The sequence below is a fragment of the Saccoglossus kowalevskii genome, chromosome 9, assembly GCF_978046115.1.
Source record: "Saccoglossus kowalevskii chromosome 9, keSacKowa6.1, whole genome shotgun sequence".
Classification (NCBI taxonomy): domain Eukaryota; kingdom Metazoa; phylum Hemichordata; class Enteropneusta; family Harrimaniidae; genus Saccoglossus; species Saccoglossus kowalevskii.
The window spans coordinates 20,087,727-20,208,817 of NC_140649.1; the positions used below are offsets into that span (position 1 = coordinate 20,087,727).

General features: G+C 36.8%; 5 protein-coding genes and 2 long non-coding RNA genes across 8 annotated transcripts; 3 read left to right on the forward strand and 4 right to left on the reverse strand.

Annotated features, from left to right (window-relative positions):
• Positions 1-43,095: 43,095 nt before the first annotated feature.
• Positions 43,096-53,040, reverse strand: LOC100370452 (NADH dehydrogenase [ubiquinone] 1 alpha subcomplex subunit 7-like). Its single transcript, XM_002732465.4, has 4 exons — positions 52,934-53,040; positions 49,484-49,536; positions 48,766-48,909; positions 43,096-43,393 (listed from the first exon to the last, which is right to left on the reverse strand). Exons 1-4 carry the CDS (start codon positions 52,982-52,984, stop codon positions 43,303-43,305), a joined length of 339 nt encoding a protein of 112 aa, XP_002732511.1. The 5' UTR covers positions 52,985-53,040; the 3' UTR covers positions 43,096-43,302.
• Positions 53,041-53,215: 175 nt separating this feature from the next.
• LOC100370008 (small ribosomal subunit protein eS28) lies at positions 53,216-56,201 on the forward strand. The gene is made up of 3 exons (XM_078007348.2): positions 53,216-53,326; positions 53,770-53,964; positions 56,046-56,201. The coding sequence occupies exons 1-2, from the start codon at positions 53,300-53,302 to the stop codon at positions 53,938-53,940; spliced, it is 198 nt and encodes a 65-aa protein (XP_077863474.1). The 5' UTR covers positions 53,216-53,299; the 3' UTR covers positions 53,941-53,964; positions 56,046-56,201.
• Positions 56,202-63,298: 7,097 nt separating this feature from the next.
• On the forward strand, positions 63,299-71,404 carry LOC102807598 (uncharacterized). 2 transcript variants are annotated; one of them, XR_438163.3, is made up of 5 exons: positions 63,299-63,411; positions 69,536-69,600; positions 70,041-70,176; positions 70,310-70,376; positions 71,268-71,404. It is a non-coding gene; the product is annotated as an uncharacterized LOC102807598 (long non-coding RNA). The 2 variants fall into 2 exon arrangements; XR_013419595.2 differs by lacking the exon at positions 63,299-63,411 and adding an exon at positions 65,901-65,964.
• Positions 71,405-75,796: 4,392 nt separating this feature from the next.
• On the reverse strand, positions 75,797-76,735 carry LOC146738954 (uncharacterized). The gene is made up of 2 exons (XR_014930573.1): positions 76,473-76,735; positions 75,797-75,974 (listed from the first exon to the last, which is right to left on the reverse strand). It is a non-coding gene; the product is annotated as an uncharacterized LOC146738954 (long non-coding RNA).
• Positions 76,736-77,787: 1,052 nt separating this feature from the next.
• LOC100370599 (uncharacterized) lies at positions 77,788-82,429 on the reverse strand. The gene is made up of 2 exons (XM_002732466.3): positions 82,339-82,429; positions 77,788-79,741 (listed from the first exon to the last, which is right to left on the reverse strand). Exon 2 carries the CDS (start codon positions 79,594-79,596, stop codon positions 77,971-77,973), a length of 1,626 nt encoding a protein of 541 aa, XP_002732512.1. The 5' UTR covers positions 79,597-79,741; positions 82,339-82,429; the 3' UTR covers positions 77,788-77,970.
• A 6,573-nt stretch (positions 82,430-89,002) lies between these two features.
• Positions 89,003-102,382, reverse strand: LOC100370751 (uncharacterized). Its single transcript, XM_002732467.3, has 12 exons — positions 102,253-102,382; positions 101,284-101,473; positions 100,843-101,056; positions 100,323-100,612; positions 97,736-97,876; positions 97,018-97,203; positions 96,749-96,885; positions 95,896-96,578; positions 94,862-95,073; positions 93,925-94,247; positions 92,195-92,465; positions 89,003-91,778 (listed from the first exon to the last, which is right to left on the reverse strand). The coding sequence occupies exons 2-12, from the start codon at positions 101,461-101,463 to the stop codon at positions 91,368-91,370; spliced, it is 3,048 nt and encodes a 1,015-aa protein (XP_002732513.1). The 5' UTR covers positions 101,464-101,473; positions 102,253-102,382; the 3' UTR covers positions 89,003-91,367.
• A 72-nt stretch (positions 102,383-102,454) lies between these two features.
• Positions 102,455-117,678, forward strand: LOC102807682 (uncharacterized). The gene is made up of 10 exons (XM_006813667.3): positions 102,455-102,796; positions 105,427-105,634; positions 107,796-108,085; positions 109,177-109,317; positions 110,050-110,151; positions 110,261-110,368; positions 111,084-111,199; positions 111,659-112,813; positions 114,257-114,533; positions 115,897-117,678. The coding sequence occupies exons 1-10, from the start codon at positions 102,599-102,601 to the stop codon at positions 116,278-116,280; spliced, it is 2,979 nt and encodes a 992-aa protein (XP_006813730.3). The 5' UTR covers positions 102,455-102,598; the 3' UTR covers positions 116,281-117,678.
• Positions 117,679-121,091: the final 3,413 nt, after the last annotated feature.

Below are 121,091 nucleotides of genomic sequence, written 5' to 3' on the forward strand. Positions count from 1 at the left end.
TACAGTCTTCATATATATACAAATGTGTGGTTTACAGTCTCTATATGACTATAAGTGTGTGGTTTACAATATCCATATAAATACAGGTGTGTGGTTTACAGTCTCCATACGAATACAAGTGTGTGGTTTACAGTCTCCATATGAATACAAGTGTGTGGTTTACAGTCTCCAGGTGAATAACAGTGTGTGGTTTACAGTCTCCAGGTGAATACAAGTGTTTGGTTTACAGTCTCCATATGAATACAAATGTGTGGTTTACAGTCTCTATATGACTACAAGTGTGTGGTTTACAATATCCATATTAATACAGGTGTGTGGTTTACAGTCTCCATATGAATACAAGTGTGGTTTACAGTCTCCAGGTAAATACAAGTGTGTGATTTACAGTCTCCAGGTCAATACAAGTGTGTGATTTACAGTCTTCATATGGATACAAGTGTGTGGTTTACAGTCACTCTATGAATACATGTGTGTGGTTTACAGTCACCATATGAATACAAGTGTTGTTTACAATATTCAAAAGAATACAAGTGTGTGGTTTACAGTCTCCAGGTAAATACAAGTGTGTGATTTACAGTCTCCATATGAATACAAGTGTGGTTTACAGTCTCCAGGTGAATATAAGTGTTTGGTTTACAGTCTCTATATGACTACAAATGTGTGGTTTACAATATCCATATAAATACAGATGTGCGGTTTACCGTCTCCAGGTGAATACAAGTGTTTGGTTTACAGTTTCGATATGAATTCAAGTGTGTGGTTGACAGTCTCCAGGTGAATACAAGTGTGTGGTTTACAGTCACCATATGAATACAAGTGTGTGGTTTACAGTCTCCAGGTGAATACAAGTGTGTGGTTTACAGTTTCGATATGAATTCAAGTGTGTGGTTGACAGTCTCCAGGTGAATACAAGTGTGTGGTTTACAGTCACCATATGAATACAAGTGTGTGGTTTACAGTCTCCAGGTGAATACAAGTGTGTGGCTTACAGTCTCCACATGAATACAAGTGTGTGGTTTACAGTCTCCATATGAATACAAATGTGTGGTTTACAGTCTCTATATGACTACAAATGTGTGGTTTACAATATCCATATAAATACAGATGTGTGGTTTACCTCTCCAGGTGAATACAAGTGTTTTGTTTACAGTTTCCATATGAATACAAATGTGTGGTTTACAGTCTCTATATGACTACAAGTGTGTGGTTTACAATATCCATATAAATACAGGTGTGTGGTTTACAGTCTCCATATGAATACAAGTGTGGTTTACAGTCTCCAGGTGAATACAAGTGTGTGGTTTACAGTCTCCAGGTAAATACAAGTGTGTGATTTACAGTCTTCATATGAATACAAGTGTGTGGTTTACCGTCTCCAGGTGAATACAAGTGTGTGATTTACAGTCTCCATATGAATACAAGTGTGTCTACAGTCTCCAGGTCAAAACAAGTGTGTGATTTACAGTCTTCATATGAATACAAGTGTGTGGTTTACAGTCACCATATGAGTACAAGTGTGGTTTACAATATCCAAATGAATACAAGTGTGTGATTTACAGTCTCCAGGTCAATACAAGTGTGTGATTTACAGTCTTCATATATATACAAATGTGTGGTTTACAGTCTCTATATGACTATAAGTGTGTGGTTTACAATATCCATATAAATACAGGTGTGTGGTTTACAGTCTCCATACGAATACAAGTGTGTGGTTTACAGTCTCCATATGAATACAAGTGTGTGGTTTACAGTCTCCAGGTGAATAACAGTGTGTGGTTTACAGTCTCCAGGTGAATACAAGTGTTTGGTTTACAGTCTCCATATGAATACAAATGTGTGGTTTACAGTCTCTATATGACTACAAGTGTGTGGTTTACAATATCCATATTAATACAGGTGTGTGGTTTACAGTCTCCATATGAATACAAGTGTGGTTTACAGTCTCCAGGTAAATACAAGTGTGTGATTTACAGTCTCCAGGTCAATACAAGTGTGTGATTTACAGTCTTCATATGGATACAAGTGTGTGGTTTACAGTCACTCTATGAATACATGTGTGTGGTTTACAGTCACCATATGAATACAAGTGTTGTTTACAATATTCAAAAGAATACAAGTGTGTGGTTTACAGTCTCCAGGTAAATACAAGTGTGTGATTTACAGTCTCCATATGAATACAAGTGTGGTTTACAGTCTCCAGGTGAATATAAGTGTTTGGTTTACAGTCTCTATATGACTACAAATGTGTGGTTTACAATATCCATATAAATACAGATGTGTGGTTTACCGTCTCCAGGTGAATACAAGTGTTTGGTTTACAGTTTCCATATGAATACAAATGTGTGGTTTACAGTCTCTATATGACTACAAGTGTGTGGTTTACAATATCCATATAAATACAGGTGTGTGGTTTACAGTCTCCAAATGAATACAAGTGTGGTTTACAGTCTCCAGGTAAATACAAGTGTGTGATTTACAATCTTCATATGAATACAAGTGTGTGGTTTACCGTCTCCAGGTGAATACAAGTGTGTGATTTACAGTCTCCATATGAATACAAGTGTGTTTACAGTCTCCAGGTCAATACAAGTGTGTCATTTACAGTCTTCATATGAATAAAAGTGTGTGGTTTACAGTCTCCAGGTTAATACTGGTGTGTGATGTACAGTCTCCAGGTGAATACAAGTGTGTGATTAACAGTCTCCAGGTGAATACAAATGTGTGGTTTACAGTCTCCAGGTCAATACAAGTGAGTGATTTACAGTTTTCATATGAATACAAGCGTGGTTTACAGTCTCCAGGTGAATACATGTGTGTAGTTTACATTCTCCAGGTGAATACAAGTGTGTGGTTTACATTCTCCAGGTGAATACAAGTGTGTGGTTTACAATATCCATATGAATACAAGTGTGTGGTTTACAATATCCATATGAATACAAGTGTGTGGTTTACAGTCTCCAGGTGAATACAAGTGTGTGGTTTACAGTCTCCAGGTGAATACAAGTGTGTGGTTTACAGTCTCCAGGTGAATGCAAGTGTGTGGTTTAAAGTCTCCATACGAATACAAATGTGTGGTTTACAGTCACCATATGAATACAGGCGTGGTTTACAATATCCAAATGATTACAAGTGTGTGGTTTACAATATCCTATGAATACAAGTGTGTGGTTTACAATATATATATGAATACAAATGAGTTTTACAGTCTCCATGTGAATACAGATGTGTGGTTCACAGACTCTAGGTAAATACAAGTGTGTGGTTTACAGTCTCCAGGTGAATACAAGTGTGTGGTTTACAGTTTCGATATGAATTCAAGTGTGTGGTTGACAGTCTCCAGGTGAATACAAGTGTGTGGTTTACAGTCACCATATGAATACAAGTGTGTGGTTTACAGTCTCCAGGTGAATACAAGTGTGTGGCTTACAGTCTCCACATGAATACAAGTGTGTGGTTTACAGTCTCCATATGAATACAAATGTGTGGTTTACAGTCTCTATATGACTACAAGTGTGTGGTTTACAATATCCATATAAATACAGATGTGCGGTTTACCGTCTCCAGGTGAATACAAGTGTTTGGTTTACAGTTTCGATATGAATTCAAGTGTGTGGTTGACAGTCTCCAGGTGAATACAAGTGTGTGGTTTACAGTCACCATATGAATACAAGTGTGTGGTTTACAGTCTCCAGGTGAATACAAGTGTGTGGTTTACAGTTTCGATATGAATTCAAGTGTGTGGTTGACAGTCTCCAGGTGAATACAAGTGTGTGGTTTACAGTCACCATATGAATACAAGTGTGTGGTTTACAGTCTCCAGGTGAATACAAGTGTGTGGCTTACAGTCTCCACATGAATACAAGTGTGTGGTTTACAGTCTCCATATGAATACAAATGTGTGGTTTACAGTCTCTATATGACTACAAATGTGTGGTTTACAATATCCATATAAATACAGATGTGTGGTTTACCTCTCCAGGTGAATACAAGTGTTTTGTTTACAGTTTCCATATGAATACAAATGTGTGGTTTACAGTCTCTATATGACTACAAGTGTGTGGTTTACAATATCCATATAAATACAGGTGTGTGGTTTACAGTCTCCATATGAATACAAGTGTGGTTTACAGTCTCCAGGTGAATACAAGTGTGTGGTTTACAGTCTCCAGGTAAATACAAGTGTGTGATTTACAGTCTTCATATGAATACAAGTGTGTGGTTTACCGTCTCCAGGTGAATACAAGTGTGTGATTTACAGTCTCCATATGAATACAAGTGTGTTTACAGTCTCCAGGTCAAAACAAGTGTGTGATTTACAGTCTTCATATGAATACAAGTGTGTGGTTTACAGTCACCATATGAGTACAAGTGTGGTTTACAATATCCAAATGAATACAAGTGTGTGATTTACAGTCTCCAGGTCAATACAAGTGTGTGATTTACAGTCTTCATATATATACAAATGTGTGGTTTACAGTCTCTATATGACTATAAGTGTGTGGTTTACAATATCCATATAAATACAGGTGTGTGGTTTACAGTCTCCATACGAATACAAGTGTGTGGTTTACAGTCTCCATATGAATACAAGTGTGTGGTTTACAGTCTCCAGGTGAATAACAGTGTGTGGTTTACAGTCTCCAGGTGAATACAAGTGTTAGGTTTACAGTCTCCATATGAATACAAATGTGTGGTTTACAGTCTCTATATGACTACAAGTGTGTGGTTTACAATATCCATATTAATACAGGTGTGTGGTTTACAGTCTCCATATGAATACAAGTGTGGTTTACAGTCTCCAGGTAAATACAAGTGTGTGATTTACAGTCTCCAGGTCAATACAAGTGTGTGATTTACAGTCTTCATATGGATACAAGTGTGTGGTTTACAGTCACTCTATGAATACATGTGTGTGGTTTACAGTCACCATATGAATACAAGTGTTGTTTACAATATTCAAAAGAATACAAGTGTGTGGTTTACAGTCTCCAGGTAAATACAAGTGTGTGATTTACAGTCTCCATATGAATACAAGTGTGGTTTACAGTCTCCAGGTGAATATAAGTGTTTGGTTTACAGTCTCTATATGACTACAAATGTGTGGTTTACAATATCCATATAAATACAGATGTGCGGTTTACCGTCTCCAGGTGAATACAAGTGTTTGGTTTACAGTTTCGATATGAATTCAAGTGTGTGGTTGACAGTCTCCAGGTGAATACAAGTGTGTGGTTTACAGTCACCATATGAATACAAGTGTGTGGTTTACAGTTTCGATATGAATTCAAGTGTGTGGCTTACAGTCTCCACATGAATACAAGTGTGTGGTTTACAGTCTCCATATGAATACAAATGTGTGGTTTACAGTCTCTATATGACTACAAATGTGTGGTTTACAATATCCATATAAATACAGATGTGTGGTTTACCTCTCCAGGTGAATACAAGTGTTTTGTTTACAGTTTCCATATGAATACAAATGTGTGGTTTACAGTCTCTATATGACTACAAGTGTGTGGTTTACAATATCCATATAAATACAGGTGTGTGGTTTACAGTCTCCATATGAATACAAGTGTGGTTTACAGTCTCCAGGTGAATACAAGTGTGTGGTTTACAGTCTCCAGGTAAATACAAGTGTGTGATTTACAGTCTTCATATGAATACAAGTGTGTGGTTTACCGTCTCCAGGTGAATACAAGTGTGTGATTTACAGTCTCCATATGAATACAAGTGTGTTTACAGTCTCCAGGTCAAAACAAGTGTGTGATTTACAGTCTTCATATGAATACAAGTGTGTGGTTTACAGTCACCATATGAGTACAAGTGTGGTTTACAATATCCAAATGAATACAAGTGTGTGATTTACAGTCTCCAGGTCAATACAAGTGTGTGATTTACAGTCTTCATATATATACAAATGTGTGGTTTACAGTCTCTATATGACTATAAGTGTGTGGTTTACAATATCCATATAAATACAGGTGTGTGGTTTACAGTCTCCATACGAATACAAGTGTGTGGTTTACAGTCTCCATATGAATACAAGTGTGTGGTTTACAGTCTCCAGGTGAATAACAGTGTGTGGTTTACAGTCTCCAGGTGAATACAAGTGTTTGGTTTACAGTCTCCATATGAATACAAATGTGTGGTTTACAGTCTCTATATGACTACAAGTGTGTGGTTTACAATATCCATATTAATACAGGTGTGTGGTTTACAGTCTCCATATGAATACAAGTGTGGTTTACAGTCTCCAGGTAAATACAAGTGTGTGATTTACAGTCTCCAGGTCAATACAAGTGTGTGATTTACAGTCTTCATATGGATACAAGTGTGTGGTTTACAGTCACTCTATGAATACATGTGTGTGGTTTACAGTCACCATATGAATACAAGTGTTGTTTACAATATTCAAAAGAATACAAGTGTGTGGTTTACAGTCTCCAGGTAAATACAAGTGTGTGATTTACAGTCTCCATATGAATACAAGTGTGGTTTACAGTCTCCAGGTGAATATAAGTGTTTGGTTTACAGTCTCTATATGACTACAAATGTGTGGTTTACAATATCCATATAAATACAGATGTGTGGTTTACCGTCTCCAGGTGAATACAAGTGTTTGGTTTACAGTTTCCATATGAATACAAATGTGTGGTTTACAGTCTCTATATGACTACAAGTGTGTGGTTTACAATATCCATATAAATACAGGTGTGTGGTTTACAGTCTCCAAATGAATACAAGTGTGGTTTACAGTCTCCAGGTAAATACAAGTGTGTGATTTACAATCTTCATATGAATACAAGTGTGTGGTTTACCGTCTCCAGGTGAATACAAGTGTGTGATTTACAGTCTCCATATGAATACAAGTGTGTTTACAGTCTCCAGGTCAATACAAGTGTGTCATTTACAGTCTTCATATGAATAAAAGTGTGTGGTTTACAGTCTCCAGGTTAATACTGGTGTGTGATGTACAGTCTCCAGGTGAATACAAGTGTGTGATTAACAGTCTCCAGGTGAATACAAATGTGTGGTTTACAGTCTCCAGGTCAATACAAGTGAGTGATTTACAGTTTTCATATGAATACAAGCGTGGTTTACAGTCTCCAGGTGAATACATGTGTGTAGTTTACATTCTCCAGGTGAATACAAGTGTGTGGTTTACATTCTCCAGGTGAATACAAGTGTGTGGTTTACAATATCCATATGAATACAAGTGTGTGGTTTACAATATCCATATGAATACAAGTGTGTGGTTTACAGTCTCCAGGTGAATACAAGTGTGTGGTTTACAGTCTCCAGGTGAATACAAGTGTGTGGTTTACAGTCTCCAGGTGAATGCAAGTGTGTGGTTTAAAGTCTCCATACGAATACAAATGTGTGGTTTACAGTCACCATATGAATACAGGCGTGGTTTACAATATCCAAATGATTACAAGTGTGTGGTTTACAATATCCTATGAATACAAGTGTGTGGTTTACAATATATATATGAATACAAATGAGTTTTACAGTCTCCATGTGAATACAGATGTGTGGTTCACAGACTCTAGGTAAATACAAGTGTGTGGTTTACAGCCTCCAGGTGAATACAAGTGTGTGGTTTACAGTTTCGATATGAATTCAAGTGTGTGGTTGACAGTCTCCAGGTGAATACAAGTGTGTGGTTTACAGTCACCATATGAATACAAGTGTGTGGTTTACAGTCTCCAGGTGAATACAAGTGTGTGGCTTACAGTCTCCACATGAATACAAGTGTGTGGTTTACAGTCTCCATATGAATACAAATGTGTGGTTTACAGTCTCTATATGACTACAAATGTGTGGTTTACAATATCCATATAAATACAGATGTGTGGTTTACCTCTCCAGGTGAATACAAGTGTTTTGTTTACAATATCCATATAAATACAGGTGTGTGGTTTACAGTCTCCATATGAATACAAGTGTGGTTTACAGTCTCCAGGTGAATACAAGTATGTGGTTTACAGTCTCCAGGTAAATACAAGTGTGTGATTTACAGTCTTCATATGAATACAAGTGTGTGGTTTACCGTCTCCAGGTGAATACAAGTGTGTGATTTACAGTCTCCATATGAATACAAGTGTGTTTACAGTCTCCAGGTCAAAACAAGTGTGTGATTTACAGTCTTCATATGAATACAAGTGTGTGGTTTACAGTCACCATATGAGTACAAGTGTGGTTTACAATATCCAAATGAATACAAGTGTGTGATTTACAGTCTCCAGGTCAATACAAGTGTGTGATTTACAGTCTTCATATATATACAAATGTGTGGTTTACAGTCTCTATATGACTATAAGTGTGTGGTTTACAATATCCATATAAATACAGGTGTGTGGTTTACAGTCTCCATACGAATACAAGTGTGTGGTTTACAGTCTCCATATGAATACAAGTGTGTGGTTTACAGTCTCCAGGTGAATAACAGTGTGTGGTTTACAGTCTCCAGGTGAATACAAGTGTTTGGTTTACAGTCTCCATATGAATACAAATGTGTGGTTTACAGTCTCTATATGACTACAAGTGTGTGGTTTACAATATCCATATTAATACAGGTGTGTGGTTTACAGTCTCCATATGAATACAAGTGTGGTTTACAGTCTCCAGGTAAATACAAGTGTGTGATTTACAGTCTCCAGGTCAATACAAGTGTGTGATTTACAGTCTTCATATGGATACAAGTGTGTGGTTTACAGTCACTATATGAATACATGTGTGTGGTTTACAGTCACCATATGAATACAAGTGTTGTTTACAATATTCAAAAGAATACAAGTGTGTGGTTTACAGTCTCCAGGTAAATACAAGTGTGTGATTTACAGTCTCCGTATGAATACAAGTGTGGTTTACAGTCTCCAGGTGAATATAAGTGTTTGGTTTACAGTCTCTATATGACTACAAATGTGTGGTTTACAATATCCATATAAATACAGATGTGCGGTTTACCGTCTCCAGGTGAATACAAGTGTTTGGTTTACAGTTTCCATATGAATACAAATGTGTGGTTTACAGTCTCTATATGACTACAAGTGTGTGGTTTACAATATCCATATAAATACAGGTGTGTGGTTTACAGTCTCCATATGAATACAAGTGTGGTTTACAGTCTCCAGGTAAATACAAGTGTGTGATTTACAATCTTCATATGAATACAAGTGTGTGGTTTACCGTCTCCAGGTGAATACAAGTGTGTGATTTACAGTCTCCATATGAATACAAGTGTGTTTACAGTCTCCAGGTCAATACAAGTGTGTGATTTACAGTCTCCAGGTAAATACAAGTGTGTGATTTACAGTCTCCATATGAATACAAGTGTGGTTTACAGTCTCCAGGTGAATATAAGTGTTTGGTTTACAGTCTCTATATGACTACAAATGTGTGGTTTACAATATCCATATAAATACAGATGTGCGGTTTACCGTCTCCAGGTGAATACAAGTGTTTGGTTTACAGTTTCGATATGAATTCAAGTGTGTGGTTGACAGTCTCCAGGTGAATACAAGTGTGTGGTTTACAGTCACCATATGAATACAAGTGTGTGGTTTACAGTCTCCAGGTGAATACAAGTGTGTGGTTTACAGTTTCGATATGAATTCAAGTGTGTGGTTGACAGTCTCCAGGTGAATACAAGTGTGTGGTTTACAGTCACCATATGAATACAAGTGTGTGGTTTACAGTCTCCAGGTGAATACAAGTGTGTGGCTTACAGTCTCCACATGAATACAAGTGTGTGGTTTACAGTCTCCATATGAATACAAATGTGTGGTTTACAGTCTCTATATGACTACAAATGTGTGGTTTACAATATCCATATAAATACAGATGTGTGGTTTACCTCTCCAGGTGAATACAAGTGTTTTGTTTACAGTTTCCATATGAATACAAATGTGTGGTTTACAGTCTCTATATGACTACAAGTGTGTGGTTTACAATATCCATATAAATACAGGTGTGTGGTTTACAGTCTCCATATGAATACAAGTGTGGTTTACAGTCTCCAGGTGAATACAAGTGTGTGGTTTACAGTCTCCAGGTAAATACAAGTGTGTGATTTACAGTCTTCATATGAATACAAGTGTGTGGTTTACCGTCTCCAGGTGAATACAAGTGTGTGATTTACAGTCTCCATATGAATACAAGTGTGTTTACAGTCTCCAGGTCAAAACAAGTGTGTGATTTACAGTCTTCATATGAATACAAGTGTGTGGTTTACAGTCACCATATGAGTACAAGTGTGGTTTACAATATCCAAATGAATACAAGTGTGTGATTTACAGTCTCCAGGTCAATACAAGTGTGTGATTTACAGTCTTCATATATATACAAATGTGTGGTTTACAGTCTCTATATGACTATAAGTGTGTGGTTTACAATATCCATATAAATACAGGTGTGTGGTTTACAGTCTCCATACGAATACAAGTGTGTGGTTTACAGTATCCATATGAATACAAGTGTGTGGTTTACAGTCTCCAGGTGAATAACAGTGTGTGGTTTACAGTCTCCAGGTGAATACAAGTGTTTGGTTTACAGTCTCCATATGAATACAAATGTGTGGTTTACAGTCTCTATATGACTACAAGTGTGTGATTTACAATATCCATATTAATACAGGTGTGTGGTTTACAGTCTCCATATGAATACAAGTGTGGTTTACAGTCTCCAGGTAAATACAAGTGTGTGATTTACAGTCTCCAGGTCAATACAAGTGTGTGATTTACAGTCTTCATATGGATACAAGTGTGTGGTTTACAGTCACTATATGAATACATGTGTGTGGTTTACAGTCACCATATGAATACAAGTGTTGTTTACAATATTCAAAAGAATACAAGTGTGTGGTTTACAGTCTCCAGGTAAATACAAGTGTGTGATTTACAGTCTCCGTATGAATACAAGTGTGGTTTACAGTCTTCAGGTGAATATAAGTGTTTGGTTTACAGTCTCTATATGACTACAAATGTGTGGTTTACAATATCCATATAAATACAGATGTGCGGTTTACCGTCTCCAGGTGAATACAAGTGTTTGGTTTACAGTTTCCATATGAATACAAATGTGTGGTTTACAGTCTCTATATGACTACAAGTGTGTGGTTTACAATATCCATATAAATACAGGTGTGTGGTTTACAGTCTCCATATGAATACAAGTGTGGTTTACAGTCTCCAGGTAAATACAAGTGTGTGATTTACAATCTTCATATGAATACAAGTGTGTGGTTTACCGTCTCCAGGTGAATACAAGTGTGTGATTTACAGTCTCCATATGAATACAAGTGTGTTTACAGTCTCCAGGTCAATACAAGTGTGTGATTTACAGTCTCCAGGTAAATACAAGTGTGTGATTTACAGTCTTCATATGAATACAAGTGTGTGGTTTACCGTCTCCAGGTGAATACAAGTGTGTGGTTTACAGTCTCCAGGTAAATACAAGTGTGTGGTTTACAGTCTCCAGGTGAATAACAGTGTGTGGTTTACAGTCTCCAGGTGAATACAAGTGTTTGGTTTACAGTCTCCATATGAATACAAATGTGTGGTTTACAGTCTCTATATGACTACAAGTGTGTGGTTTACAATATCCATATTAATACAGGTGTGTGGTTTACAGTCTCCATATGAATACAAGTGTGGTTTACAGTCTCCAGGTAAATACAAGTGTGTGATTTACAGTCTCCAGGTCAATACAAGTGTGTGATTTACAGTCTTCATATGGATACAAGTGTGTGGTTTACAGTCACTATATGAATACATGTGTGTGGTTTACAGTCACCATATGAATACAAGTGTTGTTTACAATATTCAAAAGAATACAAGTGTGTGGTTTACAGTCTCCAGGTAAATACAAGTGTGTGATTTACAGTCTCCATATGAATACAAGTGTGGTTTACAGTCTCCAGGTGAATATAAGTGTTTGGTTTACAGTCTCTATATGACTACAAATGTGTGGTTTACAATATCCATATAAATACAGATGTGCGGTTTACCGTCTCCAGGTGAATACAAGTGTTTGGTTTACAGTTTCGATATGAATTCAAGTGTGTGGTTGACAGTCTCCAGGTGAATACAAGTGTGTGGTTTACAGTCACCATATGAATACAAGTGTGTGGTTTACAGTCTCCAGGTGAATACAAGTGTGTGGTTTACAGTTTCGATATGAATTCAAGTGTGTGGTTGACAGTCTCCAGGTGAATACAAGTGTGTGGTTTACAGTCACCATATGAATACAAGTGTGTGGTTTACAGTCTCCAGGTGAATACAAGTGTGTGGCTTACAGTCTCCACATGAATACAAGTGTGTGGTTTACAGTCTCCATATGAATACAAATGTGTGGTTTACAGTCTCTATATGACTACAAATGTGTGGTTTACAATATCCATATAAATACAGATGTGTGGTTTACCTCTCCAGGTGAATACAAGTGTTTTGTTTACAGTTTCCATATGAATACAAATTTGTGGTTTACAGTCTCTATATGACTACAAGTGTGTGGTTTACAATATCCATATAAATACAGGTGTGTGGTTTACAGTCTCCATATGAATACAAGTGTGGTTTACAGTCTCCAGGTGAATACAAGTGTGTGGTTTACAGTCTCCAGGTAAATACAAGTGTGTGATTTACAGTCTTCATATGAATACAAGTGTGTGGTTTACCGTCTCCAGGTGAATACAAGTGTGTGATTTACAGTCTCCATATGAATACAAGTGTGTTTACAGTCTCCAGGTCAAAACAAGTGTGTGATTTACAGTCTTCATATGAATACAAGTGTGTGGTTTACAGTCACCATATGAGTACAAGTGTGGTTTACAATATCCAAATGAATACAAGTGTGTGATTTACAGTCTCCAGGTCAATACAAGTGTGTGATTTACAGTCTTCATATATATACAAATGTGTGGTTTACAGTCTCTATATGACTATAAGTGTGTGGTTTACAATATCCATATAAATACAGGTGTGTGGTTTACAGTCTCCATACGAATACAAGTGTGTGGTTTACAGTCTCCATATGAATACAAGTGTGTGGTTTACAGTCTCCAGGTGAATAACAGTGTGTGGTTTACAGTCTCCAGGTGAATACAAGTGTTTGGTTTACAGTCTCCATATGAATACAAATGTGTGGTTTACAGTCTCTATATGACTACAAGTGTGTGGTTTACAATATCCATATTAATACAGGTGTGTGGTTTACAGTCTCCATATGAATACAAGTGTGGTTTACAGTCTCCAGGTAAATACAAGTGTGTGATTTACAGTCTCCAGGTCAATACAAGTGTGTGATTTACAGTCTTCATATGGATACAAGTGTGTGGTTTACAGTCACTCTATGAATACATGTGTGTGGTTTACAGTCACCATATGAATACAAGTGTTGTTTACAATATTCAAAAGAATACAAGTGTGTGGTTTACAGTCTCCAGGTAAATACAAGTGTGTGATTTACAGTCTCCGTATGAATACAAGTGTGGTTTACAGTCTTCAGGTGAATATAAGTGTTTGGTTTACAGTCTCTATATGACTACAAATGTGTGGTTTACAATATCCATATAAATACAGATGTGCGGTTTACCGTCTCCAGGTGAATACAAGTGTTTGGTTTACAGTTTCCATATGAATACAAATGTGTGGTTTACAGTCTCTATATGACTACAAGTGTGTGGTTTACAATATCCATATAAATACAGGTGTGTGGTTTACAGTCTCCATATGAATACAAGTGTGGTTTACAGTCTCCAGGTAAATACAAGTGTGTGATTTACAATCTTCATATGAATACAAGTGTGTGGTTTACCGTCTCCAGGTGAATACAAGTGTGTGATTTACAGTCTCCATATGAATACAAGTGTGTTTACAGTCTCCAGGTCAATACAAGTGTGTGATTTACAGTCTCCAGGTAAATACAAGTGTGTGATTTACAGTCTCCATATGAATACAAGTGTAGTTTACAGTCTCCAGGTGAATATAAGTGTTTGGTTTACAGTCTCTATATGACTACAAATGTGTGGTTTACAATATCCATATAAATACAGATGTGCGGTTTACCGTCTCCAGGTGAATACAAGTGTTTGGTTTACAGTTTCGATATGAATTCAAGTGTGTGGTTGACAGTCTCCAGGTGAATACAAGTGTGTGGTTTACAGTCACCATATGAATACAAGTGTGTGGTTTACAGTCTCCAGGTGAATACAAGTGTGTGGTTTACAGTTTCGATATGAATTCAAGTGTGTGGTTGACAGTCTCCAGGTGAATACAAGTGTGTGGTTTACAGTCACCATATGAATACAAGTGTGTGGTTTACAGTCTCCAGGTGAATACAAGTGTGTGGCTTACAGTCTCCACATGAATACAAGTGTGTGGTTTACAGTCTCCATATGAATACAAATGTGTGGTTTACAGTCTCTATATGACTACAAATGTGTGGTTTACAATATCCATATAAATACAGATGTGTGGTTTACCTCTCCAGGTGAATACAAGTGTTTTGTTTACAGTTTCCATATGAATACAAATGTGTGGTTTACAGTCTCTATATGACTACAAGTGTGTGGTTTACAATATCCATATAAATACAGGTGTGTGGTTTACAGTCTCCATATGAATACAAGTGTGGTTTACAGTCTCCAGGTGAATACAAGTGTGTGGTTTACAGTCTCCAGGTAAATACAAGTGTGTGATTTACAGTCTTCATATGAATACAAGTGTGTGGTTTACCGTCTCCAGGTGAATACAAGTGTGTGGTTTACAGTCTCCAGGTAAATACAAGTGTGTGGTTTACAGTCTCCAGGTGAATAACAGTGTGTGGTTTACAGTCTCCAGGTGAATACAAGTGTTTGGTTTACAGTCTCCATATGAATACAAATGTGTGGTTTACAGTCTCTATATGACTACAAGTGTGTGGTTTACAATATCCATATTAATACAGGTGTGTGGTTTACAGTCTCCATATGAATACAAGTGTGGTTTACAGTCTCCAGGTAAATACAAGTGTGTGATTTACAGTCTCCAGGTCAATACAAGTGTGTGATTTACAGTCTTCATATGGATACAAGTGTGTGGTTTACAGTCACTATATGAATACATGTGTGTGGTTTACAGTCACCATATGAATACAAGTGTTGTTTACAATATTCAAAAGAATACAAGTGTGTGGTTTACAGTCTCCAGGTAAATACAAGTGTGTGATTTACAGTCTCCATATGAATACAAGTGTGGTTTACAGTCTCCAGGTGAATATAAGTGTTTGGTTTACAGTCTCTATATGACTACAAATGTGTGGTTTACAATATCCATATAAATACAGATGTGCGGTTTACCGTCTCCAGGTGAATACAAGTGTTTGGTTTACAGTTTCGATATGAATTCAAGTGTGTGGTTGACAGTCTCCAGGTGAATACAAGTGTGTGGTTTACAGTCACCATATGAATACAAGTGTGTGGTTTACAGTCTCCAGGTGAATACAAGTGTGTGGTTTACAGTTTCGATATGAATTCAAGTGTGTGGTTGACAGTCTCCAGGTGAATACAAGTGTGTGGTTTACAGTCACCATATGAATACAAGTGTGTGGTTTACAGTCTCCAGGTGAATACAAGTGTGTGGCTTACAGTCTCCACATGAATACAAGTGTGTGGTTTACAGTCTCCATATGAATACAAATGTGTGGTTTACAGTCTCTATATGACTACAAATGTGTGGTTTACAATATCCATATAAATACAGATGTGTGGTTTACCTCTCCAGGTGAATACAAGTGTTTTGTTTACAGTTTCCATATGAATACAAATTTGTGGTTTACAGTCTCTATATGACTACAAGTGTGTGGTTTACAATATCCATATAAATACAGGTGTGTGGTTTACAGTCTCCATATGAATACAAGTGTGGTTTACAGTCTCCAGGTGAATACAAGTGTGTGGTTTACAGTCTCCAGGTAAATACAAGTGTGTGATTTACAGTCTTCATATGAATACAAGTGTGTGGTTTACCGTCTCCAGGTGAATACAAGTGTGTGATTTACAGTCTCCATATGAATACAAGTGTGTTTACAGTCTCCAGGTCAAAACAAGTGTGTGATTTACAGTCTTCATATGAATACAAGTGTGTGGTTTACAGTCACCATATGAGTACAAGTGTGGTTTACAATATCCAAATGAATACAAGTGTGTGATTTACAGTCTCCAGGTCAATACAAGTGTGTGATTTACAGTCTTCATATATATACAAATGTGTGGTTTACAGTCTCTATATGACTATAAGTGTGTGGTTTACAATATCCATATAAATACAGGTGTGTGGTTTACAGTCTCCATACGAATACAAGTGTGTGGTTTACAGTCTCCATATGAATACAAGTGTGTGGTTTACAGTCTCCAGGTGAATAACAGTGTGTGGTTTACAGTCTCCAGGTGAATACAAGTGTTTGGTTTACAGTCTCCATATGAATACAAATGTGTGGTTTACAGTCTCTATATGACTACAAGTGTGTGGTTTACAATATCCATATTAATACAGGTGTGTGGTTTACAGTCTCCATATGAATACAAGTGTGGTTTACAGTCTCCAGGTAAATACAAGTGTGTGATTTACAGTCTCCAGGTCAATACAAGTGTGTGATTTACAGTCTTCATATGGATACAAGTGTGTGGTTTACAGTCACTCTATGAATACATGTGTGTGGTTTACAGTCACCATATGAATACAAGTGTTGTTTACAATATTCAAAAGAATACAAGTGTGTGGTTTACAGTCTCCAGGTAAATACAAGTGTGTGATTTACAGTCTCCATATGAATACAAGTGTGGTTTACAGTCTCCAGGTGAATATAAGTGTTTGGTTTACAGTCTCTATATGACTACAAATGTGTGGTTTACAATATCCATATAAATACAGATGTGCGGTTTACCGTCTCCAGGTGAATACAAGTGTTTGGTTTACAGTTTCGATATGAATTCAAGTGTGTGGTTGACAGTCTCCAGGTGAATACAAGTGTGTGGTTTACAGTCACCATATGAATACAAGTGTGTGGTTTACAGTCTCCAGGTGAATACAAGTGTGTGGTTTACAGTTTCGATATGAATTCAAGTGTGTGGTTGACAGTCTCCAGGTGAATACAAGTGTGTGGTTTACAGTCACCATATGAATACAAGTGTGTGGTTTACAGTCTCCAGGTGAATACAAGTGTGTGGCTTACAGTCTCCACATGAATACAAGTGTGTGGTTTACAGTCTCCATATGAATACAAATGTGTGGTTTACAGTCTCTATATGACTACAAATGTGTGGTTTACAATATCCATATAAATACAGATGTGTGGTTTACCTCTCCAGGTGAATACAAGTGTTTTGTTTACAGTTTCCATATGAATACAAATGTGTGGTTTACAGTCTCTATATGACTACAAGTGTGTGGTTTACAATATCCATATAAATACAGGTGTGTGGTTTACAGTCTCCATATGAATACAAGTGTGGTTTACAGTCTCCAGGTGAATACAAGTGTGTGGTTTACAGTCTCCAGGTAAATACAAGTGTGTGATTTACAGTCTTCATATGAATACAAGTGTGTGGTTTACCGTCTCCAGGTGAATACAAGTGTGTGATTTACAGTCTCCATATGAATACAAGTGTGTCTACAGTCTCCAGGTCAAAACAAGTGTGTGATTTACAGTCTTCATATGAATACAAGTGTGTGGTTTACAGTCACCATATGAGTACAAGTGTGGTTTACAATATCCAAATGAATACAAGTGTGTGATTTACAGTCTCCAGGTCAATACAAGTGTGTGATTTACAGTCTTCATATATATACAAATGTGTGGTTTACAGTCTCTATATGACTATAAGTGTGTGGTTTACAATATCCATATAAATACAGGTGTGTGGTTTACAGTCTCCATACGAATACAAGTGTGTGGTTTACAGTCTCCATATGAATACAAGTGTGTGGTTTACAGTCTCCAGGTGAATAACAGTGTGTGGTTTACAGTCTCCAGGTGAATACAAGTGTTTGGTTTACAGTCTCCATATGAATACAAATGTGTGGTTTACAGTCTCTATATGACTACAAGTGTGTGGTTTACAATATCCATATTAATACAGGTGTGTGGTTTACAGTCTCCATATGAATACAAGTGTGGTTTACAGTCTCCAGGTAAATACAAGTGTGTGATTTACAGTCTCCAGGTCAATACAAGTGTGTGATTTACAGTCTTCATATGGATACAAGTGTGTGGTTTACAGTCACTATATGAATACATGTGTGTGGTTTACAGTCACCATATGAATACAAGTGTTGTTTACAATATTCAAAAGAATACAAGTGTGTGGTTTACAGTCTCCAGGTAAATACAAGTGTGTGATTTACAGTCTCCATATGAATACAAGTGTGGTTTACAGTCTCCAGGTGAATATAAGTGTTTGGTTTACAGTCTCTATATGACTACAAATGTGTGGTTTACAATATCCATATAAATACAGATGTGCGGTTTACCGTCTCCAGGTGAATACAAGTGTTTGGTTTACAGTTTCGATATGAATTCAAGTGTGTGGTTGACAGTCTCCAGGTGAATACAAGTGTGTGGTTTACAGTCACCATATGAATACAAGTGTGTGGTTTACAGTCTCCAGGTGAATACAAGTGTGTGGTTTACAGTTTCGATATGAATTCAAGTGTGTGGTTGACAGTCTCCAGGTGAATACAAGTGTGTGGTTTACAGTCACCATATGAATACAAGTGTGTGGTTTACAGTCTCCAGGTGAATACAAGTGTGTGGCTTACAGTCTCCACATGAATACAAGTGTGTGGTTTACAGTCTCCATATGAATACAAATGTGTGGTTTACAGTCTCTATATGACTACAAATGTGTGGTTTACAATATCCATATAAATACAGATGTGTGGTTTACCTCTCCAGGTGAATACAAGTGTTTTGTTTACAGTTTCCATATGAATACAAATGTGTGGTTTACAGTCTCTATATGACTACAAGTGTGTGGTTTACAATATCCATATAAATACAGGTGTGTGGTTTACAGTCTCCATATGAATACAAGTGTGGTTTACAGTCTCCAGGTGAATACAAGTGTGTGGTTTACAGTCTCCAGGTAAATACAAGTGTGTGATTTACAGTCTTCATATGAATACAAGTGTGTGGTTTACCGTCTCCAGGTGAATACAAGTGTGTGATTTACAGTCTCCATATGAATACAAGTGTGTTTACAGTCTCCAGGTCAAAACAAGTGTGTGATTTACAGTCTTCATATGAATACAAGTGTGTGGTTTACAGTCACCATATGAGTACAAGTGTGGTTTACAATATCCAAATGAATACAAGTGTGTGATTTACAGTCTCCAGGTCAATACAAGTGTGTGATTTACAGTCTTCATATATATACAAATGTGTGGTTTACAGTCTCTATATGACTATAAGTGTGTGGTTTACAATATCCATATAAATACAGGTGTGTGGTTTACAGTCTCCATACGAATACAAGTGTGTGGTTTACAGTCTCCATATGAATACAAGTGTGTGGTTTACAGTCTCCAGGTGAATAACAGTGTGTGGTTTACAGTCTCCAGGTGAATACAAGTGTTTGGTTTACAGTCTCCATATGAATACAAATGTGTGGTTTACAGTCTCTATATGACTACAAGTGTGTGGTTTACAATATCCATATTAATACAGGTGTGTGGTTTACAGTCTCCATATGAATACAAGTGTGGTTTACAGTCTCCAGGTAAATACAAGTGTGTGATTTACAGTCTCCAGGTCAATACAAGTGTGTGATTTACAGTCTTCATATGGATACAAGTGTGTGGTTTACAGTCACTCTATGAATACATGTGTGTGGTTTACAGTCACCATATGAATACAAGTGTTGTTTACAATATTCAAAAGAATACAAGTGTGTGGTTTACAGTCTCCAGGTAAATACAAGTGTGTGATTTACAGTCTCCATATGAATACAAGTGTGGTTTACAGTCTCCAGGTGAATATAAGTGTTTGGTTTACAGTCTCTATATGACTACAAATGTGTGGTTTACAATATCCATATAAATACAGATGTTCGGTTTACCGTCTCCAGGTGAATACAAGTGTTTGGTTTACAGTTTCGATATGAATTCAAGTGTGTGGTTGACAGTCTCCAGGTGAATACAAGTGTGTGGTTTACAGTCACCATATGAATACAAGTGTGTGGTTTACAGTCTCCAGGTGAATACAAGTGTGTGGTTTACAGTTTCGATATGAATTCAAGTGTGTGGTTGACAGTCTCCAGGTGAATACAAGTGTGTGGTTTACAGTCACCATATGAATACAAGTGTGTGGTTTACAGTCTCCAGGTGAATACAAGTGTGTGGCTTACAGTCTCCACATGAATACAAGTGTGTGGTTTACAGTCTCCATATGAATACAAATGTGTGGTTTACAGTCTCTATATGACTACAAATGTGTGGTTTACAATATCCATATAAATACAGATGTGTGGTTTACCTCTCCAGGTGAATACAAGTGTTTTGTTTACAGTTTCCATATGAATACAAATGTGTGGTTTACAGTCTCTATATGACTACAAGTGTGTGGTTTACAATATCCATATAAATACAGGTGTGTGGTTTACAGTCTCCATATGAATACAAGTGTGGTTTACAGTCTCCAGGTGAATACAAGTGTGTGGTTTACAGTCTCCAGGTAAATACAAGTGTGTGATTTACAGTCTTCATATGAATACAAGTGTGTGGTTTACCGTCTCCAGGTGAATACAAGTGTGTGATTTACAGTCTCCATATGAATACAAGTGTGTCTACAGTCTCCAGGTCAAAACAAGTGTGTGATTTACAGTCTTCATATGAATACAAGTGTGTGGTTTACAGTCACCATATGAGTACAAGTGTGGTTTACAATATCCAAATGAATACAAGTGTGTGATTTACAGTCTCCAGGTCAATACAAGTGTGTGATTTACAGTCTTCATATATATACAAATGTGTGGTTTACAGTCTCTATATGACTATAAGTGTGTGGTTTACAATATCCATATAAATACAGGTGTGTGGTTTACAGTCTCCATACGAATACAAGTGTGTGGTTTACAGTCTCCATATGAATACAAGTGTGTGGTTTACAGTCTCCAGGTGAATAACAGTGTGTGGTTTACAGTCTCCAGGTGAATACAAGTGTTTGGTTTACAGTCTCCATATGAATACAAATGTGTGGTTTACAGTCTCTATATGACTACAAGTGTGTGGTTTACAATATCCATATTAATACAGGTGTGTGGTTTACAGTCTCCATATGAATACAAGTGTGGTTTACAGTCTCCAGGTAAATACAAGTGTGTGATTTACAGTCTCCAGGTCAATACAAGTGTGTGATTTACAGTCTTCATATGGATACAAGTGTGTGGTTTACAGTCACTCTATGAATACATGTGTGTGGTTTACAGTCACCATATGAATACAAGTGTTGTTTACAATATTCAAAAGAATACAAGTGTGTGGTTTACAGTCTCCAGGTAAATACAAGTGTGTGATTTACAGTCTCCATATGAATACAAGTGTGGTTTACAGTCTCCAGGTGAATATAAGTGTTTGGTTTACAGTCTCTATATGACTACAAATGTGTGGTTTACAATATCCATATAAATACAGATGTGTGGTTTACCGTCTCCAGGTGAATACAAGTGTTTGGTTTACAGTTTCCATATGAATACAAATGTGTGGTTTACAGTCTCTATATGACTACAAGTGTGTGGTTTACAATATCCATATAAATACAGGTGTGTGGTTTACAGTCTCCAAATGAATACAAGTGTGGTTTACAGTCTCCAGGTAAATACAAGTGTGTGATTTACAATCTTCATATGAATACAAGTGTGTGGTTTACCGTCTCCAGGTGAATACAAGTGTGTGATTTACAGTCTCCATATGAATACAAGTGTGTTTACAGTCTCCAGGTCAATACAAGTGTGTCATTTACAGTCTTCATATGAATAAAAGTGTGTGGTTTACAGTCTCCAGGTTAATACTGGTGTGTGATGTACAGTCTCCAGGTGAATACAAGTGTGTGATTAACAGTCTCCAGGTGAATACAAATGTGTGGTTTACAGTCTCCAGGTCAATACAAGTGAGTGATTTACAGTTTTCATATGAATACAAGCGTGGTTTACAGTCTCCAGGTGAATACATGTGTGTAGTTTACATTCTCCAGGTGAATACAAGTGTGTGGTTTACATTCTCCAGGTGAATACAAGTGTGTGGTTTACAATATCCATATGAATACAAGTGTGTGGTTTACAATATCCATATGAATACAAGTGTGTGGTTTACAGTCTCCAGGTGAATACAAGTGTGTGGTTTACAGTCTCCAGGTGAATACAAGTGTGTGGTTTACAGTCTCCAGGTGAATGCAAGTGTGTGGTTTAAAGTCTCCATACGAATACAAATGTGTGGTTTACAGTCACCATATGAATACAGGCGTGGTTTACAATATCCAAATGATTACAAGTGTGTGGTTTACAATATCCTATGAATACAAGTGTGTGGTTTACAATATATATATGAATACAAATGAGTTTTACAGTCTCCATGTGAATACAGATGTGTGGTTCACAGACTCTAGGTAAATACAAGTGTGTGGTTTACAGTCTCCAGGTGAATACAAGTGTGTGGTTTACAGTTTCGATATGAATTCAAGTGTGTGGTTGACAGTCTCCAGGTGAATACAAGTGTGTGGTTTACAGTCACCATATGAATACAAGTGTGTGGTTTACAGTCTCCAGGTGAATACAAGTGTGTGGCTTACAGTCTCCACATGAATACAAGTGTGTGGTTTACAGTCTCCATATGAATACAAATGTGTGGTTTACAGTCTCTATATGACTACAAGTGTGTGGTTTACAATATCCATATAAATACAGATGTGCGGTTTACCGTCTCCAGGTGAATACAAGTGTTTGGTTTACAGTTTCGATATGAATTCAAGTGTGTGGTTGACAGTCTCCAGGTGAATACAAGTGTGTGGTTTACAGTCACCATATGAATACAAGTGTGTGGTTTACAGTCTCCAGGTGAATACAAGTGTGTGGTTTACAGTTTCGATATGAATTCAAGTGTGTGGTTGACAGTCTCCAGGTGAATACAAGTGTGTGGTTTACAGTCACCATATGAATACAAGTGTGTGGTTTACAGTCTCCAGGTGAATACAAGTGTGTGGCTTACAGTCTCCACATGAATACAAGTGTGTGGTTTACAGTCTCCATATGAATACAAATGTGTGGTTTACAGTCTCTATATGACTACAAATGTGTGGTTTACAATATCCATATAAATACAGATGTGTGGTTTACCTCTCCAGGTGAATACAAGTGTTTTGTTTACAGTTTCCATATGAATACAAATGTGTGGTTTACAGTCTCTATATGACTACAAGTGTGTGGTTTACAATATCCATATAAATACAGGTGTGTGGTTTACAGTCTCCATATGAATACAAGTGTGGTTTACAGTCTCCAGGTGAATACAAGTGTGTGGTTTACAGTCTCCAGGTAAATACAAGTGTGTGATTTACAGTCTTCATATGAATACAAGTGTGTGGTTTACCGTCTCCAGGTGAATACAAGTGTGTGATTTACAGTCTCCATATGAATACAAGTGTGTTTACAGTCTCCAGGTCAAAACAAGTGTGTGATTTACAGTCTTCATATGAATACAAGTGTGTGGTTTACAGTCACCATATGAGTACAAGTGTGGTTTACAATATCCAAATGAATACAAGTGTGTGATTTACAGTCTCCAGGTCAATACAAGTGTGTGATTTACAGTCTTCATATATATACAAATGTGTGGTTTACAGTCTCTATATGACTATAAGTGTGTGGTTTACAATATCCATATAAATACAGGTGTGTGGTTTACAGTCTCCATACGAATACAAGTGTGTGGTTTACAGTCTCCATATGAATACAAGTGTGTGGTTTACAGTCTCCAGGTGAATAACAGTGTGTGGTTTACAGTCTCCAGGTGAATACAAGTGTTAGGTTTACAGTCTCCATATGAATACAAATGTGTGGTTTACAGTCTCTATATGACTACAAGTGTGTGGTTTACAATATCCATATTAATACAGGTGTGTGGTTTACAGTCTCCATATGAATACAAGTGTGGTTTACAGTCTCCAGGTAAATACAAGTGTGTGATTTACAGTCTCCAGGTCAATACAAGTGTGTGATTTACAGTCTTCATATGGATACAAGTGTGTGGTTTACAGTCACTCTATGAATACATGTGTGTGGTTTACAGTCACCATATGAATACAAGTGTTGTTTACAATATTCAAAAGAATACAAGTGTGTGGTTTACAGTCTCCAGGTAAATACAAGTGTGTGATTTACAGTCTCCATATGAATACAAGTGTGGTTTACAGTCTCCAGGTGAATATAAGTGTTTGGTTTACAGTCTCTATATGACTACAAATGTGTGGTTTACAATATCCATATAAATACAGATGTGCGGTTTACCGTCTCCAGGTGAATACAAGTGTTTGGTTTACAGTTTCGATATGAATTCAAGTGTGTGGTTGACAGTCTCCAGGTGAATACAAGTGTGTGGTTTACAGTCACCATATGAATACAAGTGTGTGGTTTACAGTTTCGATATGAATTCAAGTGTGTGGTTGACAGTCTCCAGGTGAATACAAGTGTGTGGTTTACAGTCACCATATGAATACAAGTGTGTGGTTTACAGTCTCCAGGTGAATACAAGTGTGTGGCTTACAGTCTCCACATGAATACAAGTGTGTGGTTTACAGTCTCCATATGAATACAAATGTGTGGTTTACAGTCTCTATATGACTACAAATGTGTGGTTTACAATATCCATATAAATACAGATGTGTGGTTTACCTCTCCAGGTGAATACAAGTGTTTTGTTTACAGTTTCCATATGAATACAAATGTGTGGTTTACAGTCTCTATATGACTACAAGTGTGTGGTTTACAATATCCATATAAATACAGGTGTGTGGTTTACAGTCTCCATATGAATACAAGTGTGGTTTACAGTCTCCAGGTGAATACAAGTGTGTGGTTTACAGTCTCCAGGTAAATACAAGTGTGTGATTTACAGTCTTCATATGAATACAAGTGTGTGGTTTACCGTCTCCAGGTGAATACAAGTGTGTGATTTACAGTCTCCATATGAATACAAGTGTGTTTACAGTCTCCAGGTCAAAACAAGTGTGTGATTTACAGTCTTCATATGAATACAAGTGTGTGGTTTACAGTCACCATATGAGTACAAGTGTGGTTTACAATATCCAAATGAATACAAGTGTGTGATTTACAGTCTCCAGGTCAATACAAGTGTGTGATTTACAGTCTTCATATATATACAAATGTGTGGTTTACAGTCTCTATATGACTATAAGTGTGTGGTTTACAATATCCATATAAATACAGGTGTGTGGTTTACAGTCTCCATACGAATACAAGTGTGTGGTTTACAGTCTCCATATGAATACAAGTGTGTGGTTTACAGTCTCCAGGTGAATAACAGTGTGTGGTTTACAGTCTCCAGGTGAATACAAGTGTTTGGTTTACAGTCTCCATATGAATACAAATGTGTGGTTTACAGTCTCTATATGACTACAAGTGTGTGGTTTACAATATCCATATTAATACAGGTGTGTGGTTTACAGTCTCCATATGAATACAAGTGTGGTTTACAGTCTCCAGGTAAATACAAGTGTGTGATTTACAGTCTCCAGGTCAATACAAGTGTGTGATTTACAGTCTTCATATGGATACAAGTGTGTGGTTTACAGTCACTCTATGAATACATGTGTGTGGTTTACAGTCACCATATGAATACAAGTGTTGTTTACAATATTCAAAAGAATACAAGTGTGTGGTTTACAGTCTCCAGGTAAATACAAGTGTGTGATTTACAGTCTCCATATGAATACAAGTGTGGTTTACAGTCTCCAGGTGAATATAAGTGTTTGGTTTACAGTCTCTATATGACTACAAATGTGTGGTTTACAATATCCATATAAATACAGATGTGTGGTTTACCGTCTCCAGGTGAATACAAGTGTTTGGTTTACAGTTTCCATATGAATACAAATGTGTGGTTTACAGTCTCTATATGACTACAAGTGTGTGGTTTACAATATCCATATAAATACAGGTGTGTGGTTTACAGTCTCCAAATGAATACAAGTGTGGTTTACAGTCTCCAGGTAAATACAAGTGTGTGATTTACAATCTTCATATGAATACAAGTGTGTGGTTTACCGTCTCCAGGTGAATACAAGTGTGTGATTTACAGTCTCCATATGAATACAAGTGTGTTTACAGTCTCCAGGTCAATACAAGTGTGTCATTTACAGTCTTCATATGAATAAAAGTGTGTGGTTTACAGTCTCCAGGTTAATACTGGTGTGTGATGTACAGTCTCCAGGTGAATACAAGTGTGTGATTAACAGTCTCCAGGTGAATACAAATGTGTGGTTTACAGTCTCCAGGTCAATACAAGTGAGTGATTTACAGTTTTCATATGAATACAAGCGTGGTTTACAGTCTCCAGGTGAATACATGTGTGTAGTTTACATTCTCCAGGTGAATACAAGTGTGTGGTTTACATTCTCCAGGTGAATACAAGTGTGTGGTTTACAATATCCATATGAATACAAGTGTGTGGTTTACAATATCCATATGAATACAAGTGTGTGGTTTACAGTCTCCAGGTGAATACAAGTGTGTGGTTTACAGTCTCCAGGTGAATACAAGTGTGTGGTTTACAGTCTCCAGGTGAATGCAAGTGTGTGGTTTAAAGTCTCCATACGAATACAAATGTGTGGTTTACAGTCACCATATGAATACAGGCGTGGTTTACAATATCCAAATGATTACAAGTGTGTGGTTTACAATATCCTATGAATACAAGTGTGTGGTTTACAATATATATATGAATACAAATGAGTTTTACAGTCTCCATGTGAATACAGATGTGTGGTTCACAGACTCTAGGTAAATACAAGTGTGTGGTTTACAGCCTCCAGGTGAATACAAGTGTGTGGTTTACAGTTTCGATATGAATTCAAGTGTGTGGTTGACAGTCTCCAGGTGAATACAAGTGTGTGGTTTACAGTCACCATATGAATACAAGTGTGTGGTTTACAGTCTCCAGGTGAATACAAGTGTGTGGCTTACAGTCTCCACATGAATACAAGTGTGTGGTTTACAGTCTCCATATGAATACAAATGTGTGGTTTACAGTCTCTATATGACTACAAATGTGTGGTTTACAATATCCATATAAATACAGATGTGTGGTTTACCTCTCCAGGTGAATACAAGTGTTTTGTTTACAATATCCATATAAATACAGGTGTGTGGTTTACAGTCTCCATATGAATACAAGTGTGGTTTACAGTCTCCAGGTAAATACAAGTGTGTGATTTACAATCTTCATATGAATACAAGTGTGTGGTTTACCGTCTCCAGGTGAATACAAGTGTGTGATTTACAGTCTCCATATGAATACAAGTGTGTTTACAGTCTCCAGGTCAATACAAGTGTGTGATTTACAGTCTCCAGGTAAATACAAGTGTGTGATTTACAGTCTCCATATGAATACAAGTGTAGTTTACAGTCTCCAGGTGAATATAAGTGTTTGGTTTACAGTCTCTATATGACTACAAATGTGTGGTTTACAATATCCATATAAATACAGATGTGCGGTTTACCGTCTCCAGGTGAATACAAGTGTTTGGTTTACAGTTTCGATATGAATTCAAGTGTGTGGTTGACAGTCTCCAGGTGAATACAAGTGTGTGGTTTACAGTCACCATATGAATACAAGTGTGTGGTTTACAGTCTCCAGGTGAATACAAGTGTGTGGTTTACAGTTTCGATATGAATTCAAGTGTGTGGTTGACAGTCTCCAGGTGAATACAAGTGTGTGGTTTACAGTCACCATATGAATACAAGTGTGTGGTTTACAGTCTCCAGGTGAATACAAGTGTGTGGCTTACAGTCTCCACATGAATACAAGTGTGTGGTTTACAGTCTCCATATGAATACAAATGTGTGGTTTACAGTCTCTATATGACTACAAATGTGTGGTTTACAATATCCATATAAATACAGATGTGTGGTTTACCTCTCCAGGTGAATACAAGTGTTTTGTTTACAGTTTCCATATGAATACAAATGTGTGGTTTACAGTCTCTATATGACTACAAGTGTGTGGTTTACAATATCCATATAAATACAGGTGTGTGGTTTACAGTCTCCATATGAATACAAGTGTGGTTTACAGTCTCCAGGTGAATACAAGTGTGTGGTTTACAGTCTCCAGGTAAATACAAGTGTGTGATTTACAGTCTTCATATGAATACAAGTGTGTGGTTTACCGTCTCCAGGTGAATACAAGTGTGTGATTTACAGTCTCCATATGAATACAAGTGTGTTTACAGTCTCCAGGTCAAAACAAGTGTGTGATTTACAGTCTTCATATGAATACAAGTGTGTGGTTTACAGTCACCATATGAGTACAAGTGTGGTTTACAATATCCAAATGAATACAAGTGTGTGATTTACAGTCTCCAGGTCAATACAAGTGTGTGATTTACAGTCTTCATATATATACAAATGTGTGGTTTACAGTCTCTATATGACTATAAGTGTGTGGTTTACAATATCCATATAAATACAGGTGTGTGGTTTACAGTCTCCATACGAATACAAGTGTGTGGTTTACAGTCTCCATATGAATACAAGTGTGTGGTTTACAGTCTCCAGGTGAATAACAGTGTGTGGTTTACAGTCTCCAGGTGAATACAAGTGTTCGGTTTACAGTCTCCATATGAATACAAATGTGTGGTTTACAGTCTCTATATGACTACAAGTGTGTGGTTTACAATATCCATATTAATACAGGTGTGTGGTTTACAGTCTCCATATGAATACAAGTGTGGTTTACAGTCTCCAGGTAAATACAAGTGTGTGATTTACAGTCTCCAGGTCAATACAAGTGTGTGATTTACAGTCTTCATATGGATACAAGTGTGTGGTTTACAGTCACTATATGAATACATGTGTGTGGTTTACAGTCACCATATGAATACAAGTGTTGTTTACAATATTCAAAAGAATACAAGTGTGTGGTTTACAGTCTCCAGGTAAATACAAGTGTGTGATTTACAGTCTCCGTATGAATACAAGTGTGGTTTACAGTCTCCAGGTGAATATAAGTGTTTGGTTTACAGTCTCTATATGACTACAAATGTGTGGTTTACAATATCCATATAAATACAGATGTGCGGTTTACCGTCTCCAGGTGAATACAAGTGTTTGGTTTACAGTTTCCATATGAATACAAATGTGTGGTTTACAGTCTCTATATGACTACAAGTGTGTGGTTTACAATATCCATATAAATACAGGTGTGTGGTTTACAGTCTCCATATGAATACAAGTGTGGTTTACAGTCTCCAGGTAAATACAAGTGTGTGATTTACAATCTTCATATGAATACAAGTGTGTGGTTTACCGTCTCCAGGTGAATACAAGTGTGTGATTTACAGTCTCCATATGAATACAAGTGTGTTTACAGTCTCCAGGTCAATACAAGTGTGTGATTTACAGTCTCCAGGTAAATACAAGTGTGTGATTTACAGTCTCCATATGAATACAAGTGTAGTTTACAGTCTCCAGGTGAATATAAGTGTTTGGTTTACAGTCTCTATATGACTACAAATGTGTGGTTTACAATATCCATATAAATACAGATGTGCGGTTTACCGTCTCCAGGTGAATACAAGTGTTTGGTTTACAGTTTCGATATGAATTCAAGTGTGTGGTTGACAGTCTCCAGGTGAATACAAGTGTGTGGTTTACAGTCACCATATGAATACAAGTGTGTGGTTTACAGTCTCCAGGTGAATACAAGTGTGTGGTTTACAGTTTCGATATGAATTCAAGTGTGTGGTTGACAGTCTCCAGGTGAATACAAGTGTGTGGTTTACAGTCACCATATGAATACAAGTGTGTGGTTTACAGTCTCCAGGTGAATACAAGTGTGTGGCTTACAGTCTCCACATGAATACAAGTGTGTGGTTTACAGTCTCCATATGAATACAAATGTGTGGTTTACAGTCTCTATATGACTACAAATGTGTGGTTTACAATATCCATATAAATACAGATGTGTGGTTTACCTCTCCAGGTGAATACAAGTGTTTTGTTTACAGTTTCCATATGAATACAAATGTGTGGTTTACAGTCTCTATATGACTACAAGTGTGTGGTTTACAATATCCATATAAATACAGGTGTGTGGTTTACAGTCTCCATATGAATACAAGTGTGGTTTACAGTCTCCAGGTGAATACAAGTGTGTGGTTTACAGTCTCCAGGTAAATACAAGTGTGTGATTTACAGTCTTCATATGAATACAAGTGTGTGGTTTACCGTCTCCAGGTGAATACAAGTGTGTGATTTACAGTCTCCATATGAATACAAGTGTGTTTACAGTCTCCAGGTCAAAACAAGTGTGTGATTTACAGTCTTCATATGAATACAAGTGTGTGGTTTACAGTCACCATATGAGTACAAGTGTGGTTTACAATATCCAAATGAATACAAGTGTGTGATTTACAGTCTCCAGGTCAATACAAGTGTGTGATTTACAGTCTTCATATATATACAAATGTGTGGTTTACAGTCTCTATATGACTATAAGTGTGTGGTTTACAATATCCATATAAATACAGGTGTGTGGTTTACAGTCTCCATACGAATACAAGTGTGTGGTTTACAGTCTCCATATGAATACAAGTGTGTGGTTTACAGTCTCCAGGTGAATAACAGTGTGTGGTTTACAGTCTCCAGGTGAATACAAGTGTTTGGTTTACAGTCTCCATATGAATACAAATGTGTGGTTTACAGTCTCTATATGACTACAAGTGTGTGGTTTACAATATCCATATTAATACAGGTGTGTGGTTTACAGTCTCCATATGAATACAAGTGTGGTTTACAGTCTCCAGGTAAATACAAGTGTGTGATTTACAGTCTCCAGGTCAATACAAGTGTGTGATTTACAGTCTTCATATGGATACAAGTGTGTGGTTTACAGTCACTATATGAATACATGTGTGTGGTTTACAGTCACCATATGAATACAAGTGTTGTTTACAATATTCAAAAGAATACAAGTGTGTGGTTTACAGTCTCCAGGTAAATACAAGTGTGTGATTTACAGTCTCCGTATGAATACAAGTGTGGTTTACAGTCTCCAGGTGAATATAAGTGTTTGGTTTACAGTCTCTATATGACTACAAATGTGTGGTTTACAATATCCATATAAATACAGATGTGCGGTTTACCGTCTCCAGGTGAATACAAGTGTTTGGTTTACAGTTTCCATATGAATACAAATGTGTGGTTTACAGTCTCTATATGACTACAAGTGTGTGGTTTACAATATCCATATAAATACAGGTGTGTGGTTTACAGTCTCCATATGAATACAAGTGTGGTTTACAGTCTCCAGGTAAATACAAGTGTGTGATTTACAATCTTCATATGAATACAAGTGTGTGGTTTACCGTCTCCAGGTGAATACAAGTGTGTGATTTACAGTCTCCATATGAATACAAGTGTGTTTACAGTCTCCAGGTCAATACAAGTGTGTGATTTACAGTCTTCATATGAATACAAGTGTGTGGTTTACAGTCACCATATGAGTACAAGTGTGGTTTACAATATCCAAATGAATACAATTGTGTGATTTACAGTCTCCAGGTCAATACAAGTGTGTGATTTACAGTCTTCATATGAATACAAGTGTGGTTTACAGTCTCCAGGTGAATATAAGTGTTTGGTTTACAGTCTCTATATGACTACAAATGTGTGGTTTACAATATCCATATAAATACAGATGTGTGGTTTACCGTCTCCAGGTGAATACAAGTGTTTGGTTTACAGTTTCCATATGAATACAAATGTGTGGTTTACAGTCTCTATATGACTATAAGTGTGTGGTTTACAATATCCATATAAATACAGGTGTGTGGTTTACAGTCTCCATACGAATACAAGTGTGTGGTTTACAGTCTCCGGGTGAATACAAGTGTGTGGTTTACATTCTCCAGGTGAATACAAGTCTGTGGTTTACAGTCTCCAGGTAAATACAAGTGTGTGATTTACAGTCTTCATATGAATACAAGTGTGTGGTTTACAGTCTCCAGGTCAATACAAGTGAGTGATGTACAGTCTCCAGGTGAATACAAATGTGTGATTTACAGTCTTCATATGAATACAAGTGTGTGGTTTACAGTCTCCAGGTGAATACAAGTGTGTGATGTACAGTCTCCAGGTGAATACAAGTGTGTGGTTTACAGTCTTCATATGAATACAAGTGTGTGGTTTACTGTCTCCAGGTGAATACAAGTGTGTGATGTACAGTCTCCAGGTGAATACAAGTGTGTGATGTACAGTCTCCAGGTGAATACAAGTGTGTGATTTACAGTCTTCATATGAATACAAGTGTGTGATTTACAGTCGCCAGGTGAATACAAGTGTGTGATGTACAGTTTCCAGGTGAATACAAGTGTGTGATTTACAGTCTTCATATGAATACAAGTGTGTGGTTTACAGTCTCCAGGTTAATACTGGTGTGTGATGTACAGTCTCCAGGTGAATACAAGTGTGTGATTAACAGTCTCCAGGTGAATACAAATGTGTGGTTTACAGTCTCCAGGTCAATACAAGTGTGTGATTTACAGTTTTCATATGAATACAAGCGTGGTTTACAGTCTCCAGGTGAATACATGTGTGTGGTTTACAGTCTCCAGGTGAATACAAGTGTGTGGTTTACATTCTCCAGGTGAATACAAGTGTGTGGTTTACAATATCCATATGAATACAAGTGTGTGGTTTACAGTCTCCATGTGAATACAAGTGTGTGGCTTACAATATCCATGTGAATACAAGTGTGTGGTTTACAATATTCATATGAATACAAGTGTGTGGTTTACAGTCTCCATGTGAATACAAGTGTGTGGCTTACAATATCCATATGAATACAAGTGTGTGGTTTACAGTCTCCATGTGAATACAAGTGTGTGGTTTACAATATCCATCTGAATACAAGTGTGTGGTTTACAGTCTACATGTGAATACAAGTGTGTGGTTTACAGTCTCCAGGTGAATACACGTGTGTGATTTACAGTCTCCAGGTGAATACAGGTGTGTGATGTACAGTCTCCAGGTGAATACAAGTGTGTGATTTACAGTCTCCAGGTGAATACAAGTGTGTGATGTACAGTCTCCAGGTGAATACAAGTGTGTGATTTACAGTCTTCATATGAATACAAGTGTGTGGTTTACAGTCTCCAGGTGAATACAGGTGTGTGATGTACAGTCTCCAGGTGAATACAAGTGTGTGATTTACAGTCTTCATATGAATACAAGTGTGTGGTTTACAGTCTCCAGGTCAATACAAGTGTGTGATTTACAGTCTTCATATGAATGGAAGTGTGTGCTTTACAGTCTCCAGGTCAATACAAGTGTGTGATTTACAGTCTTCATATGAATACAAGCGTGGTTTACAATATCCAAATGATTACAAGTGTGTGGTTTACAATATCCATATGAATACAAATGTGTGGTTTACAGTCTCCATATGAATACAAATGTGTGGTTTAGAATCTCTACATATTCAGTGTCCCTGGCCCTCCAAATCTCGCGTCAACCTTTGTGACTTTCGGCTTTGGAAAACAAATACACGTCCTGAAAGTAATTTTCGATTATTTGTGAATTAGATCTGTGGCAGCTTCAAGTTTCCATTTCTTACATCTTAACCTTCATTTATCAGATAATCGAAAAATCCCAAACTAAATTTCATTGTTCAAAATCAGACACATTGATTGTATGACGTGAATTTAGACATTCAAGTTGCAAAAAAAAATAATTAAATTTGGAAACAACGTCAAAAATGTGATTGTTTAACGAATATATTTAACAGAATCAAACTGAATTGAATTGTCGAGAACTGAGCTTTAAAAAAAAATTAAAAGATCAACGATGTACACTTCGATGGTATTTGTTTGTGGGTACATTTTTTCAATTTTCATATAATTTTATCTTAGTGGGTCTGCCGTGCTGAGCGACCGATGCAATGCGATCAACACCAGAGCTAAGTATTCTCATAGGATAGCCAACGTACAGGATCGATGGCGGATAATCTGACAAAATCAATACCCAAACACGTAAGAAAATATACACACAGGAGTCGCCTTAATGTTGACGTACACGACTGGTGTAGTTGCAGCAGATGTCTTCTACTTTCCACTTGTTTTGCGTGTCGGATTTCGGATAAATACAACGTGGTATGTCCGAGATGAAAGACTCTCGCAAAGACACCGACCCGGGCCCGACTCGATCCGTGTCATCCATACAATTTACCCGCATTTCTTATTGCTATGGAAGCGTACGATTTGTATATACGTTTCAATTTCCCGGATTTTCTTTTCTCCTGTGTTTGTTTTATTTGAACTCGATAGTTTTAAAATGCCAGTATTACTAGCGTAATATCGTTGAAATTGTTTAGTATTCCAACCCCGCGTACAGACGTACACATTATACAAGCGCGTCGTTTGCAGTCTTTTTACGAGGACAAGAACGAAACGTGTGTGGTAGGTCGTATGTGTTCTCTCTGAAATACAAAAAGGGATCAGTTAAGCTAAACATGAGCCCAGCCTTCTTCCGCGATACACGCTGTCTAGGATGTAGTATACATATCACTCCGGTAAATCTGAGAATAAACATGTATCCGCGTTCCCACACTTCAACAGCGTAAAACAGCGTAAGTATCATTCCAATCCGTACATGTCCACCGGTATGTTTGCAACTACCATGCGTTCTCTTTTCTATGCATCAGCCCAACGTACGACTTAGGCATAAAGTTTCGTTACAACTTGGCGAACGTTACGTGCCATTTAACGCCATGTGATGGAAAATAAAAAAAACGAGATTGACTTCGCTGATCGTCCTGATAGACGGACGGCATGGCGTTTGTGACTATTTGTATTGAGTTTCTAGACACAAATAATGACTGCAATCATGTTATAATCGACATAATACGAGACAAAGAATTCCAATACAAACTGCCGGAATACGAAAGCTGTTTGTAGTTATTTGATGTTCAATAACTTACGTCAAGCACACACCATAATGGCAATAACAACAGAGGCGTCAATTATTATTTTTTGACCCTACATCGGGGAGTCGTTATGTTGACAAGATTAATGGATAAAATATAAAATGAACTCATGATTCAGGAACAAACTTTTTTCCTTCAGATTTTTAAACAGGATTTTATCTTGCAAACCTTCGGCGAAATCCCACATCCTTTCTTAGGTAAACGCAAATTGTCACCGAATGTATTTCTCCCCAAAGCATGGATAATTACGATGACACAAATACTGCTAGTGGTTAGTGGTACGACTCGTTTTTATTTCGAATAGACATTATCTCTTAATATCGGTATGCATATGTTAAGTATTAATCATTGTAGTACAGCCAGAAATACACGAGTTATTTTTAAATTGATATAACATCCTCTTCTTAATGCTAAATGATCCGATTACCACATCAGTGGTCACATCAACGCTCTTTTTTCTCATCACATATGCGATTTTATAAAACGACTAAAACTATGACCCATGTTCGGAAAATTGTCAGAAACTTTATCCATTCTCGCATATATTTCGATATCACTATCGGTATGACATTCTTGGTCAGTGTTAGGTGTTCGCTTGTTTACATGAACGCACACTGCGGTGTTATTATAGCACCTAATAGCCGATATAGCAAAATAATCAAAACTCGCAAAACAGGCAGCAGATTTCGATGTCCCGCTGATAACGTTTAATTGTCACCCAATCCAAACTCAATAAATACAGTTTCAGCGTGCGTGAAATGCCAATATGTGCACGGCGAAATACAAGTAGACTTGTCATGTTGGGGCATTCCGTCCAAGCCCATTGCTCCAATGCACATGGCTGCGTCCATGAAATAAACATAGCGGTTTATTTACCGAATGTAAATTTCGTGTAAATACACTTTCGTTTTTTTTTTTTATCCTCCTTGTGCTCACATCTGAATCGCATATGTGGAGCTGTGTTGGGGGCAACAGAAGTCTCATTGCAATGTGTGTGGTAACTCATAACAAATAGATTACTTGAAATTTGAGAAAATACTAAACGAATCGAACACGCCACCGGGGCGAAAGTGGTATGGCGGGAAGCATCAACACCAGGTCTCGTGTGCGCAGGCATATGTAACAGGAATTACTATACAACCGCCCCCCTCACAAAAGTGTTGTTATATTGAATTCTGAATATGACCCAACCAATATGCGGAACTTATGGGAGGGTGGTATTCCTAATTTTGTTATTTCGAACTCGCCGCATATTTATTTGAACAAATAAACAACAATAGGTATGTTTCGCAAATTGTTTATTCTGGTCGTATCACGTTGACTATTTGATTTAACATTACGCGCGACATTTAATTCTAATTTAGGGATGGGCTATTAACAATTTAGGGGGGTCTAACTATTAAAAAATGCATATGAGAAAGTAAAAACAATCTGTTAAAAAAACGTTTGCAAACAAATCAGCATCTCTGAAATCGATTTGAAAACAACTTCCCAGACAGAGCGAAACACAATTGTCGCTGAGATGTGAGTTCATAAGAAACTATATGTTTTCAGTTTCTCTGCCTTGCCATCGCATACCTACACTGCTCAAATAAGTTTAAATGTACAGCATACATGCTCCGTATTAAATGTGCTGTAATTTATTTGCTAAGTTTATTTTGATTCATTTTATTATCTCACGTTAATTTTCAAAATCTACCCACCGCGAAGAAATGAAGACTCACCCCTTAATAATTGAAACTTTTACCTTAGGTTGTACCAATTTGTTGTAAGTTTTCTATAATTTTGATCAAGACCTGCGGACAATAAAAAATCCATTGGTCTCAAAATTCATTGAACACAAAAAATCTAAAAAAATAAGCGAATATGGGCAAAATATTACACCCACATTTTGAAGGGGAAAATGATTCTGTCGTCACGAAGCATAAATTATGAGACTTTGATCTGCTCTTTGTGCACTTGACATTATGGTTCTTTGCGCCATGCGGTGCGTGCAATTAAAATGTGATTGTTTAAATTAAAAACAAACCATTAAAACACTTCCGTTCTGTGACGTCACATAGTAAGTTAGTGGCGTAGAATTATTGCGATATGCGAGCGTGACATTTTGGACAGCTGATTTTTCCCCGGGACGCCAGTATTATTAACCATGTATTTTTGTAATTTCTTAAATTTAGGTCAAATGAACAAAATTTCCCTCTGACTATAGGACTGGATTAAACATTTTGAATAAATGTTGAATATTTTATTTTGTGGAAAATGAGAAACTTTGAAGAAAAATACCCTTGCTTTACAGACTAATGTACTAAGAATGTATTTCATTGTTGTTGTGTTTTTTTCATTTTTTACACCTACTCGTATAATTGTTTGCCATATTGCATTGAATTGTGGCAATTATGATGGCCACTGTGTGTTGTGTGTGTGAAGTTTTGAGTGTGCCATCACAAGAAACACTTTACCCCAAAAAAGTGACAGTACAGACGTATGTGAAGATGCTCAGTAAACCAAAGACACTAGTGTCTTTGAGTAGACTAGATATAACTATTACTATTCTGAGGCAGATGTGAAAGTTTCTCCGTTTAACGTAAAATGATCGATTTACCAACGCCGGTGTACGCTATGCTATGGGCCGGTGTCACCGTGGAATACGCTACAGCAAAACATCAGACTAAATAAAACAAAGAAATGTGCTAAAATAAGGCGTCGTGTTTCATCCCACCGTGGGTGTGTTGACACCACAGTAATGGAGTGTGTCGTAATCATATAGATGCCGGTGCTTTCTAAAGAGTACGGCAAACCAGATGTGGAAAGCCTCCAAAAGATGTAATACTCGCATTTCACCGCAGCCGATGACAGTGTGGCGTTTAGTGGGATTTTCTCGGTACAGTCGGAGTCTCTGTGCCATACCGGCTGGGGCGGTGAGAGGGTCGGGAGCACCTTGACTTTAATGTCTCCGTATTCGTGTGTTACCGCGTTCTTATACAGTCACAGCCAGGTTTAATTGATTCGTTCAACAAAAACATGTTTAATATTCCCAAGTGAATGTTACTGAGTTTTGGGTGGAGTACTCTATATATACACTATATATTTGGTTATTATTCATAATATTTTTTATATAATTTGTTATTTACCTCATCGTTGTCTGCAATAATATTCTGTGCGGTTTGGGCAATCAAAGTAAACACAAAATTACAAAATACATGATCTAGGCGATAAAATATAGTCACATGACAATCATCTTTCACACACTGAGCAAACAAACAAAAAACACGCATTAGAGAACTGCTACCAGTGTTACACGATGATGGGAGTACTGGGTTGTGTTTGGTGACACCAGCTCTTACGCGCACATGGCGAGGGCTGTTATAGCCAGTATAACTGCGATAAGTTTGTAGCACCATGGAATGTTGTTTGTAGCCCCATGGTAGCACTAAAAGCGCCGCAGTACGGACAATTCATCTATACTGCGAAATAGAAACGTCCGATCTGCGAGCTGATGGTGGGAATGTGTTACAATGCCGCGACTCGCTCGATTAAATTGCCATAGTCGGCGTACTGTATACGGTTGTGTATAGCATGTGACACACTGTTCTACTTATCCGTGGTTATCCTTTATATAGGCAATTGATAACAAAAAAACAGCGAAGTACTAAACATTTTGTTAAGATTGGTTATTGTTTGAAACTAATAGGTAATCTTGTTTTCCGTCGAAAAACACGTTTTTCTGTGTTCACACTGACTACTGAGTTAATACACGCCGAACGCTGTTAACACTACTTTATGAAATATGAAAATAAAAATAAATTATTACATATATTTAAAACTAGAGATTTATAATACATTGCAATATTGACATTGTTTTTGTTTTTTTCATTACGCCATTGACATTATAAAATATGGATCGAGGCTAATGGCGAGTTACTTGGGATATTAATTTCATAAAAAGCGAAAATGAATCTGTATTGTCCACCTTTAATATAAAAATATTCACTAATAAGTACGTCACTTTTACCTTCATGATTTTACCGAAACGCCCCGCTCTGCTTGCCTTGCTCCCCTAATAAAATACCGCTTCCGGTCATATGACTTGAACGTAAATCCACAGAATGAACGCAAAATGAAAGAGCAAGCTGTTTCAATAAAACTCGCGTCAGATTTCGAGAAGGCATGTTGATACATCACCCCAAGTCAAGACTTTTCATATATATACATGTATCTGTGCTTTCTTTCATAATGTTAACCAGCAGCACCGCGCGATGAACCATTCTATTTGGCTACCAGCATCGAATGCCTCAATAAACCTAATGCGAACTGACAAGCAATAAGTCTTCCGCTGTTTATGTTTTGGTCTGCTGATTCCTTGCTTTGGTTATCGACTGCAGGGGACGTTTAGCTCCCCCTCCAGGTGTGCTATGATTCAAAACACATAGCTGAAATAATAATATCAATCGGATGCCAAAGAATGTTAGTTCGGTACGCCACCGGACGCGTGGCGAACATTTGAGCCTTATTGTATCTTTTAATTGAGTAGGTCCGAGTTATTTACTGTCAGTCGATGACGGTGGTTGTCATTTTTTTTCAGACAAATTGGTTCTCATCGTTGTAGTCGGGGAGGGGGGGGGGGGTTCTTACCCGATTTGGAAAATCCTACTACGTGGAGTCAGGGAAAGATGGGAGATGATAGTACGATGGTATTCTAGAGATGTAATATGCAAGTAATGAAATATTTTCCAACAAAATATACGTATGCATCCCAGTGTTATTGGTGTCGGTTCACGGTAAAACGAAAGCAACAGAAAAAAAACAGTATTAAAAAGAGGAAGATGAATGAATGAAAAAAATTACAGGAAAAATAATGGTAAATAAAGTATAGTTGATTGATTATAAACATTTTTCGTTTTACTTTTTAGAAGTAAGACCTAAAGTCTAAGAGTCCTGGGGTGAGAAGGGTTACTGGTTTCTTTGTAAAAAAAGGTAAATGTTTATACACCTACGTAATAGCCAATTTGTTGATTGAATTTATTACAGTACCAGTATTTGAAATCCTGGCGGATTAAACATTCAGAGTTCAAGTTCATTGCAGGATTAGGGCAAAACTGGATTCTGCTGGATCTTGCAATGATTTGGAATTTATTTTTATTGATTTTTCCAAAACGTGCTAGGGATTTTGTTGTGTGCGCGTTATGTTTCCAAATTATTCTCCTTTATCTCATGGTTATATTGAAAATATTGCGGTGTCATTGGAACGAAAAAAGTAACTTCAGTGAGAAAAATGACACATTTTTAAAACAGTAGATGAAAATGAGAATTGGAATTTTGCAAAAAGCACACAGGGTCAGCACAGGGTCTCAATGATAGTTCACAGTTACTCCCAATCATACGATTTAAAACATAATTGCACCCCCCCAAAATTGGTGGTACAATTACGTACGAAGGCTTGTAATGTTTTGAATATGCTACTTTGAAAGTCAAGGGTCTAGGGTTGACCAATTGAAATTTTGAGGGGTGAAAAACATATTAAGTTACTTTTCAAAATATACCGTAGCTAACTTTTACAACATTGTCCATTGATAATCTAGCATAAATAACAAACGGATGAATACAACGATGCAATATCTTTTTTTTGTGTGGTTGAAAGCTAGTAAAAATGTTCTGAAACAGTGCAACACTTTTTCTGAACATCTTTCACAGATAATAATGGCTTCAGGTTGGTACAGTTCTGACAAAAAATGAATAAGAACAATGAAACAAAATTAAATGAAAATATTAAATAATATTTATGATCATGTACCGTATTAATCTCAATGTCCTCATTGAATAATATAACATGAATTATAGTACAGCAACTTATCTTGGCAAAATATAGCAAGAAAAATATCAGCCACTTTCCCCTATTACTGCATGTACTGTATTAATCTCAATGTCCCTTATAATATAGCATGCATTCCCAAATAACAGTGCATTGATGAGCAAAATAAAATACCGGTACAAGCCAGTTTTGAAAAAGGTGGGAAAACACTGACCTTGTTTATTTATATGCACAACATATCAGTTTACACTTACCTAATTAACATATCCCACAATGCACATTAGTAACATTCTCAGTTTATTTTGGTTAAATTTTACCCCAGTCTTGAAAATTGCACTTGCGAGTTGAACCAAAATTTAACTTGGTTGACATTTTATAGCAATAGATAAGATCCCCAAAGATGATCAGATATAAATTGTTTGATTTATTATAAACACAAGAAGAATTTTAAGACAATTTTTATTAACATTTAACCAATATCTTGAGAAATATACATAGAACACGTACCAAACTTAGCCAAGATCCAAGACTGGTTATTAATATTCAAGTTTGAAAGACTATTTTAACCACAAGAAAAAGTTTTACAATGACAATGAGGACAGACATTTCTTTTTCACATACCTTGATCTTCATCTAAGATGTTATGGACAAAGTAAAAAGTGTTTTTCAAAAAAAAACTTATACTGTAAAATGACTAATTTTGACTAGGTTTAAATTTCACTGATTTTCCATTTCAGGCATATTCAGTGGGTTTTAAATTCATGGTTTTATCATTTAGATAATGTGTTCTATTCTAAATTTTACATATTCACTGGGTTTTAATATAGCGCATTTTCCAGTCATCGAAATAAGCAAAATTAAAACCCAGTGAATAATTAATCCTTTTACAGTATGTAATACCATCCAGCAGAGCTAGTCTTTAGGTGACGATCAGCGACTCCAACCAGTGGCAGGTCAAATTTAGATCAGTATAGGGCTTAATTATTCAATATGTTTTATTTTCACTGAAAACAAATGAACTAAATTAAAACTTAGTGAATATGCAAATTTAACAATGAATGTATTGTTTCATTTACAAAGTAGTGAATTTAAAATAGTCAATATTGTATGCATCATCAATTCCACTAAAATTAAACCTAGTCAATATTTACCCTACTATTGTTCACATAGTGTAACAGATAGGTAAGAAAAATCTCAATGTGAAAAATCAAGTTCAAGGTATCAAGACCAGTATGTACTCTTGAAGACATGATTTTATACGGATTTAAAGTCAACATAAAAAGTCATAAAACAAATTGGGTCAGCTTGTTGACTGCTGGTGATTGAGTATCCAAAAAAAAGTAAAAGAAAAATGTGGCCAAAGGGAGCCTACAAAGTGACGAACTGTTGCGTCTGTTTTTACACATATTTTGTTTATAAAATGTGGATTTCCTTTTATTAAGTATAAATTAATAATACCGGTAAGATGATGGTATTAATGTATAATTTTCTGTTGTGCACCAAGTGATCATATCTTACGGGGCATACTGATCAAGAATGTGTGAGCCCATAGTGGTGTAAATTCACTGTCAGTCAATAGACCATTTTACGTCTACTGCAAGTTCTGGTGTTTTGCATGAAATTGAATGTAAAAATTGGACATACAATGATCCCATCATCATAGTGGCCTTAAAACGTCATTTGGGATTTGTGTGTTTTATGTTGCTAAGTTTTCTGGCCTTTGTTTTCAAGGTGAGGTTGCCAGGTGGTGAAAATGCCTGGATGTTCACCCCTGACGATACCAGTTGGTAAATTTTTATGAAATAATTGTATCTGAACAACATATTCCCTTCTGAAAAGATCCATATTTCAACATTTGAAAATCAAATCATTCGATTTTTGCAACAGCCTATCACAGAGATCTGCTGGAATACATGAACATCATAACACAAAAAAACCAATCATAACCATTTAAAGTCTTATTTTTTTTCCTTTATTCACTAAGCAAGTCTCGCTTCTATACAATAATCATTCCAAAAAAAATGTCATTCCTTTGTAGTACACTAATCAAAACGCAAAATGTGTGAACACAAGGAAAAATCGATTATGAAAACTGACACACGCATACCAAAATTTACCAGCAGAAAACTCTAAATCGACTAGTATTTTTAATGTACAGTACAACATACGATATAGTCAACCCGCTGGGAACACTTCACCATAGTTTATGCAGCGTTACTAAAGTTCCAATTGGGTCAATCAGAGATATGGTTGATCTTTGGATATATTCCACTCTAGTGCTTTACCGGGAGTAACTGTAGACCTGTTTGCTGGAACTGAAGACGGACCACTATAAAACAAAGAAATTGACATTAGGTAAGCTGAAAGTCATGCAGCATATATTAAGTTGGTAGTCTGAGGGCGCTAGACATCAGTATATCATTCCTTGCTCTTCATTTTGTATTAAGGCAGCCAATTAAAGTAGACTGGCAATAGAATGAACAAATTTGATGCTGCCTCAGACTTTTACAATAAAGATTGTTAACTCCTTGAGTTCCTCATTATGGTGCAAATTTGCCTATTTAGTTTTTTTTTATATTTTTCCTCAGATAAATATGGACTACAAGTGAATGGAAATAATTTCCCGTCGGCTACAGATGTTAAGCAAAATTTTGATTAAAATATGAAATAAATTATGTGGGTTTTATTTTATAAAAAGTTACAAAAGTTACAAAAGTTGAATTAGGACTCAAACGGCATGATACATATATCAAATGGAATCAAATACAAATATAAATCATTACAGGGGTCTCTATAGAAGGTGTATATCGGCTACTTAGTCATCTAAGTCTTGTCTTTAAAGCCAGAGGGTCCTCACCTGCGCATACGCGGGAATCAAGTCCGAAGCGACGATAACAACACACTAAGAACGCAAGGGATCATGGGTAGATGCTTGTTTTTTTTTATATTTATTGGAATCAAGTAATAATTACATATCAGTGTTACCTATCTATTACAGTATCTAACGACAGTGATAAGTACAAGTAGTATACAGAGATGGGTTATGGCTCAGAAAATTGCTCATTTCTTGAAACAATCTTTTTTAGGTATTCACCCCACTTCCTATTATGCGAGTTTAATTTGCCATTTTTGTTTGCAATAATATATTCAATGTATTGAAGGGTAGATGCTTGTTTGTAAACAATGACACGCTATGGCCACCTGGCGCATGCATAGGCGACGTCTCGGGGGGAGGGGGGCTTTAACCCTTCAAATGCACGTTTAAAATTTTGCATAATTTTATGAATTTTTCTACAATTTCTTTTTTAATTTCGGACAAAATGGATATAATTTCTCACTGGCTATAGGTCATGATCAAATTTTATGTGAAAATATGAGGAACATTATGCTGATCAATTTTGTGGAGGATTTTGAAAGTTGACTTTGGCGCTCAATGAGTTCATTAATAAACATTAGCCGGCTACTCACATGATTGAGTTTAAAAAATTGAAATTAGAAAATCACCTCTAATCTACATTGTATTAAAAAAAATAACAGACACCAGAGGTGGCAGGCATTAATGAAAATATTAACCACTTGAGATCTTCACATTTGTATATTTATAACCTGAACGTACACACATTCTAAAAGAATGAACAGAACAAACATCAGCTGAAAACAAGTCAAAGGTGAGCTTGAACAGTAGCTAGCCATGCCTATAGCATAGACATTTGTAGTGTGATCCCTGCTAAATCCTAAAGGAACCAAATAGTTTAAAAACTCTATACCACTGAAGACTGCAATTATCTTGTCATCAGTCATACACTGTAAATAGATATTACATTCTTTTATAAGAATTGGGGGTATGCATCGGACGTAAACATCGACATGTGTAGGACACTGGAGTGGAGTACAATATTACAATTGCAGGAGTACTGTAAAATACTTTATTTTTCCTTGGAATTAATTTTTGCTGAAGGAATGATTCAGTAAAAATAAAATCCATCAAATATACCTTTTTTCCTATATTTTACACTCAACTTGTCAAAATTCAGTGAAAATATATTCCACACAATACACCCAAAATGTCTTTTCAGTGAAAATTAACTCCATCTAAAATAAAATATTTACAGTACCTTACAACTCACAGGGTGTGTGCGTTCAATTCCACACACCACATGGTCTATGAGTGTGAGATGATATGCCTAATAAGTGACTTGGTGTGAAAGGAAGTATTTGACAAAATTATCTTCAGGGCTGGTAACTGGTACAAAGCCTGGTGAAAGTGAAAATGTCTCAGGGGTCAGTAACTTTGACAAAATTTTATTTTCATGAAATCATGAAGATTTCAAGCAAAAACAAGCAGCCTATCGGCTGAGATAGCTCCGCTGTTAGCAATGCACATTTCAATTAAAGAACTGAAGACATCATTAGAAAATGAACAATATGTATAGTATCAAAGCAATTGGACTTACAGTTTTTAACAAGAAGTCAAAAATATCACTTTTTACCAAAAATGACAAAAATATTCACCAAAATTAGAGAATTGAAGATATTATCACAAAATGAACAAATCTGAGTAAGGTCGACATGTAGTACCTATATATGTAATATCAAAGCAATCGGACTTGCGGTTTTTAACAAGAAGTCAAAAATATCACTTTTTACCAAAAATGACAAAAATATTCACCAAAATTAGAGAATTGAAGATATTAACATGAAATGAACAAACGAGGTCTACCCAAGGTACATATACACCAAGTATCAAAGCATTCAGGCTTGTAGTTTTCAAGAAGAAGTCGAAAGTAAAACATTGACACGGACGACGACGGACAATCATTCATATGATAAGCTCCGCTCGACAAAGTCGACAGCGGAGCTAAAACAAGCTGTTTACAGTACTACCAGTACCACCATTATACATCATTATGTAATCAATTGAATATGCACATCATTTAAGTTCTGTATGGTCAGTAACTAATCAGACTGTCTGTTACATAGAGCCACCAGTGTTCACTTCTGCACCTGATCAAATTACTTTCAAACTTGAGTTCAAGTCTTGTAGGATGAGCAACTTATGAACACCTTGTGTTGCATGTTGCTTTCCAGTACGACACACAAAATTATTTAATTTCGCACTAATTCACTATGGAAATTTTAGTCTGCTTTAGTCTGATATTTCTCTTTTTATAACATTTCGAGGGCCTCTGTATCTCTCACTATTTCTATACTTAAAGTGGGGGTGTCATCATTGTTGCATGCATCCGATGACCATAGCGTGTCATTGTTTACAAACAAGCGTCCACCCATGAGCCTTTGCGTTTTAAGCATGTATTGTTATCATGGGTTGGGACTCAATTCCCACATGTGCGCAGGTGACAATCCCTCTGCTTTAACTATGTGTAAATGTGCTTTGTGTCAACTATTGTATTGAAACTAGAATGCCCTTTTCAATTGTATTTTTGTAAAATAAATAAATAAATTACTTAAACAGAAAGTACTTAAAAAATTAAAAACAGATTTTGAGTATTAATTCTAAAATGCTAATAGAACACATGGTCGCAAACTAAGACAAAGTTGCACACTATCCAGTGAAGCATACAAGAAAACCCTTCTTGGTTATGCTTTGTTGAATCGTTAATAAACTTTGTTGAAGCAGCATAAATCGTTGACTGCATGTACTCTAAAACTTATGTTAGTGATCACCTCTATATAAAAACCTCCTGTATACAGTCACCACTTCAAGACAGTTCCAAGGCATAAGATATAAGCAAACTTGTTTGTAAAGTCCCTTGGGTGGTCACTATCACAGGTTTGACTGTACTAACAATAGATTGATAGATGGACACCTCACTGGTTTCCATGATCCAAGAGGTATATCACTATCTGATGAAGTGCAGGACACAATTTTAACATACTGTAACCCATGCGATTTAGAATGACAATTCTGCAGCTCACAGTATATTTTGATGTTTGCATAACGTTTGACAAATAGCAGGGTTCTCCCCAGGGCTTTTTAGCGCGGCACTATACTTGTGAATCTCGGTGCTTCACTTGGGACCTCGGAGCTATGTGTTCCCACCTCGGCGCTTGATTTCATGTTTGACATGCCAATATCAGACGTGCAACGGCTTTGTTCGCCACGCCGGCCGGCCCCGACCATCACTCAAAATTAGTGACCACCACGGAAACGCTATTGTCTGATTGTTATTATAATTACGTACCAACCGACACGCATCCTGCCAGTCGTGGATTATAATTTGTAAACAATAGACCTAGTTGCATGATACGTAGCGGCTAGTCAAATTTGTGAAATTAGCACCTCTTTGTAAGTAAATACTTTCTGCGATAGACAGTCTTTAGATTGAAAGCTAAAATTCTTTCAAAATCAATTCCACCTCGCTATAACATGCTCAAAGCGGAGTTCACGATCAGTTCACGCTACTCAGGAAAAAAACAACGTGTTTATTGCGTGATTTGGTAAAATACATTTGAACTGTTATCGCGAATCATGTAAAAACTCTTCTTTCAAGACCTATTTTACCTTTTAGAAATTGCAAATCACCTCTTTCGAAAGTCATCATGCAGTTTTCAATTGAAATCGATGCCAACACATCATGCTACGACATCGCTTTACTTCCGCAATGTAATTTTTATGATAACTACCATTCGGAAAACTTCGGATTCTACTGGCATTACCATGCGACATTTTGATTGGTTATTGGCATTCATCGGGTCAAAGGACACATGCTAATGTTTAACAAACATCATGGCGGGTCTGTTTTTTTTACCGAAGCAATTGAGTGATCAAAAATAATCGCTCCCGATAAAAATAAGTCGAATTTTACTTACATTTCATATCAAAAAAAAAAAAAGAAGTAACATTTTTTGAGGAATTATTGCTATAACTGGTGTATAACATGGCCAAGTAAGTTATGTCACGTCGTAACTTTGATGATCGTTTTGAAGCTTCATTTGTTCGCTCATTACTGTAATTGTAAACGTTTTAAAAGTTGATGGTACGAATAATAAATTACAACAATACGCCAATTAATTACGTGATCGATTTTTTGAAGGAGAATGTTTTTGGAGTGAATAAAATTATGAGATTCGTGAACATAAATCTGGCTTAACGTTTTGAATGCGTTTCATTCAACGTTTTTACAATACAATTAAATTGCAGCATAATTTATTTGTGTTTGTTTTTTTGTCTGCAGCATTTGTATTTCGAGAATGTTTCAAGCTCTTCTAAATTGTGAAACATAATGTGTTGATTCTATTAAAAAAAATATTTGCACTGTGACTGAGCACACTAATATTCATAATTGTAAATAAGTTCTGTTAACAATGAAGGAAAGATATGTAAATGATATGCAAATTATTATGCAAATTAGCCGCGACGCTATGCATTTTTTCTGGGGAGAACCCTGAATAGTAATTCTAATGATCACAGGAAGTTTTAACACTTGTCATTTTACAATTACAAAGGACTTGTATTACAAAGGACTTGTATTAAAAACAGTAGCCACAAGTAGCAATTATACATTTGTTGTATACATATGTAAGTTGTAAATCTCTCACAGGTATCGATTTATATGAAGGGACTACTTCTTTAAAGTGGGACAAAGTATTTTCACTGGAGCAGAGACAATACCTAGCAAAAATTAATACTTAATTTTGCCGGCTAATTTCAGCCAAATATATGCATTACAAATAGAATACCTGGCTGCTGGAGCTGGCAGCTGTTTTACTTGCGAGTACAGCACATCTGGTGGTGAGTTTAGTCTCCGTGCATCTCTACTAAAGTAGTAGTTACTGGCAACTGCATGGGATGGACCATCTGGTAAATTAGCTGGTGGGATAGTCCTGCAAAAAGTGATCATACAAGTCAGGAAATTGACTCAAGTTACAGGTGTGCTTAGAATAAGTTGACAAGTCCAATCAGGAGAGGAGGAGGAGCTGCCTGAACGTCATTTAGTCACTATGTGAAATGAGATGGTGTACACAGGAGACCGTTGAAACAGATCAGGGTTGACCATTTCAATTGGAGTGGGTGGCAATTTTCACATATACATCTATCCGGAATGTTTAAACAATCTGAGTAGAGCATTTCAGATTGTTCCCTCTATTACAAAGAAGAATCCTTATTTGTTTTATAGAGTGACTAAGCTCAATAGTAAGGTGTCATGCTGTCCATACATGTACAATACTAGATAAAGATTAGGATGTATAAGATAAAGCTTGGCAACTTTCATAACCATAACAGTTTTAGACGATAAAAACCATATTCTTAGATGTCAATTGAATGTAATTCTAACCAATTACAGTGGACGTGTAAAAAGTAGATTGAAACAATCTGATATATAAACTCAAAATTTTGTTTTGTCTTGTGATTATCTTATTATTTCATTGCTTAATCTTTATCTTTAATAGTAATTACCTTGGTGCTTGATCCCTTGCGTATCTCAGAGGCAAATTACCTTGGTAGTCCCTCTGTGAATATAAAAAATATTTCCATATCACAAATTTTGTAGTATTAGGGTATAGTAACTATGTTACATTTAAACGTAAAAATTGCCTGCCTTGTGAACTGGTGAAATACTTAATTACTGCATGGATTTTATTCCCAGGGCAGCAGCTTTGTGCAGACTTTGTGCAGATATGTTAACACTGATTTTCGAAAGGTAAACTGAGGGCGGGAGAAGTATTTAAACCTTTCACGGCCACCAACAAGTCATGTCAAAGAATCGTTTGCTCGTTCATACTGTGACCCCAGTCACGACAGACTCAATGGACATGATTATTCGGGAAAAGTAAAACGATGTTCCAGACCAGGTTTCACGACTTGGCGATCACATTTTTTGCCATTTTGAAAACTACTACTCAAAAGAAATATGCATTATTTCAGTATTGCAACATCGGAGTTCATCCCGAGTAAATAACAGAATGGAAAAGGTGCGAACTATGTTCCATACGTTCGCCATGAACTCTAAATTTAATGCGAGTTTTCTCGTAAAAGCTGCAACCAAACTACCGTACCAATCATGATTTTTATGCAATGAAATACACTTATTACATGCATATTTTAATAAATGTCGCCGGCGCCCGGTAAAAACAACCTGGGCCGCCATGATGTTTGTGACGTATTAGTTAATCAGCATGTGTCCTTTGACCCAATGGATCAATAATTCCATTAACCAATCAGAATGCCGCATGGTAATGTCGGTAGAATCCAAAGTTTTCCGAATGGTAGCGATCACAAAAATTACATTGCGGAAGTAAAGCAATGTCGTAGCACGATGTGTTGACATCGATTTCAGTTGAAAACTGCACGATGGTTATTGAAAGAGGTGATTAGCAATTTTTAAAAGGTAAAATAGGTCTTGAAAAAAAGAGTATTTCCATGAATCGCGATGATAACGTATTTTACCAAATCACGCAATAAACACGTTGATTTTTTTCTTGAGTACTAGTAGCGTAAACTGTCAGATCGTGAACTCCACTTTGACCCACAGGTGCTTTGACCATATTATATCGGGGTGAAATTGATTTTGAAAGAATTTTAGCTTTCAATCTATAGAATGTGTCTATCGCAGAAAGTATTTACTTACAAACAAAGAGGTGCTAATTTCACAAAATTGACTAGCCGCTACGTATCGTGCAACTAGATCTATTGTTTACAAATTATAATCCACGACTGGCAGGATGCGTGTTGGTTGGTACATAATTATAATAACAATCGGACAATAGTCCTGGTCGGAAGCGTTTCCGTGGTGGTCGCTAATTTTGAGTGCCGGTCGGGCCGACCAGCGTGGCGAGATCCCCGACTTCAACAGAAAAATGTTTTGTCAAATGAACTGTTTGTTATATTATGATATTATTATGGGTGACAAAGTGGAATCTGATTAAGGTAATCAAGAAGGATTTTAATGCAATTCTAGGATAATTTTATTTTCAATTAACAGAGGATCATACATTGTTGTATTTTGAAACTGAAAAGTCGGGTACTGTTGATCGCAAGGTATTGCATCGCAATGCTGTCAATGTTATTGTGATCGTAGTAGTACAGTATAGCAGGGTTCTCCCCAGGGCTTTTTAGCGCCGAGGTCCGCGGCGCTATACCTGTGAATCTCGGCGCTTCACTTGGGACCTCGGCGCTATGTGTTCCCACCTCGGCGCTTGATTTCATATTTGACATGCCAATATCAGATGTGAAAAAGCTTTGTTCGCCACGCCGGTCGGCGCCGACCGTCACTCAAAATTAGTGACCACCACGGAAATGCTTCCGACGAGGACTATTGTCTGATTGTTGGTATAATTACGTACCGACCGACACGCATCCTGCCAGTCGTGGATTATAATTTATAAACAATAGACCTAGTCGCACGATACGTAGCGGCTAGTCAAATTTGTGGAATTAGCACCTCTTTGTTTGTAAGTAAATACTTTCTGCGATAGACAGTCTTTAGATTGAAAGCTAAAATTATTTCAAAATCAATTCCACCTCGATATAACATGGTCAAATCGGAGTTCACGATCAGTTCACGCTACTCAAGAAAAAAAACAACGTGTTTATTGCGTGATTTGGTAAAATACATTTGAACTGTTATCATTTCGAATCATGTAAAAACTCTTCTTTCAAGACCTAATTTACCTTTTAAAAATTGCAAATCACCTCTTTCGAAAGCTGTCATGCAGTTTTCAATTGAAATCAATGCCAACACATCGTGCTACGACATCGCTTTACTTCCGCAATGTAATTTTTATGATCACTACCATTCGGAAAACTTCGGGTTCTACCGGCATTACCATGCGGCATTTTGATTGGTTAATGGAATTCTTGACCCATCGGGTCAAAGGACACATGCTAATGTTTCACAAACATCATGGCGGGTCTGTTTTCTTTTACCGAAGCGATCAAGTGATCAAAAATAATCGCTCCCGATAAAAATAAGTCGGATTTTACTTACATTTCATATAAAAAAAAAAGAAGTAAAATTTGTTGAGGAATTATTGCTATAACTGGTGTATAACATGGCCAAGTAAGTTATGTCACGTCGTAACTTTGATGATCGTTTTGAAGCTTTATTTGTTCGCTCATTACTGTAATTGTAAACGTTTTAGAAGTTGATGGTACGAATAATAAATTACAACAATACGTCAATTAATTACGTGATCGATTTTTTGAAGGAGAATGTTTTTGGAGTGAATAAAATTATGAGATTCGTGAACATAAATCTGGCTTAACGTTTTGAATGCGTTTCCTTCAACGTTTTACAAAACAATTAAATTGCAACAATAATGTATTTGTTTTTAGTCTGCAGCATTTGTATTTCGAGAATGTTTCAAACTCTTCTAAATTGTGAAACATAATGTGTTGATTCCATTAAAAAAAATATTTGCCCTGTGACTGAGCTCACTAATATTCATAATTGTAAATAAGTTCTGTTAATCAAAGAAGAAAAGATATGTAAATGATATGCAAATTATTATGCAAATTAGCCCCGGCGCTATGCATTTTTTCTGGGGAGAACCCTGTATAGGTCAATGAAAAATCATGTCAAAAATGTTGTGCAAAAACAACATCACGCACAAATTTAGTGTGCGGGTCTCCTCTGAGCAAAATATCATGCTTTGTGGTGGGCGCAGCTTAACTGGTGCATCGCACCGTGGAGGTACAAATCCCGAGTTCATAAACATTTACACACGTCCACCAGAGAATTACGTGACCTGAGATGACCCCATTTGTTACTGACAGTTTAAAAGCTATGATTGATTCTACTGCATTTGACTTAGTTAGATCATATGCGACCGAGCACAATTTTTACAAATAATGTGATAGTCGCGGGATAGCAGCTAAGCCAAATAAATCACGATTCCATATACTTACACCGGCGAAAAAGTTTCGGAGCCACTTCACGTATTTTGTTGCCACCGCCATCTTGTAAAATCCCAGTCCTCGAAATCACGCAATGCTCTATGGGATAGTTTTAGCCTCGAACAGAAAATATATTTAGCGTGACATAAAATGTTTTTTTTTTTTAGTAATTTTGTTTGCTAAAACATAATCTAAATATAATTATAATTAAATAATTTGAATGTTTTCTTTAATATTGAAAATGTATTTCAACAAGCAAGTTTTTATACTATATGAGTTTGCTATACTATGGCACAATCCTGTTCAGGCTCCCTGATTTTGAAATCGTGAAACCCGCCTTGAGGTGGCCTTTTCGTTCGCTGTCCCAAAACAGGCAACATGGACAAACCTATTAAACTAGCAAAGGTTGGTAATTTCAGCATGTTATAGTGATAGTGTGAACATTTTCCCATTACTGGTTAACCCTGAATGTATATTTTATTGACCGACGGCAAAAATTGTTTCACTGAGCTTTGTAAAAACGGAAAGTAATGATAAGTTTGTCAATGTGTGCCCGATATTATCCCAAATTTCAAGATGGCTGCGCCCATGAAGAATACTATAACACGAGTTGAATTTTTTGAAAAATATACCTTTCATGACCTATATGCCAAATATTCGCGATTCGGTGTCACCGCCAAGGTCGACGAAGATAATATATTGTAAAATTTGATTTTACTATAATTTTTGATTGCTAAAGTACTTGAGGGCTGAATATCAAAATAAATCGATAAGTTTATTATTTAATAAGTTTTTTCATTTTTTAAATCTGCTAGATTTTTTTTTTGACATGTAATATTATTATACAGGTGACCAAAGTTCTTGGAAGAACAGGATCACAGGGTCAGTGTACGCAGGTTAGAGTGGAATTCTTGGACGACTCCAACAGGTCAATTATAAGGAATGTAAAAGGACCAGTACGTGAGGGAGATGTATTAACGCTGTTAGAGTCTGAACGTGAAGCTAGGAGGTTAAGATAACGTTCTTTGGCATATTTCAACATAGTGAGTATTGTACATGCATTCTTAAATTTTTTTAAGCAGAGCCTACAATGCTTTTTGTTGATAGCCTTTCAAGTAGCTGCGGTTTCGTAGCTCTTTGGTGCGACCTACAATCGAATTTCGCCCTAACAGTTTTATTTGGACGTCTTCTTTTTAATTTTGTTGTTGTACGTCGAACATAGAGCTACGGGATCTATCACCATTTAAAAACAGAAATCTGGCATACGTAAATTAAATCGCTTTTGCTTTCGATGACGATGGTGTGACGTACCTTTATTGTGAATTGATCACTGGATGAATAACATTTGTGTTTGCTTTTGCAATTTGTGTTTATAAATAAGCAATAATTTGTGATATTTTCAAACAATTACCGCGCAAACCAAGCAAATTACGAGAAAATGGCAGCCATTGACATCCCACACTCCCTGGCGCAGAATAAATGTAATCTCGTTTGGCGGTCATGTGATACAGTGGTGGAAGAATAAAACTCACTCTTCCCGTTATTCTAAATGTTCCAAGAAAGCAATCACATACAGTATTTATAATTGTATGATTTTTGTTTAATAATAGAAACTAGTTGCATAAACGCAATTTATCTACTGATTTCGGCCACGTGGTACAAAATTATAGGTCTCGCGTAATTTGCTATGAACTCTGAAATACAAAATGGCGTCTTTCATCTTGTTATTTTTCTGCGACTCGGTGTACGGTAAATAAAGTCAATTTTTTATGACCTACTTCATCATTTCACAGCGCAAATAGGTTCTGGTCATTGTTTGGAAGTAAATAAACATAGTGGGTACTTTCGAAGGTCTTAAAATGTGATTTTCGCGAAGACCAAATTTGGCATGTGGATTTTAACCGGTATTCAGTCGCACAAGGCTCCATAGCCCTATGGGCCGGCTAGAGTCAGTCACGTAAATAATGAGGTCAGCAACATAGGACTATGATTCCACAGCTAGAGTCACTATAACAATTGAATCTGCAAACTTCAAATTCAATTATTTGATTGTTTTCAGTTTTGCACTTAACATCATGAGTAATGATACTAGGCAAAATTGGCAAACACAAAATTTTATATATTTCCTGCAATATTTTATCAGCTATTTCACAGAATAGCAGAAATAACTAAGTGTATTATGGGTTATCTTCCCAGCATTTAGTATGACACAAACTACATGTTGACTTGGGGCAAGTTTAAAAATCCAAGATCACCATCAAATTGTATTTAATAATTCAATTGCATTCGGGGGAGGGGTAAAAATTAAAAACTTCATCACGAGAAAAAAAAAACTGGCAACATACAAATTGCATTTATGATTTAAGGTATGTAGAAATTCAAACTGAATTAGTTTAGGGGTTTCTACTTTTCAAACTTTAGCATGACAAATTTTCCAACACCAGCTTAAAAAATAAAAATAATTGAACCTGACACAATTTTTTTTTTTTTAAGAAAAAATGGGGGGAGGGTACGAAAGAGATACTTGACAAAAAATGAAATTATGAGTAATTGGTCATTGAAGCTTATTGCATTGCTCCCTATAATGTATAATTGTAGCTTCTGTTTTAAACTGTGGCTCTACATGTAGGTTATAAACGGAAAGATAAGGGACCAGATATCAGTATGCGAATCACTGCATGGTGATGCTTCTGCCTGAAGTACTCTACATTTCGCCAATCAGAATGCATGGAATATATGTGGAATATGATTTTGACAATAGTATCATAGTCAGGTAGCACTAATAGTAATTCTCGGCTTGAAAGTTGACAAATCACATTAAGCGGTCTTTGAAATGATTGGCAAATCATTGGCAATTCAAGTATTAATCCAAGTTATTATTGGTGTCTGAGATGTTAACACAGAAAAGGGACACATATTTGTTTACACTTGCGAAACAATTGGCAGGTCATTCAAATTGCCTATCCCAAAATGCACTGGTGCATATAAAGGGCAGTGGTTGTTGTGCAGCGAGTACTTGAATTTCATGTAAGCTATGTACGTCGCTATGAGTATTGTATCGAACGCGACACGACGCAGTGTAAAGACCTCCGCCCTTTAACCATTTCTGTTAATTTTGTTGCAGATACCATCACAATGTTGTATATAGAAGTACAAGAAATCCCATCTATACAAGTATAGCAGTGGTTAGGAAGTGAAGAGCTCTGCTCATTGATTCCATTTCCACATATGATTTATTTTTATCTAACACTGCAAATAAATCAGAGCAGATCAAATTAAATGTGTGTCCGAGTATTACTGTAAAGAGCTATTTTTAGAGTTACCGTACTTCCCCCAATCATAAGCCCAGGGGTCTGAACATGTAAAATCTGGAAAGTTAGGGGGTGGGCTTATACACAAAGACCACCTCAGAAAAGAAAATTTTTCGAGGGGTTTAAAATTGTAACTATTTTTCCACCCACGGACAATTTTTTGTTCAGTGTCGGTCTCTGAGAAATATTACATCTTTTTGAGAAAAAAATTCGAAAAGAATCATGGATTTCCACCCTCCATGCACTCTGAAATTAATGCGACTTTCCCGTAAAAGCAGGAACGAAAGTACCGTACCAATCATGATTATTATGTAATGAAATACATGCATATTTTAATAAGTCATCGACTCTGTAAAACACCCTGGGCCTATACTCTGGGATGCCCTCAACTCGTTAAATGTTCAAAACAGAAGGGTGGGCTTATATTGGAAGGGGCTTATGATCGGACAAGTAAGGTAATTTCATTTGCTTTCTAGTCTATGTACAATGGCATCCCAGTGAGTTGAAATACCACGTCCATCTTGAATACTATTGCCATCCATACAAAATCTACTGCACTTATTTACAAAAGGATTGAAGATCACACGTTTTAAGACACTGATCGCCAGGCCAAAAGTGGCTTTAATCTCCAACACTTCACCGCTGAGAGTTCAGCACATGAGTACATACATATTCTACAAAACAAGTCCCAATGGAAGTTTGAAGAAAACTAATAACAAAATTGGAATTCTTTTAAGAAACCAAAACTTGGCTAAGGGGCTAATTATTCATAGTGTTTTAATTTTGCTTGCATGTATATCGCTGACTGGGAAAACGTGCTAAATTAAAACCCAATGAATATGTAAAATTTAGCATAGAACATTCTAAGCATAAAACCATGAATTTAAAATCCACTGAATATGCCTGAAATGGTAAATCAGCGATTAAACACGGTGAAAATTAGTAATTTTACAGTACCCCGTATTGCCTATCAGATCCATATCATTACTAGTCTTTGACTCGATACAGCTTCTGTGCCACTATTTTGTTAAAACTGTCATGCTTGGAAGGCCTGGGAAAACACCGCCATTGGTGAGATGATAATTGAGGCACTTGGGACTAAAACAATGTACATTTGATGGCAACTCGAAATTCACAGGCTCTAAGCATCTCGGTAGTGTCATTGTGCGGCGCCCTGCATGTCGTAGAACTGTAGCTTACTGTGTTTATCAGTTTGTATTGCATGGCCAAATAATTGTATACTGGCGTGTAAGACCATCACTCAGTATTTCACTTGGTGTTCTTTGATTAAGTGGCATGGGGAACATGTAATTATAATAGATGTTCCATACTTTTGACGGTACAAGTCCCAGCTATGTCAGAATATCTAGTAGGTATTTTGGTTTCACCTGTTGGTGAAAGGAGCAATTAATATTTGGAGGCCAACTGGGGCTAATTTCTAATGGTTTTTGATGCCATTAATAATTGCTACATTTTTTTAATTGGACTTTATTATAATACATGGTCGAAAATACAAGAATAATAAAACACAGAATGTAGTAAATTTACAAAATGGGTGTCTGATATTTAATATTTTGTAACATAACTTCAAATAGTAATATAAACTGGCTGCTAAAAATTCATCATTATTATTATACATAGTAAACCAAAGATTTTTTTTATATGAAGGATATGTAGAATATCTAGGAAAACTTAACTTATTTTTCGACTTTTCACAAATTTAAACTCTCTGCTCTAACGATGTTGTTCCCGTTGGTTTCCATTCCAATGCAGAAGGATGAACAATTCAATATAGATAAAAAAAATAGTGTGTGAATGGGATTTTTTGAAATGAATAAATACCGTTTTTGAATGATTAAGAATAGGGTACAATTTCCTGGGTCATCTGTAGTTATCAAGAATATTTTATAACGAATATTTGTGGTTGACTTGATGTACATTGATCACAAATAAACTACAAACTAACTAGGTATTAGACCTGCTTAATTTGTTCATAGGAAGGTCCTTTGAATCGAATATTCTGAAGAAATTTGTCGTGAAATAGTGTACAGAATGCCTGCCTACCCAAAGTTCTTTGCGATTTGTACCAAAATTCACCACATGGTGGCGCTATAATGAAATGTTAACTTCTGCGATCGAGTTTATTTATAGGTTTATATAAAATATATTATTCATTGGTCTACGTCATATAAACATGTCTATTTCTTGTTTTTAATTTTTTTTACCTAAACGTTTTAGCCAGTTTTATTAAGTATTGTAGACTTAGTAAGTTTAGATTGAAAATGATATTTTTGGTCAATTGCTTAATTTTTTTTCAAATATGAAGGAAGTGGATTCTTTAGTCCAGCATCATGACTTCCCCAAAAAGTACGTTTAGAAATTCATTTTATTTTTCTGTTTTACACCAACTTTTTTGTCGAGAATAACATCCTTTGATTTTTGGCGCCTTTTTCATTTCAGTTTTGTAGGTCATTTCAAGAACTTTGCAACGATAGGTCGATCAAGTATATTGAGTTCGTACATGCAGAAAAGTAGTATTTGTCGCCTCTGAAAGAATATTGTTCACAATTTCCAGGCCTTATAAGGCTATTGAGTTGCATATGTATAGTATTTACTGAGTATCCCAATAGCGAATTTATTATTGTAGTATTACTATAAACACATTGCAAATTGGTTGATATGTAGGCCTATCGGTGATATAATAATACTGTGATAACATGTACTAGGTATAATGTCCTGCTCTCCAGGGTTTCGTAGCTCATTTCTGTGTTTGTCAACTTATTTTCACCTCTTTAAATTTTATTTGGACGTTTTTTCTTATTGCTTTGTGTTTTGTGATTTTACTAGTGTAGGCACGACTACCTGTGGTTTTCTTGAAAAATGCTGACCTTTCTGAACTGATTAAGACTAAAAGAGATGCATCAGAATATGTTTTCGACTGCCCTACCTCGTGACCTTTTAAATGGTTCAGGAGCTTTCTTGTAATTTGTTTGACCTGGACTGTCATTTTCTTGATAATTATATCAGTATGTTAACGGATTTCATTAGCCACGAACGATCTAGCCTTCATTAGCTTAAATCTGTGGAAAATCCTGGCATTAACAAAAAAACGTATTGGTCATTTCCTTAACAATCAAAATCGCTTGACCCAATAGCATAGCATGGTTCACAGACCATTTGGTAAGAGCAACTTACTTTTCTCACTCTTTTTAAATTTGTCATTTTGTACATTGAAAAAGCAACAAATACCAAAAATACATGTCAAAATCTCTGAAGAAAATTTAGTAAGTAAAAAAAACCTTGCTTGACGATCAGGAATGTTCGCAGTTCACACTACCCGTTTCTTACAAAGCACAATGAATTCTGGGTGAAATATCATACCAGATTTCGACAGACAACATCAATGAGAAATAATGACAAAACAAAAAAATGTTTGTTTTAGTTAAAACTAACTTCAGGCTACATTGGGTGACAGAAATGAAAGTTAAGTTTGAAAAACATTCTTGGGGTCTCTGCAGTTCTACATGGAAACCTTACTGTATTAATTTATTTTATGGTGAAAAAACATTTTTGTCGGTATTTGCAAGAGAACATTTTGATAATAGCTATATTTTATCTCTTAGATTATCCTTGTTACTTTGTGAGAAGAATCGCCTTTAATGATATAACTTGTGAACAAATCAAAAGCATGCAATAAGCCTCATATCAGATGCAAGATATAATATTTAAAGTGATGTATGTACATTTTATCGAAATTGCACATGTGAAAACTACAAGTTCCTATTCGTCAGTGGTAAATCGGTCAACTTGTAGATTAAATGCAATCATTTTAATTTAAATATCACAATGATACGTATAAAAATTACAACCATGCACATATCTGTAATCATCACATATTAGTAGAGTTTCAATGTTCTGGCTGAATCTCCCACATGCGATGAATAATTGTTATGGTGTAGTCTTGATAAAACAATAATAAATTATCTGCCCCAAGGTAATCATAGCAAGGTGATCTACCTACAGTAAAGCATGTAAATACATTCAAAACAGCCATACTAAAGTACATGACCACCACAGATGTTCTCTTGGAAAAGTAATCATTCTACCACAACATACTTCTGGGCTCGTTAGTTTAAATACCGCGATTCGTCTAAAACGAAGATATTTCCGAAATAGGATCATGATTAAATAATGCCCATTTTATTTCCGATATCGATCGATATCTTATTATCCATTGAGAGTAATGTCAGGTTGAATGAATGTAGTAAAAGGCCACTGTTACCAGATCTGCACACATTGACTATTATATGTAATATTGATGTGATTTTAAGCTTTCTAACAACAACATAACACATTTTTCGGTTTACTACACGAAGAAACGTTTTTAATGTGTTGGTACTCATTCATGCATATTAATTAACGATCTATGCTTCACTTTTTTATTCCCTCTCAACAAAAGGCCGGACATCCGGGCATTTTCTGTGGTTTACCATTTCGAATGCCCACATTTTCTGATTTCTACAGTTACATAAAAATACAACGACTATTCAGTGGCATCACAAACCAGCCTTCCAACACAGAAGAAGCACCCACGAACATTCCCATGTTTGAGAATGTAAGATAGGGTAGACTGAACGTAGTAAAAGACTCCTGTTATCAGATCTTTACATATTCACTATATGTAATATTGAAGTGGTTTTTAAGCTTTATTGGTTATTAAGGTAGAGATGCAGTTTATCCTGCAAATGTTGACAAATTTTACTTTTTTTTATTTTTTATGGCATTGTATGAACATCTGTAAATTAAAATCATTAGTGGAACTCTGTTAAATCCAATGGCGATGCAAATCAGCATATATTTTTTACTTAACTATAAAATATGAAAATTAACAACTATCTCAGCTTCTTTTAGTGCACATCCCAGAACTTTGAAAATTAAATAGCTCCTAGACACTTTGAACTTTTCTTTTGAAATTTTCACAAATGATTGACAATGTGTTTATTTTCAAAACGCCGCTGGGGCATTGTTTTTGGTTGAGCACTATTACAACAATCGCACAGACAACTAGCCTAGGTGTTAATTTATGCATAAACTTGAATTAGTGAAATTTGAGCTGCTGTCCAGCAAAATTGACAACTGGTAGACTGTTTTCAAGACGGCACTTTCTTCATAGTAAACAGATTTTGACAGGAAACAGAGGCATGGTTTAGAAGCTATTTTTTAAATCACTTTTGACCAAAACAAACACATTTTTGTGCATATTTCAAACTACAGTGTCTATAAAAAAAAGTACTTAACAAATTTTAAAATTCATACAATAAGTTTTCCGAAAATATATAGTTTTGTGGATGAGGGAGGTCATCTTGGTTTCCTAATTAACTAATTAAAATACCTGTCAAGTAAACTGCATCTCTACCTTAAACAGACAATATTGAAAGTAAAGCAATCAAGACAACACGCCTAAACATGGGCCACTACAGAGAATGCAGGCATTTTTGGGTTACTACACAAAGAGACATATTGAATGTGTTGGTACTCATTCATGCATATTAATTAACGATATATGCTCTACTTTGTTCCCTCTTTACAAAAGGTCAAGCATCCGGGCATTTTCTGTGGTTTATCATTTCGAATGCCCACAGTTTCGGATTTCTACTGGTACATAAAAATACAAGGATTATTTAGTGGCGTCACAGACCAGCCTTCCAATACAGAGGAAGCACTCACAAACATTTCCAAAATTTGGCCGAAAAATGTTGGGATCCGCCACAGATGATCAATGTTTTTGAAATCGACAAAAATTCCCACGTGTGTTCTCGGTGAAAATTAACGAGATTATTAAATAGCTGCCATTGAAGAAACCAAGTGATCTAAATGGTTTATCTACTGAACACTCTAAATGTGTTGCCTCTACTGTTAATACACATGTATGCCGCCGGAATTACCCTTTGACCTGTGATGAAAGTTGGTTTAGCGCTACTATTAACAAAAATAGGAATATTACCAGCAAGTCAAATTACTGTCATGTTGCTATAACGTCTGTATCCCTCCAAAGGTGGGACACGTTTTCTGGAATTACAAACAGCCAGTTTGGTTGTTAAAAGTACCATTCCTTCGATCGCTGCATTCTAATTCTAAAATAAACCATCCAGCAGTACATTAGTCTGGACATCGGTATATTTATATGCTTTTTTGAGTGTTTTGAGAGAGTGAAACATCAGACATTGTTTGATAAGTGTAGTTAGCTCCAGTGTATTCCATATGTTTTCTTAAAAATTGTACTGAGTTTCATTTGGGAACTACCAATCCACAGCTGTTTAATGTATCTAGTGGGCCATAGCAGGAATGAGTAACATCGCCAACACTGTTGAATGTGTGCATGGATGGTAACAGTGTAAATACTTAATAGCATGCCACTTGTTTGTCTTATTATAATTTATTTTATAAATTATAATATTTTGAATGATATGATTGTATTTGTGCCTTTTATTTGAGGTTTTTGCAAACTTTTACGTACATGTGAGATATACACACAGATGAATATGACATTTTATATTACTCACAGAAATCTGAATCCTTTCACTTCAATGTTCTCGATTGCATGAACAATTTGCATACCATTGTATTCACGTAATAATAATAATGTTGACTCTGGATTTCAGGTTAGTGAATTAATATTTCTGTATTAATTTGTATTGCTGAAAGCCAACAGTACTTGCTTCATAAAGGTATTGGGGTGGACTTCGTTAGAGACTTAGCATATTATTAGCATATATATTCATACTTGAGGTCGTAATATTAATGTGGTTTTTAATCTTTCTTACAATAACATAACAGGCCTAAACACGGGCCACTACACTGAATAGTAGTTGGTTTACAACATGAAGAAACATTTGTAATGTGTTGGTACTCATTCATGCGATCTATGCTCCACTATTTTATTCCCTGTTAACAAAAGGTCAGGCATCCGGGCATTTTCTGTGATTTACCTTTATACATTCGGATATTTTCTATTGTTTACCATTTCGAATACCACGATTTTTTTTATTTCTACTGGTACAGATGATAAAAACAAAAACAAAAATACAGCGATTATATAGTGGCACCACAAACTAGTCTTTCATATCGCAATCTACTGGTCAAAGACAGAAGAAGTGCTCTCTAGGTGCAAATTTATCTGTGAGTTAGATGTTTTATACGTGCTTGTGTAATGTTTACCATTTTGACAGTCATTTGTTTTGGATTGTTTGGACTTTTCCTATGTGACTTGTGTTATACATTTTTGGTCCAGTATTTTGTTTTCACCATATGAAACATGCACAGTGCACAGTATGTTTTCGGCACGGTTTACCAGTCAGCTCATGTGCTTAATGTATAGGAAAAACAACCAACGTGAATAGAGTAGCCAAGGTGTTAAAATGTACTGGCAAACCAAATTCTGCATATTAAGTATGTCTCTCGCGCAGCCCTCAAACCTAATATTATACGTAAGAACGCAAGAAAACCGTCGAGATTTCTAGTTTTCCTCTTAAAGAGGTGAGTGTCCCCCCCCCCTTTGGACTCCCTCCCCGCGTGTACTACCGACTCCTTCTATCATGTCCTCAATTGACGTCGCTTGTCAAGCTATACACGGGGTACAGTACCCCGGGTATAGTACTCCTTTCGCCCAGTCTCCCGCTTATATATCGATCGCTTATCGCTTAATTTTGCGACCGCGCGATCTTTTCTGACCGGAAAACATTTTTATTGCTTTCTTTTCACGTTCGCTGATTGAAAACACTGACCGCTCGCCCAAACACTGATCACTGGCATGAGTGGTCGAAATGGTGATTTTAATGTTAAAACGATAAAACGAGTATAAACTATTATTACATTCTGAACGACACTTCAAATCAATTGACACTTTGTATCGTTCGCGAATGCAACTTTAAATGTTACCTTTTGTTACGTGGAAGGACGTGTTCCATAACATGCTGATGGAGCGGCACTGTACGGCAAGAGAGGTGGCTTACAACATGGAATTTCATAAAACAATTCATTTACATTTTATAATTCCTTTTTAATAACCATTTTCAGTTCTTAAAATTTTTAAAATCCGTTTTTACAATCCATTTTTGTTTTCAAAATCCATTTTCGTTTTCAAAATCCGTTTCCGTTTTGAAATTCCGTTTTTAAAATCCATTTTCGTTTTTAAAATCCATTTTTGTTTTCAAATTCCATTTTTGTTTTTAAAATCCATTTCGTCCACAATATTAACGTTTGTAACATTTGGTAAGGTGAAATTCGTTAGTATTCATGTAGTTCCAATCATTACTATTGTATTATTCATTTCGTCAACCGAACCTTACAAATCCGGACCTGCTCGGCCATTAAGGAATTGTTATTGCAAATGTCACTTTTTTCTCTCTGTTCAATGAATCTAGAATCAATTGGATTTACGTGGTAGTTGGTCTAGCATTATCATATAGCATTACAAACAGGATGTCCACGGCATCGGTCATAGTATACCCCAGACGACTTGTTTCGATGAATGGTCTGGGGTAGTCACAGTGCGGCTTGTGGGGAAGAACAGAAAATGGATACCGATGACGTCGTGATTTTTTTGACGACGGATTTTAACTATTGAGATGAAATTATCATGTCTATGGGTGGACCGTTTAATGGATGAGGTGATGTGAAAAAACGCAAATTTTTAGGGTATTTTTGTCATTTTAGCATCATTTTTTTATGTGATTTTGAAGTTGTAATTTTTTTTGATACGACTTGTGTTAATGATCTTCTATTTCTCCTATACTAGATATCCGAGGATTGGTACATACAATCAAAATACATCTTCCGGCACCACAATAAATTGCGTATGTTCGATCCCGGTGTTCAACGATCTGTATAGAAAACCTCCCACAGTAATTGAAACATCTTATACTGAGTAATAATCAGTTGTGTTAAAAAATGATTGGACGTTTTCCAGTGCTCATCATAATTTTCCTACAGTATTTTGAACGTCCCAGAAGTTTTAATTATTACAAAATTGAAAACAACATTAGTAACATCATTTGCTCAAATTAATAAAAACAGGGTAATATATTAAGTAACATGACTTATAATATACCTTAGCAATATAATGACTATCTACCATTTTCAAAAATAGTAATTTGTAATGTTGACACAATGTCAATTCTAAAAATACTATTTTGACACAGCCCATTGCAATTTACAAATATGCTAAATATGTAGTTCAGTATTATTTTGTTGTCAACCACTTTCCTGATATATGATATAAAATAACATCACATATTTATATAGTTTAATCAATAACTGCGCTGCACAATAACAATTAATACATAGCCTCGTGACATTCCATATGGCCAGGAATATCAGAGTGCTTCAAATAGATGCTTCAATATTCATTTTCATGTACTTAAAGTTACATTACTTGGACTTAACAAATTATTTAATTTATATTTCAACACACATGGGGTATTTTTGTCATTTTAGCAGCATTTTTCATGTGTTTTTGAACTTTTTTTTTAACGATCTACGCTCCACTATGTTATCCACTAGATATCTAGGGATTTCCTGTTGTTTACCATTTTGAATGCCCACACTTTTTATTTCTACTGGTACATACAATAAAAAATACAACTATTATTTAGTGACGTCACAAAACAATCTTCCATGTTACAATCTACCGGTTCAATGTAGTAGAAGCATTCACTGGATCAAAATACACCTGTGAGTTAGATTATTGTACGTTTTCATAGTTATTCAGAACAACATACTAGACAGTCAAGTAGCCGATTTTTGTGAGTGGTCTATAAAATGAGTTTCGTTTAACATTAATTCCATGTCTGTATGTCAGAGCGAAGTCTCTGTGATATTGTTGGAGACAACGTACATTTGTTTACTGGTATCATTTAAATTCTAAAATCAATTACCTGGGCGTTGCTTAGAAAGTCCTTCTATATAATGTAAGATTTTTTACGTCATGTGTACACACGTGACCCACACCACATCGACATGAAACATACATTTGTGGGACACTTGTGTATTTCAATGAATATAGATGTCTTCATAGATCATCTCTCGCGGGGGGGGGGGCAATTGATACATTGCTGGGTAGGGAGGTGCTCCTGAGTGTTCAAAAGCGTGACCATTTTTATACCTGGAGAGTGTCAAAATCTATACCCATATGTATACCAAAGTACCATTTCTGTCATCACTGTTTATTCCAAATAAAACAGTTACCTATGGATCTTAGGCCGGGATCTGAGGTGGAAATATTCACTCATATACGGACCCATAAGTATAACTAATCGAAAAAAACATTACCGATAGTTTTACCTATCTTGACCAGTAATGAGACCGATACTTATACCTAAAATCCAAAAAACGAGACCCATTTCAGGGGCTCGTCCCCATTAGGTAAGTTCTATGTATCCCCCCGGGATCTTACCCCCTCATGAAAATTTGTGTGCCGCCGCCTATGCCGATGACGATGCTCTCACAAAATTGTCTTATTTCGATGTTGAAATCCGTTGTTTTTGGCAATGAACCATTTAATCTAATGCCGATCTTAGCATTAAATACTTGTTACCTGACAATTTAATGCTTTAATATAATTTTAAGTAATGATTTCGGCAAGTCTTGAAGCGCAAGACATGTCTATAGGAAATAGACAAAATATAATACCGTGGTACAACAACCATACTACCATACAAACCATGCATCAGTAATTTTAATTAAAATGAAGTACAATTTTCTTAGTAATATTGACACCTGTAGTTTAGTATGAGCATAGAGGTTTAAAATTAAAATTGTTATCCATAAGAAACATGAAACCGCATCAAAAGTGGTCTTATAAACAGCCATTTTAATTTATAGTGGAGTGGGCGGAGTAGGCCGGTGCTTATTTGCATTACTGTTGACGTGTTTGACCACCCAGTTTGCCATTCACCATGATAATTTCCATATAAACAAAAGCTCCAGCCAATATCAGATTTGACTGCCTGTTCTAAGATGTAGTACTTGGAAACGAGTGTTGTGGCATGTGGCAAATGTTCAACTGTCTTGCGTAATATGATCGGCTAAATTTCAACTAGAAACAGGTAAACCAGTATACCTGTATGTACAAAGCCAGTGAGTTTGATTCAAGCAAAGAAAACTGCATCTACGTATATAAATACACATTGTCGCATACGACTTGTTTACCATTTCCGTGTGACTAAGAATGTTCTAGAACCGTACTGTGTCTGGGTGGAATTTTTAGAAACTGGTTGAATAGGTAACGGAACATTCCAGAAATTTGTAGTACGTTCCAGACTCATTATGTATGCTGATGTAATGGTCTATTTATAGACAGTGTGGGTATCTAGTTTAAGTATCTAGTTATTGGAGGTTTGGAGTTTTACCGAGTTATTGTACTTGATGTTTGCAGAGTATAATAATACCAGTACCAGTTGAAACCTCATCTGTTGACTCCGTGTTCGTATGTTATCATCGCCGCCAGGGAAGTCTTTATGTTACTGTTGCCATTTTGGTATTTGAACCATCACACCTGTACTATACCAATTACGGTAATATTACGTTGCGTGTGACACACATGGACAGAGAATATTTTCTTGAAGCACTAAATGTGACATTTGCCCTACTCCCTGTGCTGATTTGGTTGGTTAAGCCAACTTTAAATATGCCCCACCAGTCACTTAGCTTCCAACGAGGAGATTGGTCGTCAAGAAAAACATTGACTGAAGCATTGCAAAGAACTGAAATGTTGTCGACCAGCTGCAGTGCCCTTAAAGCGAAGGAGTCTTCACCTGTGCATGCGTTGGATGGCCATAGTGTGTCATTGTTTACAAACAAGCGTCTACCCATGAGGCTTTGCGTTTTTAGCGTGTGTTATTATCGACGCTTGGGACTCATTTCCCGCGCGTGCGCAGATGACGACCATCCCGCTTTAACAACTATCACGGCTTACATTACAAACCCGCAATATGCAAAGCAAGAAATAGCAACAAAAATATTGAAAAAGTCAAAGACACTGAAAAACAATACACACAGGCATGTACATACTAACTTTCTAGGATCTGTAATTGCTCCAAGTAAATCCAGAGTAGAATGAGATGAGTCAACGCTATTGTCCGCCATCTTTATTTTAATATTAGATGCAACCATTATCTTATGGTGGGACCTCGGGTCATAACTTGTGGGGAGTTAACAATGGTGATTATAAAAATGCCTTGATCAATAAGAGTCTAAGTTACAGGGAAACATTTGTTTGATTTGTCAGTGGTCCAATAAATGTATTTGACAGGGTAATATAAAAACTATATCACAACAGCAATTAAAACAGCTACATTGTGGTAAAAGATCGCTTGATTTTTTTCTCAATGAGATGAATAATACATTCAATCACTAAGAAAGTATAGGCTAGCTTATTCTACATATATATAACCATTTGTAAGGGATTGAAATAAAGTATATATCTTTTCATAAATAAAAAATAAAATAAATATAAAATTCAAAAAATATCAATATTTTAGATTAATTATTTATATTTATAATAAAAAGAAAATATGAATCCACACAATTGACAAGGGGGCAGACAACAATTGATTTAATGCTGAATAGTGCGACGTTTTGCTATAGCACCATTGATATCACAAACAAATATACACACGATTTTTCACGCTATATTTTAATTGAAAGTGTCATTATTTCCTTAAAATATTATACTTCATTTTGAAATTAGCGTGTAAATACATGGTACATTATAGTTTGTAAATTTGTTTGCAATAATATACATAAATTTTTACTACTACTTGTACATCGTGTAAATTAATGACGTGATAAGGATAAACTGTTTGCTGGTCATGTAATCCCAGAAAAAAGTTTATAGAATACGTTTATGCCTAATTGTGCACAATCGTGAAAACATTATTTACTGGTTATGAATTGATTTATATATTTACTTATTATCTTGTTCAGGGTTTAATATAGATATATATTTAATACTAACTGGTTATTGTGAACGGATTTAATTATGCAAATATATAATTTCCAGAAATATATTAAAAATATATACGTTTATTATTTATTCAGTGCATAAAAATCCTTATATGGATGCAATGCTTTTGAATGAATAAATTGCAAATTTCTACTTTTACAAACACTTTTACAAATATTTATATTATGCATCAAGTTTTTTAGAATTATTTGAACTTTGCTTACAATGTGAGACTTGGGCCTCTGTGACCTTGTTTCAATTCACATAATATTATTCTGAATATATATGTTATATTTACAGTATTTTCAAACTGTTAATCTAGTGACAACATGGCAAATAAGCTTATGTGTATAGCTTTGGCACTGGTAAGTTTATGCTGATACATTTTGTAGATGATTTAGCAGCCCCACAACCATATGCTAATTATTTGATTGTAAATCATTGACATCACGGGTAGGGTCATACATTAATCCAAAATACCCAATTATATTCAGTATTAGTACCTCTTGTGTGCCAAGGAACAGTTTTGAAACATTTTGCCTTTTTATAGTATTGTTCAGCACATTATGGTCTGTCATGAAATTCTATTGATTGATTGTTCTAATGTCGATGGACACGTTGTGGATTATCGTAATATTGTTTGGAAGTACCTCAACATATAATAGTTAAACACATAATACATTACATATACTGCAACATGATGATACAGAATATACCTAACACTTAACGTTATGGTATATATACGATCTTCTTTTGTAGTACAAAATGACATGCACTGATTTTATGTATTCCATCTTGTATTCAGATGCTGCTCACTGTCATAACAAGTGCTGCGAAAGAGGGTAAGTCGAGAAAGGGATCAGCTGGAAGTAAATCAATAATCAGCTCACCAAGTGAATTATCTGAGCCGGACGAATCGGTCGGAGAATCGGGTGATAATAGTATGTATACATTTATGTTATTGCAATTGCATTTATCTTAATGTATCACATATGGTGGTATACATAATCGTGACCTGTTCTCGTGAAATGCTTTTAATTGATTATTATAATTAATCATTGTGAATTTGTTTAGCTCGTTTAGATTTTGGAAAGAAATAGCTCTTGTAAGTGTTAAAAACTCAGTCACTGACCTTTACAAGGTAAGGTTAGTTTATTTGAGCATGAATTATATTTATTTAGTATATATACATAAAACAATAGAGTGTGGTATAAACAAACAATACAAAAACATCTGTTTTGGCAACAGACATGAAAGTCAAAACCACCCTGCACAAGATTAATAATGTAGGGATACAAGAAATAACATACACGACTTTTCAAAACACATTTAATTAATATAGTTTTCTTCATTTAAAAACGTCAGAATTAAAAAAATTGAATTGAATTGAAAGTTTTTCAAGTAATTAAAATATTAATACAGAATATTATATTGACAATATATATTTTTTACCGTTGCCGAGTAAACAAATTCATTTCTAAATACTTCCATACTGCTTAAATGTGCAGCACAGGGATATGAGAAAAACGTTGTAAAGTGTCAACCAACCAATCACTGGCCGATGTCACTACGCAAGGGGTACTGCACCGTTCAATGAAATGCAAATTCGGATGTAAAATGCATATTTCAAAGCTTACACCTACTGGCGTCTTTTTTAATTCGACATAACGCTGTTATGGTCGCCTGCAGATTTTTTTTTTTATTTTATGACAATTCATGTTTATCGGACACAATTATTATAAAAATATTCATGATACATTTTTAAAACTATGACATTAACTTGTATTTTAATATTTTTGAATTGTATTTTTTGCATAGGAAATAATAATTAATCCATTAATCCAACTTTTAAAAAAAAATAACTTTATGACATCGACCCAACTACGGATCCAAGTGTAAGGGTTTCATTCACCTCAATTGAGGCTACAATTTGACAATGTTATGATTGATGATTTACCGAGAACAAAGATTATTATTTCATTTACGATTGCCATGTGAGAACGTATTCTAACGTGTTTTGTTTCTTTTGCAGTTATGTGTAATTCATGCTGTGTACTTGATGAGTGATTAAGAACGAAATGACTTTCAACTATCAATAATGAGTAATTGGTGGTGGTGATAATATAATACCTTTAAACTGTAATAAAATATTCTTGTTCTCTGCATTAATACTTTGATCCAGTCACATGTACATATTTCCACTGTCGCATCATGAACGAAAGAAACCCTTCGAAATTTAAAAATGTCGCCAGTCGGTCAAGAGTTAATAAAACGAAAAACCAAACCATAAAACATGCATATCATTGTATACTTCGAACACAATTGGTCAAGGCATGTCAAAAAAATGGTTTAGGACACATACAAATATGGCCACCTTTAGTTCATTTTTTGAATTGACACTGCTGACGTATAGACATTTCCGTGAAATGACGTGTGATGAACGGACATAAACATACATGAAGCGTAAGTATCTGACCAGACTAAAAGTACCATTGCTGCAGCCCAGATTTTACCTGTACTGGGAACTGTGAAAATAAAACAGACAAGGCAATAACAAGGCAATTACTAACGAGGCACCCAAGCATGCCTATATAAAAGCTTGTTGCTGATTTTACTATAATAACAACCAGAGCACAATATATAATATATGAAGAGACACTCTGATTTAAAAATTGGGAACAAAATGGCGATCAATTGGGACCATTCTGTATATTTGAAGATAGTCAGATAACTGCGGAAAGATTCTCGCGATACTTGTAAACCTTATGTGTAAACTTCAAAATTTGCTCTGGTGAATTAAAGACATTTTATGTATCCTAAAAGACATAATATAATATAATAATGTCATTACCAGATAGAATATCTTATAAAGATGTATCTATAGAGTACACATGTTGGAATAACTTGTGTCACTGTATGAAATTGCAAACTGGTAAATATAAGATCAAAAACTTAAAATTATGACGCAGAGAGGCAAGGTATGATCACTAAAATCACAAAATCAATGGATTGGCTTAAGGTATAGATGCAGGTTCGTGGGCACTAGGAGTGATTTTTTTTTCCTTTTGCTTACCCGGGCAGTCTTGGCTAGATAGTGTTAAAATTTCGGAGCATTGTCAATGCGGGAACATACTTAAAAAAATCGAGTTTAAAATAAAGGGAACCGAGGCACGCGTATGTGATTAAAAGTCCCGAAATTTTGTTTACGTTTCTCTTTGATTGACAAGTCACTGTTGATGTTATATGCAAATGAGTTGCTGGCCTCAGTTGCGGCGATGTGTTACTCCCTGTCCGCGACTCTGTTTAACTTACCTCAAGCGCTATCTAGTCTCGCAAACTAAAAAAAACAGACAAGACGTAGACGCTCCCAGCATGCAAGCGGAATACAAAAACATACAGTTGTAAATGATACATAAACTTGTTCACGATTATCTCGACAACTTCTAACCTGGCAGCTTCCAGAGGAGTACTGTTAAATATTTTTTTTTTTCACGCATTTTTTTTTCTCCGAAGGCATTATATAACTGACTAATTATACATTTTTCGTTTCGCTGAACAATCACCGTGCTGATAGCATTGCGATGCAATGAATAAACACCATTACTGTGCTGTTATCGATAACTAACTTTTCAGTGGCAAAATACACAAACGTAAAATGCTCGGTTAATTAAAAATAAAAAGTACCCCGGAAATTACCGAAACATGGGCAAAGAGATGCTGTTTTTAAACACCACGGAAAAATCACGCACTCTGCGATGCCATCTTGGTTACCTTAATCAGAAACCCCCCTTGTCTGCTCGTAGTTGAATGAAACCTGTTTCGATTTCGAGTATATTTTTAAAGGTTTGAGGAAAAGTAAATTTAGACTTAACCCACCCAATGGCGATCGCTATGTCTATATAACTGTATGGATATCTCAGCGGCTTTACGTAATCCATTGTGCCCCTCCCTAAATATTTTTATTTTATTTTTTTATCTGACAATTGAACATCAGCAAGCGTCGGTGTATGATGGATTTTGGCATGTCGTTGTGACGCAATAGCCATTTTTGTGGACGATTTATGTCACTTTCTTAAAACAGGCATTATCTCCGTTCGTGTTTTCTGGTTGGTCAGAGAGATTGAAAATTAATTAGCTCACACAGTTTTTGTCAGTTTGTCTTGACATTTTCACACTATTTTGACAACGTCTCTACGAACAAAAGGACGTCTGGGCTTATTTTTAAAGCTTTGCATTCTCGGACAATGACATTCGAAGTGTGAAATACTGACCGGGATTGACTATACGGCACACATCCTGCTTGACAACTTTGTAATATTAAAACAAAACATATTACATATACGCCTGGACGTCCTTTTGTTAATAAACAACTGATAAACGTTGTGTGAAAGTTTCACTCAAAATAAACAAGAATTGTGCGAACTATTTAGATTTGAACTAACATGGTAAACTGAAAAACGCAAGTGGAGATAATGGCTAATTTGCATAACCATTCACTCAGTAAGAAGTTTGCTAATGCTCATAATTAAAATGGCTGCAACAGTTTTAAATTTAAACCTATTATCGTTTTGTAAAAAGTTAAATATAGTGCATAATATGGAGATCCTGTCATTACTTTTTTTCACCATGTTTCTTTTTGATTATTTATGTACAGCCTTGCTAAATCTTGCTAAGCATTCAAAAGAGAGAATGTTTGTACCTGTTTTCTATATTTTAAAATCGTCTTTTGAGTACGTTCCACCATTCATAATGCTGCGAAATGTTAACAGTCTATAGCCAAGACTGTTTGAATTATAATAAAAAGCAAAAAAAAAAGAAAATTCACTCCCAAGTGCCCACGAACCTGCATCTATACCTTAATAGTCTTGAAGCAGTGCAGACAGCTGACAAGCTAAACTTGTGCCTAGACCCATTGGTCTTCAACAAACTACAAGGGAAACAAAATATCATTGCCATTTCATTAGCTATTTAGAACCAGATGCCTGTGTTGAAGAGCCCATCATGTATTTTTTGGTCAGACGTAATAGGTAAAATCACAGAGAAAGTAAAGTTTTTTTTAAAGATTTTTAATAACTGTTTGACCAAAACAACAGAAAGAGCCATTAATGATATATAATTCCGAATACACATTGATCCTGAGTTTAATATATTCGTGTTATATGGGGAAACTACTAGGTTACCATTGATAAATATACTGACTTTTATAAAATAAACCACCTTAAAACAACAATGACATTCGACAATGCTAATATGATTCCGGATAATAGTCTGAAATATATCATTGACGAATTCTCGGCATTTAAGTTAAGGCTGCAGTCAAAATTGTCAATCAGTCAAAAGATCTAATTGAAACAGCCCAAATATATAATTGGCTTCACTCAAATAATGTAATACATTTGACGTGATCAGTTCAAGCCCAGTACAATTATTCTGTGAAACGATCAGGTAAATATATAGCATGTAATATTTTAACTCGTACGATAGTGCACCATTACACGGAATTTAAGAGATTTCTCGAATAAAACAAACGCCCGTACGTGGTTCTACCTTTATAGCATATTTCAAGTCCTATTCTATACAGTGTGTGTGGTCAATACGTCATGTATTACTTGTTGTGATATACATTTGAACAAATGTGTTTAAATACATCAGACATCCTGCTTAAACACGATGTCGTAACTGAATGAAAATATTAGTCTGTCAAGAAACAAAGCACATGTGAGAAATCTGATCTAAACAGTTAGTGAAGATATATTATATGTTTGGGCAAAATTGGGTTCCTTAAATTACGAGCAGTACTCTGGTTGTAGTACTCACAACGAACACATGATGTACATAAATTATTCTAAGTCATGAGAAATATCCTCTCAACTTACTTATTTGGCGGTAATGAAAACAATTGATTTTCTCTCCTCTGAAATTGGCATTGTTCTATCAAAATAATATATATTACTTTTTAGAAATTGGGAATTTTCAACTAGAATTCACAGCGTCTTTTTTGATACTTTGGTAGCCCCAGTTAAAATGAAATGGAAGATTGCGTCACTCGCCAGATTGTGTATTCTGCCAGCTAAATTGTATTCTTTGCTTTCAAAAGAAAAAGCTTCGAAACAAGAGTGCATATTGTTACAAAACCCCGGGGGTCCTCAACCAAAACATAGGATATCTTTTTGGTTCATTGATTTTGGAATTGGGGCTAAATATGTCTACTCAGTCTGGAGCCATTTTTCATAGAATAGTTGCCACGCCCGCAATCTGATTAAAATCTAATGTAGTGTACGGGCTGTAATTATTTTGGCTATAAACTTGTTTTAATTTTATTTTGTATTACTTTTCTTATTAATGCCCTTTTATTTTATTATTTTACTTTGATTTTGATTTTTTTAATTCCGCCCTACCTACATCTGATCCGACGCCTATGTAAGTCCCGTTCAAATCTCGCGTAAGTAACAGCCAATCACAGTCCACCTTTTATACAGGCTGTCGGTTGCTTACTTTTCAGTGTATACGGGCAATCTTTCTGTACATTTATATTTTGCCCACTTGAATAAACCATTAATAGAAAATTGCTATATATTTTTATTTGCAAAAAAAATTCCACAGCATTTTACAATTTTTGTCATTTCATTGAATATTTTTTTCACTTCCAACAAATGTGTACACTTCCAGATACATCTTTGCCAGCCAAGGTTCGTTCATTCAGTCATCGCTTCAATTTTACATCACTGAGCATAATTATCTAGAATGGAAGCAAAAAAGGTAAATCGTAATGATTAGAACACTGTAAACAGCTATAGTAAACAATGCAAACTGATTTTAAATTGTATAGCGGTCACCGGCCCACGGCATCGACGCACTGGCAGAAAATTGGAGCAAAAAAATATTTCCTGATCAATTGCGATGTGTTCCAAATAAAAAATATTTTATTCCAGTCCAAATCAGCTCATTTACTTTAATAAAGTGTTATTGTATAATGTACAAAATGTTGATACAATTTGATGAATATTTACAGCTACGGCTTCAATATCGTAGACGATTTTGGCCCGATCGTCAACAAAACATCACCCGTCTCCAGGGCAGGCGACTGGAAAAAGACACTGGTGTTCGGTCGAACCGGTGGAAACAAAATCGTCACTCCCAGAATAACTATGCAAAATAACGATCTAAAGTCGAACCATTCGAGCCACAATATTAACATAAAAATGACTTTCGTTGCATTTGACAATGATAAACTTACCGAAAAGCCGTGTTTTTCTCGGTCGGTATAATCCGCCATTTTATTTGAGTGTGTTTGCCATCAGACTCTGCCCGGTGACGCCATCATGTGCGCTATAGAAGGAGGTCTGTGATTCGTTGACTAAAATCGTCGATAGTGGGTCTCGTTGAAATCTCGTTACATAGGCATCGGTTCAGATGTAGGTAGGGCGGAATTAAAAAAAATCACAAAATCAAAGTAAAATAATAAAATAAAAGGGCATTAATAACAAAAGTAATAAAAAATAAAATTAAAATAAGTTTATAGCCAAAATAATTAAAGCCCGTACACTACATCAGATTTTAATCAGATTGCCACGCCCGTAACTTTATTGTAAAGACCACAAATTAAAGCGATCAGATTATGATCAGTTCCTTCAATGTAGCTGCCATTGAAGATGAATATTTCCATTGTGATAGGGGAAAAAAGTTTTTAAAAGTCACACACTCCAACAACAAACCGCTTCTGTGACGTAATATTGACGGACATGGATGAAAGCATTTTCACGTAAGCAATGATTTTGGCGCACATTTTAAATCCGGGGAAATTAAAAATAAACTAAAAAAACAACAAAAAACATACAAAAACTAGATCGGGTAACTCAACAACCTTCAAGTTGATACATAGAACAATTTAAGAAGATTCATTAAAGAGTCATAACAGTGTGTGTAATTAAATTATGATGAAGAAATTATGATGAAACGCACGACCAAGAATTCTTAAAATCAAACATAGAAAATGAAAGTGTCCTACAACATTTCGATGTTAATTTGTTTAATTAATTGTATTTAGTGTTAAACGAAATAAAATGGTTATCATAATGAAGGAATTTACAATATTGTTTAGGTCAAGCTCAAGTGTAGTCTATACTGGCACACCAAATTCTAAATCTAGCTCATTTTAAAACAAAAATGACTAAACACGTGTAACATTTATGATTAAATTCATTGTTTCTCCATTTTTACAACATTCTAAAAATGTGTTTTTTATGAGCATTTTTTTTTGTTTTTTGCAATTTGAGTAACTTAGCAAATGCTGATGGAGAAAATGATAAATATATTAATCACATATGAATGCGGCCAATCGTATATTTAACACTCTGCTTGTCAAATAGAAAACAAAAGAATTATTATCATTGTTAAATTCCTATCTAATACCCACATAACCCACCTCGATTGCCACAACCATTAAAATGAGTATGCACGTAATTTCTAGTATTGCATGAACATTGCATACACAATTTACACCATTAGTTAAACTGGACAAGGATGCATGAGAAATGTAAGGCAAGAATATAGATGGATAACTTTAATTTAATAATTTATTTATTTATCTGGTCTTATTTACAAAAAGATAAGACTGCCCTACTGGAAATACAAATCACTACAAAGCAAAAAATACAATCCTGTTTAGAGACAAAATGCACAGGTGTCAGTAACTTCTCACTATGCACTGAGATGGGTAGATCATAGATTGAATATCAGAGCTTATCAACCTTGTAACTGTATAATTTGAATTCTTCTGTTGCATCATCTCCTCTTTTTGAAACAACGAACCCAGCATGCACAATAAACAATTGTTTCTGTTCTTCGTCACTTGAAAACTCATCTTGTCTGTTATGTGTGACAGTTAACCGTTTTCTATCATTCATTGATTCCCATCTATATGTATATTTCTCTCCTTTATGAATAATTAATGAATTCCTTTGACTAGATAATAGACCATATATATACTCACAATGTTGACAGTAACATTTCGACAGTGACATAGGTGTCAACACATTTTCATTATTTGAATTTATGTAAGTGAAATTCTTGAGTTTATGTTGTATCTTGAAAAGATGGATTCTAATTTGCTTTTTTTGACAACTTTCTATATCAAATCTTTGAGAATATTGCTCCAAATTACAGGGCTTCTCATTGGTGTGTGTTCTCATATGCTGTTTGACATGACTTGAACGCGCAAAACTTGTCCCACATAGCTCACAGTGATAAGGCTTTTCTCTCGTATGTGTTCGCATATGCTGTTTTAAAATATTTGACTGAGTGAAACTCTTCGGACACTTCTCACACTGATAAGGCTTCTCATTGGTATGTGTTCGCATATGTTGTTTGAGAGTACTTGATTGGGCGAAACATTTCTCACATTGCTCACAGCGATAAGGCTTTTCTCCCGTATGTGTTCGCATATGTAGTTTGAGAGTACTCGAAGTTGCAAAATCTTGTTCACATTGCCCACAATGATAAGGCTTCTCACCAGTGTGTGTTCGCATATGCTGCTTGAGATGACATGAACGGGCAAAACGTTTCCCACATATCTCACAGTGATAATTCTTTTCTCCCGTATGTGTTCGCATATGCTGTTTGAAATTGCTTGATTTGGAGAAACGTTTACCACATGGCTCACAGAGATAAGGTTTCTCATTGGTATGTCGTTGCATATGCAGTTTGAGATGTTGTGACTGAGTAAATCTCTTCTGACATTGCTCACAGTGATAATTCTCATTGGTATGTGTTTGCATATGCCGTTTGAGATGACATGATATTGTAAATGTCTTCTCACACTGCTCACATTGTAAAGGTTGTTTATGGGGTTGCATATGCCGTTTGAGATAGCGTGACCGGGTAAAACTCCTTTCACAGTGCTCACAATGAAAAGGCTTCTCATTGGTATGTGCTTCCATATGCCGTTTAAGATGACCTGGCCGGGAAAAACTCTTCCCACATTGCTCACAATGATAAGGCTTATCACTGTCATGTCTTTGCATATGCCGTTTGAGATGACTTGACCGGGTAAATCTTCTTTCACATTGTTCACAATGAAATAGTTCCTCATTGGTATGTATCCGCATATGTTGTTTGAGATTACTTGGCTTGATAAAACTCTTCTCACATTGATCGCAATGATAAGGCTTCTCATTGGTAGGTGCTTGCATATGCCGGTGTGTATGTGTTCCTATATGTTGAATGAGATGATTTGACTGGCTACAACTCTCACATTCCTCACTGTGATAAAGTTGTTCATTGCTATGTGTTCGTATATGTTGATTGAGATGATTTGATTGGGTAACACGTTTCTCACATTGCTCCCAATTATGCTTTTCCATATTTATTTATTTTTGAAGAAAAGCACCACTGACCATGTTCACAAAGGGTCGTTATTTCCTACCGTTCAACATTGTTACTCCTTTACTGCATAGCATTGATAAGGAAGATTAATACTAATTCATAGTTGTGAGAATAGCATTGAAACTGTAAAAGAACAAAATACATTTATTAAGAAAGATGCCTATTAGCATAATTTCAAAAGTACTGTATTTTTGTTTACCAACGGCACCGAGATAACATATCAAAATACCCTTGTTAAACCATTGTGTATGAGTAACATTACCAGGATAACCAACATCTAGAATTAGAATTACATTTAGGTTCAAAAATACCGCTAAAATCATCACTTCATTGCGGATATTCAATTCATATGGCTAACATTTTTTAGAAGAAGTCGAAAATTTAATCACCGAATCCACGATTGCAGCTCGCTAAACACACAGTTACACCGTCAAAATAAAGGACTTAAACACTTAAACACGCTTGGGGCGAAATGACAGTGTTCAAGTAGTGGGATTGCGTTTTTAAACATGGAGCATGAGGCGTATTTACGTGCGAATTCTCTCCTAAAATGCTACACTGGAATGCATTGCCTGAACATGAAGACCATGCAGGAAAATGGCAGACTCAATGTACAGTAATAATACTGATTGTCTTTATCGCAATTTTATTCAAACAAGGATATCCAACAAAATGGTGTAAATCTATCAAAACAAACACAATATTATGTTATTTACATTAATATAACAACGTAAAACATGTAGACGTCGCATTAGTTACATGTGATTATAATACCTAATTATTGGGGTCTAAAATAACAGACAATAAGTCAATTTGACATATTGAATTTTTTGAAGGTCATATCTGATTTATTCACAAAACAAGGCGAAGTGCGTGTGTGTACCATTATTAAATGTACATGTAGCAACTTTTTCAAAAACGTACAATGGAAGCAAGTTCGAAATATGAGGATGCACGCATACACGGACACGTACATGCACACATGCACCACGTTTATTATGTAATTACTATCGTTCGAACGAAGGAAAAATATCGGTGACAGAGAATATAACAAATCAAAAATAAGTCATTTATATTGTTGATTTATATGTGTAATACATTATATCGGTATCAGAAGACGTGGCGTTGCAGAAACAAATTACGATTTACTTTTCGTCGTAAACAATTTGCCTTTACGCACCAATGACTATAGTACTGCGTACTGTTCGCGATTTGTATTACTATTTTTAGCAGAGAACGAGTGACAATTAAATCTATAAATCTCACTTACATTACAACACCATAACACATTTGCAAATTTCCTACAATGCTTGGGACACCGAAGTTTGCATTCAACATGAGAGGCATGGAAAGTCACTTGAAGCCTTGAAATCCAACTAGTAATTACAGGTAGCTGAGATTTAAACTAAGAGTGTTCATTTTTTATCTTCAAATTTAAAAATGAAAAATTCTAAGTGCAAGGAACTATGGGTATATTGGCCTGATATACCCCAGATCAGCTGACTTTCATCCAATCACTGATGCTGTAATAAATGAATTGAAATATTGACTTGTCCAAAAACAAGCGGAACAGATCTAGTAGACTGACACGTCACTGCGAATCAATTTGTAATTTTTGGTTTTATTTTTTGTTGTAACTTTTCTTTTTTCAACATTATCTTTTTCAGATTTTACTTTTTCAAATTTCACTATATCTTTCTTCCCCAGATTTTCTATTAAATGGCCAACCAATCGAAACGGTCTTTAATGACTATCGGACGGGTCAAATTGTCAACGGCTACAATGAAACTGTGTATGCTACTTTCATGACATACCAGTATAATTTGTTTCTGACGCACAATGAATTCATTAGTCATACGAACAACTAACATATCTGCTCGGTTATAATTTCTCAGAGCATGTGTCTGAAATTTTCTTGCACAAATTTTTTTGTGAGTGGGCCCTTGTGGACAGGTGTATGTTGTTCCGGACACAATAAAATTATTCATGGTTGAATCATGTCATAGATAGGTAAATTTGAAACGTAACAGATCCAGGAGTTTTACCTTGGCCATTTTTTTCAATAATTGAGGAAGAAGTATATCTCCTGATCAACTCCATACAACGCTGTTCAATCCTAGCCAAGGTACAAGGTCTGGTTTACAATAGCAGATTACAAGATACGACACAGCTATCCGTAACTATAACATTTATCATATGAATTCAACTGTAGGAATTAAACTATGAATATGAATATAAGTGTTGCCGATTTACAAGCATAAAGACAAAGATACATATGTTGATTTACAAACATAAACCAACGGCCGGAACAACAAATGACCAAAAGTACTATTTTAAACACGGGGCTATTATGACATTCGTGTTTTGTATTATCTTGCTACACGGTTATACCCGTGGCGTTGTGGTCTGGCATGTAGTACACCGACGCAGCCGCACGCATGCCATATACACTGGCAGAAGAAACCGGGGTCCTTATGCGGACTCAGAACGCCGTAGTACCACGGCAAACCTCTGTTCTGACGTACAACGTTTTATATAGGTCACAATTATAGCCCCAGGACTGTAAAATGCCCTCCGGTAGGCGCTGATTCTTAAACTCAAAGGTCATTCATTGCGTTATGTCCATGTAATCACGACGGGTTGATATTTAAAACTAGATAATACTTCGAGTTTCAAATCATCAACACAACTAGTTTATATATAGGCAGTATTATACTTACGTCTAAGAACCTTCTAGTGTAAGTTGTAAGATTTACACACACCGGCAATTGGTCCACGATGCCAAAATTACAAAATGGCAGCTTCAACAACAGCGCCCCCAATAGACTAAAATAACAGACAATAAGTCAATTTGACATATTGAATTTTTTGAAGGTCATATCTGATTTATTCACAAAACAAGGCGAAGTGCGTGTGTGTACCATTATTAAATGTACATGTAGCAACTTTTCAAAAACGTACAATGGAAGCAAGTTCGAAATATGAGGATGCACGCATACACGGACACGTACATGCACACATGCACCACGTTTATTATGTAATTACTATCGTTCGAACGAAGGAAAAATATCGGTGACAGAGAATATAACAAATCAAAAATAAGTCATTTATATTGTTGATTTATATGTGTAATACATTATATCGGTATCAGAAGACGTGGCGTTGCAGAAACAAATTACGATTTACTTTTCGTCGTAAACAATTTGCCTTTACGCACCAATGACTATAGTACTGCGTACTGTTCGCGATTTGTATTACTATTTTTAGCAGAGAACGAGTGACAATTAAATCTATAAATCTCACTTACATTACAACACTATAACACATTTGCAAATTTCCTACAATGCTTGGGACACCGAAGTTTGCATTCAAAATGAGAGGCATGGAAAGTCACTTGAAGCCTTGAAATCCAACTAGTACTTACAGGTAGCTGAGATTTAAACTAAGAGTGTTCATTTTTTATGTTCAAATTTAAAAATGAAAAATTCTAAGTGCAAGGAACTATGGGTATATTGGCCTGATATACCCCAGATCAGCTGACTTTCATCCAATCACTGATGCTGTAATAAATGAATTGAAATATTGACTTGTCCAAAAACAAGCGGAACAGATCTAGTAGACTGACACGTCACTGCGAATCAATTTGTAATTTTTGGTTTTATTTTTTGTTGTAACTTTTCTTTTTTCAACATTATCTTTTTCAGATTTTACTTTTTCAAATTTCACTATATCTTTCTTCCCCAGATTTTCTATTAAATGGCCAACCAATCGAAACGGTCTTTAATGACTATCGGACGGGTCAAATTGTCAACGGCTACAATGAAACTGTGTATGCTACTTTCATGACATACCAGTATAATTTGTTTCTGACGCACAATGAATTCATTAGTCATACGAACAACTAACATATCTGCTCGGTTATAATTTCTCAGAGCATGTGTCTGAAATTTTCTTGCACAAATTTTTTTGTGAGTGGGCCCTTGTGGACAGGTGTATGTTGTTCCGGACACAATAAAATTATTCATGGTTGAATCATGTCATAGATAGGTAAATTTGAAACGTAACAGATCCAGGAGTTTTACCTTGGCCATTTTTTTCAATAATTGAGGAAGAAGTATATCTCCTGATCAACTCCATACAACGCTGTTCAATCCTAGCCAAGGTACAAGGTCTGGTTTACAATAGCAGATTACAAGATACGACACAGCTATCCGTAACTATAACATTTATCATATGAATTCAACTGTAGGAATTAAACTATGAATATGAATATAAGTGTTGCCGATTTACAAGCATAAAGACAAAGATACATATGTTGATTTACAAACATAAACCAACGGCCGGAACAACAAATGACCAAAAGTACTATTTTAAACACGGGGCTATTATGACATTCGTGTTTTGTATTATCTTGCTACACGGTTATACCCGTGGCGTTGTGGTCTGGCATGTAGTACACCGACGCAGCCGCACGCATGCCATATACACTGGCAGAAGAAACCGGGGTCCTTATGCGGACTCAGAACGCCGTAGTACCACGGCAAACCTCTGTTCTGACGTACAACGTTTTATATAGGTCACAATTATAGCCCCAGGACTGTAAAATGCCCTCCGGTAGGCGCTGATTCTTAAACTCAAAGGTCATTCATTGCGTTATGTCCATGTAATCACGACGGGTTGATATTTAAAACTAGATAATGCTTCGAGTTTCAAATCTTCAACACGACTAGTTTATATATAGGCAGTATTATACTTACGTCTAAGAACCTTCTAGTGTAAGTTGTAAGATTTACACACACCGGCAATTGGTCCACGATGCCAAAATTACAAAATGGCAGCTTCAACAACAGCGCCCCCAATAGACTTCGCAGGGAAACATTTTAAACAACTGCGAACCTGCAATAGGTAAATATTCCACGAAAATCAAACACGTTACCTTAAGAAAACTGAAAGTGAAAAAAATAATAAAAATAAAACAACAATCTCTGATAACACTCAAAACTATAGTTAAAGGTTGGGTGGTTGGGTTTTAAAACATATTGAAAACTGTCATGACTGCCATGTTCTAATCAGATTGTGACTTCAGTCAACATCTGAATAACGTGGAAAACAGAACAATAAAACATGCGTAACGCGTAACGTAGAATAATAGCATTTTATGCACACCACATGGCCGAACTTGATTAACGCTCATTTGAGTGGCCCTAGGTGTCTGGTCATATTTACCCGATCTGCCCGGACACTATCTGGCAAATAAAGCGTCCTGATTAAGGTATTTTGGATGAGCGCGATTTGATTATCAAGTCTGCCATTATTATAATCGTAAACGTTTGTTCATCCTGTTAGGTTTATTCTAATCAGATTATGACTTCTCCTTCCATGCGCATAAATAGATCTTTGTTATTGGTAATAACGCAAACTTCATATAATATATATATATGTATAATATGGATATGTGTATGTGAAACATTGTGCCTCAAAAGCTATAATACAATGATGGTTCACTTGCCTGATGTTTGGCTAAAGCATAGACCCCAATCCCCAGTGGCTGTGAACAAAATGTAGGGTTTTCAAACTTGGCACACTTTTTTCCAATGCTAGTTGGATACATTTTCACAACAAAGGAACAAAGCTGAGATCACAACATGTGTTTTGTCGGTTAAGTGTAGATCTACAAGGAGAAAAAGGGGCCTCTAAATTTCTTCCCCCACGTGACTTTCAAGACCTTGTTATATTTTAAGGTTATCAATTAGTAGGTCAAGTGTATGTATTCGCCTTCAAATGTTAGACATATGTGTTCCGCAGGACCATTTAGATTTTCTGGTGAAAGGTAAACTTCACTTCACTTCCAAAGAATACGTATATTCCACGTATAGATTTTACAATGTCAATACCACAGCCACTATTCTGACCTTAACTTCCCAACAATAAATCACAAATTATGGATATGGGTATTTATACGGATATTGATGTTAAAGTTATACTGTCCATAGTTGTTATTATTGTGATTTGACTTTATTTGCTTGTTTATTAAATACTCATTTTTATTATAGAAACAAGTAAAACAAATATACAGTAAAACATAATACTTTGTTCCTAACTAACGACCTCTAGCGACGAAGCCATATATGACGTCACAATAATGTAGACGATGAAAGCAATGTCAAAGCCACAACTGTATTTGATTGTGATAGTCGTTTGCCATTTAAGAAAGACAATATTTTTTATTGACTGACGAATAGGGATTAAAAAATATCCATTGCTGAGCGGCTACTTTTTTTACTCATTGCAACAATGACCGCTTTGCCGCCAGAGGGCGAAATTTTGAAGAAACGTGTGTCATCTCAACTGAACGACTACAAACTGCAAACATACAAAATGGTAAAGTTGTCACAAATAAATAGTTATTAAAAAGAAACCCTTTCCGAAATACTTGAACTTGCTTCTTTAAAGCGGGAGGGTCGTCACCTGCGTGGAACTCGGGTATTTCTCGCACCAAGTCCACCGCGAGATATTTCGTTTTACGCTCAATGGAGGACGTGGATAACCGGACATGAGCTCCGGTGCGAATTTCCCAATTTCATAAAAATAATCGTATTCGAATCTCAGGCTAGCTAATTTGGCGTGGTGAGGAGCATACAGGCATTTATACCGCCTGGGGGAACGAACAACCAACTGGTCAAATAAAAATAAATACAAATGTAAAGTAAACAGATTTAATATTTTAACTAGTAATTCACTCATTATAGAAACGCCATGGCAACAACATGTCTAAGTACAACGGCAATTTCTGAAATTACAAAATGCGTGCTTTACAGAAATTTTACAGTGAAAACACAATAGCTTTACCGCTATCGTCAGTTCTCATAAAATGATACATAACACAATAATAAACTCATGTCAACAAAATCGCCAACCAGTTCACAACGTCCTGTACAGTAAATTCGCTGACCACGAGGCAAGTATAATCAGCGATGACGCAAGCAATGGCGTCGCCAGAGAACACGGTCACTCTCAGGAAATCACAACTACTCCTGATGATTCTAGGCTCCTCGATCTGATGTACGTCAAGTTTCTTGAGCCACACGTTGCAAAAGATCACTCACCGCTCATCGATCAGTTCCTGAGTCGCATCAATTCGGTCATCACAGTCCAACGCTGTACGTCAACAAATTTGGTGCAACGCAAGTTTGACAGTCACTTTGGTTTCTTCGCAGTACGGGAATAACATAAACTCGTCCGTGGGCTGCAACACCCTGAACTCAGTTCTTTCTCAGCTTTTCGTATGCCGACTTGGTGCTTTCCAGAACACGTTCGTGTTCACGGTTCCAACACAATCCCGTTTTCGGCTGCTGCCATCTTTGTCTGTCCTGCACCTTCTTCTCTTGCGCGCCGAGTGGCGTGACATCATGGGACGCACCAATCAGTGAAGCGCGTCTCAACAGGCGTCAATCACGAGACCAAAACTTTTCCATGACGTCACAAATACGGGTTACCATAATAAATAATGCACGGGCCCGTAGTAACGAGAAATATAAAGAAAACTACATAGATTTAAAGAAACAGTAAAATTACCCTGGTTTCATGCGCATGCGTCAGATAGCCATAGCGTGTCATTGTTTACAAACAAGCGTCTACCCATGAGCCTTTGCGTTTTTAGCGTGTGTTGTTATCGTCGCTTGGGACTCAATTCCCGCGCGTGCGCAGGTGATGACTCTCCCGCTTTAACTTGAGCATAACACGTATGTATCATTGGTTATATTTTGGGTAAAATGAGCCCCTATGTTTCGCACATTCGCTTTGAGTAAACCAACAATGTACGTGTGATAATTCAGTATCTATACAGTACAACTATGTCGTATTTTGTACTGGGATACACGGCGTATTTAAATACAGGCCATGAAAATCTGATGTAAAGTTCCTATATACCGAAAATCTTGTTAAAGCGATCGTTGTTCGTTCCCATATTATTTAATCAAACACCCACTCCTTGTCGCAGGAACATTAATATCTTGATTACAAGCGATGTAGAAGTTCGTCCTGATCACGCAAGTAAAATTTGAATCATACATCTTATATAGCACTAAACGCGTACACACATAGAAAGCTGGGACGGTAAAGCTCAATACGTTCAAGTTGTCCTTAGAAGTCTAGCCCTCTAACGGCGAACCATTTCTGTGACGTAAACTTGGATTCCATGGATGTAAGAGCAATATCGTTCAAATGGACAATTATTCTTGGCTAAGAAGTCAGCATTTAATAAAAGGCAAATTTTAGTATCGTTAGAATAGCAACAGACGAAATGGCATCCCTTAGTACACAGATAGACCACCCTCGCGGATGTTAATCTCAAAGCGAGACTAGCCGGAAATTGGGTACAGGCAAGGTATCTGCTTTTGTCATGCGGCGACCAATAAAACGCGGTCAGGTTGCGGTGTTCGGTTAAAGGATGGCGGTCGTCGCGCGGGTGTATGGAAAACGAAGACCCTGGAAAACGAAGACCTAAGACCCTGGAAAACGAAGACCATGGAAAACGAAGACCCCGGAATGTTCCTATGACGCCAATGATACACGAATTCGCCCAATATCGGGCATTTACTTTCATTGTGAACTCGTTAACAAAATTCCCGTACGAATTTCATTGCGAATTCTTCATAATATATTATTTTCATACACATTTGCGGATATAATCAATGTAAAACCCAGTAGTATGCCTAATTTCATCTTGGTTTCGTTTACAGCCAAAACAAGGTCAGCTTGGACGTTCAGTTGCGAGACGTAACAAAAAAACGCAGGCAGTGATACATTTCGAAAATAAAAATACAAAATAAACGCAATCAGAGGCGCCGACCACGCGCGTTGGAAGTAAATAGAACGCGTTGTGACACAGTCTTACCAGCGTCTTTCGCTCACGCAATATAATAATGCTATTTCCCAACGCTGTTACAATATTTACCAGCTAATATGAGAATAGTCGCACTTGAAAGTGCGTTCCGAGAAGTATCATTCAGCGGCACTCTGAATGTACCCGTTATATTGACGTAATCAATGCATGAACAAAAAGGGGGCGGTACTTGCATAAATTATATGTTGTGCGAAAGTGACGTCGAAGCCAGGGCACAACGCATTTACATTCTCATCCATAATATCGAAGACACTGCTCCAAATCGGAAAATGTATTAGGTTATTTATATTACAACTAGTGTTACAAAACCGCGGTAAACAAAATCACAACATGCGACCCCTATCACCGGAAATAGTACTGTTATGAAACTGTTGACTCTTATTTAATTTACATATCATCTGTCAATCAGGAACCTCTAAGTGGCGTGAATGTGCAAATCATCCCTCAAACATAAACAAAACGTAAACAGCGCTTCATAATAATAGTTTAACTGTGTTTTAAAGTTGGTTTTAATGATTATTTTAAAATTATTTTTAACAAATTATGGATATGAAACCCATCGTACAGGAAAGCCAAAAAAGCAAAAACGGTCAAAAATGAGAAAAAAACTGCATCTTATCCTTAAATGTCTTTGGTTGTCTGTATGAAATTGTAATCTATAAATAAAGTGCTTGATTAAACTTTGTAACTATACATGCGAATATATTCAAAGTGCAAGTACTTCTAATAAGCACCAAATACCAGTATACGTATTGGAACCCGGAAGATATTTCCATTGTCTTCGAGGGGCTACAATTGAATTACATCCTCGTGTTGGATTAAATATGTTTGTAGTGAAATTAAGTATATCACGTTATTGAACGAGTTCGCAATTAAATTAAGTACATCACGCTATTATATGAGTTCGCAGTAGAATTATGCATGTCGTTATTATACGAGTACGTAAATAAATCATTACGTACTCACCATAATTAAATGAGGTCGGGATGTAATTGCAAATTCAATCATGTGTCAGTAAAGTTAACTTCGTAGTTCCATTGGACACGTTTTAATCAGTAACGTGACAATATGCATTTTTATTCTGACATAATTTAATCATGCCATTTAATGACCATGACCAATAGCGACGTAATTCCATGCGATCGGGGCGTACGTAATTTCATTTGGTAACTATTTAATAATATGACGTGATTGATTAGATTGAACAGAACCATACACGCAACGTTACTGATCGAAAAATAATTTACATATGTTACATATGTTTAGTAAAATGCAATTATACATATACGTATTATTTCGCATTCAATATACGCACGTTGCGAGTTCACAGCGAAAATAAGTACTTCACGTTGTAATTTCACAATTAAAAGTAGTTAGTTTAATTTATTATGAAGAATTTCGTACGGGAAGTTAGTTCACAATGAAAGTAAATGCCCGATATTGGGCGAATTCGTGTATCATTGGCGTCATAGGAACATTCCAGGGTCTTCGTTTTCCAGGGTCTTCGTTTTCCAGGGTCTTCGTTTTCCATGGTCTTCGTTTTCCATGGTCTTCGTTTTCCAGGGTCTTCGTTTTCCAGGGTCTTCGTTTTCCAGGGTCTTCGTTAACCGAGTTGTAAGACAAATTAAAATTATACTTGCAATCAGTTTATTTCAAATATGGTAATTGACGTTGTGCTTTCATTGTGTTCGTATTTTATTGTATGTTCGTTTTGGTATATAAATTAATGTCGTACTTCGTGGTTACCAGACTTACCGTTCCACTGATTCTCCGCGTGTAACACACGATTTAATAGCACGTTCTAATTACGGTAATTTATGCAGACGTCACAAAACGTCACGATAAATGGGCGGGCTTCTTCGGTTGCTGTGACTACAAACGGATCAGCCAAAGAACGGAACGGCGGACCGTCTTTTTTTTTTAAATTTGAGTTTTTGAAATTTGGACGTGCGATTCCAGACGAGAATCACGCCTGCTAACAAGGCTATGTAAGTTTTTAAATGGGTTTGCAAGAAATTGCGGACACCGCTATATATTAAACGAAACCAAGATGAAATTAGGCATACTACTGGGTTTTACATTGATTAAATCCGCAAATGTGTATGAAAATAATATATTATGAAGAATTCATACGGGAAGTTAGTTAACGAGTTCACAATGAAAGTAAATGCCCGATATTGGGCGAATTCGTGTATCATTGGCGTCATAGGAACATTCCGGGGTCTTCGTTTTCCAGGGTCTTCGTTTTCCAGGGTCTTCGTTTTCCAGGGTCTTCGTTTTCCAGGGTCTTAGGTCTTAGGTCTTCGTTTTCCAGGGTCTTCGTTTTCCATACACCCGTCGTCGCGCAACACATTCGTGGGATATGGGTCTCATATGAACAAAGATGACGACTTTGACTGATGCACAGACCAGGGAGGTATTCTGTTTATACCTCCATGCACAAACCAACGAGCACAAACTGAAACGTTACCAAGGTGATTGGAGGGTACGAACGGGTCATAGACGGTAGTTCGTGCAAGTGCCGCCAAGGTCATAACTCGCCGGTAGAGCGCATTCGAGTGTGGGAAAATCAATGTTTATCAACACTAATGTCGCACATGCGCGGTGCGACGGCCACCGCCCTTAAAAGGGGATCTTGAGCAAAACAAAATCGCGTGGCGTATATTTATGTTACATCCTATATCCAGTATGTGCGACATGTGAGTCGACTTGATTTATGCCACTGAAGAGCTTCCACGTTGTGGGCGTAACGTATAGTTACTAGTTAAATAGTTATGTTACATGATAATTCAAAACACACAAATCGATTTCCCGGTTATCGCTAATAGACACGACAGTACATTTCTAGTCTTCTTCATATCTGACCTTCTCTACCTCGTGGAATACGTTCAACGCAGAGGGCCTCAGGTGCGCGTCTTTGGACCAGCATTCTTCCATAACAGATCGCCATGCTTTGTGCATGGGTTTATCGCTAGCGATGCGAGGTCTCGTAGACGACAAGACATACGACGTGAACCTCTCCCTCGACGACACCACCAGCTGCTTGAACCCTTGTGTGATTTTCTCCCCGTACCACAGCTCCCACATCAGTAGCCCGATGCTGTAGATATCTGCCATGCTGTCATACTGTGCGCCTTCCAGGACTTCGGGACTCAGATACATAAAGTTCTTGTCGTTGGTGTCGCTGCCAGGATCTAATGAGATTGTTCGTGGGAGGCTGATGTTCGTCAACAGAACTTTTCCTCTTACTGTTACCTAGAGACAAAAAACAAGCATCATAATGATTTCAAAATATTCATAATTTCAGTGGTATTTTGTATTTAAATAACTCCTTTACTAGGGTATTTGTTTTCCTAAACACTGATTTATTTTAACGTGTTTTATATAATAAATTTGGTGAGCGAAATAATCCCTCAAATAAATGACAAAATGGGAGGAGCTAATTCAGTCGACTTTGTAATGCCAGCAATTTTAATCGGGAAAATGGGGAAAAAACATATACATACATGGCTCGCAATTCAAAAAAAAGTGTTTTTGTGTATCTTCAAACAGGCTACCACGGCGAACTAGTATCATAGCTCATAGAAATAACAGTGTCGTGAGTGTGATTCGATTTTGATTAATCGAAGGTAAAAATCGCAAGACGGAGAATTCTTCAAATCATGACGTACCATGAGAGTATCCAGCGACAGTTCGATGTGCACTAAACCTTTCCTGTGCAAGAAATCCAGACCCCGGGCGGTCTGACTGACGTAAGACACTACCGACTGCACAGCGATTGGTTTATAGAAACTGGCAGGTCGCTTCAGTTTGCTTTCTCCGAGCTGGAATCTTCGAAGTGAGCACTTACAATCCTCGAACACAAATGCCGGTTTCTTTGACGAACACAGGGGGTCCTGAATCAGACCGATTAGATTTGGAATATTTGGAAAGCGAAGTTTTCTGCAAGAGACGAAATAAAAGTATATTGTAAGTGTGCCCGTACAGCTGCCTATATTGGATGCTGGTTATAATTCGAAGAATCTGCACCCCAGCTATTCTATATAGAACATTTTGAAATTTCAAAAATGTACACAGTCACAGCGTGTTGTTCAAAAAGAAGAATTGAATACTGTTTTCTATAAACAATGTGTTTATGCTCTGTAGCAAGGAAAACTAAACGCGCCTAGGACGTGAATGAGTGAAATGAAGAAATTTTATATCAGCTGATATTGTTTTTATCTGCAGCCTTTCGTGAATTGAAAAATAGATTTTTATTAAGATGAAAAACTGCAACAGCCAAACAAGGTTGTCGTTTTAACGACGTTGCTCTAAATGAAAAGTTGACTTCACTGACGCGTTTCGTCACTAGATGGCGCAACTTGTATGTGCAAGGTTTGTTTGCTGCTTGTAATATGTATATGGTGAATATGTACTCGGACTTGTTGCTCATTTCGTTGAACTGTCACCGTGTATTTAATGTTAATGAATCATAAATTACTTTACGTGGGTTTGAGGAAGTGAAAAGTCATACAGCAACTGTAAAAACTCAATTCAACACCAAAGCATATGCTGGATTCGTGTCGTATTGAACACATGTCTCTGAGAGGCATAAAATACGGCTGCATTATTAGACCGTCGATATCGATTAAATAGGGTATTGAGACTAATTTGTGAAATATTGGTGTGTCTGAATTTGGGTGAAATATGGAAAGTTGATCAGTCACCCGGATTCGCTTTTATTCCGAATTACTTCAGGCCACATCATAGAGATCATTATAATATTGATTTGACTGAAACAAAAGCAAGTCTAAGTATGTGGATCTACGCATAGAAGCAGAAGCAAATGAACTCACAATCAAATGGGAGGCCGAAATAATCACCAACCACAGTCAGCTGGCGCACACGTGATAATAAAATAAATACGATATTTACTATATGGGGGCCGCCATCTTGAATGCAGCACAAAACTAAATAAGAGACAAGTTGTGAAACGCTGTTTTCAGATTCCTGCAAATTTGGCCGAATTCGGCGTTTTTGTGTGGAAAAATCCCTTGCATACGGACACATAATTACACGAAGAACATAGAACACTTTCCTGGGGTATTTGAAACCGAAAGTGTCATCTGACTCTAAGGCCGTTGCTGATTGGCTGCTGAGCTGGAAAGAAAGTTTTTGGTTGTCCAGATTTGCAGGAATCTGAAAAACGCGTTTCACAACTTGTCTCTTATTTAGTTTTATGCTGCATTCAAGATGGCGGCCCTCATATAGTAAATATCGTATTTATTTTATTATCACGTGTGCGCCAGCTGACTGTGTCACCATCGATCGGACGCGTTGGAACTAATTGCAATTGTTTACATCGCGTGGGACCCATATATTATTGCTACCGAAATGACACTGCGGAGAAGTCATGACTCACCTGAATTGATCTTCTTCTTTTCTCATTTGATATGCGCTCGCCTCATTTAAAACAGCCTTGTACCGTTTCATTATAGTCGATGTAGTCTGCGTGGCGTCACTATGACGTAGCTCCATGTAGTGGTATGTAAATGAGCTACACTCTGAAACTGCCGATGACCCATAACCTTTGAACTCTGCGGGCTCCAAATCAAATTCCCGGATGTCCTCATATCCATATTTCGATAACAGTCCATGGTAGTTGTTGAACGCCAGTTTAATTGGGCCGTACAGTTTTTGTATTACGTCGACGCTTCTGGTGTCTCGTTTTATTGCTTCCATAATCTGAAAGTGACGAATAAATCATAATCAAATCTTTGACTTGAACCGTGCAATGCTACCTATAACAATACAGTATTATTTTTATGTTAATGCACTGAGTCACATTCTAAAGCAAATGCGTCGAACCAGCCTCTGAATATATAATCACAACTAGTTTAAACTTAATAAATTATGTTTTAATTGCTGGTACGTAGTTGATATAGTATTCATCTACGATATTAGTATCACGAAAAGTACTGATTCTATCTTCGCGTTTATAATCTACTATCATTTTCGATTCGTAACCCATGAGTTGGTTTTCTCAAAGCGCGGTGGCCGTCGCGCAGCGCGTGTTCGAATTTGTTTTACACGCGTTATATACGTCGCTATGAGTCCCATATCGAACAGGACGCAGCATGACGACTGTCGCCCTTTAAACAACACGTTTGTTCATAACCATTATTGTTTCTAATATTAATACAAGATCTTGTCTTGTCTGCAGCTGGCGGTGGTGGTACAATTCAACATAACCCCGGTTATGGTTATGCTTAGCGGAGGACCGAGTGCAGTGTACCTTCAATATTGCTATTATACCCCCCCCTAAAAAAACTAAAATTGTCGACGTTTCCCACGCCTACCTCTTTGTCCGCCTGTATCATTTTCGGTACGGTGTTCTCCAGTTTTGTTATGACGTTATACGCTGGTTTCAGTTGCGTCATCGCATACTTTTTAACATTTTCGGTTTGAGCGAATTTGTCCAGTACATAGAGCGCCCTCTCCGTCATATACTTGCTAGGATTCTTTGTGTACGTCTCCATGTGCATTTTCTCCGCTTGTCTGTCAAACCCACCTGGAAAATAACAAATGGGAAGTGGGTTATAAACGTAGATTGCCTAATCCCCCAAGATGGTAATAAATAAAAGTAGATTATTTCTACATACGAAAAGCACGGGGTAAAACGTGTATTATATCACTATGTCCCAATATTCTTTATAGACTAGATACAGCTTTTTGCGGCCCGAGGTCGTGCAGCGGAAGCAATCGAGCTTGCGCCGTATCTATAAAGATTTTATAATATACCTTATTGGTGTAATTATTTAAGTTTACCACGGCGTGACCTCAAAAACACGACGTAACAATGTGAGGGCGCACTTCACATAGCGTTGCGTGGCCGGACAATACGAGGGATAAGATAATTTACATTGCCCAATATAACGAACAGCTAAAAATATATTTCACAATTTTAGCGTATAGTCGGATGGTGAAATGTGCCGTTATGTCGTGCAGACGTCGGAAACAATGATGGTGTTATATTTGCACGTGAGATATTGTGATGACAAAGTTGACAGCGGTTCTACAGCATCGACAGTATCACCAAAGGAGCACCTACTGAATTCGAATCTTACTGATCGAGAGACCTTTGAACTAAACGTGTAATACTGTAAATTTATTAATTATTCACTGGGTTTTAATTTCGCTATTTTCGCTGATAAGTATAATCCGCTAAATTAAAATGTAAAACATGTTAAATAACAATAAAACTCATTGTTTTTTTGACAAATTCGTGAAATTGAAACATAGTGAATATGCTCAAAGAATTAAAATAGTGAAAATAAATGATTTTACAGTATCTCATCTATCGGACGAAACACTTGTTATTTGATATACTTACTCGGCTTGTAGGTTCCTTTAATGTTAGCCCTCGTCACCCAAGTTGGAATACTCGAAAATATAGCACTGACAAATGAAAACGGTAACCATAGTGATGATGATGAGCTGATGGATGCATTCCTCTTAGCACTCATTTGGATTAGAGCGTGTTTGTATTTGTTCTGCTCGTCGTGAAAGAAATCTTTGGTTGCGAACTCTTCGTCGTCTAGTTGGATGTCAGGCCGCTCGAGGGCGGTTTCCAAAGCAGCCATTTTACCTTCAATCATCTTCAATTCACCTTTGAACTTTTCGAGTAAGTCAGGCTGCAGTTCACGAAAAACGGGATTTTCCTCATCCCAGTCACACAACACTTTGTGCAATTTTTCGGTGACGGCCGTCTCGATGTGGGATTCGATGACGGGCCATGTGAGACCTGTCGGGGTTTCGGTGTCCTCCCAGGATCGCATCTTCACCTTGATTGCCTGAGATCGCAGCATTTCTTGCAGTTCGCCGACTATTTCCTTGACGCGCTCTTCCATATACCGTTTCATGGAAGAAATCAGGCCTCCCGCCTCTTTTTCCAGTCTCAACAGCCGCTGTTCTGTGACACGGTAGGACGATGTCAGGTTCATGGTGCTGCGCCGTGTTTTGTTAAGGTACGTGTTGACGTGATGCAGAACTCGCGAGACGAAGTAGTCCAGCCACCTGTAGGAATGAACACATTCACATACAATTAAATGACTTCCTCACGCGATACGATTCAGTGTACGCAGTCGTACTTCGGCTCCAACTCAGCACATCACGAAATTGCAAATTACCGCGGCCGGATCCCGAATGAACCCATACCTGAGACGAATTTCCAAAACTTACAGTACCTGTAATGAACTTGAACTTTGCTAGTAAGACTGATAGGCAGCAAATGTTGAATTCCACGTAATAATTTCTCAAAATCGTTTGTGACGGACCCATGTTTCAGCGCCATTGACGCATTTTTCGTTGATAAGAAAAACACCTGAAATTGCAAAGAAAAGTAAATTTGAAATCTGAGTAAATACGTGTCACACGTGACGACAGGGGATGTTGCGGTTGCCCGGATGTTGCGGTTGCTCTTAAATTGTAATTATCCTGGTTTCTATATTTATACCTGAGAATCTGACAATCCTAACCAACAACGTTGTAATTTCTTCATTGTATCTTGTTTGACCTTTTCACTCTCAACCTTTGGCACGGCGTCCCATTTATTACAGACAAAGATGGCGGCACGTGCATTAAACTTCATCTGCTCATCGGGACTTTTCTTCTCGACGACAAGTCGCAAGAAGCGCTGAAGCTGATAAAAAACAAATTGAAAATAAATTATAAGACTTGAAAAGTTTATAATTGAAGTTGAATTGACGCATACACGAATAGATGGGCACAATCGTCATTAAAATGTATGTACAAGGTGACACACGAGAGACTCGCTGGGCATGGAATAAATCGAGCCAGAGTAATGATTTTACCAGAGGGGGTATGGTATAATTAGATCATTGGCATTTAGCGGAATTGCATAGATTTTCGTAACAGACCCAGCAACAGTAATTATTTAAATTTACGGTTAAATTCCCTTGGCGCTGCGCTACTGTGACCCAGCCCGGCGAAATACGTGCAGTTGTGTCTCGAACAAATGCCGTTGAGATGCCGAATTTACGGCGGAACATAGACTGGAAATGGAATTTAATCAAATTCAGTTTGGACGGAAATGTGATGTACATGCGTTGACTGTATTATTTATTTTTTCATTCTACCAAATGGCCATATGAGTGACATGTCTCGTGTCATTGATTCTTCCCAGGCTACACTTAACAAATTGTATTACTCACTCTGTCTTCCTGTACACCCCCCGCGTTGGCACTGTTGATGACGTAGATAAATGCAAATGCTTCATTTAAATAACTTGTAACGATGTTATCCATAGCTTCGTTTTCGCCAATACCCGGACTGTCAACGATGAAGATACCATTCTGTAAAAATTTTAAATAAAATTACTGATTAATTTCAAAAGAATTTGTCAGACCATATTTTAAAGCACCTAAAATGGAATTTTCATTGTATGAATTGATAATATGAATTGATGAACTGTGGTTCAGAATCAAAACAATGGTTGCATTCCCACTTGGCAAATCTTTGAGTTACTATTCCCTTACAATATATCTACCATAATAATTCGACGCTGAAGAGTGGTGGGCAAAATTTGGGTGAGCAAATTCGGTGGGCAAAATTTAGGTGAGCAAAATACGGTGGGCAAAATTTGGGTGAGCAAATTCGGTGGGCAAAATTTAGGTGAGCAAAATTTAGGTGATCAAAATTCGGTGGGCAAAAATTAGGTGAGCAAAATTCGGTGGGCAAAATTTAGGTGAGCAAATTCAGTGGGCAAAATTTAGGTGAGCAAATTCAGTGGGCAAAATTTAAGTGAGCAAAATTCGGTGAGCAAAATTTGGATGGGCAAAATTCGGTGGGCAAAATTTAGGTGAGCAAAATTTGGTGGGCAAAAATTAGGTGAGCAAAATTCGGTGAGCAAAATTTAGGTGAGCAAATTCAGTGGGCAAAATTTAAGTGGGCAAAATTCGGTGAGCAAAATTTGGATGGGCAAAATTCGGTGGGCAAAATTTAGGTGAGCAAAATTAAGGGGGGGCAAAATTCGGTGGGCAAAAATTCGGTGAGCAAAATTGTTTTTGTTTTTTATTAAACATAGCGGTGTATGTATTTCCATATGTTAAAATTATAATAAATAGCATCTGACTCTTCTACTGACCCGCATTTATTTAGAGACATATCTGTTTCTCGGAGAAATTGTGCTCATAGTTTACAAAAACGATTTCGTTATCTGATCTGGTGAGCAACCTGTTGTTTTCTAGCAACAAATTTTGTGACTTATAATGTGTTTATATTGTATTATATTGTAACTTAGGTTAGTAAGGAGGTTTTGTTCGTTGGTTGTCCGTAATATACTGACGCCGTGAAATTGTAATTGTCCTGGCTGCTATATGTATACCTGTGAATGTAACCAGCATCGCTGTGACTTCCTCGTTGTACCTTGTTTGACCTTTTTAACCGTCCACACTTGGCACGGCGCGCGTCCCATTTATTACAAAAAAATAACAAAGGCGGCGGCACGAGCGTGAAACTTCACCTCGGGGAATATTTCTGACCAGAATTTTGCTCACTATAACATTTAACATTTTAAGATTTTGCACAATGTGAAATTATTGGATTTCTATTGCAAACAATCATTTAGTTAGGGGGTTTTGTTTGTCCTCGAATGCAGTTACATTTCAGGTATGTTCACCTATGGGTCAACACCTCAAGTGCTCTCAGAATGATTTCAGTGGAAAGATCAGGGTAGAAAAAAAACAAGCAGCCTCTCGGCTGAGATAGCTCCGCTGTAAGCACTGCACATTTCAATTAAAGAACAGAAGATATCATTAGAAAATGAACAATATGCATAGCATCAATGCAATGGGACTTGCTGTTTTCAACAAGAATTCAAAAATATCATTTTTCACCATAAATGATTGCGGTTTTTAACAAGAAGTCGAAAATATCACTTTTTACCAAAAATGACAAAAATATTCACCAAAATTAGAGAATTAAAGATATCATTACAAAATGAATACATCTGAGAGAGGTCCACATGTAGTACCTATTTATATGTAATATCAAAGTAATTGGACTTGCCGTTTTTAACAAGAAGTCGAAAATATCACTTTTTACCAAAAATGACAAAAATATTCACCAAAATTAGAAAATTAAAGATATCATTACAAAATGAACAAATCTGAGAGAGGTCTACCCAAGGTACATACATATACACCAAGTATCAAAGCATTCAGGCTTGTAGTTTTCAAGAAGAAGTCGAAAAAGTAAAACATTGACACGAACGACGGACGACGACGGACAATCACTCATATGATAAGCTCCGCTCGACAAAGTCGACAGCGGAGCTAATAAAAAGTTGAAATACAAATGTAACTTTAAATAGTGTTACACGCCATGCTGATAAAGATGACGTCACATATTATCACAAAGGCGTTGAGAAAATCCATCGACATGTTATTATATTCGCCGTCCAGTATTTCAGCTATTATTAGTATTCTAAGTTATTCGCTATTTGTAGCTATGTGGTCTATTATCAGAGGCGGCGGCACAACATTTTGCATGAGGGGTGAGATCTGAAATCTAGACCCTCTGAAACGCTATTTCCTGTAATTTGAGGGGCAAGTTTTGCTGACACAAAGGTTTCAGCTAGATTTGGGAGGCGACGCTTCTCCCCCCCCCCCCAAACACATTTTTTTTCGAGGGGAGGCTGCCCGCTCTATCCGACTTCCCCCGATGCCACCGCCAATGAATGTTTCAATAAATTCTACAACTGGTGCACAAATAAAACGCATATTTAAAATAGCCACCCACCTGCAATACCGGAATAGGCATGAACACTTCGATACTTTCGTAGTTACTCCGCTTTTCACGGTCACGTGTTTGGTGTACGTACTTTGAGAGTGTTTTCAACACGTCTTCACTCTCCCCTTCCAACTCAATTTCATCGGCTCTACGGCCAAACATGTAATTTATTCTCATTTTTTTTCTCTCGCCCCATCTCAATATGCAAATCGTTGACGTCGAACTCAAATGCGAAAACGGAAGAATGTCTTCACCAAGTATTAAGTTCAGAAGGCTACTCTTTCCAGCGGAAGTCTCGCCTAAAATAACATATATTACAAAAAAACAGCACATAAACAAACAGTAGCAATGTCATGACCCGGGACGTGTGATTATAATCACCCATAATGCAATGGGCCCTGCAAAATATATGGTGTCTCTGCTCAAAGTTCAGTGCTACAGTTCGCCAGTGCTTAGTTAGGCATGTTACTAGTACTCTTACCACCATAAAACCACCATTATAAAAGTGACACGTATAAAAAGACTATACCTGCAACTAATATCGGACAGTCGCCGGTTTGCAAGCTCTGTGAAGCTCTGACGATCTTTTCCGTGAAATTTCCGATGACTTCTTCTCGTTGGAGCACGGAGGCCACGTGACTGTCTATGCTATCTAATTGTTCCTCAACATTCTCATAGAGAGTCTGTAATCGTTTACGCCGCTCTTCGTCTTCTTCCTGACACTGTCTTACTAATGTGATTGCCTACCGACGAATGAAATGGTATAATTATGTTATTATTAAGCAGCCAATCAGACACAATGTAAATAAATAAATAAATAAATAAATAAATAAATAAATAAATAAATAAATAAATAAATAAATAAATAAATAAATAAATAAATAAATAAATAAATAAATAAATAAATAAATAAATAAATAAATAAATAAATAAATAAATAAATAAATCAATCAATAAATTTAATACTTACATTCAGATTGGCTGTCGCCGAGTTTCCGGATTTCTTTATATGATTTCGGAGAAAGTTTTTGACTTCTTCCACATTTTGTAAGTCTTCATCTACCTCAATGCCAAGGTCATCAGCAATGTCAAAGGCTGTCATCAAATCGCCGATCTCGTCGATCTGCTCCTCTGTCAACGTATTCGACATGGTGCACTAACTAAACAAATTCATTTATTATTAGCCAGACGGATAAACTGAAAGACATACTTGAGGGCAGGTGGACAGGCAGGCACAGTGTCTAACCGACAAAATATTAAATATGTAACCATATGTTACGTGCCATGTTTTATAATCCAGTGCCTGGTTTTATCACTTACTAGTAATATCTGATGTGTACATAGAATTGGTGTAGACGTGGGGCGTAGACTGGAAATGGAGTCGTGACGTATACGTTGTTCAAATTAAGGCACCTATATAAACATATAGTTTGCTACTAAACCCACATCCCGATTGTGGCGTTCGTGACCGTGGGTAAAGTGTTCCGGGATGTAAATGATACTCGTATTCACTTCAGTAATTACTTATGAGCCCTGGGGGAAATACCATTCAAAGTGGCAAACACAAAGAACTGGCTACATCCGTGTTACAGTATATATAGACTGTGTAGGTGAGTCTATGGCTAGCCGTTTAAATGGCATACACCCACTACAAAGATAATAGCCACGATAAACCGCCATTGTGCGGGGAAGGGGGGTAAATACAAACTAGATTCTAGAATAACAAGGCGTCAGTTAATGATATACTCGTTTGGATGTTCCTGATGCAGTAGCAGTGTATCGAGCGTTTTGATTTGAAATTTAAATACAACATTCGTGATGGGTGAATGGTACAGATTACAATTGCTCTGAGTGTTACCTTCTTTCAAACACCGCATGTGAAATCTTCATTCGACCGCAACAATTATCGTTTTATAAGTTACGCTTTGCCGACACTTACCTGTTCAACTTGACTTCATTGTTATTATGATAAGGCTTTGCATTCATGGAATGAATCGGTGGGTATGTTTTCCTGGGTGTTTGCTGTTACAAGTTTGCTTCCGGGTGCGCACAATGCAGGCAAACAATTGATAGGGGCTGCTTTGTATCGAGTCTGCGCACTGACCGGGGCTTCCAGTACGCGGAAGTCACCCGACAAAGGAAGATAATTATTTGTACACGACAGTTTGAGTTAGAAAGGTCGACGTTGTGCTGTGCTGTGCTGTGCACGCCCTTAACTTTAATACCACATTGGTGTGTTTTTTTGTGTTATTTCTTACGTCATGAAAGCAAAACTCTGATGCGCGATGTCAAACGAAAAGGTACCTGGATACACCGTGGACGACGTGAAGAAATTAAGCGATCTCAGACAGGCGAGAAAACTGCTCAAGGAAAACCACATAAGTTTGGAGGGACTGCAGAGTTTGTGGGATTGTAAGGACAGACTTAACCAGTACCTGAAAAAATGCAACGACCCAGTGTCGAACGACGGGGCGTTCACTCGGGTAAGTGCTCACGTTGCTGCGATCACAATCGACGATTATATTCTTACAACCACTCAGAAATAATATCAAAATGGTTCACCTATATCAGTGGATGGGTGGACGGCAATGGAACGCGGAAGTCGTCGGGGCTGACCATGCGAATAGTACGAGATAAGACAACATGGGCCGCGCATAGCAGATAAGACACTGCCGTAATCCATATTTTGCATACACAGTCGCTGCCACGCTTGTGTTTAAACCAATATAATATATACATTTACCAATAATTACTAATTCCCACGGGCTATTAATTATTAATTCCCACGGGCAAATAATTAATATTTTCCACGGGCGTTGTAAATCATATACTAGTATATATGCATATACACAATCTTATTATTATTATTAGTTATATGACTGGGGTTTTGAGGCTGGGTGGTATGTATGCGTTACAGTTCTGACTTCAAATTCGGGAAATAAATAACCTGTTCAAGTTTTAATGACCATACGAAAGTGAGTACATGAAATGTTTTTTTTATGCGTGGAGCTGCCAACATAGACCCTGATACAAATTGTATCGGTAATAGAAACTGAACGTGCAACGCTCTCAGAAAATAACACTTAGGCTTTGCTTGTTCTAACCATTATTATGAGTATTTCCCATGATATAAATAACAATGCAAAACACTCCGAGTCAAGGTCACGTGTCACAATAGCGTATTATCGAGAGTAAGTAGACAACCGAGTCGTCATTTCCTTTGTTCATATTCAACGTTTCATCATAACAGCTATCATAACAGAAGCATGGCATAGTAGAACAGGCCGACAGATGCAAACCATTGCTTTTATTTATTTCAACTGCGTTGTCCTACTAACAATGTTGTAACCAGGTGTAAATTGTCGCCTTTGTATATTATAGTGATTCAAGGAAATATATATGTTTACTCAGGCTTGTCGGCCACGGCATTATACATCCATAAAGTAAACACGACATCACACCCCTACAAATTGTGGTTGCGTCCATATATGGGAAATCAAGTCAAAGTACGGGAAAAATTACAATTTTTTTTTTATCGAAATAAATTACTAATGGGAAACACTCTCAAAATTCTCCTCGCCGTGTCCTCTAGTCAATATATAATGGCTCCCAGCGCGCCCATCCACGAGGTTATGAATTGGGTCTCCAGTCTAGAGAATTCCAAATAACAACCTTACGCCATTGCCTAATAGAGTTGTTTATGATTGCCACGTATGCATCGTCTTAATTCACCACTGTATCAATGTCGACCATCTAGCTAGCTGGGGTCAAATATTATCGAACCCCAAATCTTTTGGCAACACTCGTTGCCACGGTATTATGAAGTGATATCAAGACCGCGTCTTATAATATTATTCGCAGTATATTTTCGCTCAGCAGTGGAAGGATCACGTGACCTCGACGCGCGTAACAACCATTAACCATCGAGTGTAAGATGATTTATTTAATAATAGTAGTAACAAAAACATGTATTGAAAATCATAAGTTTATTCATTCCAGTCACGTCTTCGTCCGGAAAAAGAAGAGAGAAAAAAACATATTTAAAGACACGTGGCGTTTTATGAATTAAAATGTTATGTCTTGACATGCTATATCCTTGAATAAACAAAACTCAGTGCAGAATGCTGGTCAGAGTTCGGCTGCGAATTCTGAGCCAACATGAATTTTAAAAATACGCCCGTTTTCGCGGTACCCGAGTTGACTGACACATTGCCAATATATAGTGCACGTGGTGCCGTTGAATACACCAATCACTTCAGTATAGGTTGCATCCGCGTGTCCATTGTCGTACGAACACTTATGCAATCTTTTGTTGCCGACTGTTTCCGACATCTACCACGCCATCATCATTATGATTATTTATTGAAAGTAATATATTGTATACACGGAACATTCATTTTCAGTTCCTTGTTGTTATATCATGCAATTCCATATTTCCGCTTGTGAAACAAAATACGGAAGCAACTTTTAAAATGATCAGAAATATTTTTGTATACGCGTTTTATCAAATCGGCTATCGTGTTTTTAAATATATTTTTATGAGCACTGACTGAGAGCTGTTAAGTCATACCGACATCATGCACTCACAAATTCAACGTGATACTGCGGGAATAGTCGTGTAATAACCCCTGTACCTTAACACTGTATGCAAATAATGTAGTCGCTGTCGTACACGCGGCAGTTTACTGTGATTTATAGCACAGGATGACCCAATTACCATGTGCGAAACTATTTATTACTATAACAATGGAGAATAAAACAATAAAACGATTTTGAACCGACAATAAAACACCAGCAAGGCCGTTTAGAGACCCACAATGCGATATAACTTTGGCAACAAAATGTTTTTACGTGACCCTGCCGTTTCCTAGCGGCTCAGAATGTGCCCGATTTCGGTTCGAAATTGTAGACATCGTAGAGGGCGCAGTGAGTTGTAGTCGGAGGTTAACCATGACAGTGCTTGCGATAATAATTTCTTGTGACTATATTTTGTCTTTATTCGATGGTAACTGTTCTGTATTGCGACGAAATGTACTTATCTCGCTAATTTGTGGGATTTGTTATCACTTGGGGCTCGCTATAATTAACTCCAGCTTGTCAACTTTTCATACAGGGAGCCGACGTCCTGCAAGAGATTTTGCAAGAGGACAAAGAAAAACGAAACGAGCTGTTGATGTTATACACAGAGGTACAGAGCTACACGAAGACAATAAACGACAGCAACAAGGAACATTTGAAGAATAATGTCGAATATTATGAGCAGAAACTAGTAGATTTCGTCTCTCAGCTCCAGAAAAACGATTGCCCAATCTTGGTAGCTGGTAAATATATGCATACTAATTTTTCTTGTGGTTCTAGTGTTATTCAAATATATCGCCAGTGATAGTAGGGAAGAACTGAGATTCCTCTACCGTAATTCCAGTGCAATCAACATACCAAGTATTTGTTGCCGCTAGTTTCGAAACAGACCAATGTCGTTTTTAAAGCGTCACCTACGCATGCGTCAGGTGGCCATGGCGTGTCATTGTTTACAAACAAGCGCCTACCCATGAGCCTTTGCGTCCTTAGCGTGTGTTGTTATCGTCGCTTGGAACTCAATTCCCACGCGTGCGCAGGTGACGATACTCCCGCTTTAAGGTAGTGTGCTGCCACTAGCACTTATCGCAAGCCCGAGATTTCCTCGACTTTTACCATATGGCTTTGCTAACAAAATCCTTATGCCAAAGTATATGGTCGCCAATGAAACACCAATGGAAATGGCGATTGTTTGAACTGTTCACCATTTGTTCCTATGTATTAAAATTTCGCTCAGGCACATGGTTGAACAAATTCGCATTTAGTTATAATGATTATTATTATACATCTGTCACCGTAACGCCATAAGTTACAGCGTGCAGTAATTCTGTGGTATTTTACGGGGTATTTTCATCACACCATATTAGGAAATGCGCATTCCAAATATGGAATAATTATGTGCGTAAGCGTCCTCTACTAATAATAAAAAAATTGGCTGCCATCAGAGTTTGACCGTAATCCACACAAAGAAGTTCGCTGATTCTGTTCTAAACATTTTGAATTTCGGCAAAAGGAAGGAAAAGATGTATAATGATACTGTTATTACGAGAATATCTCAAAGTATGCACTCAGACCTCCGCTGCATGTTTTCAAATTCTTTTTCTCCCTAAATTATTTTGTGCTGAGTAAAAAATCCCAAAAGTCAATGAAATTTGTCAAAATCAACAATAAGCTATCACAAATTTGCAACAAAACACAGGATATTTTTTTCTCTGTTACTAGTATTTTATAATTTGAACGACCTTTAATTATGCAAATGGTCGTATTTGTCACTTAATCGCACCATACAAATCATCTTGACTACAATAGTACATGCGCCACACTGCAGATATGCAAATTAGTAGAGCGGATCTATTTTATTGCTACGGTAACTTGGGGAATGGATATTATCTTTTGCTTAGCATGCTTTCCGGTACCGGGATTTATGCTCATTTGGAAAGGAAGATGATTTGTGTCAAGGTAGGCACGTGTCTCCTGAGAACACTAAACGGCTTTGCGTCGAAGTGCAGCACATGTAAATTAAGTAAACACCAATATTATAATTATTAATTATGACATTGCAGAAATAGTCTCACGTGGCGCACCTTCGAATTCAATGTAAACAGAACTAATGTATTTCACACGCGTTGTATACACCACATATTACCCATATCGATCAGGACGCCGACCGACTGTGGTGGTTTTAAGTAAAGTTACACTCAGGCTGCTTCTGTGTCGACAATTTTTGTTGTTGTGAACTTGAAAAAATATACCCAGATAAATGCGGGGGGGCTGCAAAGAGAATGTGATTGTTATTTTTTCAGATATAATTTCCGATTGTAAATTACGTTGAAGTCATTATATATACATGTATGGCATAAAGGTTATTGAGGGCATAGCACCATTGACAACGAAATGCGTTTCCTTACTTGCATCTTAATGCGTCAGTAAATACAAGATACATGTAAATTCCTACATCAATCATGTTGGGGTATTTTAGTCAACAATTAAAATGATTCTGTAATGAGAGCTAAATATAATACAGTTTCCGTCAACAAGTAATACAATATATTATAATTACATTATTTAATTGTTTTTTTTTTAATCCAGATTTTTAATATTTACTACAATAAAAATAAAATGCCAGTAGTGATACCGTATATTGTTCTTTCCACCATATACGACAACACAATATGAGATGAAGTAAAATATATCTATCATAGTATGAGTTGAAAAACAAAACAAAACAATTATCAAATCATAAAAAACGTTGTATGGTAAACAATTAGAAATATAATAATTTCAAAATAACAATGAATCGCCCCCCTCCACACGCTTCATGTCAACATTATCACCGTGTCTAGTGTGAAGGTACAATATATTATGTTTTAAGCTGACCATAAATACTGTTCCGCTCCACCACTTTAGGCGAGACGTCATCTGGGAAAAGCACGTTACTTAACCTCATCTTAGGCGCCGACATCTTGCCAGTCTCGCTACTTAGCTCAACGTCCGTGATTTGTGAATTGAAATATGGCGACAAGAAGCGAGCAGTCGTGCATAAAGTTGATGGGTCAAAGACAGAGGTGAATGACCTCGGGGATGGCGAAGCGGACTGCCTAGAGAAATTATCTGTATATATCCACATGGAGAACGACCGCGAGAAAGGGTCGCCGTATAACAGAGTTGAAATATTCTGGCCATTTCCATTGCTGCGGGTAAGTGTGTCGTAACGTGGAATATGATGAGTTAAGAGGGCAGGGGGGTAGCTGGTACAGGTTACAGGAAATAAAAACGGCATTTTACGTTTTTACAGGAAATAAAATGAAAGTTCCATTTACAGTAAGAAAAATAGGGTTTTACGCTTTATAGATAACGAAAATTCCTAATTAAAAATTACATTTTTATAATATTTTTAATAATTTGAGTTTAACAATCAAAATTGAAAATTGCGTACGAATTACGATATTTAATTTGGAAAATGCTTTATACGCTTACGAGAAATGATATCTTTGTACAAAATACGGACGAATAAAATAGCTGATTACATTTTACACCTTGCCCATGTCTACGAATTTTCCTGTTTTTTTTTATTTATATAAATTACACTATTACAAAAATAAAAACAATTGATTACAGCTTACGAAAATACCCGTTGCCGGCCCTCGTGAGTGTGGCAGCCCTATAGTTCTCAGTATAGCGATCCAGTATCCCAGGCTGGAAGAAGGGTGGAGGCGAGGGCAAAGTCTTCAGTTAACGCAGTGTCACTTCTGGAGAATCGAGAACTTCACATTTATACACCCTTTCACGCAAGAGTAAATTTTCACATGTACATGTATGTGACATTGCGGATGTCACATTCACATTGATTAAATCTCGTAAATTGTCTTTCCTCGCTTGATATTTTTAGATTATTTCTCGCTAATTCGGCTTGTGCATCTTTAAATTTCATGGCATAAGGTTCCAGCAATGTTCTACCGGATTCTCATCAGTAAAACCGTGCAATGTCTGCAGCAGTGAATTCTCTGATAATCTATATAAACTAATTTTCCAAACATTAGATGGTAGTTAGACGTTTTCCCAACAGTGTAGTTGATAAAGCAATCAAAGTACGGCCACGCCATTCTTCATGACGTTGGAATAAATTTACATGTTTAATGAGCAAAATCTTAACAGCAAGTCCAGAAGAAAGAGAAAGTGGGTAACCAGCAGAACTATAGTTGAGTAACCAGGTCTTGACACCTTCAATCTATCTCGAGTGGCATATATTTGAGAAATTGTACACATTTCTTCTGCTTTTTTACTACAGGGTGGTTTATTTATAGTGGACAGTCCTGGGATCGGGGAAAATCGAGAGATGACTAAACAAGTAATGGAGTATCTTCCCAATGCATTTGGGTTCATCTACGTCATCAACAGCGCCAATGCCGGTGGTGTACAGAAAGACAGGGTGAGGCGATGTATTCGTTTTATTGCTAGTCATTGTTCATTCAAATCGTGTGCTAGATAATGGTGACCGTGTATAGTATATATCCGACGTAAAAAATATTGGCGTGGGGTTGGGGTCGCGGCTTGTTTTAGAGTTCGGCACTGCATTGCTCAACAATGTACGAAAGCGGGTATTCAGAAATAGAAATAGAAATAGATACCAAAACATCATTACTTATTATTGCGGAATCGCTCAATAATCGTTAAATGTTACATATTTTTTAGACAGACCGTGGCCTATAATCGTCATGGCAATTACGATCAATATATCGGTCTCATAAGTCTAGCGCCCTCATCCCTGAACGTTAACAGAAAGTTGTTATTCTCCCGTGGCGAAAAAACACTGGCCTCATTCTTAGCTTTAGCAGACAGTGGGAACTCGCGAAAGCGATAGATTAGGGTTTATTGCGACCAAGTATGCGGAACGACGACTTTCGCACTTTAAAGCGGGAGTCGACACCTGCACATGGGGCAAGACGGCCATAGCGTGTCGTTGTTTACTATCAAACGTCTACCCATGAGCTTTTGAGCGTTTCAGCGCCGTGCTCAATTCCCGTGCGTACGCAGGTGTCGACTACTCTGCTTCAACAGAGCTCGCAGATTACAAAAGTTCCCTTTTCAGCATTTTTATTCTTTACCTCATTTGTATAATTGCAATTTCCTTACTAATAAAAAAAATGTTCAATTCCAACAGTTGCAAAAACTTCTCCGAAGCGTTGCCGTTTCCAATGACGGAGAACAGCTAAAAACCTTTGACCCAAGATCGGCCATATTTGTGTGCAATAAATGGGACCAAGTGAGTACCTTGCTTTGTGTGTGAAATATTTTATAATCATAGCGTCATCCATAAATACTAAATTTTCGAAAAAAAGGCTCATGCTTTTGAATATTTGTGTGACGTACAGGTGCCGGCTAATGAGGAGGAGTTGGTGAAAAAAGACACGCTGGATAAACTTCGTTCGTGCTGGACAGGTCTTGAAGACGAACAGGTTTTCTTTGTGTCAACCCAAAAGGTAGGTCATTAAATGGTAAGAACTGCGCATGCGCTAACAATGTTAGTGCCGTTTCCGTGACGCAGGGATATATATTTTGTCTTACGTGACGAACACTGGCATGGAGGTAGTACGAACATTACGAACATTACGAACATTACGAACATTACGAACATTACGAACATTACGAACATTACGAACATTACGAACATTACGAACATGATTTCATTAGATAATAGAAATTTTCGAACTTACAGTGACGAACGAACATAGGTACAAATAAGCAAAAATAAGCTTCTCCAACGTAACTGAGATATTGCGAATGGCGAAAAGCGCGGTTTTAAATGTCTTTGCGTTAGGTTTATGCTTTAGGTTATCATATCGTGTACATACCAATGTCAAAACGCGTTAAATACGATTCAACTTAAATTTAAGTTTCATTCCTTGAATTAAACTATTTCAATTAATTACATTTAACTAAATTGTAAATAACTTGAAATGTCATCCATATATATTGCATTTATTTGAATTGAATTAATTGTAATTGAATTAAATTGTAATTACATTGCATTCTTATATAAGATTTAATAAGATTTAAGTTTAATTCCGGTTTCGGTTATGGACAACCTATGAGCGCCAATTAACACGCATACCAGTTTGGTGTAATAATATTGTATACTAGTATATCATTAATGACGCTCCCGTCAATGACCATTTGCGTTTTGTCATTTCACAGGCCGCGACCTCTATCAAAGCAGTAGGATTCCCAAGTAGTGATTTTGATATGTTACTGGATGGCATTCAAAAACTTCTGCCGATCAGCGTAAAGTATAAATTGCAAATATATTACGAGTAAGTACGTAATTATAAATCATTATATTTCCATTAGATTATTTCATCAAATACTTTAATACAAACTGCCAAAATTGTAGTATGTAAGATGAATTATTATTATTATTATTATTATTATTATTATTATTATTATTATTATTATTATTATTATTATTATTATTATTATTATTATTATTATTATTATTGAGTCATACTGGCACCGTGATCAAGGTTAAGCAAGATTCTGAGTGCATTATTGTATGCCACACGAACACGCACGATTAATTTATTATTGAAGCTCGAACGAATTACATTACTACAAGTGTAACAACCACGAAGGCCTCAAAAACTGGGCATCTTGTACAAAAATATAGGTCTCAGTTTGCGATAACTAACAACGCTGGAAGTTGAATGAATTTACGTATACAATACACTGTATCTAAATTGTCTCGTTGATTGTTGGTTTCTATTTTTATTCAGTTGGCTAGCTTATCTGATGTCCCGGTCAGCTCTGCAGTTGCGTACCAAGTTATACAATGCTAGTATGTCCGCCGTGGAAATGGCCGACAGATTTAAATACATTCAGGATAGGCTTGCCAAGTGCACACTAGATACGGAGCGGGTGTTCAGGGAGATAGAATCGGACTTAGAAATGCGCAAACGCGAAATTGTTGACTCGTTGCTCCACTATTTGAAAGTGGATTGCAGGGATGCTGTGTCTCACTGGACTGAAGCCGATGGTCCTGATTTGAAGTCATGGGACGCCTTGCAGAAGCATGTCAGAATGCTGATATTGAGGCGGTTAGAAGGTCTGGTTTACGAATGGGATGGAGATAACATGTGGTTTCAGAAGTCTAGGCAGCAGCTTCAGGTCGATTTCAGGAAGAAGTTTGGGCTGCTACAAGACTACCTCTCTGAAGTGGAAGAAGCTATGTCTGTTGGACGATCATTCGAGCTGAAACCATTTGGTGAACATGACAGTCTTCCAGCCTCGAGTGGAATGTCAAAGTCGACCAAAATCGCTCTCGGTGCCTCCTCTCCAATTCTTGTTCCCATAGCGGTGGTTGCGAGTGTGTTCCTTGTCCCAGCCGCTGGCATTTACGCCATCCACCGGAAAGTAGGCATGAGGAAGAAGTTAGAAGATTATCGAAAGAACAAGGTCGAATACCTGAAGGAAATCTCCATTGAGGTACTAGAAGAATTCTGTGAACGTGACAACCTTACAAGCATTGTACAGGACCAGTTCGACGACATTGACTTCTGTCTGTTAAAACTGCGCAGTTTGGTGCCCCGTATCATCGCAGCCGATGCCAACCTGATGGAGAGTGTGAAACGAGACCGGGCCATGGCAACATTCGAGAAGGACACGTACACTAAATTGTTCCGTATATGCCACAAACTACAGGGCAAGCTGAACCTTTTCCACATCGAAAGAATACGGGAGTTTGAGTTCGATTTCAACGATCTCCAAGGCTGGAACCCAATGTCGGCCATCGCCAGTGGCAGCTTTGCCGATGTATACCATGCCAGTCTGCGGAGACGTGATGATGTAGTGCAGATCGCTTTAAAGGTGTTCAGAGAACATGTGACACCAGATACCGTGAATGACTATCTCACGGAAGAAACCGCTCTCAGGTATGTATTGAATATATGACAATTGGTAGTCAAAACGTGAGGTGTTTACAAGTAAACTTCAATATGACAAGCGTCCAATACAGCAACTTTTGCACAAGTCGTGCCCATTGGTGATGAAACTTTTCTGTGTTGTAAAAGTGTATATGCAACGTCGTGTTGATCTGTTTTCGTCCGTCATTAAATATTCTGTTGTTGTTTTTTGATATCTTTTACAACGACATTGCTTTCGACATTAACTTAATGTTTACGTCATTCAATTGTTTCGACGCTAGAGGGCGCGCCAATTGTGAACGATGTATTGACGTAACATGTGACTCTGGTAGTGAATATGCTCTTTTTGACATGTGTGTTAGACGGGGACTTATGAATTGACCTCTATCTGTGCGTGCGGAACTGGTCGAATTGCGGCTATTTTTGTACTGAACAATGATTGAAATCAGGCATTTCGTTTACAAATGGAATTTGTTCAAACTTACATTGGACATCGTGGGACCTATGAACACGTCATTTTGTTTTTCAGATCGAATTCAAAATGACCGACTGGCGGCCATTTAGTTTTAAAGAATACAGTTCTAGTGCTATATATCTGGCATTTTTTGACTGATTATGACATTATGTTCAAATTTCATATATTCGTTATACATCATGTCATAGATATACAGATGTATTCAAAATGGCCACTGGTCGACCAGTGGCCATTTTGTTTTTATTAATGCTGTCCCAAGAATGTCTCTCAATACGGACAAGTACTGGTTTGATGACCAGATATAAGATGACTGAATGCCAACCATTTTAATGTTAAAAAATCATCATAATCAAGCATCAGCTTCTGGATCCCTACTTTTGACATGTTTATGTTCAAACTATATTACTATAAACAAAACTATATATCTTAAATTTGATAACTAACGGGGACTGTGCCATGCATGGCTTGTGTTTTCAGGCCCTCGCAGTTACTACCCATCGTGATGTACCAATGGCAATTTATACATATTCTGAAAGCGTAGATACAGGAGAACACATATTGACATGTTTTGTTACATTGTTAGCTCAGTAAATTTGAATAACCCATTAACAACAGGGATGCAGAATAAATTAATTTGCGCATATACATGACGACTTCACAGAAAATATAAAGTATTTAACGGGATTTGTTTTACATTTGTTTTTCAAAGTTAGAGACTGCGACAGAATACAGTTCCGATTACAGTCACGTTTTTTATTTGACACGCAGTTATACAAAGACATAATTTATTAGTTCATCACCTTGAGCCATAACTGTGGAAACTGCGGCGGCTTGACTGTGCTGGTGCGTCATACTGCAAGTGAAATATTATCCTCTTTCAATCGGTGAAATATATGTTTCAATACATGATGCGACGACAAGCCCTTTTTATCTTCTATTTTGTCTCTCATGTTGTTGTTGTTGTTCTTCTTCTTTAGAAAACTGGCAAGCCCTTACGTGGTGGAATTCCATGGTTCTGCCTTCAGCACTAAACCACGCAAACAATTAGCAATGGCCTTCGAGCTCTGTGTGGGACTCAAAGACTTTATTTTCAGCTTCGACGACCGAATTCCAGCCAAACATGAACCATGCACCAAAAGCAGGGAAATTGCGTTTAACTTCATGAAAGATTTTTCCAAACAGCTCACAAGGGCACTGGCGTTCGTCCATGAGAAAGGGTTTATTCACAGAGATATGAAAATTGACAACATATTGGTGAGTACGCCCTCAGCAATATCGCATCGTGATCTATTGTTTTTATTTTATTTTAGTACATTTTACAGTCAATGCAGCAAACACGTCGCGTTGCATTATCACACGATAATATGAACCTCTATTCGCAAGTCAATTTATATCAATTTGTGTAAATTTATAAAAATCCTCTAAATTTTTATTTTATTCGTCTAGATGAGACGATGAGTTCGCCTTCATTGCATATTACTGATTACAATCTCGCCTGTCTGTTCGTACATTAACCTGGAGGGAGTCATTGTTTACAAACAAGCATCTGCCCATGAGCCTTTGCGTTTTTAGCGTGTGTTGTCACAAGTTATCGTCGCTTGAGACTCAATTCCCGCGCGTGCGTAGGTGGCGACACTCCAGCTTTAAGAACCAGGGGGTGCATGTCGCACTTGGCTGAAAAACTCGTTTCATTTATATAAAATGATATTCATGACAATTTAAAAAAATCGTCTGCTCAGTAAAACTGTGCGAACATACATTCCGATAGCCAGTATGGTAGTTCTAAATTGAATGATTCTTTTGTCACGAGGTGAAATCGCTGACATTCGTGAAAGGGAGGTTGCTGTGATGGGTGAGATAGGGTTTCGTTGTGTAGAATAGAAAACAGACTTCCATGAGACAAAGTCAAAATCAGAGATCCATGGGGTTCCGTTTATTGCAAGATGTCAGAGTACATTGAAGTCAAAACAAGAACTATTCCCTCCGAAAAACTGGTATTTGCATAATGTTGTCAAAATACAATACAGAGCTGTGATAGGTTCAAATTAAAGTGGAAGATTCCACTATCATAGCACCGTGTGTGTGCATGCGCAGTTTGAAGTAGAACAATTTTGAACGCAATATAATTATTTAAAATTAAAATAATATTCATGATATATGTCTTTCTTATGTTTTCCACAACGCATGCGTGATACTGCCGTGGTGTAATTGATACAAAATATTTCGTCGATCTAGAAAGCGTAATGCCACAAACCCGCTCTAAACTGTGGTACACTTTCTCAGTGTTGTTGACATTGAAAAAAATGGCCCAGTCTATGGATCTGCATCTACATACACTTCCACAGTGAGAGGATCCTTCGAACTAAGTGTATATTTTATCCTTTTACTTCCAAAATCTGGCATCACTACCCATTCTTTCAATACTCCCTTCACAAGCATCTACGTTGTCTCCTTCCTCAACACCAAGACACAGTCCTTCCTTTCCTTAAAAAGAAAACAATCAACGGGGAATTAAATAATTCATACCTACTTCAGTGAATTTCTCGTTCTGGTTTCCATAACAGCGAATAACAATAATGTTGAACTTGCAAATATTTCGTTTGTATCTCATTAACAGGTGGACAACCAGAACAGGGTAAAGCTAGCTGATTTGGGGTTGACCAAGAGAGACCAAGACATCACGCATAGTTTCGTCGGCTCCGTCTATTACATGCCGCCGGAGATGTTAACAGCTAAGAAGTACAACTACAAGGCCGACATCTACTCGCTCGGTCTGATCTTCTGGGAGATGTGGTACGGTGAGTACGCGTACGAAGATGAAGACAGCAGCATGCTTGAATTCATCAATAAAATCAAGGACAATTACAGGCCGGATCTGAAGAAGCCAAATCAACCGTCTTATGACATGTGTGAGTTGATTAAACGGTGTTGGCACCAAGACCCAGATAGACGTCCAACGGCTTCGGAATGTCTCGAGGCCGTTGAACGTGTGAAAGACTGATTTATACCTCTTCCTGGCATTCAATAAATATACTTTTGAAGAAAATGGCCGCCGGGATTTCGTTGACAGCGAGAGACGCGCGTGACTTGAGTTCTATCCCCTCCAATAAGCCGCCGCACTGTGACGTTATTGTTTACATTTTTGCCAACCAGTATGCAAATGTTTGATAACAAATGTCCCTTACTGATCAACACGGGCTCGAAATCCGCTAAAATCCGATAAAATTGTCCAAATTGTCCAAATTAACAGAACACATAAGTGTGTATTTAATAACAACAGCGAACAACGACGGTATTTTATCTTCGAGTGCGAACGATCAGTCCTTTTCAACCAGTTACTGCGCACGCGCGCGCACGGGATTCATGATCTCTATTTTCTGTAGAGACTTTATAAACGCGAAGAGTTTAATTTAGAACATCGCTGAACCGATTACACCAATCAAGTAATAGTGCTCACAAAATATGAGAGTCGTCATCTGGAGTGAAAGCATGGAACATGGAACTACCTGGAGCTCTATTTTGTTATACAATTTGCAGCAAAAGTTGCGCTGATTATCACAATAATATAGAAAGGACGTTTCATTTTCTAAACTTCACATGCACCAGTGGAACAGCGGAAGCGATGGCGAGGGGAATGGAACAATATTTTGAGAGGCAAAAACATGCATCGTAGCTCTTTCGCTCTCCGCGAGATTCCGGCGGTCATTTGCGCTTAAGGTCTGTTCTGGAATCTCACGATAGTATCGCCGAGAGGAACACATACATTTATACCATATTGGTGTGTTCGCCTTACCTGATGCCCCCCTCAAAGTGAATCACCTATTATGCTCACCTCAACTCAATGTGATGTTCCGATATCGTACCGGAAACGGAAGTGTATCAACTTGGAACCTTATTACACCGTCATTATAATTACAGCAGTAATATATGTGCGACCATATTTGTGTTTTTACGTTTTATCTCTCATATGACTATTAGTTACGTTGGAAATTTATATGCAGATATTTTCAGCATTAACCTGACCCGAATGGTATATATATTGTCTAATTCAAGTTGTTTACTGTTACGGTTTTAGTCATGTCCTTTTATCGTTCTCAGCAGTTTTAAAGACTTCAATTATGATCCGGAACAACAATTACTGCCTATTTTTGTATTTGTTTAAATGAAGATAAAGTCACTTTCATGCCGCTTGTGAACAAAATATAGGTCAATGATATTCACAATGACGTTTGTATATAATTGCCATAACATTACAATAAACTGACTGACTATTAATATGCACTGATTATATATGTAACTATTATTTTATGTATTGTTTTAATATTCAGTTCACTCATGGTGTTCTAATGTGTTTTTTTAAAATAATGTATAATTACAAATAACATGTGTTTTTATCGAACTTTATTCTCTTATTTTGTATTTTTAATATCACATTTCCTGTGTCATTGGTTTCATTTTGTAAAGGCCATCGCCGAAATCTGGACACTGAAAGCATAACATATACACTTCCAACGTTGTACGTTGAATCACTTGCAAGTGAAAAACGATAAGTCCAGCTCTCCAGAGGGCGCCCTCTATTGAAATCCAAGCAAACCTCAGGAACTACTGTACAAGATGACAACTTACCATGGGACCCGGGCTATGCTTCTCTCTGACGCCGTCTCATTGATGATGTTATGTGTTATATCCTATATAGTGTCCATCGTGTACGTGACCGATCTCAACGAAATTGCGACCCTTAGTTAGTACATCGCCTTTTGTGAGATATTAGCCTTGTTTAGGGTTTCTTATCCATTAAGTCTAAAACAATATTTAGGTAAGATTCAGCCACTTTTATATATTCATATATACAAAAAATGTTTAAACTCATAACTATTGTCGCTTTAATGATTTATTTAGACGCGATAACTCGTTATTACACGTCGCAGTGTACTGTGGGATGGAGTCAGAATTCAGCTGCAAAGTTCGATTCCACGATCCACTGATATGAAGGTAGACTCCTATTCATAGTTTTTGAAAATATTGGTCATAAATCGCGTGGCCCGAGAGACTGTTATAGCATGTAACGCCCTCATGCGGCATTACGTGGAAATTGCCCGGTGACGTTTGGCTGAGACTTGTCATTCGGCATTTTGTTAAGACGCCAACGGCGTTTGAAAGTGACTCTTTATTAGGCACCAGAACTGTCGACAGTCTAAACCATTTTGTCAAATTCCCATTGCAACGTGTAACCTAATTGCTGTTTGTTACAGTACCATATTTTCAGAAAAATTGGCATAATATTCAACAAATTCCAATTTGAAAACACGATGTTAAAGCAAAATAGCAATGTCCTACAAATTTCGATATGTCATAATTTCTCCATCATAAGAACCAAGTATAAGGTGTTCTGATAATGACAAACTGAATAGCAGCAATTCCTCAAAAATATAACCACCATTTTCTTGAAAAACAGACTAGTGACTCCAGCTTTCAACATCCTTCATGTTGAGGTATTATTTCCCTGTCCCAATGTCAACGCTGAGGGCGGTTAAGAACAAGAAAACCAAACTAGCTTTGCCGTTTTGTAACTGGCGTCCATTGCGAATAGCAAGTAACCAGTAATCGCCATATTGTTCCACTGTGCCTAGATTCCGTAATTTGAAAACAAATCAGTAATACTAAAAAAAAACGTGCCCGTTCAGTCTGACTGCTTAGACTTCATATTTGAGATGGTTCTGACATTTCTTGATATTTATGTGCGAAGTGATAAGAAACACTTTTAGCATTATCATGGAAACACGTGTTACTTTGCATAATTATACTTTTGTGTGTCGATGTTGCATGATGTTGAAGATTTCGAAAATTACCAAATAAATACAATCATCCTAGAATCGTTATTCACAGTGAATAGTTTAAATTGAAGCGAAACAGAGTGCCATATAAACATATTTAGCAAGTTTACGAGAGCAAATAGTGTATCTATAACGAAACAACATAACACCATCAAATATTAATTTTATTGGGGAACAAAATATACAACACACGTTCATCACTTCCGGAAAGGAGCGGAAAACGCAAAGTACGCCCTCAGAGCGCATGTATAATTTTGCACCCGGGAATATTCTTGATGTAAAATGAAAAAAGGAAGGTAATAAACAAAATGGTTAAATTCTAATTTTTAATTGTTCTTGGTTATTTTTGAAATTAATAAGATTTTACGTAAAATGGTAGACTGGCCCAGCCGGGGCAATTTTCATAATAATTCTTTCTTAAATCTTCTTCCGATACAAAATTACGAAATATCGCGGCAACTCGGAAGATTCTATAAACTCGTTTTTCGAAGATTTATACTATAAGACAATAAAAATTGCCACGACTAGGCCAGTCTAGTAAAATTGGTACAACTTTAAACTTCCGAGTCGGGGCTATAATTTGAAACCAACTTGGAACACCTCTATCGTTTGTGAAGATTGATTTATCAATGGAAATTCCACATGATAAATATCAAAATTTAAAAGTTACAATGTATTCAATGCCATCCATCTTGATACACAAAATACCAGGGGCACAAACATAATCTCTGTTGCGTCTGTGTTATGTTCACTCTAGAGTGTAGTTCTTTGTTTGCCATTGACATGCAGAAACACGCAGAACTATTTGTAATGTTTGTTCCGGGCAGTATACAAAGTGCATTGATCCAAATGAAAATCGTGTTTGTTTACAACAAAGTGTACTTTCCTTAACGTAATTACATGTACTTAGATAGAAGTAATCTCTTTTCCCCAACGGGATCTATACAGTATAAGCAACTCGTCTTAACAGGTGGCCAGGACGATATAAAAAAAAAACGGCTTTGGATGTCGAGATGTCTGGTTGGAATTGCGTCATTGCAGGGAAGACATTGGCTCAGTTGTCACGAACGTGTAAATAGGTGTTTTGGATTCAAGAGCAACAAATTTACACAAAATGGTCTCAAAATATTGTCATTGGTATTTTCATTGATATGTACACAAAAACGTGCACACAATCGTAGTAATAGTGTAGTACGTGCATCTACGGAAATAGTGTAAGGGTGGGTTATTATTCTTATTGGGTGAGGGACGTGCTCAAAAACAAATAACATGTAACTCACGTATCTAACATGTAACATCGCGATCTACCACATAAAAAATAAAATTCTATTTCAGCGCAATTTCTCGCGCAGATGAGAAACAAGGTTATACATGGAATAAAATTGTATTTCATTTCTTCTCTCCGATCAATAATCTCACTTACAATTCTTTGAGAATCATACAAATCTAATGGAAAAAAAGAATTAATTTTTTTTCCGCCCTCCTCAAAAAAATGCCTTATAAAAACCCGAGAAACAAGGAATAAATAAAGTCTGGCATTAGGTGCACGTGTCTAATACTATTTATTTCTTGCAACGATATACACGCCTTCTAACCTGTTACCTTGGAGAATGATTAGAGACATATACACTCCCAGAGCGACTCGATAACAGAACAAAGAATTCTTGGCGTCGCCCCTTTACAGCAGAACCCAAAGTTGTAGGACACACTTCTTCCCATTATTATTGCTCTGTTTACCTACAGGTCTGTATTGTGAAGAACTCTATTTTACTCCGTAGGTACAATACTCGGACCCATTTACCGACAATGATATAGGTTAAAAGAGCGGCCACTACTACCCCATTTAGGAGTCTACATGATTCAACGGTGATACCATCTGTAACAGACACAAGTGGTGGTGGTGATAAAACCTCTCCTCTTCCGACTATGTTTATTTTCAGTCCGTACGTTGTTCTCTCAATTGATGTGGGTCCTAAGC

What these genes read in the sequence shown, in the direction of transcription:
- LOC100370599 (XM_002732466.3), bottom strand. Translation starts at nt 79,596, where the DNA reads ATGGAAAAGCATAATTGGGAGCAATGTGAGAAACGTGTTACCCAATCA.
- LOC100370008 (XM_078007348.2), top strand. Translation starts at nt 53,300, where the DNA reads ATGGACAAACCTATTAAACTAGCAAAG. An exon ending in AACCTATTAAACTAGCAAAG is followed by an intron (nt 53,327 to 53,769) that starts GTTGGTAATTTC and finishes ATTATTATACAG; the next exon opens with GTGACCAAAGTTCTTGGAAG.
- LOC102807682 (XM_006813667.3), top strand. Translation starts at nt 102,599, where the DNA reads ATGTCAAACGAAAAGGTACCTGGATACACCGTGGACGACGTGAAGAAA. An exon ending in GGCCATTTCCATTGCTGCGG is followed by an intron (nt 108,086 to 109,176) that starts GTAAGTGTGTCG and finishes TTTTTACTACAG; the next exon opens with GGTGGTTTATTTATAGTGGA. An exon ending in ACGGAAGAAACCGCTCTCAG is followed by an intron (nt 112,814 to 114,256) that starts GTATGTATTGAA and finishes CTTCTTCTTTAG; the next exon opens with AAAACTGGCAAGCCCTTACG.
- LOC100370751 (XM_002732467.3), bottom strand. Translation starts at nt 101,463, where the DNA reads ATGTCGAATACGTTGACAGAGGAGCAGATCGACGAGATCGGCGATTTG. An exon ending in CGGCGACAGCCAATCTGAAT is followed by an intron (nt 101,057 to 101,283) that starts GTAAGTATTAAA and finishes ATTCGTCGGTAG; the next exon opens with GCAATCACATTAGTAAGACA. An exon ending in CTGTCCGATATTAGTTGCAG is followed by an intron (nt 100,613 to 100,842) that starts GTATAGTCTTTT and finishes ATGTTATTTTAG; the next exon opens with GCGAGACTTCCGCTGGAAAG.
- LOC100370452 (XM_002732465.4), bottom strand. Translation starts at nt 52,984, where the DNA reads ATGGCGGTGGCAACAAAATACGTGAAGTGGCTCCGAAACTTTTTCGCC. An exon ending in GCAAGGGATCAAGCACCAAG is followed by an intron (nt 48,910 to 49,483) that starts GTAATTACTATT and finishes CACTTTTTGCAG; the next exon opens with GACTATCCCACCAGCTAATT. An exon ending in CTGCCAGCTCCAGCAGCCAG is followed by an intron (nt 43,394 to 48,765) that starts GTATTCTATTTG and finishes TTTGTTTTATAG; the next exon opens with TGGTCCGTCTTCAGTTCCAG.